General features: G+C 31.9%; 7 protein-coding genes and 5 pseudogenes across 7 annotated transcripts; 6 read left to right on the forward strand and 6 right to left on the reverse strand.

Moving 5' to 3' along the window:
- Nucleotides 1-1,391: 1,391 nt before the first annotated feature.
- On the forward strand, nucleotides 1,392-11,853 carry LOC114731217 (LEAF RUST 10 DISEASE-RESISTANCE LOCUS RECEPTOR-LIKE PROTEIN KINASE-like 2.1). The gene is made up of 4 exons (XM_028918356.1): nucleotides 1,392-2,260; nucleotides 3,423-3,455; nucleotides 9,961-9,990; nucleotides 10,610-11,853. The coding sequence occupies exons 1-4, from the start codon at nucleotides 1,399-1,401 to the stop codon at nucleotides 11,851-11,853; spliced, it is 2,169 nt and encodes a 722-aa protein (XP_028774189.1). The 5' UTR covers nucleotides 1,392-1,398.
- Nucleotides 11,854-15,886: 4,033 nt separating this feature from the next.
- LOC114731218 (rust resistance kinase Lr10-like) lies at nucleotides 15,887-17,733 on the reverse strand. The gene is made up of 2 exons (XM_028918357.1): nucleotides 17,082-17,733; nucleotides 15,887-16,974 (listed from the first exon to the last, which is right to left on the reverse strand). Exons 1-2 carry the CDS (start codon nucleotides 17,731-17,733, stop codon nucleotides 16,013-16,015), a joined length of 1,614 nt encoding a protein of 537 aa, XP_028774190.1. The 3' UTR covers nucleotides 15,887-16,012.
- A 472-nt stretch (nucleotides 17,734-18,205) lies between these two features.
- Nucleotides 18,206-22,846, forward strand: LOC114731219 (rust resistance kinase Lr10-like). The gene is made up of 3 exons (XM_028918358.1): nucleotides 18,206-18,995; nucleotides 20,100-20,134; nucleotides 21,740-22,846. Exons 1-3 carry the CDS (start codon nucleotides 18,206-18,208, stop codon nucleotides 22,844-22,846), a joined length of 1,932 nt encoding a protein of 643 aa, XP_028774191.1.
- A 1,497-nt stretch (nucleotides 22,847-24,343) lies between these two features.
- Nucleotides 24,344-29,966, forward strand: LOC114731220 (rust resistance kinase Lr10-like; annotated as a pseudogene).
- Nucleotides 29,967-35,643: 5,677 nt separating this feature from the next.
- On the reverse strand, nucleotides 35,644-36,884 carry LOC114731257 (rust resistance kinase Lr10-like; annotated as a pseudogene).
- A 481-nt stretch (nucleotides 36,885-37,365) lies between these two features.
- On the forward strand, nucleotides 37,366-53,831 carry LOC114731221 (uncharacterized). Its single transcript, XM_028918359.1, has 3 exons — nucleotides 37,366-37,399; nucleotides 37,955-38,388; nucleotides 53,793-53,831. Exons 1-3 carry the CDS (start codon nucleotides 37,366-37,368, stop codon nucleotides 53,829-53,831), a joined length of 507 nt encoding a protein of 168 aa, XP_028774192.1.
- A 1,528-nt stretch (nucleotides 53,832-55,359) lies between these two features.
- LOC114731250 (rust resistance kinase Lr10-like) lies at nucleotides 55,360-57,287 on the reverse strand. The gene is made up of 2 exons (XM_028918391.1): nucleotides 56,744-57,287; nucleotides 55,360-56,659 (listed from the first exon to the last, which is right to left on the reverse strand). Exons 1-2 carry the CDS (start codon nucleotides 57,210-57,212, stop codon nucleotides 55,563-55,565), a joined length of 1,566 nt encoding a protein of 521 aa, XP_028774224.1. The 5' UTR covers nucleotides 57,213-57,287; the 3' UTR covers nucleotides 55,360-55,562.
- Nucleotides 57,288-57,776: 489 nt separating this feature from the next.
- LOC114731222 (LEAF RUST 10 DISEASE-RESISTANCE LOCUS RECEPTOR-LIKE PROTEIN KINASE-like 2.1) lies at nucleotides 57,777-63,954 on the forward strand (annotated as a pseudogene).
- Nucleotides 63,955-69,499: 5,545 nt separating this feature from the next.
- LOC114731224 (rust resistance kinase Lr10-like) lies at nucleotides 69,500-70,844 on the reverse strand. The gene is made up of 2 exons (XM_028918360.1): nucleotides 70,722-70,844; nucleotides 69,500-70,596 (listed from the first exon to the last, which is right to left on the reverse strand). The coding sequence occupies exons 1-2, from the start codon at nucleotides 70,819-70,821 to the stop codon at nucleotides 69,500-69,502; spliced, it is 1,197 nt and encodes a 398-aa protein (XP_028774193.1). The 5' UTR covers nucleotides 70,822-70,844.
- Nucleotides 70,845-75,001: 4,157 nt separating this feature from the next.
- On the forward strand, nucleotides 75,002-76,269 carry LOC114731225 (rust resistance kinase Lr10-like; annotated as a pseudogene).
- A 20,429-nt stretch (nucleotides 76,270-96,698) lies between these two features.
- LOC114731226 (uncharacterized) lies at nucleotides 96,699-99,118 on the reverse strand. Its single transcript, XM_028918361.1, has 3 exons — nucleotides 99,095-99,118; nucleotides 97,518-97,884; nucleotides 96,699-97,436 (listed from the first exon to the last, which is right to left on the reverse strand). The coding sequence occupies exons 2-3, from the start codon at nucleotides 97,833-97,835 to the stop codon at nucleotides 96,783-96,785; spliced, it is 972 nt and encodes a 323-aa protein (XP_028774194.1). The 5' UTR covers nucleotides 97,836-97,884; nucleotides 99,095-99,118; the 3' UTR covers nucleotides 96,699-96,782.
- Nucleotides 99,119-116,161: 17,043 nt separating this feature from the next.
- LOC114731227 (rust resistance kinase Lr10-like) lies at nucleotides 116,162-119,179 on the reverse strand (annotated as a pseudogene).
- Between the last annotated feature and the right edge of the window lie 2,541 nt (nucleotides 119,180-121,720).

The following is a 121,720-nucleotide window of genomic DNA, read 5'->3' on the forward strand; positions in this document are numbered from 1 at the left end:
TTATATGTGATTTTTTTATACAATATGCATATATCCATTGGGTCCATTTTTTCAATTTATTTATATATACATATGCATATATTTTACCTATATGTTTAAGATAAAAAAATTTAATAGATGTAAAAATATATTAAGAAACCCCTAAAATTTTACAATACCGCCGAATTTTATTTAATTGTATATCAGATATAAATAAATATTTTAATATATAACTAATGTATTTTGTAACATTAACTTAGTTAACATAAATGTTATAAATAAATATTTTTAATAATAACTAATATATTGCGGGGAAGCATTGTGGCCTCTTGGTGGAGCAAGATTAGGACGGAAGTTTTTTGGGCGGTTTTCAAACAGCGGAGGGATTTGGTGGTTCTTGATGGAAGAGAAGAGAGGGGCATTGTTGGAAGTGAAAATGGGAGGAAGAGAGAGACATTAAATTGACGGAGAGAGAAACTGTTAAATAGTATAAACTTTTGTCGGACCCACAGCGTTTTATTTCTCTGACCAGAGATGCCGTGTGAGCCTGAATTTATTTGAGTTGGTTTTATTTAATTGGGGAGATCACAAATGACGTGGCGCTCAGGAATCTCTCGCGGTCTATGGTCTACTTGCGATTGGAAATACCACCTGCAGCTTTTGATACTCTTCTACTTGTTAATATAGAAGTTAATTATTAAATTGATTTTAGTTTTATATATAAGATTTATTTTTTATATTTATTAATTTTTTTAAATTATCTCTATAAATACTCTTTCAACCACAATCAAGTAAAAGAAGAAAAAAAGATATTAAAAAAATAATTATAATGTATTAAGAAAAACATGTCATATTTCTCATAATTAACTAACTTACCTAACTTTCTTAATCTATGCAAATTAGTTAAATATGTATTATATTAAGAACCGGAAGAGTATAAGGATTAGAAGGTTAGATTTAGTTCTAAATATAAAATCTCAATTATTTTATCTCTCAAATTAAAAAATTTTTCTTAATAATATTCCTATTGATCATAAAGGCGTTCCAACCAAAGGGTAATGATAGTGCATATGATTAAATAGAGTAACTTGGAAAATGCAACACATATTGTTTTTATAGTTAACTAATTTAACTAATTTCTTTAATTTTTTTACATTAATTATCAACTATTATATTAAGAACTACAAGTACTATTCTTCTGACCTTAAATATAGATCTATTTTGTAGTGTATTTATATTATAAAATAAGTCTTAAATATTAAATTTCTTACTTTATCTTGAATAGTCAAACGTGGGCGCTAAAAGAAGCTCATAATTAATTATTAATGGGCCCAACATAGTTTAAAAGAGAAGGGATCGAATTGAATTGAGATGAGAAGCCACTGAATTATGAGGGTGCATTGGCTATCATTGTGGAGGATGGGGAGAGGGAAAATAGGCTTGACCGGGTTATGGGGTTTAATGTTGTTCACTTGTGTGTATCTAACACCCCAAACAATGGGTTCAAAGAATGAGAGCAAAACCTGTAATCCGTCTCATTGCGGCATCATCACAAACATCTCATATCCATTTCGTCTCCGAGGCGACCCGCCCAACTGTGGCCTCGGGCCTTACGAGTTAGCCTGTGAAAACAATGTCGCTCTGCTTCGTCTCAATCCTGCAGGGACAGCAACATACCAAGTACTGCGAATCAACTATGACAACTACACAATCCGAGTCAAAGACCCTGGCATTCGGGAGGACGATTGCTCCTCCCTCCCTCGCTATACCTTATCCCTATCTAATTTCACCTACACTTCTAATTCTTCCTTGGAATATGATAAGGATAATCCCTATGATGCCTTTCTGGGCGGTTCCCCTGCATTCCACCACGTCATTTACCTGAACTGTAGTGATCCGGTGAGGGACGCTGCGGGCTACGTGGATACGGCTCCCTGCGTGGATTGGGGAGCCAAAGGAGAAGGAGGAGGCCATGTTTATGTCGTGGCTGGCAGAGACTTAGAGGCCCAGAGGCTGAAACCTGAGTGTCGTGTGAAATCAGTGGCCGCCATTGCTTTAGATTGGAGTTCATTCCTGGACCAGAGAAGCTACTTCTACGCTGATATTCACAGAGTACTTTCCTATGGTTTCGAGATTTCGTGGTGGCGACTAGGTTGTTCTGATCTTTCTTGTAGAGTCGACTCCGAGGGGTGCTGGCTCCGCAATAACCAGGTCTATTGCGAAGTTTACGCGGAGCTGGCCAATTGCCAACCGCATGTATTACCTTTTCATCTCTTTTGTGGTAAATCATTTTGCCGTTCTCGTATATTTATCTGCTTGCTTTGTGAGAATCACAGTCAATGAAAAATGATACTCCTTGCGGTCTCATATTAAAGGGACCACCTAATCCGAAAAATTGTAACTTATGTTTTGGATGGAAGAATTTTATTTTTTTCCCCTTTGGCATGGATTTGGTCTCAAATATATGAAACAAGATAATCAATTAATTTTTTTTATATATTGATTGTAGCATTCTGTTGATACCTTCAATTAACATAGCAGTAGTGTCCGAGGAGTTTATAGTTAGGGTGAATTTGTCTTCCAGATATTTGCAATATTACTGTTATGAAAATGTTGAAAAAAATAAGGATAATGTAATAGAAGTAAGAGAGATGTACTTGGACAGAATTCTCGGTCACACAGTTTCTTGATAGAAGTAAAAGAGAGACATGTAAAGATAAGTAATGGGGAAGAATTCTCATTCACATACTCTACATCTCTCTTGCTTCTATTACACTGTCCTTATTTCCTTCGACATTTTGATAACAACTAGAAATTTTCTCCCGTGCACAGATGGAAATATTTGATCAGATTTTAAATTCTAATAAATTAGATTATTTAAGATAGTTCAAGATTTATTTCCTATAAAAGTATGATTTTTTTTAAGATAGTTCAAGATTTATTTCCTATAAAAACTATGATTTTTTTTTGGTTGTTCATTCAAATAGGATTTGAATTATTTATTTATTTTTCAATTTAAACCCCCAACTGACATACTATTTAATTATGATGCTTCCCATTTAATTCAATAGATTCAAATTCCAATTAAGATATTATTTAAATTTAAAATTATTAATTAATTTTTTTATTTGAGCTTCTAATTGAAATCCCATTTAATAATAATAATCCTCATTTAATTCAACATATCAAAATCCCAATTAGAATATTATTCAAACCTTATTAATTGAATATATTCAAATATCACAATATCATACCCGACTTGTTTTTAAGCAAATCAGATATTACGAGTTTTTAAGAATATAATATAATGGATGGATGGATGGATGATTGATTGATTGATTGATTGCTCTATTTTTTTTGTTATCTTTTTAACGTATTAATTACTCTGTATTAAGATTTTAGAATTTTGAGTTAATGCTATGTTTTATTGTTGAATCCTGCAGGAATGGCCCAATATCTCAGCAAGCGCGTAAAAGGTAATATTTTTTCTTCAATTTTTAATTCTCACAATTGAATAACAATTCGTAGCTTTGAAATACAACTCATGGGTGACATTTATTAAAAAAAAAAATCTTATACTGAAAAAGTAGACCATCGTTTGAGAACAAGTTAAAAATAATTATTTTCAATTAGTCTCTGTTCTAATATAATGAAAAAAAGTGCTTAAATAAATAGATTTGGATTGATGCGATGAAAAATTAAAATTATCAAATTTGAAATCAGAGTTACATTTATTTTTAATCTTCTTTTCAACTAAAGAGGAAAAGGGATATTGTGGTTCTTTTTATTGACATTCAGAAATTCCTTGTTAGGCGTATTGGCCAAATTAAAGATTTATTAAATGTGTAGGCCTAAATTTAAATTTTTATATTTCAGTTAAATTAATTGAGATTCTTCCATTTTTTATGGGAGAATAATAAATTTTAAACTTGTTTTTAATTGGAAGGAGTTGAGACCCAATCACAAGACTAGAATTCATTAAAAAAAGTAAAATACTTGAACCTCCCTTTTATTTTGCCTTAATTATATAAAATTTTTCTCTATTTTAAAAACATATAGTTAAATCTATACCATCAACTCGGTTAAAAATGTTTCGACAAGATGCTTTTTTTAATTAAAAATTATATTAGAAGAATTTTTATTTAGTTTTTTTTCATATTAAGTTCTTAATTTTGACTAAAATTTTTTGAAAGAATATTTTAAAGTTTATTTCTTTTCCTTAATTTTATTTTACTTGCAAATATTTGTTTAATTTTTTTTGGGATAAAACTTAAATAACTTAATTAATGTAGACCTTAAAAATTTGATTAATTCTTTAAATAAATTTATAATTAAGTAAATATGTTTATAAATGTTTGTAACAAAAATTTTGTTTGAAAATTTTAAATATTAAATTTAAATTATTTATATAATCTCTCAAACCTACATAATTTAGATTATATAATGAAAAAAAGTTCCTTTAAAATATTTTTGAGCCATGTAATAAAAATCTAAATAAATAGATTTGAATTGATGCCATGAAAAATTAAAATTATAAAATTTTATAATATAATAAAATTAATAAATTAATAAATTTTATAACATATTGGGAGGTTTGAAATATATGTATTAAAATAATTTTTGGCTGTATGAAAAAAATAGTGTTTTTTTAACAATATAAATGTTTGACATAAAAATAAATATAAATGTTTAAATAATTATTATGTGAAGGAGGGGTATTTAATCAAAATGAAAGTTTATGGATCAAATTCTTTTTGAATGATTTATGGATCAAATTTAACAGTCAACTAATAGTTGGATAGATGAAAATAAAATCTCAAATTAATGAGGAATGCTAGTATAATATATATTTTAATTTCAAGGAAGGTCGATATCTGTTTTCAAAATAAAGGAAATATTTCTATAATTTAAATAAAACAGAGGGCTAGGTTAGTGTATTTTTACCCTTAAAAAATGCTCATTCATTTTCAATGAGCTGTAATATATATGACAAATATTTATGTATTTATATAATTATTTTTGGAAAAAAATGAGGTTAAAAACTAAAATATTGGTTGTGATTAGGTTATATATAAATTTAAGTACTTTTATATATAGATAAATAGTACAATTTTTTATAGATAAATATTTTTTGTTTTATGAACAAAAATAAAAACATAAAACAAAACAAAAACAAAGGAAAAATTTAATTAAATCTAGGTGAAATTATCAAATTTGAAATCATGCTTACGCTTATTTTTAATTTTCTTTTAAACTAAAGAGAGATATTGTAGTCTTTTCAACAATATTTAGAAATCCTTTGTTAGGCCTAATTAAAGATTGAGAAAATGAGACAAAAATGATATTTAAACTTGAAAATATCAAAATAGTCACTTAAATTTGTAAAATCTCAATTCAGTCATGAGTAACTAATTTGATATTTGTAAATTTGTTGAAATAATTATATTGCTCTTTATTTTATTTATTGTTTTTTAAAAAACCAAATGCCCCCATGGCCGGCCAGTCACTATAGCTTCGATACCGGTGGTGGTTGCCGGAGCTCAAGTGGCCGTAGTTACCAGCGCTTACCTGAGCTCTGGCACTACCTGAGTTCCGTCAACCAACAACAATTTTTTTGAAAATTTTTACAACTTCATTAAAATAGTTAACAAATTTTGTAATGTTATTAACAAGTTCAGTATAGCAGTTAACAACAGGTTTTTCAGGAAATTCAAAAAGTACTATTCCGGTCCTAAATATAAGATCTATTTTGTATTGATACAAAATATATCTTATATTTAGGACCGAAGTAGTCACATTTTTATAACTTTAGTAATGCCATTAACAAGTTTCGTAACTCTATTAACAATTATAGTATAGCGTTTAATAACAAGTTTTTTAAAAATTCAAAAAAATGGTATTTTTACAACTTTAATAACTACTTTTTTTGAAAATTTTTATAACTTTAGTAAATCGGTTAACAAGTTTTGTAACGCTACTAACAAGTTCAGTATAGCAGTTAACAACAGATTTTTTAGAAAATTCAAAAATTAATACCATTAACAAGTTCCATGACTCTATTAACAAGTTTGGTATAGCATTTAACAACATGTTTTTTGAAAAATTCAAAAAGTGACTTTTTTTTAACTCTAGTAATATAGTTAATAAGTCATGTAACGATATTAACAACTCTCATAACCATATATAATGACTGCCTAACAAGTGAAAAAATTTTGTTGTACAACTTTTATAAGAAGCTAATATAAAAAACATCAACATTTTATGAGAGTTGTTAATATTATTATATGACTTGTTAACCGTATTACTAAAGTTGTAAAAATGTTACTTTTTGAATTTTTTAAAAAAACCCGTTGTTAAATATTATGCCGAACTTATTAATAGACTTACGGAATTTGTTAACGGTATTACTGAAGTTATAAAAATACTACCTTTTAAATTTCTTAAAAAACTTGTTATTAACCACTATATTGAACTTATTAATAGCAATACAAAACTATTTAATTGTTTTACTGAAATTGTAAAAATTTTCAAAAAAAGTAGTTACTAAAATTGTAAAAATGTCATTTTTTAAAATTTTTCAGAAAACCTGTTATTAAATGTTATACTATAATTGTTAATAGAGTTACGGAACTTATTAACAGTATTACTGAAATTGTAAAAATGGTATTTTTATAATTTTTTTGAAAAGCTGTTGTTAATTGCTACACTAAACTTGTTAATAGCGTTACAAAACTTGTTAACCGTTTTACTGAATTTGTAAAAATTTTCAAAAAAATGGTTATCGGCTACCGGAGCTCTAGCGACGGCGGCCACCTGAGCTCTAAGAGCAACTATTGGCACCAGAGCTCCGGCGACCGGCCGGCCAGTGGCGGTATTTGGTTTTTTAAAAAACAATAAATAAAATAAAGGGTAATATGGTTATTTCAGCAAATTTACAAATGTCAAATTAATTACTTAGGACTAAATTGGGATTTTGTAAATTCAAGTGACTATTTGGTATTTTCAAGTTTAAGTGTTATTTTTGTGTTATTTTTCCTTAAAGATTTATTGGCCTAATTAAAGATTTATTAAAAGTATATGTTTGAATTTGAATTTTTATATGTCAGCTGGATTTAATTGATTTTTTTTAGCCTTTTTTAAGGGACTTAATTTTAAGCCGTTTAGGACAAAAAGTTTTAATTTTCTTTTGTAAAATAAGATAACAAATTTTAGATAGTTTTTGCCAGAAAATATTTACATATTCGTACAATTCGTCCACACGTATTGAATTTTCATTTCTTTTTTCGCTTCGACTTTTTCAATTGTGCTGTTGATCTGATAAAGTTACGCCAACAGATTTTTAGTATGATGAATAATGGGGTGATTAAGAGTTGTGTAATATTACCTTCAATTTTAATTATAAGATCTCATTTGTAATTTGTAAACAAAGTTTTATAAATAGGACAGGAAATAGTTCTATGACTTAAGCATTTATATTAATTTTTAAGAAATTATTTTATTCGGGAATGAACTGACAGAAAAAAAGAGCCATTTTTGGCCGTGTTATGAGGAATAAAATTAGATAATCTAGATTTAATTTTAGTTCATTATTACAAAATATTTAACCTGAACCGCCGTAACGGTATTGACTTTTGCAAAATTCTCCTTTCCAGCTTTTCTTCTTGGGATTGTTGCAGGTAATGTCTCGAACTCACAGTATACATACGATACTTGTTCACGTTCTATTGGCTTACTGTTATTTAGAATTTATTTTGTCTATTCATGACCCTTTCTGTCAATTTAGGATCTATTTAAAATCACGTTAAAAAATATTTATAAATATATTTTTTTAAATTGAAACAAAATTTTATATTCATATTTATCTTGAATTTTAAAAATTATGATTAAAATTATTTATAAATCATTCTAAATGGGTTTTTAGTTGTTTTTAAATTTTCATGTCACACTAACTTTGTCTCATCAGTCCCTATGATTTTATAACTAGCGACACCTTTGGTAGCTTACTAAGTTTTTGTTAGCTTGCAAGTGTATGTTTAAAGATGTTTGAAATAAATAGGAAAAAAGAAATCATTTTACTGTAGTTATACTTTTCATGAATTTTTAATTTTACATCTATATTTTTTTCCTTTTAAACACTTTAATTTTATTCTATTAGCACTGTTAGCTTCTGTAACTTTATTCTATTAGTACTGTTAGCTTGTATGTGAAAACTAATTATGCTAATCGAGTAAAATTATAGTATTTATTCAGAAAAGAAAAACGCATATATATCAAATTAAAAATTGAGCAAAATTATAAATACCTATAAAATGGTTTTTCCAAATAAATAAGTAAAAAAAGTTCATTAGATACAAAATTGATTATTTTAGGAGGTTTCAAACACTAAATAAAGCGTGGAGTTTCGAAGCACTGGAAGTTTTCTAGTGGGTTTTGCTTTATGCCTCGCCTTTTTATTACTTATTGTAATGCTCATTTTTCTAAATTTTTTATAATTATTTTTTATATAAAGTAAAAGATATTATGGTAGCATAATATAGTAGTTACCAAATGATGCAACTTTAATATTTTTTACGATTTTTTAAAAAACCCAAAAATTATGTAGTTTTAATTTATTTTTTAAAAAATTGTTAAAGAAAAATTAAAGATGTTGGGGCATTAGAGGGGTAGGCTTTTTAACCTATATATTATAAACAGTAAATAAAAATACTCAAATAGACAAATACTATGTTTTAAAAAATATTTATCAAGATGTTCCATTTAAAGCCATTCATGTCTGGAACAGCTTCAAATTTATACAAAACTCTTTCTAGGAAAGAACGACTTCTATCTCATTGCTGATGTGGTATTATTCTTTTTAAATTGTAAATAAAATCGTTCCCATCGAGACGGCCTTTTCACTGCTTTAATTTGTATTCTCTTTTGTGTGCCTGCCATTGGTGGAAGGGTAAATAACAATTGGGCCTGCACAATTTCAATTTTTTTTATTACTCAGAATATCCTCCTACCCAAATAGTAAGAGACTAATTTTAAGGAATACTGTCAGGCACCATAGTAGGAATCCTTTCCAACATTATTTTTTTTCATATATATCGCCTCAAAAATCGAACCCAAAACATAATGTTTAAAGTGTCCAAGTCCTTTTTATTTAGACTAACACTTGTTGGTGCACAATTTCTAAGCACAAGCAGCTAAGCAGCTTGTTCTCTCTCCCTAATGAAAGTTAGTTTAGTTAATAAAGAATCAGCTCATAATTTAACTCATCTAAATTTTTTGTATTAAAAAAAATAACTTGTTCTTCCTCTCTCACGGTACGTCTCTAGTTCATTTTCCAATCAACCTTTATTTTAAATTAGTTAAATAATACTCATCTGGTTAAAAATATAAGCATCAAATTTTTTAAAGGGACTTAGGCTTTTTAATAATTTTCAAATGTATGCAATCATGGTGAGAGTATGATTAAAATAAAAAATATTTTAGAAAAATTAATACCTGTTTTTTAAAAAATAATTAATTTAACTATTTTTAATAGTTATAAATTAATTATTTAATTCTTATATTTAAAATTTGGTGGAGTTGTTTTAATATTGGCCCGTGTAAATACCAATTCCAGTTGGAGTGAGTGGCATGAATTCTAGTTGCCTAAGCAAATGATTTGGATCGGGTTTGAATTTCATACACACACATATTGTCCTTATAGTAGCCCGGGAAGATAATCTCAGTAGGCAGAGCTTACCTCTTATGCTAGAAGAAAATATTATGCAGGCTTTGTGTAATTGCACAAAATTTAAAAATAAGTTGCATTACTTATGTTGACTTAATTTTTCTGGGAGATTTTTTTTAGCGGAGAAAAATAATTATGTAGGCTTGGATGATTGCACAAAATTTAAAAATAGTTGTTTTTTTTTTTTTGGGGGGGGGGGTCCGAACATGTCCCTGCCGTGGTGTTTGTTACAGCTGACGTCTGTGAACATTTTCTTGCAGGTTTGTCATCTTCGAAGCGTATTAATCAGTGTAAGATCGTAAACTATCATATATGCACATGCACAGTTATAGGGCATTTGAAATGTTACTTTTGATTTATAAAATATAATTTTTATAGTTAAATTGAGAAGTATGTATTCGTTAAGAGATACCTATTTTGAGATATTTTTAATGTTTTATTCCTCAATTCATTGGTTATATTGTGAAAATAAGTGCATTATAACCATACATGCGTGTTATTAAACTTTTTCCTGAAAAATAAACTTTATAAATATGCATAGTTACTTGACCGGAAAAAAATAACGCGTGTTAAGTGCATTTTAAGTTCATAGGTTGAGTAGGTTAATATGTACGTGTGTAAGTGTGTTTTATTAAAAATTAAATTACGCCAGCTACCATATTTTAATCATAAACAGAAATTATGCGTAGTTATTGCCAAAATTTTTTTTTTCCATAAACTATATTGTCAGCATGCTTCTAATATAAGTTGTATTATTTATAACTTTCATATGAAAAATGTGGCTCTATATGATTGGAAATATATATTGACTTTGATTTGAGAAACAATTTTCTTTTGAGCGACTTTGCTCATCATATTTTTGGACAAACAATTTTATGACCTTTAATTTGTGGAAATATAAACGTGCAGTTGCAAAGGAATATTTAAGGCAAAAGAGTCTTGACTCCAAGCCTGGTGATAAAGTTGATGGACATTTCATTTCATTCACCTTAGGAAAAATCACAGCATATGTTACGCCAGCAATTATTCTAAGATTTCTGGTTGGTATAGTATTTCTGTTCATCTTGCTGATTTACACATATCGGAGAAGACACTTGTCAGGCTATGGAAGCATTGAAGATTTCATACAACTTCATAACCTTCATCCAATAAGGTACTCCTACAAGCAACTGAAGACTATGACAAAAGGTTTCAAGACTAAGTTAGGTGAAGGAGGCTTTGGCACTGTCTACAAAGGGAAGCTAAGGAGTGGACCTGATGTCGCAATTAAAATGTTGGGTAATAAATCCAAAGCTTCTTGTCAAGACTTCATCAATGAGGTGGCAACTGTCGGAAGGATACGCCATTTCAATGTGGTACGTCTTGTTGGCTTTTGTGTGGAAGGAACTAAACGTGCTCTTATCTATGAATTCATGTCCAATGGATCTTTGGATAAACATATATTTTTCCAAGAAGGAAGTGTCTCCTTAAGTTATCGCAAAATCTATGAGATATCTTTAGGAGTGACTCGTGGCATTGCTTATCTTCATCATGGCTGTGACATGCAAATATTGCATTTTGATATCAAGCCTCATAATATTCTTCTTGATGACAATTTGACCCCAAAAATTTCAGATTTTGGACTGGCAAAATTATATGTTATTGATGATAGCATTCCCACTTTGACTGCAGCAAGAGGGACAATAGGATACATAGCTCCTGAATTATTCTATAAGAATATTGGAAGAGTATCTCATAAATCTGATGTTTACAGTTTTGGAATGCTTTTAATGGAAATGGCAAGCCAGAGAAGAAACTTGAATCCACATGCAGAGCATTCAAGCCAATTATATTTTCCATCATGGATTTATGACCAATTTGATGAAGAGAAAGATATAGAAATAATGGATGATATGACAGAAGAGGAAAAGGCTTTGGCAAAGAAAATGTTCATAGTAGCATTATGGTGCATTCAGTTTAATCCTGCCGATCGCCCTTCAATGAACAAAGTCATAGAGATGTTGGAAGTAGATGATGTTTCAAGTCTTGAAATGCCTCCAAAACCTTCTTTGTATCCTGCAAATGATAGACCCAACTGTGACGAAACATCATCTTTATCCTTCACGTGTTCTCATTCCAATCTATGTGAGGATGCAAGCGACATGCAGGAATAATACTCTGCATTTATAACATATTAATTTGTACTTTATGACAATACTTAGTTGTTGTCCTGATTTGGGTTTTGCTCTTATAATTTAAATCTTATTTTTACTTTTAATAATGATGTAATGATGTGTACAATGATTGTTAATTTCTTTTGTGAACTCATTTTATTAATAACATATTGAAAGTGACTTATGAATAGGATCAGAGAGTAATAAATATGGTATACATTGTGTTGAATGTGCCACTACAGAACAGAAATCCACTTCCTTTTTCCAACACAAAGACTTCGGTTTATTCCAAAAAAGGATTCAAGGCAACATTCTTCTTTAAAAGAATTAGATTGTAGATGTTTATGCTTTGCACAGATAATTCGAAATGAGTTCTATTGTTCACTAAGTTATAAATAGTTTAGTGTCCTATAAAGTTTGTATTATATGTATAGGTATATAAATAGCACATATACAAACTTGGGTAACTACTACATATCATTCAATAAAAAAGTGTATTTAATTTATTATGTTATTATAAGAAATTATGATATGAACCCACACGAAGATTTTGTCATATTACACAATATCAGTCAGGTGGAGGAGAGATAAAAAAGAAAAGAGATCCAGATTGAATAGGCTAAAGCAATTTAAACCTTCCTCACATTATCTCACATATGCTCAGAGATAGATCTCCAGTCTCCAGATATGACTTCTCTTCATTCATAAGATTCTAATTCTCATCCTTACTTAAAAAGATAACCGAGTTCTTTACTATTACGTTGACAACGTGAAAAAGACCTTTTAAGTGTATCTCTTTTACTTGTTTTTAATAAAATTACTTTTTTGGCCCCAAAAAAAGCTTTTTAATAATTAAAAAAATAGTTAACGGCCACTTCAGTCCATTATCGATATAGGAGGCCCAATGATACACCTTCTAGGCCCAAGAGGATGAAATTTGAGCTTGAGACCCTGCTTGCATATGGTCATATGGAGAAACAACCCCAAAATTTCAAATTATTAAAAATATCAAAAGTTCCAAACTAACTTTTTTTTTTTTTCATGTGCCAGATACCAGATTGGCTTGCTAACTCAGCATGAGTAGCATTAGCAAGTGAATCAATCTCCTTTATGTTTAACTGATTATTGATTTAATAAATTCCCAAATATTTTGAATTCCTCTCTTTTCTTCAGGTCTCTTTCATATTCTCCGCTCCCTTTTCCTTTTCATATCATTATCATTTAGGCCAAACCACCATCTATCAAATATTAGAACGTTATTCACAGAAGTTAGGTCTAATAAAAGAGGTTAGCATTCCATAACATAATAAATCAAAATTTGAATTCTCATTGAAAGATGTACCCATATTTAATATCTAATAGTGTCTTAGACAGAATTTATAATAAGAGGATATTTGTGTATAGTTAAAAGAAATCTATTAAATCGTTTTCTCCCTTCACAATTATTTTTAAGTGGCCCTGTTCCATCTATAATGCGATTATAAATATATATATATATATATATATATATATATCATAGGGAATCTGGTGAGAGGGAAATTACAATATTTGTCATGGCAGTTTCTTTCAGGCACAAATTTAAAACTCTGCAAGTGATTCTTATGATCACCTTTTTTTTGGGGAAAAAAATTATTCAAAAGGAAACTACAGTGAATAAAGGATTATCTCTGCGAAGCTCATCCAAGATAAGCTCAACATTTTATATATATATATATATATATATTATCTTTAGATTCCAAACTCTTTTTACACACACATATATAAATATGAGAAGCACGGATGTGAAAAGGATTGCTATCTATTTAAATTGAGATTGCTATCAACATGGGATTATTTTATATGATGTTTGGTAGCACCGTTTATACATGGCATGCACTAATTAAAAACAATATATGAAAGAATCAATATAATAACCAATACTAATATAGGTCAAAGTTATACCTAAACACTATCACTTTCAAATATAAAAAATTGGCTAGTGTTCTATAATGTAAGCACTAACTTATAACTCCAATAAAATAAACTATATAACGTATATGGATTCAAATAAAAAATGCATAGTAATGCACTAATTTTGACAACCTTTGACAAAATGGATCTGTTTTCTAATAATGAACACGGGGGGAAAAAATATGCCTTAGAATTTTTATGTTCATTATTCTTTGACCTAATAGCACGTATGTGATAGCATATTACACTTATTTTAATAAGAAACAAATTCTTTTGGGAAAATCCCAATTAAATCCATCTGAATTAATGTAATTCTAATTAAGGCTTATACTTTTAACAAATTCCTAATTAAGGCAAGTGGCCTAATTAGGGATTTTCAAATGTTGCTAAAAGACTAAAATGCCTCTTTGTAATCAAAAAGGAAAATTGAATGTAGGTGTAAGTCTAATTTTAGTTTTAATTATTCTAGTATATTTACTAATGAGGACGTGGTCTTTTTTAGACTTTATATTAAAATTGTGTTTTGTACTTATGAACGTTATATCAACTCTAGAATTTATAGCCTTTTAGTTATTTTTTATATAATAAAAATTTGATATTGAATAAATTTTGGAGACCGAAAAATTGAAGATGAATTGATGAGTCTCAATGTAATTTGTGAAACAATAAAATTAATTTTGATAGATATTCAAGAATTTTGTGAATCTTTTATTTGATTTTTTCTCGCACAAAAAAAAATCTTTGATCCTGTTAATCTTTAACATTTGAAATCGTAAAATTTTTATTAGTTCCCATATTTTTGTAATTCTATAGATATCTAGAAATTATGCATTTTTTTATCTTGACTTTTCAATTATTTTTTATTGGCCATAATCGTGATTTTTCTTTTTCTTTTTTTGTATGATAATGTTTTTGGCCAAATTTTCATATGATAATATTTAAAGAAAAAAACATGCTAGTTAAATTCAATTAAAAGAATTAAAACTAAAATTGGGCTTTTTAATTATGAAGGGTATTTTGGTCTTTTAGCAACATTTAAAAATCTCCAATTAGGCCTCTTGGCCTAATTAAGAATTTGTTAAAAATATAGACTTAAATTAGGATTTTGCTATTTCAAATGGATTTAATTAGAATTTTCCCAATTCTTTTTATGACTTTTAAAACATAGGTCCATTATTGAATCTCTACATGGGTAAATGCAAAACTCAGTATAATCCTCAATATGTCGACTATTAATTTTTTATGCTTAAAAATAATTAAATATTAACATTCCTAATGAATTGTCCAGAAATAATGTAAAATTAAATTACCGCAATTATATTAAAACTGTCTGGCCAAAATAAATTAAATTACGATTGAGACTATTGTGAGATCTCTTGATCTTGATCACCACATATGATACCATCCTTACATGCAACTTGGAAATGACCATTGTTGCTTGCTGTCATTTCTCATTTATAGAGAGGCTAGTCCTGCACACTGGATAAGTTTAAGGAAGTTGCTGGTAAAAAAAAAAAAAAAAGGTTTAAGTACGTGTTTGGTATTAAATTTTTTTTTTTGGTGTTTTATGATAAATTTTTCATATATTTATCTCGCACAACATATCAAATTATTTTTTTCATTCTTTTTATATATTGAAAATATAACAAAAAAATTAGAATCCATTTCTTTATTTATAAACTGTCTTATAAAAAAGGGGAGTTTGTATTTCACTATCTGATATACAGATTATCCACATTATACTATACAAAAAGGAGCAATTTTATTATTAACGCTTACAAATATATTCCACAAACATTATAGAATGAGACCAATTCTTATTAACAAATCTTTACTGGCAAGTTCTCATTTAATTTTTTTTTTCATTAAGAATTTCTAACCCAAGGCCGTACTCCCAAATCTACAAAGATAATGCGAAATATAAAAGGCTACAACGCTAAAATGAAAAAAAAAAAAATTGCATTTGCACTTGCATGCATGATAAACAAAGTTTATTTGCATCACCAACACAACACTATCATAAACTCTGACAAAATATTTTCCAATAGAAATACAAATTACATGAGGATGCTTCTCATTCTAATTCATGAATAATTTCCAATCCCAAATTCAAATGTCTTGCTGGAATGTTGATCCTTGTATTAATAGAATTTCTGGAGTCAAATTGAATTGGGGGCACTTTTAATTCATCACCTTCTCCTTCTAACATCTATATCAATGTTTTCATGGATGGACGACTGATCGGATGCCATTGGATGCACCGAAGTCCCACAATTGCTAGTTTCCTAGCAATTTTATTGTCATCTTCATCTTCAATGTGAATATTTGTGTCTCCCCCTTCAATCAAATTATGGATCCACTTTGGATATAAAATTTGGAAAGCTTCTTCACTTGTGTGAGTATTTTTCCTTCCTCCAACTATTTCTAACAATAACATCCCATAACCATAGACATCTGATTTATATGAAACATTTCCAAAGTTTTTAGAGAAAACCTCAGGTGCAATATAGCCTAAAGTTCCTCTAGCTGCTGTTATCGACACAGCAGTTTGATTTTTGGAACACAATTTTGCTAGACCAGAATCAGAAATTTTGGGAGTAAAGTTATGATCTAATAACACATTACCAGGATTGATGTCGAAATGAAGAATTTGATAATCACAATCATGGTGGAGATATTCAATCCCTTTGGCTACGCCCAGAGCTATTTGTTGCAACTTCAACCATCCAAGAAAATTTTCCTTGTTGTCTGGGGAAGATATGAACTTTTGGAGGGAACCATTTGGAAAAAAGTCATAAATAAGAGCACTGTGAAAACCATCAGCACAAAAGCCAAGCAAACGAACAACATTGATGTGATGAATTTTACCCATAGTCCCTACTTCATTAATGAAGTCCTTCCCATTGTCATCAGAGTTATTCAGTAACTTCACAGCTACTATAATCTGATTGGATAGCTTACCTTTGAACACTGATCCATGAGCTCCTTCGCCTATTTTATCCTTGAAATTGTTTGTAATTCTTTTGAGATCAGCATAGGAAAATCTTGTAGGCTTGAGAGCTTCGTAATCCTTCAAAAACTTTTCAAGCGTTGCATGATCATCTCCTTTCGTTTTGAAGTAGCGATCTATTAGTAGAAGGAACACAATGCACAAAACTGACGCAATTGAACCTGTGTAGTTACCGAGCACATTAATCTAACATTTAATTTCAATCCAAGGAACATTCAAAAACCAAATGGTGAAAAAATGAAGGTGAAGCAAAGTGAACTATCTTTACCTGAAGCTGGTAAAACAAATTTGAATAATATTGTCTTGTTGTTATCGACATCACATTTGGGGTGGGGCCATCTAAAGTTAAAATTGTTGAACAGAAAATCATCTTGGTCTAATGGCGAATCTAAGTGCAACATCTTGGTGCAAGAGGTCACGTCCCTCTCAAGGATACCTTCGGTGGAGCCAACAACATAAATGGGACAAACACGCAAATTTGCTTGGAACGAGTAATCGTCGTTTTTCAAGTATTCCGACCCAATCGAGGAACAATCGAAAAATGTAACACCGAAACTTTTGTTGGATGATGCCGACCTAACTGTTTCAAATTGGAAAGGATAAATGGATGAACGATGAAGTCGTAGAAAGAGTTTAGGAAGACAACCTTCAACATCACATAATTTTAAGATGCGGGACTCATAGTGTTTTTCTAAGACGGCGAGTCTAACTCCTTGAAGAGCCAGTACTCCGGGGAACTCAACCATCTCCACATTGTTAGTTGTAGTAGAACAGGGATTACTATCAAGTGTGGCCTGTACTAGACGGAACGGAACACTTTCATCGTCAGGGACACACTGGTTCTGAGCATTCCCCAGATTCATAAGCAGCACCAACACCTGCATTATCACCAACCACAAAGCTCTCTGACAGCAAACCATTGCGACCGAAGCTTTTCTTTTAATCGAACTTAAAATTCAAATTCCCACATATAAGTATAACTAACATGGCATCACATGAAGAAGAAATAGAGCAGGGGAAGGGGGATGCTGCCCAGAAACATCATTACTGAGCAGGACAAAAATTTCAGGTCAATTTTGAATTAAAAAACAACCATGTGGCTCTGGAATTTCTTTGTGTTTTCAAAAAGGAAAGAAAAGGCAACGGTGAGCTTGAGGGGTCTTAGCTAAAGCGTATAATTTTTTAGTGGGCTAAAGCATTGCCATTTCTTCCTTTGGGAGCTGTGATTGAAAATAAAAAATTTTCCACTTTATCACGCGTAGTCAAACATAGTGGGCAAGAAACTCATAATTGATTAATGGGCTGCAATGCAGTTTAAAAAAGAATGGATTTCATTGACTTGAGATGAGAAGCCATTGAATTAGGAGGGTGAATTGGCTATCACTGTGAAGGATGGGTAGAGGGATAATAGGCTTAATCAGGTTCTGGGGCTTGATGTACTTCACTCTTGTGTATGTGACATCGCAAACAACGAGTTTTAAAGATGAGAGCAAAACCTGTAATCCGTCTCATTGCGGCATTATCACAAACATCTCATATCCATTTCGTCTGCGAGACGACAACTGTGGCGATCCGGCATACGAGTTAGCCTGTGAAAACAACATCACACTGCTTGATTTGCATTCAGGAACATACCAGGTTCTGGGAATCAACTACAAAAATTACACAATCCGAGTTAAAGATCCTGGCATTCGGGAGGGTGATTGCTCCTCCCTCCCTCGCTATTTCTTATCCCGATCTAATTTCAGCGACACTTATAATGGTTCCTTCGAATATGATAGGAATAATCCCTATGCTGTCTTTCTAGAAGCATCCGCAGGTTCAGAAGCTACAATCGACAACGTCATTTACCTGGATTGTAGTGATCCGGTGAGGGACGATGCGGACTACGTGGATACGGCTCCCTGCGTGGATTGGGGATCCAAAGGAGATGGAGGAGGCCATGTTTATGCTGTAGTTGGAGACTTAGAGGCTGGGAGGTTGAAACCTGAGTGTCGTGTGAAATCAGTGGCCACCATTGTTTCAGATTGGAGTTCATTCCTGGACTGGAGAAGCTACTCATACGCTGATATTCACACAGTACTTTCCCATGGTTTTGAGATTTCATCGTGGCCGCTAGCTTGTCTGGATATTCACTGCGGAACTTACGAGACTTGCGTCCTCGACGATCGCACGCAAAAGGGCTATTGCTCACAAATTAGGACTTCTGTTTCGGTTTGGAAGGAGTATCTATTTCTCTCTTTTGTGGTAAGTCATTTTCGCCGTTGCCTTATTACCTGTTTGGTTTGTGAGAACTCAATAAATAAATAAATAAAAACAAAGAAAGAATATGATCCCAAAAAATTCCATCATAAATCAGTATTCAGTAGCATTGATTCCATATTATAATTTTTCCTAAGAAAATTATTCAATTTATCTCTTATTTCGTAAGATTAATTTTTAAATATATCATCTAAAGAAATTAATATTATGCTTTACTGTTGAATGCGGCAGGAAAGGCGGCATATTTGAGCACTCATGTAAAAGGTAACATTTTTTCATTCAATTTTTAATTCTTACTATTCTTTCTCTTCTTAATATAAAACCTATTGAACTAATTTAATTAGATTAAAAAAGTTAGTAACGTAGTTAATTATAAGAAATATAACATGTTTCTCCTAAAACATTATAATTATGTTCCTTAATATCATCCTTTCCTCACCTACTTGATTATGATTGAGAGAGTATCAATAAGAATAATTTAAGAGAAACTGATAAATATGAGAAATATGTCTTACATTTAGGATTAAGATCAACTTAATAATTAAGTCATATATCAAGAATCGGAGGAGTATTAAATAACAAGAACATTAAGAAGTGATCAGACACTCTTCTGGTTTTTAATGTAAGAGTTATTAAATTAATTTGGATAGATTAAAACCAACTTCCTAGCTACCATCTTCGGTTTTTAATATAAAAACTAGTTGAAAATTAAATTTGGTTCTAAATGTAAGACTTAATTCACTTTATCTCCCAAATTTATAATTCATTATCCAAAGTATTTCTATTGATTACACATATCAAGAGAGTTTTTATCCAAGGATAATCATGATTAAAAGAATACTTTAAGAAAATCAACCCACACTTGTTATAAATAACTAACTTTGTTAATCTATTCAAATTAATTAAATAACTCTTATATTAAGCACTAGATATTTCTTATATTTAAAATAAAAGAGCATCACCAACAAAGGCCGGCACAATTGATAGATTGCTGAGTCCCTTAAATATGATGTCCTTGAATTAGTCTCTACCTATTGGTGGTGGGATGCCACCTGGTTTGTACAAAAAAAAAAAAAAGAGTATCAATTTTGTACCTTTGAAATCTAAGTTATATAACTCTTAAGGGACATTTAAAAATAATCATTACTTTCCTTCGGAGAGTTGTCGTTCGTATATTTGACTTTTGTAAAATTTCCCGTGCAGACTTTCTCGTTGGCATTCTTACGGGTAATGTCTTGAACTCATTATTTTGTTTTTATTAAGTTAATTTTTTTATTTCCTATATGTTATTGTCATAGACACTTATGCAATGACCTATTGTTATTTTCTGTACCAGATTTTGTTTATGCTATTAATTTGTTGGAGGATTTTTCAATGATTAATTATTTATATAAAATTGCACAATAATTTTTTTTTTCTTTTCTACTTTCGGAAGGAGATTTTCGCCCATGTCCCGCTCTAAGTGTTACCCTTGACCTCTGTGAACTTTTTCTTGCAGGTTTGCTATCTTCTAAGGATATTCATAAGCGTAAGATCCTGAACTATATCATATATTCATACGTACAATTATATGGAATTCGGAATATTATTGTTTATTTATAAACAATATAATAGTTATAAGTAAATTGATAATATATATTCATTACGATATATTTTTTCTCAATTTTATTTTTGCACTTCAACATGATTAATTTTACCGCATGACTTTTAATTTCTCCAGGATTGAAAAATGACTATGACTGAATGTATTGTTAAAGAGCAAAAGTTGTCACAATTTAAAAGTTAATAAAGTAAAAATAACAAGATTTGAGTCTATACATAAATAAACTATGGAGAGAATAAAGTATAGCCAAGCCTTATTTTCTAATATGTGCGTGTGTATATTTATTTAATATGTTATATTCCTTAATTTAGTGATTATATTGTGAAAATAATGTGCATTGTAACTATATGTTCATGAGTTTGAGTAAGCTAATATGTATGTGTATATATGCGTCTTATATCATATACACTTACGAAAAATTAAATTATGTTATCTATCATATTTATTGGTAAAAAAAAATGCTTTCGTTTATTTTGAGTCCATGTTTAACACAAAATTAAATATTAGTTGTACTTCTTTGATCCTTTTTATAAGTCATTTTCAACATGTTTTATACAAATAAAGAAAAACCTTAAACTTTTTTAACTTTTAAAACCTGCTCAAAATTTAACAATTTTCTAACTTTATCCTTATTTAATGTACATTATATAATATAAGAACAAAATTGACACAATAATAAATGAATAGTAACATTGTATATTCATATGAAAAACAAAAATTTCACTCTTTGCACTATAAATATGACTAGAAGAGTACTAGTTATAACCTACATATGAAAACTGTGGCTTCCTGTGAAGTTGAATATATACAGACACACGCACACTTTGATTTGAGAAAACTCTCTTTTGAGTGACTTTATTTGTTAATCATATTATTGGGACAAACCAATTTTATGACGTTTGTGGAAAATATGTACACGCGCAGTTGCAGAGTCAGTGCAGAAGGAGATTGAGTTCGAGGCTGGTGATAAATATGATGGCGATTTCATTTCACTACAAGTTGCCTTCGCCTTGGGAAAAATCACAGGATATGTTTTCACTGTCATTATTCTAAGATTTCAGGTTGGTATATTATTTCTGTTCATCTTGTTGATTTACACATGGCGGAGAAGACACTTATCAGGCTATGGAAGCATTGAGGATTTCATACGACTTCATAGCCTTCATCCATTAAGGTACTCCTACAAGGATTTAAAGACTATGACAAACGGTTTCAAGACTAAGTTAGGTGAAGGAGGCTTTGGGACTGTGTACAAAGGCAAGTTAAGAAGTGGACCTGATGTCGCAATTAAAATGTTGGGTGATAAATCCAAAGCTACTTGCCAAGACTTTATCAATGAGGTGGCAACTTTAGGAAGGATACACCGTTTCAATGTGGTGCGTCTTGTTGGCTTTTGCGTGGAAGGAACTAAACATGCTCTTATTTATGAATCCATGTCCAATGGATCTTTGGATAAACATATTTTTGTTAAAGAAGGACAATCCTCCTTGAATTATCATAAGATATATGAGATATCTTTAGGAGTGGCCCGTGGCATTGCTTATCTTCATCATGGTAGTGACATGCAAATCTTGCATTTTGATATCAAGCCTCATAATATTCTTCTTGATGACAACTTGACCCCCAAAATTTCAGACTTTGGACTAGCAAAGCTATATTCTAGTGATAATAGCATTGCCACTTTGACTGCAGCAAGAGGGACAATAGGGTACCTAGCTCCTGAACTATTCTATAAGAATATTGGAAAAGTATCCTATAAATCTGATGTTTACAGTTTTGGAATGCTTTTAATGGAAATGACGAGCCGAAGAAGAAACTTGAATCCGCATGCAGAGCATTCAAGCCAATTATATTTTCCCCTATGGATCTATGACCAATTTGATGAAGAAAAAGATATAGAAATGGAGGATTTGATAGAAGAGGACAAAGCTTTAGCAAAGAAAATGTTCATAGTGGCATTATGGTGCATTCAGTTTAATCCTGTTGATCGTCCTTCAATGAACAAAGTAATAGAGATGTTAGAAGTAGATGATGTTCAAAGTCTTGAGATGCCTCCAAAACCTTCTATATATCCTGATGGTAATGTTAGAGCCAACTGTGACCAAACATCATCTTTACCCACAAGTTCTGATGGCAATCTAGGAGAGGATGCAAGTGACGAGACATAATACTATGCATTTAACTTGTAAATTTGTATTTCATGATAATGCTTAGTTGCTGTCCTGATTTGGGTTTTGCTCTTGTATATTTTCATATCTTACTTTTACTTATGATGTAATGATATGTATAAGGACTAATGACTCTTAATCTCTTTGAACTCATTCTCTATCCTAACATTATTCTAGATGATTTTGTTAATGGATATATATATAGTAATCACATAACAAAAATGGTGTTTGTGTGTGTATGTGTGGTGGCTTGAATATGTCACTGCCTCAGAACAGTAATCCGCTGCCTTTTCCAATAGAAGGTCTTCAGTTAAAGATAAGTTCAAGAATGCAGGCCCCTATAAAACAGATGAACATATTCCCAATCTCATATTTGGTTTTCGAATTCTTTTTGAAACTAAATTTCCTCTTCATTAATTTACCCTTTAGAGGAATTAAATTAAAAAAATACTAAATACACAACATACCAAAAAAAAAAAAAGGAATAGTAACTCGGCACAGGAGCAGAGTATTATTACATATATAGTTTATATGAGAACCAAATTTAGATGTACTAAAAGATAAAATAAAATAAGTGACGAATTGTAAAATGATATTAATAAAAGTATAATAAACAGGCAACATTTTTTGTTTGTATTAATCTAGACGTTCCTGCCAAGCTGTTATGAGGTCAGCTCACCCCTTTGCCTCTTATCTGGCATGGTGTAAAAGGTAAGTGATTCTCTTACCATACTATATAGATTTGTTTGATTTGTTCTTTCAAAAAAATGGATTATAGGCAATATTGATCTTTAAAAATTAGATAGTGGAATGTTTGTGGGTTGCACATAATTTTAGATCATGCATCATATTATTTTTCCTTATCATAACTCAGGCACTCATTATCCCTTATAGTAGAGGGTTCAAACTCATAATCTCACATTTTAAATTCTTAAGGGAGATGCTTTATGTCATTTGGGAGAGCATAATTGAAGCTTGAGGCATGTCGTTATTAATATCACCGATAAGAACTCACTGAACAATTTTGGTTTTATATTCATTGGAACCTAGAATCGTTGAAGTGGTAGATATAATAGTTTAGGAAACATTGGGTGCAAGTTTAGCAGAATGAACAAGTCTATCATAATATAGCAAACCAAGATTTAAATCTTTACTGGGAGAGGTGTCCACATTTAGTACCTAACAGTACTTCAAACAAAATAGCCTCTAATAAAAGAATACATGTACTTAGGGAGGGAAAAAAAAAAAGCTCTAGAAGACAATTTCCAACATCGCATAATTCTCCCCACCGAATTCATAAACATGTACAGCACCACTACCTACATTGTCACCAACCACAAAAATATCTGATAGCAACACATTATTGTAACCAAAGCTTTTCTTTGATAGCAAAAATTCAGGTCATTTTTGAATAAAAAAACAACCCTGTGGCTCTGGAATTTCTTTATTTTTAAGAAATTAAAAAGCGGAATAGTGAGGCTGAGGGGTTACGATTAGCTAAATTAAAGCATGTAATTTTTTAATGGTCTGAAGCACACCTATGTCCACCTTTGGGAGCTGTGATTGGAAATATAAAATTTCCCACTTTGTCTTGTGTATTCAAAGTCAGGGGGCTAAAAAGAAGCTTGTAATTTATTAATGGTCTGCAACTCTTGGATTGATTTGAGATGGAAGCCATTGAGTCAGGAGGGTGCATTGGCTATCATTGTGAAGGATGGGTAGAGGAAAAATAGGCTTAATCAGGTTGCGGGGCTTAGTGTTCTTCACTCTTATTTATGTAACGCCCCAAACAATGAGTTCTAAGGATGAGAGTACAACCTGTAATCCATCTCACTGCGGCATTATCACAAACATCTCACATCCATTTCCTCTCCGAGACGACCCACCCGGCTGTGGCATCCCGGCACACGAGTTAGCCTGTGAAAACAACGTCACACTGCTTGATTTGCGTTCAGGAACATACCAGGTCCTGGGAATCAACTACAACAATTACACAATCTGAGTCAAAGATCCTGGAATTCGGGAGGGCGATTGCTCCTACCTCCCACGCTATTTCTTATCCCGATCTAATTCCACCGACACTTACAATCTTTCCTACGCTTATAATAACAATAATCCCTATCTTGGCTCTCTTGGAACAGCACCCGACTCAGAACTGGCATTCGACCACGTTATTTACCTGAACTGTGGTGATCCGGTGACGGACGACGCGAGCTATCTGGATACGTTCCCCTGCGTGAACTGGGGAATGAAAGGAGAAGGAGGAGGCCATGTTTATGCTGTGGCTGGAGACTTGGAGGCTGAGAGGTTGAAACCTGAGTGTCATGTGAAATCAGTGGCCACCATTGCTTCGGATTGGAGATCATTCATGAAGGGGAAAAGCTACTCGTAGGCTGATATTCACACAGTACTTTCTCTTGGGTTTGAGGTTTCATGGTGGCCACAAGCTTGCAAAGATCTTCCTTGTGCACCTGGAGAGTTTTGCTTCTTCGACAAACACGCAAAAGGCCTATTGCGAAGAAATTAAAATAGCGTCTTCGTGTTACAGTAGGGATGGTGTACCTTTTTATCTCTTCTGTGGTAAGTCATTTTGCCGTTCTTATATTTTGTCCATTTACAATGACTTATAAATAACTCTTTAATTATAATTTACAGAATATTAACTAAATATGTAAGATAAATTTTATTTCGGCTTACATAAAACATATTTATAAATATTTTCAAACGTTTTCCACCTGTTTGGTTTGTGAGAACTCACCATCAATGAAAAATAACACTTCCTCTTCCTCTAGGGAAAAAGTAGTCTTTGGTTAATTTTTCAGAGGTAAATCTGCGGGAATTAGATAAGGGCGTTGTTATAAAATTGCTTTTATGTGGGATAAAATCACTGTTTTAAACCACTTTTATTAATCCACGTACTAGTCCCTTGGGGGACATCCGATTAGTCCACATACTATTTTAGTTATTTGTCTTTATATAGGGTTAAGATATAAACTTGTCTTGTGAATTTGTACTCAGGAGTGCTAGGTATCCAAAAAAAACATTTTGCGCAAATTTGTACCCAAAGTTTAAAATCACAACAGTGTTGCCTCCTATTAAAAACATTAACAGTTAACGTCACTATTTTAACTATCAATATTAGTTTTTTAACGGTATGAGGAAATTTGCTATAATTTTAAATTTTTGAAGCAAATTTACACTTAAAAAAAAATTTTAGGTGTCCAATACTGTCAAGTGAAAACTTTCGAAATAAATTTGCATCTTAACCTTTCTTACAAGTTATATATGAGACTAGGGAGTACAATTTATTTTCATATTTCGGGATCCCTTTCTTTGTTTTTTACCTTTTCCCCATTGTGTTATATTTTGTGATTATAATTACTATTTACTATTTTTTTACTTTCATTTAGTTTTTAAAAATTATTTGAACATTCTTTTTTGAGTTAATATTACGTTCCATTATTGAATGCCTCAGGGAAGAACGCATATCTGAGCTATTGTGTACAAGGTAATATGTTTTATCCAATTTTTAATTCTTACAATTGAATAACAACAACAACAAGAAGTAATCAATTTCATAACTTTGAAATACAACTCATGGGTGACATTCGGGCGGAAAAAAAACTTATACTGAAAAAGTTCATTATCATTTTAGAACAAAAATATTAATTATTTTCAATTATTCTCTGCTATTCTAATTAATAGAAGTGACTTAATTTTAAACGGTTTAAGAAAAAATTTCCTATGGTTTTTGCCAGAAAACATTTAGATGTTCGTACAATTCATCCACACGTATTGATTTCTTATGTGATTGATCTGATAAAGTTATGCGAATAGATTGTTAATATGATGAATAAGGTGGTGATTAGGAGTTGTATAGTGGACAGAATAATATGGCTTAAGCATCTAAAATATTGTTTAAGAAATTATTTTAGTAGGAAATGAAATGACAGATAAAAAAGATGAGGAATAATAAAATTAGATAATCTATATTTAATTTTAGTTTATTATTATAATTAAATTTATTTAAATAAATAATTAATGTAAAATAAAAGTAATATTTGACCAATTGACTTGACGTTCTCTCCTTGTAATTTTAAAAATATAAATTTACCATTTAAAATTAAAAATAAAAATATTTAAGGAAAAATCGCAATTAAAGATCCTAAAATTTGAAAAACACTAATAGGAACTCTTAACAACTTCACTATGGCTTTTAACAATAATAATAGATTATAAAGTTGTCAAAACCTATAGTAAAGTTATCACGGGTTCCTATCTGTATTTTTTAAATTTCAGGATCTTTTTTTGTGATTTTCCTAATATTTAATCTGAACCGCCCTAACAATAGCCAAGAGCCTAAGAGCGTATTTGACTTTGTTAAAATTTCTTTGCAGCATTTTTCCTTGGAATTCTTGCAGGTAATGTCTCGAACTCATCATTCTCTTCAACCCGAAATTAGGAAGTATTACCTCTAGTCCTAATTATAAGATCTCATTTGTAAATTATGAATGAGGTCTTATAATTAGGATCAGAGGTAGTTGTTAATAAATTTGTTTCTATCTTATATATATATGATGTCAATCTCGTTTATTTTTCTAATTTATTAATTTTTTTCCAAGTGTATACAACCAACAATGGCAGCTTTCCATATAAATAATTAAAATGAGAGATATTTTTTAAAAAATTAATACACATTTTTTTATAAATAGATAAGTTAAACATATAAAGAAAATTTAAACAAAAGTTGTGTTATTATGTTGGCTTAATTGTTTTGCGGAGATTTTTATTAGACTCAATGGGGCTTACTTTACTTAAAAAAAGGGAACATACTGAGCCATTTGAAATGACAATTTCTAATGTGAAAAAAATGATAAACTGCTCATTTGTTATTAAAATTTTTTTTATGATTATATTTTTTTTAGAACTTAATTTTTCTGAAAGAATATAAATAATCATGTAGGCTAGTGCAACTGCATAACATTTGGAAGAAATTTTTTTTTAAAAAATATCTTGATTTAAAATTTAAAATTTATTATTATTTTAATATGTCCCTCGCGCAGTGTAATAGCTAACGTCTGTGAACTTTCTCTTGCAGGTTTGCCATTTTCTAAGGATATTCATCGTCACAAGATTCTAAACTATCGTATGTTCATATGAAAAATTATAGGGAATTTCAAATATTTTTTTTGATTTATTTGATTTTTATAGCAAAATTGACAAGTGTGTATATATATATTCATTGCGATATACTACTTCTGGACCTAATTATAAAAAGAAAAACACGTGATATCACCTGTTTATTGTAAATTATGCATAGTTATTGCAAAAAAAAAAAAGGGTTTTCCTTAAATTATGTTGTGAGGATGCTTCCCATAAAATCTAGGAAAAATTGGGGATAAATCTCTCATTATAAATTTAATTGGCAACTAGTCTCTAGTATGATTGATTGTACAAGGAAAAATTAGTTGCATAGAGGAAAGATGGTTTGCACAAATATACATATATACTACCTCTAATTCTTAATATAAAAGTTAGATAACTAATTTAAATACGTTAAAAAAAATTAGTTAAGTATGTTGAGTTTCCTAAATTATCTTATTTAATCATGTATCTTGGAACTACTCCTTAGTAAAACTTTTTACAATCAATAGAGATATTTTGGAGAAAATATCATAGATTTGAGAGACAAAATCAATTATGGTTTTATATTTGAAACCAAATTCAACTCCCAACTAGTTCTTATATTAAGGACAGGATATTAACTATGATTTGAGAAAACAATTGTCCTTAGAATGACTTTGTTAATCATATTTTTGGGACAAACCAATTAATTTGTGGAAATAAACACTTGCAGTTGCAGAGGAAGGGTATTCGTCGATTCACATTGTGTTTGATTATAGTGGTGTTGGTGATTACAATTCCACACAAGTCGCATTCGCCTTGGGAAAAATCACAGCATATGTTTCGACAGCCTTTATTCTAAGATTTCGGGTTGGTATCTTATTTCTGTTAATATTGATTATTTACACTAATCGGAGAAGACACTTATCAGGCTATGGAAGCATTGAGGATTTTATACGACTTTACGACCTTCATCCAATAAGGTACTCCTACAAGGAATTAAAGACTATGACAAAAGGTTTCAAGACTAAGATTGGTGAAGGAGGCTTCGGCACTGTCTACAAAGGCAAGTTGAGGAGTGGATCTGAAGTTGCCGTTAAAATGTTGGGTAAATCCGAAGCTACTGGCCCAGAATTTATCAATGAAGTGGCAACTATGGGAAGGATACACCATTTCAATGTGGTACGTCTTGTTGGTTTTTATGTGGAAGGAACTAAACGTGCTCTTATTTATGAATTTATATCCAATGGATCTTTGGACAAACACATTTTTTTTTCAAAGAAGGAAGTTTCTCCTTAAGTTATCTCAAAATATACGAGCTATCTTTAGGTGTGGCTCGTGAGATAGCCTACCTTCATCATGACTGTGACATGAAATATTGCATTTTGACATCAAACACCATAATATTCTTTTTGATGACAACTTGAATCCAGAAATTTCAGATTTTGGACTGGCAAGGTTATATTTTACCAATGATAGTATTACCACTTTGACTGCAGCAAGAGGAGCGATAGGATATATGGCTCCTGAATTATTCTACAAGAATATTGGGAAAGTGTCATATAAAGCTAATGTTTACAGTCTTGGAATGCTCTTAATGGAAATGACGACCCAAAGAAGAAACTTGAATTCACATGCAGAGCATTCAAGCCAAGTATATTTTCCATCATGGATTTAGGACCAATTTGACAAAGAGAAAGATATAGAAATAGATGATTTGCCAAAAGAGAAAAAGGTTTTGGCAAAGAAAATGTTCATAGTGACATTATGGTGCATTCAATTTAATCCTGCTGATCGCTCTTTAATGAACAAAGTAATAGAAATGCTAGAAGTAGGTGACGTTGGAAGTCTTGAAATGCCTTCAAAATCTTCTATATATCCCGATGATGATGACAGACCCGCCCGTGACCAAACAACATCTTTATTCTCCACGACTTCTCATGGCATTATTCCAGAGGAGGATATATGCAAAATAATTTATACACTTGGCTTTTGACTTTTGGAACCAAAATATCTAATAATTCGTCTTCCTTCAACACAACTTCAAGCTTGTTCCTTTGTAACTTGTTTTCAGTTGCAAACAAATGAGGATATAAGGCTTCTTCGTACTCTTATTCTTCCACTGGACTCCCTCAATCTTAGCCACCAGGCGTTGGTTCTTGCCATGAATATTCTGAAACACCTCTCTGTTCAACTCTTTCAGATTTCCTTGTAAATATTCTAAATTCTCTCTCACATAATTTCCTCCCTTTGTCCTTCAACAAATTATCATACTGATCATCGGCAAAACCAAGAAGTTTCAACTCTAAAAGGTACCTTAAAAAGGAACCATATTGCATGACCACCAAGTTTTAACTTTGTTTTATTTCGTAGAATTGTCGCAACTTATTAAAGTATTTAACTATCAATTCAAATATTCAAATGATTTGGTGGCATAGCTAGGTATTTAAATGTATTAAAACATCAGTAAAAAAAAATTCATTTGAATAAGTCATACAATTTTTGGCTGGAGAACAAGTTATATATTAAACGTCACTTTTAACTTTGTTTTATTTAATTGATTGATAAAACTAGCATCTTAATAAATTGATCTACTATTTATGTTTTTTTTTCAACTGAATATCTCATTACATTAATTAGAATATACAAATCCATAAAGAATTTCAATAAAATGGATATGTGTCGGTATTCCGAAACAAAACCAATTAGTCTAGAATGACGCGTCAAAACATGTGTATATATACACACACACATACATACATACATGTGTTTGTATGTATATATTGAAATATGAGGAGCACAAATGTGAAAAGGTCTTTTTCTAATAAAAAGATTATCATTAGCGCCAATGCCATAATATATTATTAATCTTAATCGTTCATATTTAAATTGAGATTCCTATCAGCATGGGCTTCTTTTACATGATGTTTAGTAGCATCTTTTCATGGCATGCGCTAAATTTAAAAAAAAAAAAATGGAGTCAATATAGTTATCATATAATATGGGTCAAATTTGGTAACTAAAACTATATATTTGCTTGGCTCCCTAATATAAAAATTAGATAACTAATTTGTGGATATTAAGAAAAATACTCCTCCGATCCTTAATATAAGACCCATTTAACTAATTTGATTAAATTAAGGAAGTTAGGTAAGTTTGTTAACTATAAGAAAAGTGGCACATTTTTCCTAAAACACCATAATCATCTTTCTTAATGCCCTCTCTCCCTCTTCTACTTGATTATAGTTGATGGAGTATCTATAGGGGTAATTTAGAGAAAAATGATAAATATGATAAATGGGTCTTATATTTAGGACCAAAACCAACCCAAGAATTGAGTCCTATATTAAGGACCGGAGGAGTAGTTAAATTAGCTATTTGTAATAAATGGATGTTATCTTTCTTAAAATATCTTTATTAATAATGTGTATTGGAACCACCACTAGATAAAAACTCTTAATATGTATTACTTGGGAGCAAAATGGATAAACATTAGAGACAAAGTGGATTGAAATTTTATATTTATGATCAAATTGAATTTTCGCTTAGCTCTCAAGGATAGGAGATGCTAATATAATATGCTACTTCCGGTTCTTAATATAAAAGGTAGATAAATAAATTGTAAATATTGAAAAAATTAAGTAAATTAATTATTTGTAATAAGTGGGTACTGTCTTTTCTAAAATATTATCATTAATCATGTATATTATAATAAAAACCCTTTAACATGTGCAATCACCATAGAAACTATTTTTTTTAAAAAAATGAATAAATATAAAAGACAAAGTAGATTGGAGTCTTATAAGGCCAAATTGAATTTTTAATTAACTCTTATATCTAGCATCGGTGGTAATATATGAATAATAAAAGAAAAAACAAACAATTCATATCTGTTGACTAGCTTTGACCACATGGATCCATTTCCTAATAATGAACAAGATTAAGGGGCAAAATAAATTCGCTTCCAAAGCAAATTAACTTACCAATAACATGGCTTTTTCTTGCGTGGCTTCTCTGCTGAAGTTCTTTTGCATATCTGGTGTTGTGTGAATGTAGAGAGAGGAAGTATGGGAGAAGTGATTAATAATGCTAAAATGCTTTTGATTATACGACCAGATTTACTATAGATCTACAGATCTAGCTTTGTAGAGAAAATGAAGGTCTTCGTGTAATTGTTTTAGATACTCCTCTAGTTTAATATAGGATCTAACTGTTGTATTGATTTTGGTTCTAAATATAAAACCTAATTATCATATTTATCAATTTTTTCTAAATTACCCCTATTGATACTCTTTTAACCGTAATTAAGTAGGAGAGGGATGGAGGATGTTAAGGAAGATGATGATGGTGTTTTTACAAAAAAACATGTCATATTTTTTATAATTATCTAACTTATCTAACTTTCTTAATTTAATCAAATTAGTTAAACGGGTCTTATATTAAGAACTAAAGGAGTACCTTTTTTTTAATCAAGCCTAAAAATAATTAAATGTCACGTGCCTACTGAGTTGTCAGGAAATGTAAAGTTCTTCCCGTTAAAATACTGCAATTAAATTAAAATTGGGCTGCCTAAATGAAGTAATTAAGATGCCATACTCACATGCATGGTAATGACCATTATTACTTATAAATTATTGTCATTATATATGTACTGCGAGGTTAGTGCTCCACATGGTCACTAGATAGGTTAAAAAACTGGTCAAATTATCTTTTCTATATAACCTTTATATATTAAAATTATAAAGAAAAAGTTAAATTCTATTTTTTTTAATAAACATAAATGGGAAGTTTGTACTTTTTTTTTTCATCCACTACAAAAAGGAGTAAATTTATATTACTAACATTCCATATCAAGGGGTGATGTTTATTTATTCTCACACGTTAACGCGTTAATATAATTGATGTGTTAGTTTGAAACACTGTTTTAATTTTCATTCATCTTCTCTCCCCTAGTAGTGCCCAAATGTTGAACTTTGACAGCATACATGGATCACTTTTCTAATGATTAACAAAAAAATTTTGGTTAAGAATTTTGATGTTGATGAATGTAATAATTAACATAATTTTTATATATCAAATTTCATTTTTAACTTTACATTGATCAGATATTTACATTGCTTCATTACACTGCTTATTAGAATATACAAATACACAGACATTTTCAATAAAATTAATGATATTATATATAAATTGAAAAAAAAAACATCCTTTTTGACCAGGATTTAAAAAAAAAATCTAGCCTAGAATGATACGTCAAAGCATATTGAATACATACACACATATATGTGATCAGCACATTCCATTATATTATATTTTTTTAATCTTTAGACTCCAATTATGAAGAGCACAAATGTGAAAAGGCCTCTTTCTTAAAAGATAAGCATTCACGCCAATGCTATTATATATATTTTTATATATTATTGATATTAATGGTCGGGAGACACCTATTTAAGTTGAGATTCCTATAACGTGGGATTATTTTATGATGTTTGGTGGCATCTAACCACTACCACTTTCAAATATAAAAAATTGGCTAGAGTTGCATAATAATGAGCACCAACTGATCGATAACTCCAATGAACTAAACCATATAATATATTTGAATAATAATAAAAAAAAAAGCATAATGGTGCCCTAACGTTGACTACCTTTGACCACATGGGTCTATTTTCTAATAAGGAACAATAGGGAAAATGCTTCGAAAATGCTTTTAGATGTGAATGCAGAGAAAGAAAGTATGAGAAGTGATTAATAATGCTAAAATGCTTTTAAATGTCAGGATAGGTGGATTTGCAGATCTAACTTTATATAGAAAAGTAGGTCTTCATGTAATTGTTCTAGATTACGAGATCACATATGCCTTATGTTAAATATGTTAATCAGTGTTATCAAAAAAAAAAAAATGTTAATCAGTAAAATTAAAAGACAGGGCCCTTCCTTGCCAATGGAAAGGAATACAATTTGAAAACATGTGCCTCTGATTTTTCACACGACATAGATATTTGTTGAAAACATAATAATGAGCACCAACTGATAACTCCAATAAACTAAACTATATAATATATTTGAATAATAAAAAAAAAGCATAATGGTGCCATAATGTTGACCACCCTTGACCACATGGGTCTATTTTCTAATAAGGAACAATAGGGAAAATTCTTCCTCAGCGACGGAAAATTCCATCGCTAGTTACCAACGGAAATTTTTTGTCGCCGTGTAGCTTTACCAATTGAGCTGTAATGAACTTGTTAACTTATTATATAAAATTAAATATATAATATTATTTTACACAAACAATTATATAAATATACATATATTATTAAAAACTAAAAACATACTATATGATAATTTTAATCATAACTATTTTAATAAAAAATAATTTTTAAATATTTGTTTTACTATTTGTTTTATAATGTTTTATTTTTAAAAAAATATTTTCAATATAATTTTAATTTCTAAGGACACTAATTTTGAATTTTAAATCATAAATAATTTTTTTATAGATAATTTTTAAATTATTTTTTAATTAACATTGATAAGATATACAATTTAATTATATATGTATTATATTACATTATATTATATTATCTATATGTGTTTTATATATTTGAAGAAAATCATTTATAATTAGTCAAAAAAATCTTGTTATTGAAAAAATAACTACTATAATAAAATCTAATAAATTATTCTATATAAAAAATTAAATAATTTGAATAGTATGATAAACAATATTCTCCTACTTGTGTACATATCTTATATAATTTATTTTCTTAAAATTCTTTGTACAAACTATTTGTTTTTGTATTGTAGACCAAAATCAATTTATATCATAGGTATTAATTATATCATAATTAAATTTTATTTTTTAATAATTGAAATTCAAAATTCACTTCAATATTAGTTTGTGTTCATATAAATTTATTTTTTAGTTTTGAATTTCTATCATATATTATATATTTCAATATATTGTACATATGATAAAATTATTTCTTTCTTATATCAGTCTGTATAAGAAAGTTATTAATATTCTTATTATATTTTTTAATTATTATTAATAATCAAGAGGAATTTATTTTAACAAAATATAAACAAGTTTTCTAAGAAATTGTCTTTCTATTTTCAGTATATACATAATGATGACATGAATGATGACGATATCTTCATTAACACCAACTCCACAAATATATTAATTTATTTTATAATTAAAAATATTTTAAAATCATTATATTCTTAATTTTTATTATATAAATTTTTGTAAGATTATAATTTAAAATAATAAAATTTAAAATTAATGACGGATTAGCGACGGAATTAGTGATAAAAACTTTTGTGACAAACAATTTAACTACAGAATTAACGACGGAAATTTCTGACAGAAAAAATTCCGTCGCTAAATATTTATTGACAGATTTTTTAACGGATTAGTGACAAAATTTAGCGATGGACAGAAATTCTGTCACTAATCCTTTGAAAAAATTAGCAACGGAATTTCCGTTGTAATTCTGTCAGAAATTAGCAACATAATTTGTTTCCTTCACAAATTCCGTCATAAATGAGTGACAGAATTTGTTTCCGTCTCAAATTCCATCACTAATCAACTGTTTTTTTTGGTAGTGTTACTATGCTAAAGCGAGCATAAACTGACACATGCATTGATAATACAAAGATTCATAAACTTTAGAAAAAAATTCTCAATAAAGGTAAAAAGTTACATATACTTGGCAAGACAACATATTTATTTATTCTAATTCATGAATCACATCTAACTCTAAATTCAAATGTCTTGCAGGAATAATGACACTTGTATTGGTTGAGGTAGTAAAATCAAATGGAGTGGGAGGCACCTTTAATTTGTCTACTTCTCCTTCCAGCATTTGTATCACTGTTTTCATGGAAGGACGGTTTATTGAATGCCACTGGATGCACTAAAGTCCTACAATTGCTAGCTTTTTAGCAATTCTAATGTCAACCTCATCATCTATATGAATGCTTATATCTCCTCCTTCAACCAAATTGTGGATCCATTCTGGGTATAGAACTTGAACAGTTTCTTTATTCGTATCAACATTTTTCCTTCCACCAACCATTTCCAGGAGTAGCATCCCATAACTATAAACATTTGATTTGTATGATACATTTCCGAAATTTCGAGAGAAAACTTCAGGTGCAATATATCCTGGGTTCCTCTTGCTGCTGTCATTGACACTGTACTTTAATTTTTAGAGCACAATTTAGCTAGACCAAAATCAGAAATTTTGGGGGTGAAATTTTCATCTAATAACACATTCTGAGGCTTGATATCAAAATGAAGAATTCTGTAATCACAGCCTTGGTTAAGATATTCAATCCCCTTTCCTATGCCAAGAGCAATTTGTTGCAGCTTGGACCATCCCAGGAAATTTTCTCTGTTATCTGGTGAAGATATGAAATTTTGGAGGGAACCATTTGGAAGAAAGTCATAAACAAGAGCACGGTGAAAACCATCAGCGCAACAGTCCAGCAAACGAACAACATTGATGTGATGAATTTTGCCGATTGTGCCAATTTCATTAATGAAGTCTTGTCCATCGCTGTCCGAATTATTGAGTACTTTGACAGCCACTTGAATTTCAGAAGAAAGCTTACCTCTGAAAACTGTTCCATGGGCACCTTCACCTAATTTGTGCTTGAAACTCTGTGATTCTTTTGATATCAGCGTAAGAGAATCTAGTAGGTTTAAGTGCCTCGTAGTCCTTCAAAAACATTTCAAGTCTGACTTGATCATCTCCTTTGTTCTTGAAGTAGCAGCATATGTAGAAGCACACAACGAACAACAAAACCAGGACAATGGAACCTGGAGTTATAGGAGCACAACAAATGAACATTTAATATCAACCCGAGCAACATCACAAAGCCTAATGAATTAAAAAAGAAAAAAAGAGAGGAAAATCATAGTCTACAGTCACACCTGTTCCTGCTCAACCAATTATGAGTATATTGCTGGATTTTGGTTGGTTCAGTTTGAGTGTTAAGGAGTTCCCCTGAAGATCCACTACGGATATTGGCGAACGTAACCGTATCATGGGGCAGGAAACTAGGTCCCCAGACAGAACATTTTCTTGGGGGCCAAAAGCATGAATCGGGCAGGAATCGGATCCAGAGGAAGAACAATTGAAGAAAGTAACATATTGGGGGGGGGGGGGGGACATGGGGATAATGGTACTCTAAAGGATAAATATTGGATTCATTGTAGAGACGGCGTTGTAGAAATAGTCTGGGAAGACAAAATTCTGGATCCTCTACTTCTAAGATGTGGGATTTCTTATCTATTTTTTTGACAAGGAGACTGACTCCTTCAAGAGCAGGAATAGAAGGAAACTCAACCATTAATGCGGAGTCATTATAATAAAGACCAAATGGATGAAGAGTTTGATGATGAGATACCTGCTGGTTCTCACCTTTCCCTTGTTTCAGAAGTATCACCAGCAACAAAAATCTGCCCCACCAAAACATTGTAATGTGAAACTTGGATTGAGATTCCTATCTATCTATATGAGTAAGTAGTGTTGAGATGATGAAGGGAACGCCGATAAAAGGAGTGAGCAGCGAAGGATTTTCAACATCTCCCGCCGACTTAAATGCGAAATGCCTTACCACACATGGGAACCGACATGTTTTTATATGATCTTCTAATTGATAAAATTAATGAAACAGAATTTGTGTTTTACATTTAAATTATAGTAGCATATCTTTTCTGAAATAAAATAACTTCAAAAATGGTAAAGTTATACTAAATACATCATTTAAAAATAGGTGAGCCCAAAAAAAACAAGAAGAAGAAGAAAAAGGAAGTTGAGTGATATAAACAAGAAGCATGGGATCGAATTGAGAATAAAAGGCTAAGCATTCGCAAGCAACTAACTCAGCGATGGGAATAGAGAAAGGGTTATTGTGTTGGTGCCTAGTGTTGTGGCTTTCTCCGCTTCTAAGGAACGGAGTTCTGAGTTCTGAACTTGACTACGAATTCTGTACTTCTCGTTGCGGCAATTTCACAATTCCGACTACGGTATGACCCCCTCGACTGCGGCCACCCCGACTACGAGCTGACCTGTGAAAACGACGTCCCTCTGATTCATGTGTCTAATGGAACATACAGAGTTCTGGGAATAAACTACAAAAACTTCACAATCCGACTCGTAGATGCTGACATTCAGAAAGGAAACTGCTCTTCCCTTCCTTTCTATTCCTTATCCCTATTTGATTTCGATAATGGAAATAGCAGAAATCCCTACAGAGCTTATGTTGTACACGGCAACAAAACAGAATCTGTATTATGCGATCAGGTGGGGTACATGAAATGCAGCGATGCAGTGAGGGAGGACGGAGCGTATGTGGATGCGGCCCATTGCGTGAAAGAAGGAGGCCATCTTTATGCTGTGGTTGGAAACTTGCTAGCTCACCAGTTTAAACGTCACTGTCGTCTGAAATCGGTGACCCTCATTGCCGCAGATCGGGAGTCAGTGGTGCCTGGTGGAGTCAAATCCTACGCTGATATTCACACACTGCTTTCCTCTGGATTTGAACTTTCATGGTGGCCACAAGGTTGTGACCTTGTATGTCAACAAAACGCCGCCTGCTATTTCATCTATGAAACTCAAGATCTGCGATGCCCGCCTAGTGATGAGGAATGTTCTTCCCCTCTCGGATTATCTTCCAGTTGCCGTAAGTATCTGATTATTGCATCCTGTAATCTTTAATTTACTTGGCCATAGTACCATACTATCTCATGTTTTTAAACATAAGAACTAGTTGATTAATTTAAATAGATTAAAAAAATAAATTAAGTTAGTTATTTATAATAAATAAGTATTATTTTTTCTAAAATATCCTTACTAATTAAGTGTATTGGTTAGAACTATTATTATTAGAATAACTATCTTAGAAATAAATAAATAAATAAATAAATAAATATAAGAGACAAGTGAATTGGAATCTCATATTAAAAATAAAAATCAAAATCAAATAAGATTTTATATCAAAGACCGAACCTAATACATGGGTCTACATTTGGTGCTCATCACCTAATGAGCAATCTGGGCCCTCGAGATCTAATTTGGACGGTCTAGATTTAATATTTTTAAATAATTATTTTAAAACAAAAAATTATATTTTTAAAAAATAATAGTTAAGAGCTTATTTTTATTTTTTATCCTATACTTATTAAAATAATTATTTAAAAAATAAAAATAAAAATAAAATTAAATATGGACTGTCCAGATTAGATGAGCATTGGGTGCTTATCAATGCAAATCCCTAATGCATGATATGCTTCTTCATTCGCAAAAATGATTCATTTGGCAGATGACTGTTAGCTCTCGAAACATCCTCCAACTAATAGTAAGATGCCAACAAAAAAAATTTAATTCATTCAAAAATTTGCAAACATAAAAATTTAGCTCTAAATTTATAAATTATACTCCGGCCCTTTTTTTGATAAGATCCAAATTCTGAATTAGTTTAATCCTTTTATAAAATTTTCTTCAAGATTGTTTGAATATTAAATGTGATTTTGTTAATTTTGCCTCTAATTAATTTTTTATTATCTCTCTTCATCCTTTTCTCATACTACATTTTTTTTTTATCATTTATCTCATTAAAAGTATTTTTCTCCTCTTTTATTTGTCATTTATTAAATAAGAAAAAGTTCAATCGTTACATATTTATTGCTTTTAACTAATTTAAACTGTTTTTTTGAATGGTATAATTTGGTTAAAATGATCTTATATTAGTTCTTATAATTTGATCAAATTTTAATTTTGATCTTATAATTTCAAATTATTGGTTTTATCCATGTAGAGTTATAAAGATTTGATATGAGATTAACATACAGTCACTTTGGTACTTTTTACAAGTTTTAGTTTTGATCTTTATATTTAAATTCAGACAAGTTCAAGTTCCAAGGAGATTATAGGAACCAAAACCAATAATTTAAAATTATAGAGATTAAAGATAAAAATTGATAAAAACCAATAATAATTTAATTTTGTTTTTTAAATTTTTTTGTAAAATAAAAAATATCCAACTATATATATATTAGATAATTAGAAAAAAAATATTTTCTTGCAACATAATTTACTTCTTTTCTTTTTTTGCCAACGTGCAACATAATTTTTTTGTTTTTGGGGTGAAGAACGTGCAACATAATTTACTTAACCGATGCTTTACCCTCAACTGAAATAAGATTAAACAACTTGCTAGCAAGAATTAATTGTTCAAAATAAACCTAAGTTAATTAACTTTTAATGAATTTATATTTACATGGTTTTTCTCCTATCTTTAATGTAGGATCTAATTAGACAATTAGTGTTAATCTTAAATGTAAGACTTATTTTATATTTGTATTATTTTTTTCAAATTAACCCTATTAATGTTCTCTTAACAATAATTAGATAGGAGATGGAAGAACGGAATTAAGAAAGATGTTTAAAGTATTTTAGAAAAAACATATCATATTAATTAAATCAACTAAAATTTTTAATCTACTTAAATTAGTTAATTAGGTCTTACATTAAAGATTAAATTAGTACTTTTTTGACCTGACTGTAATCACCGAATTTTGAGTTAAAATCGAGTTTTATTGTTGGGTGATGCAGGGCTGTCAAAGGTGCGCATACTAGCTGAAGGTAACATTACACGGCGTTTTTGGTGAAAAGGATTAAGAAATTTTATTCCGTTTTATTATTAATTGATTCTTTTTTTATTCTATTTTATTATTAATTGATTCTTGTGTTAAACAGACACCCGTCATCTACTTAAGTTATCAAGTCTCTTAATACATGCACGTTAATTATCAAAATTAAAAGATGCGCTATATTCCCATTTTCTCCGTTTACAAATTATTTTTACAAATTTTAATTTTAAAAATATAGAGGATAAAGGATTTTTTTATTTCAAGTTTGTAATGCATTTTATCTTAACTATTTTCCCTTTTTGATAAAATGTAGATATGTGGTATTAATCTGTGAGTGCGAGGATATATATACAAAATAAATTTGTAGCATTTGATTGAAAAATTATTTTTTAAAATATTTTTATGACAAAAATGGGATGAGTACGTCTCTTGAAAAGTCATTTTATATTTTATATTTAGTATACAGAAAAATCACCGGATATACTATTTCTTATTTTATTCAGTGACATAAGTGGTATTAGCATTCAATAAATCAATTTTATTTTAGTTTCTCCCCATCTTGTTTTATTTTGCATTGGAAAAAATTTATCATATTTTTTGGCCAAAAAAGTCTTGTACTTTCAAAGATTTATAGAATGCATATGAAAACGCATATTGTGGTCATTTAATTAATTTGGTATTTTAAGTAGAAATCCTTGGATCTCCCAAATTTATAAAACTAGTGTAGTTAAGTTTCGTGCCTCATATGAAATCCTGTTTATTGTTCTAACTAATTTTAATTAATTATTTATTATTCACGAATTAGTTATTTTAAAGCTTATAATGTAAACCAGCGAAAATATTAATTAAAATTTTATGTCAACTTTAATACTTCTAACTATTTTTATTATATGTGTGAATAATTAAGAATCACTTATATTTGAGAGTCAAGGAAGGGGAAAAAATGGTTCATCAATTTTTACGGTAGTTGTGTTGTTTTATTATGCTCACCCTTTTTGCAAGAAATGCATGTCCCACGATGATTGGCTGTTTGTTTGATCTTTTTCTTACAGACAATATCTACGGTATTTACCAAGGTACGGCTCTATTATCTCCTCCACCTTATTATTTAGACAAGTCTTAACTCATCATTCGTTTTTTTATCCCTGTAGTTTCCTAACAACTTCACAGATTAATGTTCTGGGAGTATTTATTATGTTTTGAATTCATTGTGGGACTAAAGATTAATTTAAATTTACTCCTCTAGTCCTAAATATAAGAACTACACTATAAAATGAGTTTTATATTTAAAACCGGATGATTATTTTCCTTCTACGTACCTCCAGTTTTATTGATCCAACTGACCAGTTCTATATGGCCTGTATGGGAATACTCATGCGCAGGTCTATTAAAAGTAGTGGGGAAGGTGTATCCAGAGATATACAGTCTTGATAGCCACTTTAGCAGATCAAATATTGCAAGGCCATTAGGAACAGCCACTGGAAGATTTGTTTTGCCATTCAACACAGCCAGATTTTTATTTGGGATCATATTCCTAAGTGCGTTGTTGATTTATACGTTCCGCAGAAGACACTTGTCAATGCATGAAAACATTGAAGATTTCATAAGACTTCACAACCTCCTTCCATTAAGGTACTCCTACAAGGATTTGAAGACAATTACTGAAGGATTCAAATACAAGTTAGGTCAAGGAGGCTTTGGAACCGTATACAAAGGCAAGCTTAAGAGTGGGACTAACGTTGCTGTCAAAATGTTGGGTAATACCAAAGCCAATGGCCAGGAATTTGTCAATGAAGTGGCAACTATTGGGAGGATACACCATTTTAATGTGGTACACGTTGTTGGATTTTGTGTTGAAGGAACAAAGCCTGCTCTTATATATGAATTCATGTCCAATGGCTATTTGGATAAATATATTTTTTCCAAAGAAGCAAGCGGCTTCTTAAGTTATCACAAAATATATGACATATCTTTGGGAGTGGCACGTGGAATTGCCTACCTTCATGGGTGTGACATGCAAATATTACATTTTGATATCAAGCCTCACAACATCCTACTTGATGACAACTTCACTCCAAAAATTTCAGATTTTGGACTAGCAAGATTGTATTCTATGGATAATAGTATTGTCACTTTGACTGCAGCAAGAGGAACAATAGGATATATGGCTCCTGAATTATTCTACAAGAATATTAGGGGAGTGTCTTACAAGGCTGATATTTATAGTTTTGGGATGCTTTTGATGGAAATGGCTGGTCGAAGAAGAAATTTGAATCCACATGTTGAACATTCAAGCCAACTTTACTTTCCTTTGTGGATTTACGACCAATTTGATGAAGAAAAGGATATAGAAATGAAAGATTTGACAGAAGAGGAAAAGAATTTAGGAAAGAAGATGTTTATAGTGGCATTATGGTGTATACAATTAAAGCCTGCAGATTGCCCTCCAATGAATAAGGTAATAGAAATGTTAGAAGTAGATGGACTCCAAAGTCTTGAAATGCCACCAAGACCTTCTCTATATCCCAGTGAGACCGTTGTATTGGATGATACACTTGACTCTGACCTAATAACATCCACTATCTCTTTACGTTCTCATAGAACCAACAGTTCGCAATTGAAAAGGAAAGTCGACGCTAGTAATGTCTTCAACTAAGCAATCTGTAGTTGATAACAACACTGCTTGGTTAGTGCCCTGAACTGTGTTTTGCTAATTGTTTAGCATTTTAGTTTCGTGTCTGATAATGATGTGATGATTCATGTCGTATTATGTTAAATTCAGTGAAACTTTAGCTGAAGTTTTACATTAGAAAAGGGAGTCAATTGGACCATTAAGTTTTATTTGGTGTTTTATTCCATTTATGTTATGCTACAGAAATCAATTGGACAATTAAGAGTCGAAAAGAAGGAAATTAAAAGAAACTGTCCATTAGGAAATCATACACAGTATAACGTTAAAGCTCAGAATGAACGATATAAATCCTGATCACCATTTCAAATATATAGAACCAATCAATTTATAATAACAGTAACTTGGAAATGAATATGTGCTAAACACTAAGAGATTTAGATTAATGATTATTTTTTCAACTATATATCACGTGATGAGGTTATATATATGAGCTTGAAAGAGATACTTGTGAATATAATGATATGATTATACTCTTCCAGTCTTAAATATAAGACTTTTTTATATTATATTTAGAATCAAAAGAGTATTAAAGCAAAACCCAAAATAAGGCAATGATAATGTTATATAAAATACAAATTGATGAGCAAAGCTAATAATTCATGTGTTTCAAAATTTTAAATAATCATTGTGTTGAATTGCCCGAGAAATATTGTCACCGACTCGCCCTGCTTATGTAGTTGCTTTTCAGCACAAGGTCACGTCCCTTGAATTGGTGTCTACACTCATATTCTCTTTTTAATTCAGTCCCTTAACATAGGCACAGTAAGTTGTCAACCCATGTTATTAACAGTAAATTTTGTCATGTTCTTGGCGGCGACGGAACAATCCATCACAAAATCAATTTGCAACATGCTTTCCTTAGTTCTCGTGGAAAATTCCTCCCCAACGCCGGCTGTTTTCCCCCCCCCCTCCACGTAGGTATTTTTACATTTTTATATTGGATGTAATTTTATTTGAAGTATTATCAGGTACTAAATATGAGTACCTCCTCCAATAAAAATTCAAACATTAGTTCAACTCGTTGCGAGGAACTAATGATTTGTGTTAGACCCAACCTCTTTTTTTTTTTTTTTAAATTTATTTATTTATTGTTTTTTTACTCGTGGTGACAGTATATTTGAGAGAGAAAGAAAAGGTCTTTAAAACAGTCAATACTAGAGTTTCTTGTCAAAAAAAAAAATCTAAGAAGAGTTTGGGGCATAACACCAGCCCAAAACACATGTACCGTGAGGTGTTAGTTTCTCAGGCCCACACTCATGGATAGATCCACAAATGACAAATCGATGGAGGGAAGCTGCAAAAACTACTTTTTTCTGAATGTTTAATTTTGTCATTAGAGTTTAGGTTAATTAAAATACATAAAACTTGCTGCATTTTGAGTTAGCTGCATCATCTTCGTAATCTGAGGGTCCATTTGGTATGAGAAAAATGGAGGGAAGGGAGGAAAACCCCACTTCTGTAATTTTTAAAATAGAGTTTTTTAAAATTTTTCTTCCCCTCTCCTCCCCTCTATTTCTTTCATACCAAACAGTACCTAAAAATTTAAAGCCCTTAATATTTTATATTTTGATGATCAATTCTTTTACCGTTAAAATAAATTAGCAGCTCTACAATGTCAAAATTTTTCTTTTTCTTTTTTATAATTTTATGCCATTTCATTTAAAAATAGAATGTGGCACACACTTTTAAATATTTTATACTTTTTTATTTAAAAAGAGGATGTGGTCAAATAAATATTTAATATAGTTTTAAAGTATTTAAAAAAATGCTTACAATTACCTGATAAATTCAAAGTGTTGTTTTCAAATGAAATAGTATATAATAAAAAAATAAAAATTTGGACACAGTAAAAACTATTAACTTTAAAGCAATTTTAATGGGAGTTAATGGCCAAAATCAAACATTAAAATAAGGGTCCTTTTAAGGGCCTGTTTAGCATAGTTTATAAATACCTTTTTAATCGTAATTTATAAAATATAAGGTAAACATGTGAAAAAAATTTTATCTTGGCTTACGTGAAATATACTTGTAAATATTTTTGAATACTATCCCAAACAAACCCTAAATGTTCAGCAGATGATATATAGCTAACCCAATTCAGGAAGGCAGATGAAGTTTAAGAGATGATTTGTTATATTTTAAAATTGATATGTGCTAATTCACAATTAGGTGTTATTTGCAAGTTTTTCGTATTAGCATATCCCTTTCTGTGAAATTGGTGGCCATTGTCGTATGCATTACTGGCAACTGGGAGTCATTGTTACTAGATGGAATATTATCCTACGCTGATATTCACAAAGCGTGAGTATCATTAAATCTTTTAGACTCAGTTTAGAGATTTACAGGTCTTACCATGTCAAGGTTTTAACAAACAGCACTCCAAGCCTCACAGAGATATCATTAGGACCTCAACCTGTAAAACTCTGGATTGAAGACTCTTCAATCAAAAGAGATCATCTCGCGAGGTCATGGTTGGATTCTTTTTGATACACAGGATCTTAAAAGAGGTAAGTGTAGAGCATTCTTAAATCTTTAGATCAGATAGAACACATTTTCAGAAAGAGAAAGAGTTTAGAGAGATGTTATGGAAAACATACTTTCATTCAACACTCAATATTACAATGCTTGATGCCCCTTTAAAAAACTAGAGGTGTCCTTATATAGACTCTTGGATTGACTAGACGACAAACCTGAATTATTACAGACTCAATGATGCAACCCTACTTTATAAAAGTAAAGATTCCTGACAAAAGCAAAATTAAAGCTGATAAAGCAAAAGGCAACACACATCACACTCATACATAAAGTAGGAAATAAAGTAGATTCCAAACAGATAAGGCTAATCCTTGAAGAGCCTATATTCCTCATTAGTGAGATCAATGTAATCCTCAACATAATCGATGCATTCTGAGCAGTCACTTTTGCATTCTTCATCAGTTTTGTATTCTTCCTCTAGAACTTGTTCAGGCAGTAATTTTGGGTGAGGAATTTGGAGACCTTCCAGTTGAGTGAGCTGGAAGGGCTGTGACTCTTGTTGATAAGGATCTTGGGATTCTCCTACGAGGATTGGAGGAGTGATGGCTTGTAGGATAAAATTTCTTTAGAATTATTGCAATGTGGGAGTTGTTGATGAACTTGTAGCAGACTGCTGTGGAGAATTGGGAGGAAAAACTCCAAGAGGGAGACTCGTAGAGTCTTCACTAGTGTTTGGTTCATTTAGTGCAATTAAAGTTTATCCCAATTTCTTCATTATTTTAGTCTTATATTTAGGCTAAAAAACAAAGGTGTTCCAAAAATTCAGGTAGTTATCTTTGTAGACACTTCCATTAGTGTCTCTTTCATAGTGCCTGAAAAATGTTGTTTTGGTGGTGGTGTGGTCCAAATATTATGCTCATTGAGAAGATTGTAGAGTTTTTCTTTCCATTAGGGTAGATGAGCAAACATTTGGAAAAAGGCAACAAGATGGGAATTTTGGTTCCTAGAATCACAAAGATAATGGTAAATGGGTGAGGCTGGGAAGGCTATGGTATAGGTATGGATGGCTGAAAGAGCCCAAAGGTACCATAATAGCTCTTCTGGAATTGAACATTTGATAATAGGGATGGTGAGGTAAGGAGTGTCCAGGTCAAAGTGTTAAGGATAAGGCTAGATTCTAGTGTGAACAAACAACAGGTGGAGCTAATAGAACAAAGTTTATGTGGTGAGGTTGATAACATCAGTGGGTGTTTCAGGTCGTGACACTAGAGGAAAGATGGTGGATTTGACTCCATAAGGCATCCTTGGATGGGATTCAAATATGGTTGATATGTGTAGAGTGGTGAAGGATTCACGGGACTAAGAATGCTGAGGGATTTTCTGGGTGTGAGAAATTGAACTATAGGGGGTCTGGAGAGATAATCAGCAAGTGTGTTGTGGCGTCCCTTGATGTGCTTAACTATGAATTTATAGCAGAGGACCAGTCTTTCCACCTAAGCAGCTGTGCATCTAGAAGTGTCTTCTTTTTTGTTTCAAGCATGGAGGGAAATGAAGTATTATCCATTTTAAAAATAAAGTTGAAAGGACTAAGATGAAAATTGAATTTTTCAATTTCCTCTTTTTATAGCTAGAATTTTCTTGGAGGTGGCGTGATAGTGCTTTTCTAATTCTTTGAATTGTTCGTTTACATATCCACAGTAATGTCTTTTGCCATTAACTTCTTCAAGAAGGACTGCACTCCAATAATAATCAGTAGCATCAGTTTGTAGTGGCAGAGGATGTTGCATTATCTCCTTAAGCTTTTTGACTGCGGTAGTTTGATCTTTTCCCTAAGGGATAGGATTCTTTTTCAAAAGCTTAGACAAGTGGCTTGTGTGTCTGGTTACATCAGGAATAAAGTCATAAACATAATTAATTATGCCCAAGAATTGTTGAATTTGCTTTGCCAACAAGTTGTCGTCTGGAAAATTGAGTAATTCTATGCAATATGCAGATGAGGTTGATAAAACATCATTATGAAATATTGCTCCAAGAAATTCAATTTGGGCTTGGGCTATAAGACCTTTTTTTGGAAGAAAGCATAATGCCATATTAGTGCACAATATCAGCAAATTGGGCCAATAGTTTTTTGTGAGGATCCTTATCTTCAGAAAACAAAAGAATATTATCTACATAGACCAAAGCACTGTCAAGGATGGGCTCAAATATTTTTTTTCATGGTTTTTTGAAATAAAGATGGAGCAACTTAGAGATCAGATTGACGATCCATACCATGTACGATCAATAAGAATATTTTGAAAAAAATATTATAATTTAGGAGACAAAGTAGTTGAAGGTTTTATATTGAGGACTAAATACAATATTCAACTAACTCTTATATTATAAATCAGGGGCAATACTTATTAACAACTTTAAGGAAATTAAAAAAAATAGTTAAAAGTAGCTTATTTAATAAAGTAGAAGTTTATAGTTTGTTAATGATGATAAATGGAAAAAATTGTTATTTCAAGCAAAAAATGTTATATTAAAAAACATATTACAAGTCTTTATAATCAGGAGGGAGGGAAGCATTAATTATAACGTTCTAATCAAATTTTTTTTTTATGAAGCACCACTTTATTTGTCATATGTATGTAAGGTGGGAATTAGATAAGGGGATATCATTGGAAAATAATTTTTATTATGGGACAAAAGTAAGAACTTCACATGTCTTTAACCAATTTTTTCACAATCTTCCTTACATATGAAACTAGAGGGAGTAGGATTTATTTTCATATTTATAGATTCTTTTGTTTGTTTGTTTTTTTTAAACTTTTCCACCTCGTGTTATGCTTTATAATTATAATCAGAGTAGGATTTATTATCATATTTCTAGATTATTTTCTTTTGTTTTTTTTTAACTTCCCCCCTCGTGTTATACTTTATAACTATAATTAATCTTTACTATTTTTTTATTTTCACTTATTTTTCAAAAATTATTTGAACATGCTTTTTTCTTATGTAAGCACTTCTTGGGTTCTAATGTTTTCTTAAGAATAATACACACATTTATATGGAAAAAATGCTGAAAAATTCTTATTGCAAAATTTATTATCCAAAAGCATCTAAAAACTCAAGACGTTGACTGATTGTATACAAGACAATATTCATTTTATCTGAATTGTAATGATCATGGTATTAAAACTCGGACCGGACTGGCCAGTTCAATCCAAAAATCAGTGAACTGGCTTAGTAACCAGTCAAGTTAAGGATAGAAACTGAGGTTGAATTGACCTAACATGACTTGGATCAACTTGAGGTAATAATCTGACCAGGTTGATGGGTTAACTAGGTTTGCTTTCTTTTTTTTCAATAAAAAAACTATTTTGATGATTTTTTTAAGTTGTTCATAATTAAGACTTAGTGATTGAATGACTATAGCAAGAAATATTTTGTTATCATATATCTATTTTGATATTTTGATGGGATGAATATTTAATGATTTTAGTAGTATGATATTATGATTTTAATTTGTCAAAGAAATTGCGAAAAAGTTGAAAAGAAATTCTAAATATGTGATTATTTTATTAGTGATTCAAAGTACTAAATTGACATTTAGTTCTGAATAAAAATTTAAATTATTTTTTATTGTTTTTATTTCTCACTGGTTTGACTCCTTGCATTAACTCCGGTCTGACTCACTAACTCTTTTTTTTTTTTTTTTTTGCTTTCGCATCCGGTGTCCTGGGGTAGGCCACCTTTAAGGCACATCAACGGCACCAGACTAATCCGGATCGAGGCATGACAGGAACCATCAAGGTTGGTGTGCCCCTGGCCCCTAAGATGCTGTATTCGCACGTCTCAAACACAAGACCTGTGGTTAAGCTAGAATAGTCTTAGCCAGATAATATAATCGTCAGGGTTCGGACTCATTGACTCTTAACATATTATTTTAACCGATTTAGTAACTGTTCTGATTTTTAGTACTTTGATAACAATAGCGAAGAGCATCACTTTCTTTCGCATTTGCCTTCTGCAAAATTCCCTTTGCAGCATTTCTCTCTGGCATTCTTGCAGGTAATGTCTCGAACTCATATTATATAATCCACTTTACTCTTTTACTTATTTTTTTATTTTAATTTATACAAGTAAGTTATGAAATTAAAATAATAGCTAGGACTTATTTTGGTCTATATAATGTTAATGTTTTAACATACTTTTAGGTCCATCGTGCCCGTTTAGATTAGACCTGAACGAATGATTTTGCGTTTTACAAAATAAATATGTGAGGAATTTTATGTTGTAAAATGCAAAAACACTTATTTTAAACCAATGGAAACAGCACCTGTCGTTGTAAGCTTTAACATCTAATATCTAGGTGCCTTATTAGTCCAAGTGATTTTATAATGAGTCACACCTTGGATATCCCTAAAGTAGAGTGAATTTTCCAAGAGTAAGATGTATTGTCGTAGGTTTGGAGATGAAAACCCAACCCGATTTGGTAGGCCAGACTAGTAAACTAGTAAATTAACCAATTTTCTAACAAGTCTGATTAAGAGTTTTGAATTGATTGACCGTGTTGGATTTTCTTTATTTTTTTTTCCTTTCATGATTAAGCTTAAAACAGCATTGTTTTGAGTCTTTTTTTTTTTTAAACAAAAAGAATAGTCCATCACATTTGTGTTTTGCTAACTCTTTTGGTGGACTATGCAAGATTTATATATGAATACTCCATTTATTTGTGAATTAATGCCTTTTATTTAAATATTACATTTTTCAAAGTTATATATAAATATTTTTATATATTTTAACTAAATAAGTTAAGGTGTAACCTTGAAAGTTTTTACTTAGAAATGCTGGGCACTTAAAAGTTATTTTTAGATACAAAATTACCATGAAAGTTACAAATCACAGTTTTGTCCCTGACCTTAAAAATATTAACAATGAATGTCACCATTTTAACGGTTAACAATAGTTTTCTAACAATAATGGACAAAATTACTACGATTTTAAACTTTAGAAGTAAATTTGCATTAAAAAAAAAAAACTTTCATGTGCCCAGCCCTTCTTAGTAAAAACTTTCAGTGTAAATTTACCCCTTAACCCTTGATTAAATTATATTGTTTTAAATGACCGATTTAACCTTAAATTGACTTTGATTTATATTACTCACCTTGAACCATTGTCTCAACTGGTTAATTGGTAAGTTTGATTTTCAATACTACTTACCTGACGCTTCTTGTAATGCCCATTCTTTCTAATTTTTGATAATTAATTTCTAGATAAAATAAAATAAAATTTGGTAATGTGTAGCATAATCACGAAATCATGCAATTTTTATTTTTTTGTAATGATTTTTTTAGAGAAAATAGTTCAAATTGCGCAGTTTTAATTTATCTTTAAAAAAATTGTTAACAAAATATAAAACTACTATAATATTTCATGACTATAAGAAAGCATGACGTGATAATCTCCCTCCATGGTTGGGGGTGGCCGTGCGGTATTTCCGTACATGTCCTTCCCCTAGTCTCACCGTTGACATTGTGAATTGTTTCCTGCAGGTTTGCCATCTTCTAAGGTTCTTCATGAGCGTAACTTCCTCAACTATCATATATTCTTGTTTATTTTTTTATTAAAACATATAAGATTTATATAATTTTTATAGGTAAATTGATAATTATGTATTATACTTCCTCCAAACCTGCTTACAAAAAACACATGATATCATTTATTTATAAACAAATTAAGGAGAATACATGATAGCCAAGCCTTATTTTCTAATATGCGCGTGTGTTTTTTTAGTGTGTTTTTTTACCTCAATTCAGTGTTATATTGTGAAAATAAATGCATTATAACCATACCTGTTCTTAAAGTTTTTCTTTAAAAAAAAAAAAAACACTTGTGAATTCTTGTATAGTTCTTTGACCAAAGAAAAAAGTTTACCTGGTCTTGATATTAAATGCATTATAACTATATATTCATAAGTTGAGTAGGCTGAATATATGTGCCCGTGTGTTATATTACATATAATTATGAAAAATTAAATTATGTTAGTTATCGTATTTTAATCATAAATAATAAATTCTGCATAGTTATTGCCAAAAAAAAAAGACTTTCCTTAAATTATTTTGTGAGTCCATGTTTCACACAATGTCTAATATGTAAATTGTACTGCTTCCAATCTTAATTATAAGATCTCATTTTTAAACTACAAACGAGGTCTTATAATTAGGACCAGAGACAATACTATATGTTTGTAACTCGCGTATGAATATTGTGTCTTTCTTTGAGTTTGATATATATGTGTATGTATCTATCGATTTTGATTTGACAAAATAATTCTCTTTGAAAATTGGTAAAAAAAAAACCTGGTTAGAAAATTAAATGTGCAAGGCACCTAAGGACTCGGGTCCTTGAGGGGGTGCACCTCTACAGCTGAAGAAGAATTGTGCTCCGTGAAAATAGGCCGCTTTTGGATCTTTAAACAAATGTCAGGTGCGTCTGCACGATTAAGTTTCCAACCAGAAAGTTTTGACTAATTTTTACATTTTCTTTTGAGTGACTTTTTTTTTTTGTTAATCACATTTTGGGGACAAACCAATTTTACGAACTTTAATTTTTGGAAATATAAACGTGCAGTTTCAGAGGATGTTTATTTGACGATCATGGACTCCGAGTCTGGCGAAAAAGATGGTGGCGACTTCATTTCAATACCAGCTGCCTTTGCCTTAGGAGAAGTCACAGCATATGTTTTGCCACCCATTATTCTAAGATTTCAATATATACACGTGCAGTTGCAGCGGATGTGTATTCGACGATTTACTTTGATTCTGGGGTAAACATGATGGCGATTTGATTTCAACACCAGTTGCATTTGCCTTAGGAAAAATCACAGGAAGATATGTTTTGCGATGCACTATTCTAAGATTTATAGTTGGTATATTATTTCTGTTCATCTTGTTAATTTACACATATCGGAGAAGACACTTATCAGGCTATGAAAGCATTGAAGATTTCATACGACTTTATAACCTTCATCCAATAAGGTACTCCTACAAGGAATTAAAGTCAGTGACCAAGGGTTTCAACAATAAGATTGGTGAAGGAGGCTTCGGCACTGTGTACAAAGGCAAGCTAAGGAGTGGATCTGAAGTTGCAATCAAAATGCTGGGCAAATCCAAGGCTACTGGCCAGGAATTTATCAATGAAGTGGCAACTATCGGAAGGATACACCATTTCAATGTGGTACGTCTTTTTAGTTTTTGTGTGGAAGGAACTAAACGTGCTCTTATTTATGAATCAATGTCTAATGGATCTTTGGATAAAATTCTAAAGAAGGAAGTGTCTTTTTAAGTTATTGCAAAATATATGAGATATCTTTAGAAGTGGCTTGTGGCATAGCCTACCTTCATCATGGCTATGACATGCAAATATTACATTTTGATATCAAGCCTCATAATATTCTTCTTGATGACAACCTGAATCAAAAAATTTTGGATTTTGGACTAGTAAGGTTGTATTTTACCAATGATAGTATTGCCACTTTAACTCTAGCAAGAGGAATAATAGGATACATGGCTCCTGAATTATTCTACAAGAATATTAGGGGGAAAGTGTCATATAAAGCTGATGTTTACAGTTTTGAAATGCTCTTAATGGAAATGGCCAGCCGCAGAAGAAACATGAATCCACATGTAGAGCATTCAAGCCAAGTATATTTTCTATCATGGATTCATGACCAATTTGACGAAGAGAAAGATATAGAAATGGATGATTTGACAGAAGAGGAAAAGGTTTTGGCAAAGAAAATGTTCATAGTAGCGTTATGATGCATTCAGTTTAATCTGCTGCTCACCCTTCAATGAACAAAGTAATAAAGATGCTGGAAGTAGATGATATTGAAAGTCTTGAAATGCCTCCAAAGCCTTCAATATATCCTGAAGATGACGGACCGAACTTTGACCAAACAACATCTTCATTCTCCATAAGTTCTCATTACGATCTAGGTGAGCAAGCAAGAAGCGACCAGAAATAATACTCCGTAAAGAACTTATTAATTTGTATTTTTGACAATATATTTAGTTGGTGACCAGAAGTGATATGTACAATGACTATTTCACTGTGAACTCTTTCTCGTAACATTATTCCCAATCCATATTCGGTTTCCACATTCTTTTCTGAAACCAAATTAATTTCCTCTTTCTTTATTCTCAAAGGAGTCATTTTGGCGATCAGGCGTTGGTTCTTGCCATGAACATTCTGAAACACACTCTCTGTTCAACTGTTCTAGGTTTCCTTGTAAGTATTCTAAATTCTGTCTCACATTACCTCCCTTTCTCCTTCAAGAAATGATCATTCTGATCATCGACAAAGCCAAGCAGCTTCAAATCTAAAAGACCAGCAACCTCTTTTCTGAAAAGGTCAGAGCAAGCCAACACCCTCAGAAAAGGTCATTGCGTAAACAAAGGCCCTTTTCAAGTGAATTTGTAAGTATAGGAATGAATCTCCAATAATCTTCAATCCTCGTTAACGGTCAATTAACGATCATGCTGAATTGCTGAGGCGAAATCCCACCTTTTATATCATTAAAATAACCAATGACAATAAAAGGCAGATTCATCTGAGCAGCAGTATTTCCCACTTGATGCCAAAAAGAAACCCCTTTTAAAGCTTTCGTGTAGATTAACTAAGAGGCTCGAAAGTGATACACCAAGGTATTCCTTTAGCAAAGGATACAAGGCAATGTCCAGACTGTCCGTCTTGAGACAACAAAAGAATATGGGCAGCATCATTTACTTTTTTATATTTTTTAAAAAATAATGTGACTTCATTTTTTGTTATATTGATTGATGTTGATATTCAAATTGATTTAATGTTTTATATTTATATTCAATGACTTCAAGATTTATATTTATGTATTGATGATTGCTATGTTAGGAACCCCTATAAATTACTCTCCTCCGAAGAAAACATCATCTTTCTGCACTTCAATTCTTTTCCTGGAGAAATTAATGTTTATGTATATAACATCGTTTGAATTCTTTTCCTGGTGAAATTAATGTTTATGTATATAACATCGTTCTTATTATATTTCTACTTTTATCCTAAGGATTATGCATATGAAAAATACACTTTGTCTCTTCTCATTCTATGGCGTCGTCGTTCAAGTTAGTCACACATATGAAGAAAGACATTTTAAGGAATGAAAAAGGCAGCTGCAAAAAACTCAAACAAGTTTTACATTAAAACACAGTAATTTTCAAGTTTCTTAAAAGGTGTCGCTCAAAAATATTTAGGGAACCTGTTTCATTCTGGAGCACGAATGTCATGATATATTAGATTTAAATTTTTTGATATAAACAAATCCACATGAGGATAATTAGATGGTAAAAGTAGAATGAGGTGTGGGTAGAGTTTCTAAATCTTGCTATAAACAAGAACCTATTTTGTATTCTGTTATTCACCACAATAATTTGGCGACGCTATGTGAAAGATCATTATCTTAAATAGAAAACATAAATAGATTGGTGCATAGAAAATGAAAGGATTCATTTATAGACTGAACATGAAGACTAGCATTACAGATCTCAAAAATTGCTGGCCAAGAAAGAGAACCTTACAAATGTTGTCAATGGAGGCATGAGTTTGGCGAAATTAATACAAATCCTATCAAAATACGACGCACGGGTTCAAGAACAGAGAAGGTACAACTAATTACTAGTTGCTAGTAAGATCTCAGCAATAGCATGCGTTTGGCAAACCAGCAAGTGATGTGTTCATTCTAATTCATGAATCGCTTCCAACTCAGATTTCAGATGTCTTGCAGGAATAATGGTTCTTGTAATGATTGAAGTAGCAGTGTCAAATGGAGTAGGAGGCACCTTTAATTTATCTACTTCTCCTTCTAACATCTGTATCACCATTTTCATGGATGGCCGGTTTATTGGATGCCACTGAATACACCAAAGCCCTACAATTGCTAGTTTCTTTGCAATTCTAATATCATCATCTTCCTCCAAATAGATATTTATATCTCCTCCTTCAATCAAATTATGAATCCATTCTGGGTACAGAACTTGAAAAGTGTCTTGATTTGTGTCAACATTTTTTCTTCCTCCAACCATCTCTAGCAGTAACATTCCATAACTATAAACGTCTGATTTATATGATACATTCCCAAAGTTTCGAGAGTAAACTTCAGGTGCAATATAACCTAAAGTTCCTCTAGCTGCCGTCATTGACACTGTACTTTGATTTTTAGAACATAATTTGGCTAAACCAAAATCAGAAATTTTAGGAATGAAATTATGATCTAATAACACATTATGAGGATTGATGTCAAAGTGAAGAATTCGATAATCACAACCTTGGTGAAGGTACTCAATCCCTCTTGCTATGCCAAGGGCTAGTTGTTGTAACTTTAGCCATCCAATGAAATTTTCTTTGTCGTCAGGGGAAGATATGAACTTCTGAAGTGAACCGTTAGGGAAAAACTCATATACAAGAGCACGGTGAAAACCATAAGCACAAAAGCCTAGCAAACGAACAATATTGATGTGATGGATTTTGCCCATAGTCCCAATTTCATTAATGAAGTCTTGTCCATCGTTTTCTGCATTATTAAGTACTTTTACAGCCACTTGAATTTCAGAAGATAGCTTACCTTTAAAGACAGTTCCATGAGCTCCTTCACCTACTTTACCCTTGAAATGGTTTGTAATTCTTTTGAGATCAGCATAAGAGAATCTAGTAGGCTTCATTGCCTTGTAATCTTCCAAAAACTTTTCCAATCTTACTTGATCTTCCCCCCTCTTCTTGAAGTGGCGATATATGTAAAGGCTTACAATGAACAACACCACCAGTACAAATGACCCTAGAGTTGAACATCCAAATTCAATCAGAGGAACGTCCCACAAACAAATTAGAAAAAGAAAATATAGAGGGAAAGCAAAGTCACCTGGTAAAACAATTATAAGAATCATGCTAGTTTTGTGCTTTTCAATGTCAGATTTTGTCTGAGGCAACCTGAGTGGCAAGTAGTTCGCCCGAAGCTGATCTGCTCGTATTGGCGAAGCTAGCTGAAACATCATAGTGCAAGAAGCTAGGTCCCACTCCAGGACACTATCTTCGGAGGAAGCAGCAAAAATGGGGCAGACAATCATATCTTGTTCCATATTTATGTTTCTGAGGCGTCTCGAACCAATTGAAGAACAATTGAAGAAAGTAACATTTTCGGTCACATTAAAATTATCATACTCCAAAGGACCAATATTGGATGAATTGTAGAGACGACGTTCTAGAAAGAGTCTGGGAAGACAACGTTTTGGATCACGTAAGGACATGTGTAGGAAGTGGGATTCGTTGTATATGTTATTGACGGCGAAGGTTTCTCGTTTGAGAGCAGGAATAGACGGGAACTCAACCATCGTCCCCTTGAGATGAAATGGAACAATTTCATCATCAGGCAAATGCTGGTTCTGACCATTCCCCAGTTTCAGAAGCAACACCGACAACAAAAATCTGTGATAGTAAATCATGGTAAAAAAAGATGTTTGTTTTCTCTTGAAAAAACTCGGATTCAGATTCCTAGGTATTAGGCAGTGGCATGTCTAATTAAATGAAAGCAGGGGAAGCGGAAGGAACTTGGAAGGTGTTTGCTTTCCTAAATTGTATGCTCTGGTGCTATTTACGTATCCTACCAGCTGACCAAGAAAGATGCAAGCAAAAATAATCAGTCGGACAAAAATAAAGTCTGGCAAATAAGGATGTTAAGAAAAGCCATCAGTCAAACAGAAATTTCATGTCAACTTTGGGGGAGGTATACAAATTAACCGCGTTAAGCCGGAAGAAAAGTAAAAAGTAGCTGCATGTCATTTTCAAATATCATCGATGTAAAGAAAACTCATTAATTAGCCGCCTGCAGCAGCAAGAAAAGTCAAAGGAGATTTAGTCTTCAATATATATATTAAAAAATTAAAAAAAAAAGGGATAGAGCTATGAAAAGTAGACGATTAAATGAAGATGATCAGAATCCAGAGGTGGAGCAGCTGCACATCATTCTCAACGATGGGAAAGAAAGGCTTGAAGTGTTGGTATTTGGCCTCGTTCAGTCTGCTTCTAACGCTCGGTGTTACGAGTTCTCAAGAGCAGAACAAACCCTGTCCTCCGTCTCGGTGCGGCATTATCACAAACATCTCATATCCATTTCGCCTTCGAGATGACCCAGCCAACTGCGGCGACCCCAAATTCGAGCTAGCCTGCGAAAACAACGTCACTCTTGTTCATTTGTATAACGGAACATACAGAGTACTGGCAATAAACTACAACAACTATACAATCCGACTCGTAGATCCTGGCATTCAGGCGGGTAATTGTTCCTCCCTCCCTCGCTATTCCTTATCCCAATCCAATTTCACCGAAACTTACCTCTTAAACATGGAATACGATAGCACTAATCCCTACGGCGCAAATCTGAAGCGAATAGGATTAGAAGTTTCATTCAAACACGTTGTGTACCTGAACTGCAGCGATCCAGTGAGGGATGACACATCATACCTCGATACATCTCCATGCGTGAATTGGGAATCCAAAGGAGGAGGTCATGTGTATGCATTAGCGGGAGATTTACTGGTTAAGGAGTTAAAACCTCAATGTCGAGTGAAATCGGTGGCCACCATTTCATTAGATTGGGATTCACAGGTAGGCGGTGGAATCAAGTCATACGCCGAAATTCACAGAGTGCTTTCCAATGGATTCGAGGTTTTGTGGTGGAAACGAGCTTGTGTTGATCATAGTTGTCCCATTTCCAGTTTCTGCTCTTTGAACCGCGAAACTCTCAGGCTCCAATGCGCTCGGGATTTCTCGTCCTGTTACAGTCCCATGGGAATAACTGTGCATAGCGGAATTTTATGCAGTAAGCCACTTTCCTTTCTGCTTTAAATTTAGATTTAACAATTTTTGGAATAAAATACCTTGTTGAGTTAATTTTAATTATAAATATAAAAATTATTTTTTTAATATTTATAAATTATTTTTATGAATACTTTTTCAATTATATTCAAATAGAAAAAGGAGATAGGATATTAAAGATGATTTTAGTATTTTAAAAAAAATATGTTATATTTCTTATAATTAACTAACTTACCTAACTTCTTTAATCTAATCAAATTAGTTAAATAAATCTTATACCAGAAAAGTACTAATTTTTTAATTAATAGCAAAACTAATTTGTTAAATACTCCATCTAATCATACATATATATAGAAATTAGTTAATAAGTTTAATTTCATCTTGAATATAAAACATCAATTTATTATGCTTCTAAATTTATAAATTTTTTCTTCTTTATCCACAAATATTGTATAAAGGGAGTTTTTATTAAAAATAATTCCAAACAAATGATATAATATTTTATGGAAATCCACAAACATTTTTAATAAATAATAAGTTTAATTATTTTTTTAGTATTTATAAATTAATTACTTATCTCTTTACGTACCTTAATTATATGCATATAATTCTCCCGCTGAGCTTTGAATTAAAATCATGTTTTATTTTTGTGTGATGCAGATCAGTTAACAAAGCTGCGCATATTGGCAGAAGGCAAGGGTTATCATGTTTTTTTTTTTTCCTTTCTTGATTACTTTTTATATTTTTGTTGATATTCTTACTTAGTCTTAATGGTTATTAAATAGTTGAAACAAATATTAATTCAATTATAATTGGTTTGACCACTGACCATAGTTCAACCATTTGACCATGAATTAGTGATTTGACCGTTGCTGTTTAACCTTTCTTTTCTGTAGTCCTTTTTTAAATCTATGCCTCGCCTGCCGTTGTTGACTTTGGCGATGTTTTCTTTCAGATTACCTCTACGGATTTCAAAAAGGTAAGTTTCGCTCGTTTCTTCATAATCTTACTATTTAATTATTATTTGTTTTCTTGGTTAGTGTTTAATTTTAATTTATTTTTTTAACTTATAATTTGTGCCATATTTTTCTTTAACTTTTTCTAGTACATCATGATGATGAGTCTTTTTATGAATGGAATGAAAGAGAATAGTGACATATATTGACATTTTAATAGATTGAATAGAAAAATAAAGTGATAAAAGTGAAATATATTTAGTTGTGAAGGATATTATTGAAATGTATTTTATTTTGACTTTTGAGTTGTACGTAACTTCCTCTTCTCCAAAACAAAATTCACATTCCCATTTTGCCCTTACTTCTCCATATCATGACAATATTGTCCTCCAATGCTATGAATTTCAAGAATCATATTTATTAGGACAACATGAATCGAAGAGCATTAATATAGTTGAACCACTTTGGTGGATTATAAATTGTAAGCTAAAAGGTCTCATTATCAATAATTTTATCAAGTGTTCTGTTTTTTTTTTTTTTCTATCCTTGCTTTTTTGACGAAGTCCATACAGTCTGATATACTATTCCCGCACTTCTAATAACCTTTTTTGTCAATATACAAACCACCTCAAATAATTTTTTATTATTCTCTCTTTGGGTACATAAGAAATTAATGCATCGATCCGATCGCAAGAGTGATATTATTTTCCGTTGACTGGAGTAATTAATTATCCAGCTTTCTAAAGCTATAGGTAATTATAACAAGTTAAAATATACTATATCCGTTCATAATTCTAAGATCCCATTCATAGATTAGGACCGGAGGTAGTATGTGATCTTTCTACTTTTGGTAGATTTTTCTTCTTTTTCTTCTTTTGCTATATCCTTAAAATTTTGTGACGCATGCCTCCACATCCTCTCCCGGGCATGCATTTTGTCAGAATTCAAAGTTTAATAGAATTGTTTGGTGATGCATGCCCCAAAGTAGTATTTAGTGTTCAATTACTATCTTGTCACATTTTAAAGTTTAACAGATTTTTTTAATTATATTTCAACGATCATTTCGTAATTATATTAGGTCTTAGTTTAAAGAAATAATCTTTCCGATTCAAAATATAAGTTATTTTTAATCACTTTACTGGAATGAAGGATGAATGGTTAATCATTAAATCTGTCTCAAATTAAAAAAATAACTTTAATTCCTCTTTATTAAAATTCTTCTCACCTCTATCATCCTTTTTTATACTCAATATGTGCCAATAAATAAATAGAGGTGAAATTACAAAATGAAAATTAATAACTATGTAGATAACTTATATTATGAATTAGAACTTTATCCTTAAAATTATTCTATATTTTGAATCAGAAGGATCAATTAAGCTTGATTTAAACTTAGTTTCATATAGTTTCATTACTTTTATCCAACTAATCAAACTCTTGTTCCTAATCAATTCCATTGCTTCTACATGTCCAGGACTAAGTCAAGTGGTGGGGAAAGATATAGACCCTCACCATGAAGACTATGATTTTAGTCTAACAAACGTTGCAATCATATTAGGGATAATCACTGGAAGAGGTTTTGTGCCATACATCACTGTCAGATTTTTCTTGGGCACCATATTCCTATCAACACTGTTGATTTATATATTTCGCAGAAGACACTTATCAATGTATGAAAACATCGAAGATTTCATAAGACTTCAAAATCTCATCCCAATAAGGTATTCCTACAAGGATCTGAAGAAAATGAGCGAAGGTTTTAAGAATAAGTTGGGTCAAGGAGGCTTTGGCACTGTGTATAAAGGGAAGCTAAGGAGTGGACCTATGGTTGCTATCAAAATGTTGGCCTTTGGGTGACTCCAAAACTAATGATCAAGAATTTATCAATGAAGTTGCAACTATTGGTAGGATACATCATTTTAATGTGGTACATCTTGTTGGGTTTTGTATAGAAGGAACGAAGCGTGCTCTTGTCTATGAGTTTATGTCAAAGGGATCTTTGGATAAAGTTATTTTTTTCAAAGGGAATTTCTCCTTGAGCTATCATAAAGTATATGAGATATCTTTGGAGATAGCTCGTGGGATTGCCTACCTTCATCATGGTTGTGACATGCAGATATTACATTTTGATATCAAGCCTCATAACATTCTTCTTGATGATGACTTTAACCCAAAGATTTCAAATTTTGGACTAGCGAGATTGTATGCGATTGATGATAGTATTGTCACCTTGACTGCAGCAAGAGGAACAATAGGATATATGGCTCCTGAGTTATTCTACAAGAATATTGGAGGAGTGTCTTATAAGGCTGATGTTTATAGTTTTGGAATGTTTTTTATGGAAATGGCAAGTCGAAGAAGAAATATGAATCAAGATGCAGAAGATTCAAGTGAAGCTTACTTTCCTTTATGGATTTATGACCAATTCAATGAAGAGAGGGACATAGAAATGGAAGATTTAACAGAGGTGGAAAAGAATTTGGCAAAGAAAATGATTATAGTAGCACTTTGGTGTATACAACTAAAACCTATTGATCGCCCTTCAATGAATAAGGTAATAGAGATGTTAGAAACCGAGGATGTTGAAAGTCTTGAAATGCCTCCAAAACCTTCTCTATATCCTAATGAGAGGGTTTTAATGAATGATAGTTTCAGCTCTAGCCAAACATCATCCGCTGTCTCTGCGGATTCTCCTAGCAGCGTAGGTGAGGTTTGAAGTGATGATGGGAAATAATAATTCGCAATTGAAAATGATCAAAAGCTGGTATTGTTTTAAAGTTCAGCTCATGATCTTTTATTTGATAACTATTGTTTTATTACCCTGATCTCGATTGTGCTTTAATAATAATAGAGCATCTCATTTTCATCATTAGTTGTGTCCCAATGGTGTGTGCGAAGATTATTAATCTCTTTCAAGTTCATATTCTACTTTGTAATTTATCATTCTCATATATATATATATATATATATATATATATATAATATAGTAGTCTAAGCCACAATATGCAGGTCAGACAATGGCAATGAATATAATGAGCCCAAAGATGATGGTTTTTTTTTTTAAAGTTCAACTGATGAATTTGTAACAACACTGTTAATTAATTAATTCGGGTTTAGTATGTATTGGTTTCATGTTTAATAATAATATCAATGACAGATCTTTTTTATCAACATCACAATCTCCTCTGTAGTGCATCATTCAGAAAATCATCCTTAGTAAAACTCTTTATATAAGCACATTCTCATTTTCATTTTCTTTTTTTTTTTTAACTCTTGATGTATAGTTATATTATAACATAATACAAAAGAAAAATTATTTTACAAGTATCTGTACTTTTTTTAATTTTTTAAATTGATATCTGTATGTTTTTTTCCCCTCAATTAAGTCTTTAATTTTAACCGTTCTTTTTTTTTTTTTTGATTCGTTAAACCCATGAATTCAGCAGTGTTTTGCAACTCACATGATGTAGTACATAGTTTTTTGTTTTTTATTTTTGTATAAAAGAGGGCTTAACCCAGAGTAACACTAAGGCAAAGTTGGATTAGTGTGTTTGGGTAGAAACCAAACTATAATTTTAAAAGTAATTTTATAGTATACAAAATAAACATATAAGAAAAATTTTACTTCGAATTACGTGAAAATATTTCTTAAGATTACCTTTTATGTTAACCAAACACCCGTTAGATCCCAAGCCGTCCCTGCACACAAAGCCCGTCAAAGCCCCTCAGATATCATGCATACCATAGTAGGAATTAGGGGTGAGCAAGAAGCCCATAACCCGTTAGCCCGCCCATAACCCAATAATTTTTTGTCCATTTAAGCCCGCCCAATTAGCCCATATAGAAGACACTAAACGGGTTGGATTAAATGGGCGGGGCAGCCCATTAAATGGGACGGGCTATGGGCAAGGCATCGGGCTGCCCATACCCGCCCATGTAAGTGTTTTTTTAAAAAAAATATTTTTATTCTTTATTTTGTAGACGGTAGAGTGTAGACCTAGTTTGAGCCTTGAGACTTTGAGTTTCTGCCTTTCAATTTTCATAGATTCTGTCATCTCTCTTTGTTCTTTCGAGCTTCGACCGAACTGAAAGAGTGAAGTGTGAACAACTTCCTCTGCCACTACCACCTCTGCTCTCCGTCTGGCATCTCTGCGTCTATGATAGTGCGATTCAAGTTCAACTTCGACTTCGTCTTTGCTCAGTTACTCTCCATCTGCTACTGTCGTCTTTGCTCTCCATCTGCTGTCACTGCATCTTGCCATCTTTAAGACTTCAACTTCATCTTGCCGTCCTCGAGATCTGACCAACAATAGAAGCAAAGGTGTTGTCGTGCTGAGTCGCTGGTGTCTAGTAGCTCACTGTTCGGTAAATCTTTCTTTTTGGCTTCTCCCTGTTGAACGATTGTTGGTCGCTGTCTGCCTGTCTCTCTGTTCCTCCATTTTTGAGTTCTGTTAGCTCACTGATAGGTTCCTCTATTGTTGGTCACTGTCTGCCTGTCTCTCTGTTCCTCCATTTTTGAGTTCTGGTAAGCGGTAGCTCACTGTTCGGCAAATGGAGTTTTTCTTATTTCGAACATGAGTCATTGAGTTGTGAAATTTGTAAATGTTACATATAGAAGTTGCATGACTTAAAAGCTTCATATGAAAACTAATATGCCATTTGGTATACAAAATTTATTTACATCTTTCCAAGGTTGCATAAATGCTGAAAAACTGAAGAAAAAAAAATTAGAAAAACTAAACAGGTTACCCCGTAACCCGGTCACCGTAAACGGGCTGCCCCGTAGCCCATTTAATACGGGCTTAAACGGGCTGCCACCGGGTTATGGGCTAGCCCATGCCCGTTTATTGTTAAATGGGCGGGCTATGGGCTAACCTTCGGGCTAGGCTAGCCCGCCCGTTGCTCAGCCCTAGTAGGAATACTCAACACATTATGACACCCGCACAATATCACGCATACGATAGTAATACTGTTTTTCCAAATTGATTTATGTATGGGGAAGATATTTTCTTCTTAGGTGAAAATTGAGATATATAATATTTATTTTACTCATATTGTTATTTATTACTAAATATTTTAATTCAAAATATCTTGTATATAATCTCATGATAGTATAACAAAGACAAAATGATTAAATTTTACAAGAAAAATCATAAATAAAACAATGGGCTATTTTTACCAAGTTTAAAAGGAAAATTGGGGGAATTCTTTATTGAAAATTTTATTGGTGAGAAAATCTGATAAGTATATATATGTACTCTACAACTTTTGTGTACACAAGGTACTTGTATTTTGATTTAGATTATTCTCATCAATAAACTTTTCGATGGAGGACTTTTCCCCAATTTTACCTTTGCAAAAACTCTTTTATATTAATGACAAAGTGAGACCACCATAATTACAAAACCAGTTGAAAATTATTTGATTATATGCCTCTCAAAGTTAAAAGTCATAACTTCGTATATTATTAATGACAACTTAAAAAAGTGTCTCTAGTTTATTAATTATTACTACTAGCTATACTAGTAGCTCACAGAATAAAAATAATTAATATAACAATAATTCCAATTAAAAAAAGCAAAATAAATCTAAAAAGACTAAAATACACAAAACTCTTCCCGAAATTTGAATCATTTGTAGATCACATCTCTAATCTTTAAAGGTTTAAATTAAGGGCGCTGATTCATGTGTGGGTCATCAACTCTTCTGCCGTTAAAATTACCTTAAAAGTTGACGGTTTTTTTCATGCCATAATTTTCATATTTTTTATTGTATATCATATCATATTAATATATTTAAAAATTAATCAAGGCGTAGTGAGAAATTCGTAACATTAAACAATGACAAAACTAAAGCCAGTAAATTCAATTTCCACACTTACACAACACGTACCTTAGAAAGAGATCACAATATATTTAAAAAAAAAAAATTTTAAAGCCATGTGAAACGGTCATAATTAACATGTACGCCTGTGGAAACAAACATACGAACCATATTACCCATATAATACTCATCCCAACAAAAAAATAGACTCCAATAATTTTAAGTCAAGTTAGAAATGGATTATAATATCACTTAAAATTAAGATGCATGGAAAAACCTACAATTACTTTAACCATCTGATATGAGGGGAATGGAAGGGAGGGGAGCGAAGGAACAAATTTAACAAACTTGATTTATAAAATTAAAAAAGTGGCGTCATAAAGTTTTAATAAAGAGAATATTTAAGATAAAAGTTTAATCACACTTTCGCAATTTTTTAAATCAAGCTCATTAAAATTTTTCCTCAGCTTCTCTCTATTTCTCTTGTGTCAAACGGATCCTAAGTAATGACAAACAAAGATAAATATTGTTTTCCACATTTACATAGCTGCATTTTGGGGGAAAACTTATGGCCTACAGATGGAGCTACTTAACTACTACCCTCAATTTTTAATATAAAAGCTAAATAGCTAATTTAAATATATTAAGAAAATTAGTTAAGAGCTACATGTTGGTCTATTAAATTATCTTTTTTAATCATATGTATTCAACCAATAAAGATATTTTGAGAAAAAATAGAAGACAAAGTAGATTGATGTATTATATTTATGATCAAATTCAATTTCCAACTAGCTCTTATGTTAAGGACTGAGTTAGTAATTTGGAAATTGAATACATTAAAAAAGTTAGATAAATTAGTTAATTATAATAAATATGACATAATTTCTCTAAAACACTTTTTGTAAAATATTAGATTATTCATTAATTTATAGGTTAGATAAATTGGTTTTGAAAAATTGATAAATAAAAAAGATAAAATTGATTGGGATATTATACTTAAGATCAAAACTAATTCCTTAACTGCTTTTTATATTTTGGAAGGAGGGAGTATAAAATAAGTTACAAAGGGACCATAATATTCGTAAAACTTGGGGTCACAATAATTTGAGACCGGACAACGACAACGAAAATAATATGCCCAAGTTTTCCAAGTCGTGGCTAGAATGCTCATCCCTCAAGAAAGAGACATCTAGACCTACAAAATAAGTTGGGAATTAAATTAGGAAGACAAAATATTTAAAATTTTTATCAATACCTTGAGAAGACTAAAACGTTAAACAAATGTCTCTAATTTTCCACGTGACAGTGATATTTGGTTGAAAACTTTTCTCCCTTAAATACGCTCATCAGAGCCGCTTGTAAGGGCCTGTTTGGTTTGAGGGGAGGGAAGGGGAGGGAGGAAGGGAGAGGTAGGGGAGGGGGGGGAGATTTCATCCTCCCCTTGTTTGGTTTGATTAAAAAGGAGGGGAGGGGAGGGCATTTAATGATCCCTTGTTTGGTTCAAGGAGGGGAGGGGAGAGATAGTAATAATCAATTTACCATTTTACCCTTACATATTAGTTTATGTTTTTTATTGATATATTATATAAATTAATTTACATCTTAATTTAAATTATATAATTTAATAAAAATTCAGTCTTATCATGTTAATATGTGTATTAAAAAATGGGTATAGTAATTTTTTATTCTAATTAATATAATAATATATTTAAAATAATCAAATTAACAAATTTTATATGCTATAAGAAAAATGAAATTTTATTTTCTTTAGGCTATCTTTTTTTCCAGCTTTAAAATATATTTAATAAATAATATATTTATAAAAAACAATTAATTTTATAATATTATAATTTTTTATTTAAATATTTTTATTTTTAAATAATTTTTATAATATATTTTTAATTATAATAATGTATATATTTTTTATTTTTTTACTTAGGATAATATATTTTTTATTTGAAATAAATATTATAATAATATTTTATGGGTAGAAGTGGAATATTAAAAAAGCCATAAGGGCATAATAGTCCAAATTTTGGCTCCCCTCCAAAAACCCCCAATTTGGAGGGGAGCCAAAATGGGGGGAGGGAGGGGAGGGGAGGGGAGGGGACATTTTAGCTCCCCTCCCCTCCAAAATTTCTAACCAAATGAGGGGAGGGGCTCCCCTCCCCTCCCCTCCCCTCCCCTCCAACCAAACACACCCTAAGTCGAGATAAAAATGGGAGAAATGATCTCCTTCATATAAAACTTAATTAATTAATTTGAGAAAATTTAAAAACCTAAAAAAATTACTTAATTATAGCACATGTTACATAATTTTTCTAAAATACTTATGTAATTTATATATCAGTTTATAAGTAAAGCAAATTAGTTTAGAGAATAAAGATAAATATGTTGTTTTAAAATAATTTATTTAATTTTTTTTTAATTTTTTCAAATTAGTTAACTGAGTCTTATATTAAAAATAGCAGGTAGTAACTTTCAACAATAAATATAAATGGAATTGGAATCTGGTGATTTCCGTCCTGTGTAAAGTGTAAAAAAAATCATGATATTGGATGAGCGCAGTTAAATAACTAAAAATATTTTTTTTAAATTGCGAAGGGAAAATGACAAATAAAAAAGGCTGAATATATGATATCCCAATTTGGGAAGCTAAGGATTTCTAATGACAGAGAGGAAAGACCTTCTCAAATTGAAATCTTAAAATTTAGTAAAATGACAAAAGTCCCTTTTATCTTTTTTTTTTTAAAAAAAAAAGGTTCAGCCCCTCACTAATAGCAGCCACTACGGCCCGCCGGCACTGATGTGGTGGCTGTTGGTGATTTTTTTTTTGTCACAAATTTTTTTTAGCCATGTGATAATATTTCAAGAAAGTGGTGGGAGTAGGATTTGATCTCACTACCTAGGATTTGATCTCACTACCTCTTGGTTATTTGGGCCAACAAAAAAAAAACCCATTGAACCATCAAAGATTTATTAACCTTATGATGCAAACCAAAAATATAACTTGACTCTTTTATTGTGACTCCAGCTAATAACAATAATTTATCTGGAAATGACAGGTCTTAATTAAAAAATAACAAGCCTAAATTTGATATTAACAAAACAACTTTTCCTGATACATAACAAAAAATAGCATGTACATTAATTAAAAATTATAATAATTTATTTAGAAATTACATGTCTTGATTAGAAAATGACAAGTCTAAACTTAAGATTAACAATGTGTTTTTTTCCTGATATATAACAGGAAATAACCGGTGCATTAATTAAAAATGATAATAATTTATTTGGAAATGACAAGTCTAAACTTGATATTAATAATATGTTTTTTCTTGATATATAACAGGAAATAACAGGTGTTTCACTTTTAAAATTTCATAAGTCAAACTACATCATAAATTATTTTACGATGCTAAATATATTTTAAAATAATTTTCTAGCTACTAGATGAACCTTAACCCTTTTATTAATATCCATGACATTAATATAACAAAATGTTCTATGTAATAAACATACTACCTCTAATCCTTACTATAAGAATTAGTTTGACATTTAATTTGGTCTTAAATATAAGATACCAATACACTTTGTCTCTTATATTTATCAATTTTTCTTAAGGTAATCATTGTAATAGTTGCACATGTTAAATATTTTATCAAATGATAGTTTTAACTAATAAATATGATTAACATGGGTATTTTAGGGAATACAATACTTTTTTATTATATTACTTCTAATTCTACTTATAAAACCTCATTTGTAGAATAATGTCTTATAAATAGGATTTAAGGTAGTAAATAACTTATTTATCTAATTTTCTTAATTTACTTAAATGAGTCAATTCATTCTTATATTAAAGACAGAAAGTGATCCTAAATAGAAAGCATCAATTTGGACATGGAACGGAAATAGATAATAATTGATTTAATCTATGGATAAACATGAAAATAATATTACAAGCCTCACAAAATACTCTCAATAAAAGTAAAAATTACATGTATTCATACACACTCAAGTATTTATTCGAATTCATGAACCACTTCTAACTCTAAATTCAAATGTCTCGTAGGAATGATGGTACTCATATTAGTTGAAGTGGCAAAGTCAAATGGAGTAGGAGGCACCTTTAATTTATCAACCTCTCCGTCTAGCATTTGAATAATGGTCTTCATGGAAGGACGATTTGCTGGATGCCATTGAATGCACCAAAGTCCCACAATTGCTAGTTTTCTCGCAATCTTAATGTCATCTTCATCTTCCATATGGATACTTATATCACCTCCTTCCATCAAACTATGGATCCAATCTGGGCATAACACTTGTAAGGTTTCTGGATTAGTGTCAACATTTTTCCTTCCACCAACCATTTCTAGTAGCAGTATTCCATAACTGTAAATATCTGCTTTATATGACACCTTTCCAAAGTTTCGAGAGAATATTTCAGGGGCAATATAACCCAAAGTTCCTTTAGCTGCTGTTATTGATATTGTACTTTGATTTTTAGAACACAATTTAGCTAGGCCAAAATCAGAAATTTTTGGAGTAAAATTGTGATCTAACAGCACATTACGAGGATTGATGTCAAAGTGAAGAATTCGGTAATCACAACCTTGATGAAGATATTCAATCCCTTGAGCTATGGAAAGGGCTAACTGTTGCAATTTCAACCATCCAAGGAAATTTTCCTTGTTGTCTGGCGAAGTTATGAACTTCTGAAGGGAACCATTTGGAAAGAAGTCATAAACAAGAGCACGATGAAAACCATCAGCACAAAAGCCTAGCAAACGAACAACGTTGATGTGATGAATTTTACCCATAGTCCCCACTTCATTGATGAACTCTTGCCCATCGCTATCTGAATTATTGATTACTTTCACTGCCACTTGGATTTCGGTAGATAACTTACCTTTAAACACTTCTCCATGAGCTCCTTCACCTAGTTTATACTTGAAATGATTTGTGATTCTTTTCAGGTCAGCATAAGAAAATCTAGTAGGTTTATGTACCTTGTAATTCTCCAAAAACTTTTCCAATCTCACTTGATCATCTCCTTTTTCTTTGAAATAGAGATATATGTAAAAGCACGCAATGAACACCAACGCCAATAGAATTGAACCTGGAGTTACAGAAGCATGTAAATTAAACATCCAATTTCAATCAAAGGAACAAACCAAAAGCCAAGTTGAGAGGGGGAAAAAAGAGCAAAAGAGGAAAAGCAAAGTCGATGATTGTCACAAGCACCTGGGAAAACAATTCCAAGAATCTTCCTGGTTTTGCCCTTTTCAATATCAGAATTTGGTTGTGGAAATTTGATTTGCAAGACATTTCTTTGAAGGCACATTGCGGAAATTGAAGAAACTACCTGAAACATCTTGGTGCAGAAGGCAAGGTCCCACTCTAGGATACTATCTTCGGAGGAAATAGCATAAATTGGGCAGACAACCATATCTTGTGCAGATGAATTGGAAAAGTGTTCGTGTCTAAGGTATCTCGACCCAAGTGAAGAACAATTGAAGAAAGTAACATTTTCTTTGGTTATATCATAAAACTCTAAAGGATAAATGGATGAATTGTAGAGACGATGTTGTAGAAAGAGTTTGGGAAGACAACCGTCTGGATCCTCTGTGTGTAAGATGTGGGATTTATAGTCTCTGTCATAGACGCGAAGACTTACTCCTTCAAGAGCAGGGATGGACGGGAACTCAACCATCCTGCCATGGTCAAAGAGATGGAATGGAACAGTTTTATAATTAGGCACACGCTGGTTCAGACTATTCCCTTGTTTCACAAGGAACATTGATAGCTGGAATATCACCAACAACAAAAATCTGCGATAGCAAAACATGGTAAGGAAATATTTTCTTTTCCGAGTTGTGCATGAAAGTTGGATTGGGATACCAATGTATGTTAGGTGACACGACATATATTTCATTTAGAATGAAAGCAAGGAGAAGAAGGAATTGACTTGGAAGTGCACTTTGGGTTAAAATTGTTGTCGTGGTCTGTGATGCTACTGAAGTAAAAAACTTTGGATTGATCAGATTTGACCAAAATTGTTTGCATTGGTTTATAGTGTTAGTTAAGGAAAAGCTTTGTATTGACTAGAGTTGATCAAAATTGTTTACCATGAACCTTGGCACTATTTAAGAAAGGCTTTGGATTGATCAGAATTGACCAAAATTGTTTGCCATGGCTTATGGTTTACGATGCTACTTGAGTAAAAACTTTGAATGGATTACAGTTCTTTGAAATTGTTAGCCGTGGTCTATGGTGCTGCTTAAGTAAAATTTTTGTATTGATCATAGATGACCAAAATTGTTTGTCGTGGTTTATGGTGCTATTTAAATAAACGTGTTAAATTGATCAGAGTTTACTGAAATTATTTGCCATGGCATGTGGACTACAGTACTACTCAAGTTTTGAATTGAGTATAACTGATCAAAATTGTTCATCGTGATCTATGATGCTATTTAAGTAAAAGCTTTGAATTGATCAAAATTGACTAAAATTGGCCCGTGGTTTACGATACGACTTAAGTAAAAACTTTGAATTGACCAAAATTGTTAGCCGTGGTCTATGGTGCTACTTAAGTAATTAAAAGCTTTGGATTGATTAAATTTGTTTCTTTTCTTCACTTAATTATCAATCTCTTTAGAACTTTCAGATAAGAAATTTTTTAATTTGTATTTCCTAACGTACAGGAAAATGGGGGGAAACTACTCTAGCAGTTAGTCAATATTCATAGTGACCAAGAGAGATGTAAAGACAAGTCATTAATCAGAAAGTGAAGTCAACTTTGGAAAAAGAAAAACAAGTTAGCCGCGTGGATAAGAAGAAAAGAAAAATGACGAGGAGCTGTGTTTATTAAATAGAAAAAAAGGAATTTATTGAATAACAAAGCTTAGAATCAACAACTGCACATCATTGTGAACGATGGAGAGAGAGAAAGGCTTAAGGCGGTGGGACCTAGTGTTGCTTACACTGCTTCTAACGCATGGAGCAAGTCCTGTGCTCCATCTCGGTGCGGCATTATCACAAACATCAGACACCCATTTCGACTAAGAGATTACCCGCCCGGCTGTGGCCATCCACTCTACGAGCTAGCCTGTGAAAAAACGTCACTCTGCTTCATCTGAATTCAGCAACATACAGAGTGCTAGGAATCGACCACAGCAACCTCACAATCCGACTCGCAGACCCTGGAATTCAGGAGTGAAATTGCTCTTCCCTGTCTCTCTATCTCTTATCCCTATCCAATTTCACTGACACTCATCGCCATCGACCCTCCGACGCTGTTCTGACGTACAAACAATTTACATTCAAGCACGTAGTGTACCTGAAGTTCAGGGGTCCAGTGAGGGACGACGCAGCGTACCTGGACACAGCTCCCTGCGTGAATTGGGAAAGAGGAAGCCATGTTTATGCCGTGGCCGGAGATTTACCGGCTTACCAGTTAAAATCTCAGTGTCGTGTGAAATCGGTAGCCCCTATAGCCTCAGATTGGGAGTCAATGGGAGATTGAAGACACAAGTCCTACGTTGATATTCACACAGTGCTTTCCTCTGGATTTGAGCTTTCATGCCGGCGAAGAGCTTGTGTTGATTTTAAATGCCCAAGTGATCGTAAATGCTCTTTGGCCCCAAAAACAATGAGTCTCAGATGCGTTACGTTTCCCAGTAGGTCTATTAGTCCCATGGGAATAACCCGCGGCAAGGTCGGAAAAAAATGTGCGTTATTTTTCCGTTTCTGGTTTAAATTAAATATATTATTTTATTTTTGTTAATAAGTACTGCCTCCGTGTTTTTAATATAAGAGTAAGTTAACTAATATGAGTAGATTACAAATATTTGTTAAATTAATTATTTATAATAAATAAGTGTTATCTTTTTTAGAATATCTTTACTAATCATTTGTATTAATTAAAACTATTATTTGATAAAATTTTTAACATGTATAACTATTAAAGAGATTGTTTTAAAATAAATAAATAAATATAAAAGACAAAATAAATTAAGATCTTTAATTTAGAACTAAATTAAATATTAAACCTATTTTTATATTGAGAAACACCCACCCTTTACTCACTAGTAGCACATCTTACTTAATTCAGATTTGTTTTCACAGTTTTCTTGGCTTAAATGAAGCAAAACTTTTTTCCCTCAACAATCAATCAATGATTAATGAAAAAAAATTAGTTTTTTTTCAATTGAGATTTCCATATTCAAGACGATGACATTATATTTACGGTTTTTAATTTTTAATATTTCTGAGTATTGCAGGTCATTTATCAAAGCGGCGCATATTGGCAGAAGGTAATTAATGAGCTTTTTCACATATATAAGAAAATTGATTAATTTAATTATTTGCTATTATCATATAAAAGGTTATATAGCACTTTCCGTAACATATCCGGCCTATAAATTTTAAAGGAAAACAACATACCATTAGATACTTATTTTGTATCCAATCACTGCCGTTGTTGACACTCCTAAAATTTCCTTGCAGATTTTCTTTATGGATTGGAAAAAGGTAAGGTTCTATCTCGTCCCCGGTACGTTTCTTGTTATTTTATTGGGTTTAGCCGCGAGCCCACGATTTTAATTTAATTTCTTAATTAATTAATTGATCAATTTTAATATATCTTCTCAATAAATATTTTATTTTAATTTCTTACTTATAATTTGTGCCATATCTATCTTCATTTAGATATGCCAAATTAAATTGATTCTGCACATACGATTTTTTTTTTTTTTTGGCCTGAGCACATGCGAATATTAAGTGATTGAATTGGGAAAAAGGGATCTTATATTTTACAAGTAAATTCCTACACTTTTTCATCATCCTTTTAAAACAAGTCCACGACAATATCAAAATAACACTTTTGATTGACTCCTTATTTCTGCCATAAAAAAAAGTCTATAAACTTTATATCTTGTCATGGTCAAAAATAAAAATAAACTTTATATAAATAAATGATGTTACTCATGATTTTAAATACTTTATAAACGTCAAATAAAGTTTCACTCCAGATATCAAACCTACGTCTCATCACATATGCACACGTCTTAGTGTCTTACTTCTAAGGGTAGGCAAAATCAAAGATAGAAAAAATGTTTTAACCCAATATAATATAATTTATTTAGATATTATTACTTATATTTTTATACCTTGTTCTTTTTCATTTGTATAAAATCCTACTGTAAAAGAAATACTAATAATTAATTATAAGGTTAATACCATTTTCAACCCCTAAAATTTTAGTTTATTTTAATTTTAGTCCCTAAAATTTGAAACTAATAATTTTGGTTCTTGACATATTGTCTCAAAGACCAAAAACTATTTTAAGGACTAAAATTGTTAGACGAATAAAAATGAAATTAAATTTCAAAAATAAAACCACTGACTTTAAATTTTAGAAACTAACACAAAAAAGAAATCAATTTCAGGGACTAAAAATAGTATTAATACTTAATTTTATGTGTATTCAAGTAGTCACATTCTTGTCACTACTAACCAATTATATGGTGTTTATTTGTGGGGAAAAAACGGGTACAGGACTTGACGAAACAGCAAGGAAGGGTATATACCCTCCCCACAATGACACCGATTCTATTCCAACAAATCCAGCAATCAAATTGGGAATACTTACTGCAATAGGTCTTGTGCCATGCATCATAGTCAGATTTTCAATTGGGGTCCTACTACTATCCATATTGTTGATTTATACATGCCGGAGAAGGCACATGTCAATGTTTGAGAACATTGAAGATTTTATAAGGCTCCAAAACCTTATTCCAATAAGGTACTCCTACAAGGAATTAAGAGCAATGACAGAAGGTTTTAAGATTACGTTAGGTGAAGGGGGCTTTGGAACTGTATACAAAGGGAAGCTAAGAAGTGGATCTTACGTTGCTATTAAAATGTTGGGCAAATCCAAAGCCAATGGCCAAGAATTTATCAGTGAAGTTGCAACCATTGGGAGGATACACCATTTAAACGTGGTTCATCTTGTTGGGTTTTGTGTAGAAGGAACTAAGTGTGCTCTTGTCTATGAATTCATGTCAAATGGATCTTTGGATAAATATATTTTTTCAAAGAAAGAAAGGGTCTCCTTGAGTTTTAATAAGATATATGAGATTTCTCTGGGAGTAGCTCGTGGGATAGCTTACCTTCGCCATGGATGCGATATACAAATATTACATTTTGATATTAAGCCCCATAACATTCTTCTTGATGATAATTTTATTCCAAATATTTTAGATTTTGGATTGGCAAGATTGTATTCTGTTGGTGATAGTATTGTAACTTTAACTGCAACAAGAGGAACAATAGGGTGTATGGCTCCTGAATTATTTTACAAGAACATTGGAGGAGTTTCTTACAAGGTTGATGTTTATAGCTTTAGAATGCTTTTGATGGAATTGCAAGCCGAAGAAGGAATTTGAATCCACACCTAGAACATTCAAGCCAACTTTACTTTTCTTTATGGATTTGTGATAAACTTTATGATGATAAAAATATTGCAACAGAAGATTTGACAGAAGAAGAAAAGGATTTAGCAAAGAAAATGTTCATTGTAGCACTTTGGTGTATACAACTAAAACCTACTGATCGTTCTTCAATGAACAAAGTGATAGAAATGTTAGAAGCAAATGATGCCAAAAGTCTCGAAATGCCTCCGAAACCTTCTCTATATCCGAATGAGACTGTTCTTGTGGATCATATGTCCAACTCAAACCAAACAACATCCACTATTTATGGATGTTCTCATAGCAATCTAGCTAGGTGAGGGCACAAGCAATAGAAACTAAAATGCAATTGAAGAAGGAGCTAGGCCAAAGCTTGTAGCCTTTTAAAGTTTGAACTTATCATATTTGTGTTTGATGGCAATATACAGTTATTGTTCGGATTTGGGTTTTGCCTTAATAATTCAGCATGCTTTTACCATTGTAATGACGTCTGATATGTCCAAAAACTATTAGGTCTCATTTAGTATGAAGTATTGAAAATAAAAGGTAAGGATTGCGATTAAGAAAATTTATTAAAAAGGTATTTAGCATCAGAAACTACTTGTTATAAGGGATTAGCTAAATCCATATATGTGGGATTAAGGAATATCATAGGGAAAAGTGATATTTCCCAATCCCACCTCTATGGGTTTGCCTAATTTCATGTAACAAGCAATTACTTATGCCAAATATTATTTTAATAATTTTTCTTAATTGCAATTATAATCTCAATCCCTCATTTTCAATGTTTCATACCAAACAAAATCTTTGTGTAATCTCTTTTAAACTTATAATCTACTACCTCTAGTTCTTAATATAATAACTAATTTGGTATTCAATTTATTCCTAAATATAAGATTCAAATCCATTTCATCTTTTATTATTCATTTTTTTCTAAAGTAATTTTTGTAATAGTTGCAAAAGTTAAAGATTCATCAAGTAATAATTCTAACTAATATACATAATTAGCGACATATTCTAAGAAAGATAGCACCTATTTATTACAAATAACTAACTTAACCTACTTTCTCAATTTACTTAAGGATGAAGGGGGAAATTTACTTATTGTAATATTAAAAAGAGCACTAAGCACCATAATAAAATGTTGGGTGCGAAAATACATATGAACTTTTCAAAACAAAGCAAAAATACTGAGACGATCGTTCTTCCAAAAACTCATTTGGATTAAATTAAATAATTTATTTGAAAAATTAACCATAATAGAAAAAAGAAACCTTAAAATTATAAAACCACCATCATGGTTAAAAGGAATAAACTTGTATCATGAGTAATATCAATCATTAACTTGGGCTTTAGACAATCAAAATTCGGAAATACCATTAAATCATTAGCTCAAACAAAACTCATACTATCAAAGATATAAATTGATAAATCATTTTAAAATATGTTATGGAGTTCATTAGTCAAAAGTCAATACTTTCAAAAGAGCGTAACACACAAAGTCTTAAAGGCATTTGTCCTTCTAACACCCCCATATCAGGTAATAGTAATTAAAAATATTAGTTAGATGACCTCTACATAACAATATATAATAAATCAACACATAAAACAAAATAAGGGAGGCTATACAAGCTATAACAGCACATTAACCTCCGGGGCCTTCCTTGATGGACCAATCACCTAAACTATCACCTGAAGATAGTAGAAACCATGAAATGAGACAAAAGTCTTAGTAACCAAACTTTTTAACTTATCATATATACTAACATGTGCTCGTAAGGTGTCAAGTGGGATAGTTATTAATTCTCAAGAAATATAGATATATCAATAAAAATATAAAACATGTATATTCAAATAATCTTAATCATCCAAACCCTTATATTAGGAGCTAACACACAAGCCACATAAGTTTATCCTTCACTATGGGAGATCAATCAAACATATAGACATGTCTCTCACTCTAGGGATAAATAAAAAGCCACAAAGGCCTATCCCCCACTATAGGGATGAAGGAAGCCAACCAATACGCACCAATAGTGACCTTACCACATGGTAGAATAGGTCTCAACTCAAAATCCAAATAACATCCAATCATTCATAATATTACGAGAAATATTTCATTCTTTTTTCAATATAATCCATAAAATATAAATCATATATCTTTCCAAACGGCTCAATTATCATTTCAAAAGTCTCACAAGACAAATTTTCATAGCCCAAAATATAACATATCTCCTTGAGTTTCAAATAGCACATCATTATTTTGAAATATCAAAATACTAAAAAAACAACATATTAACACATATAACAAGTAGAAAGTAATTACCTCTCACCAAAGCAATAAAAAAGATTATCACAAGGTCAATCTTTTGCTCAACCAATAATTAATTTACACAATTAATATAACCAAATATTAATATAAGCTAATTAATTAATTAATTAAGCTTATATATATTAGTTAAATTTTTAATTTAATTTAATTTAATTTAATTTTTATTCTAAATTCCTACAACTCTTATAACCCAAAGTTAAGTATTTTAGAACCAACTTATAATTTTCTAACAAGCCAAATTATTTATTCATATCCTTCAAATTATTTACTTTAATAAAAAAAATTTTCAAAATTTCAAAATATTAAATTGTTATGTTTTAAATTCTTAAAAATCCTATTTAAAGTTTAAACCTTAAAATTAAACTATCCAAAATTCAATAGTACCTAAAATATTTATAAATAAATAATCTAATCAAAATCTTAATGGTATAACCGTCAGATTTTGTTTCCACAAATAATAAACTCTTTTAGCTAAAATAATTATTTTAAAATCTCCAGTCACCCCATCAATAAAAATAAACCGATTAAAATCTCAATAATATATCAAACAACCAAAATAAATTATTTAACTTAATTTTAATCGGTAAAAATATGAGATATATCATAAATAACAGATTTTTCAAATAAAAATTAATTTAAATACTAAAAATCAACAAATGAGCAAATCTAAACTGATTAAAATTAACTACTCATTTACTTCTAAATTTCTGTAATTATCGATTATCAAAATTCAATAATTATTCTGTACCTAAATCTCAAAATTTTCTTTAGTCACCATAGTAATACTATCATTATAAAGTTTAAAATATATAAAAAATATTCATGAAGAAATTTTGATGAAAAGAAATAATTTTATGTATCTAAATTATTTCTAAAGCTTACCCTTTCCGTCACAATAATTGCTGATTTGCTTCTAACTCCCTCCTGAACTCTTTCTCTCTTTCTCGCTCTCTCTCCCTTCTTTGTTTTTTTCTTTTCCTCTTGCTCTCTTTTTATCTCTAATCTTTGCCCGTTCCTCTTCCATTTTTTCCCTCCACTCATTAATTCCTCCCCTTAACCATCACTCCACCCACCAATTTCTTCTTCATATTAAATGTTGCCTTCTTTTCCACCAAATTCGGTGGAAAAGGTGGTTCTTTATATATATATATATATATATATAATAGTATTATTATTTTATTATAATAATAAAATATTATTATTTTATGTTATATATTTTTTCTTTTTTTGAATTTTTTTACTAATATTTTTTTATAAATCTTAAAATAAAATTTAGGATACTACAAATGCCAGATCTGTTAATAGTACTAAACGTCCATTACTTTTTTTCCCCCACCTCTCACTTTATCCATGTGTCACCCTCTCACTCTCATCCTTCCTTAGTCTTCAAGAAAAGCTTTAATTTGTACTTCACTCTCTCTAGTTTTACCACATCATATGGGCTATATATAGAGCCGGTTGTCCCATGATATAAAATCAATATAAATAGCCTCCAACGTTGCTTGGTTCAAATCCTCCTCCTCAACATATATCAGGAAAATGTAACATTCCATTTTTTTTTTTATCTTATTATAGGATTTAGATTATATGGGTGAGATTAATTCATAATATTTAATATTAAAGCTTATTGAATAAATTGTAAATCATAATTTCTATTATATACATATAAATCATATATATATATAAAAAATTTATTATTATTTTTATTAAAAAATATATATATTAATATATATATATATATTAAAAGGCAAGTGGGTGGCACGTGGGCCACCCACTGCCAGCAGGAGGAAGGCGGGGGGGTGTAAGCCCCCGTTTGACCGTGGCTTTCAAAAAAAAAAAAAAATGAATTGAAAACTGGAATATATGGTGGATCACGTGACCCACTGTTATTTCCCCCCTTCGTCCGCTTTTCCCCTTCCCTTTCCGCTTTGTTCTTTCCTCTGGTCCGCATTCCACGCAGCGCCGCGACAATGAGCGGGGGCGAGAGGTAGTGTGAGTGTGTGAAAGGAAGGGCTCTACTTGGGTACATATAAGATATTTAGGTGAGCTATTTTCATCCTACAATTTTTATTTAGCTTTTTTCTTTTTATTTCTGTAAGTTTATGGCTGAAATAAAGTTTATTAGGGCTTGTTAGTTTTTTTTTTATTTTTAAGGTTTCTAACTCATTTTGATGATATTAATGGAGCTTATGGGGTTAGAATAGAAACCTTATGACTTAGATTTTTAGTTGATGGTTGATTTGAGGCAATGTGAGTTAGGGATTGGTTGGGAAATTGTGATTTGTATTAATGATGACATTAATTTCGAAATTTATCTCTTAGTTGAGTTCACTTGAGGTTATATTGAGGATCCAATGCTTAAACTTTGAGGATTGTTGTTGAAATAGTAATGTTGATGATTCTTGGAGAGACTTTAATTAGTGGAAGTTGGGTGTTTGGAGGAAATTGAGGAAAATATTCTAAGTGATTGATTCTAATGAGTGGGAAATGATTAATGGAAGAAGGGAATAGGATTTTAATAATGATTGAAGGCATAGTTGATATATGGTTATTTTTCTAAGAGTTAAAGTAAGCACTTTTTGGAGATTTTTAGATGATCTAAAGGAAATATTCTTATTAATGATGTGAATGAGAGAAATAGAGTTGGGAAGTATTAGGAATTGTCACTTGGAGGAATAGATGAATTATTATTTTTCTAAAGATAATTTTTTTTAAGCAAGCCAATTATGGGGATTTAGTTAATAAACTATTTTAACGCTATATTAATTAGTCTTTTTATTAATATATGTTTATAAACTTATTGTTGTAGAGTGAGCTTGGTTTGGGCTCTTGGGTCTTGAATCCTCCTACTTTTAGTTCTTGTGTCAAGAACTTGAGGTAACCACTTTCTAATTTACCTTGTATGCTTGTTGATGTGATTATAAGCATGTGTTGATATTATAAATGTTCTCAATATGTGTTATGGTGGTTTCTATATGAAAAGTAATTTATATATCTATATCAAGATTTAAGTTTTGATAAATTTATTAGTTAAGTGGGCATGAATTATTTCATCTTATGAATATCTTGTTGATGTTGAACAAATTTGATTATTGAATATGAGAATACTTTATGGATATGAAATTGTGTAGAATTGGATGGTTGGATTGGGCTGTGTTGGTTGTGCTGAAATGTAGTTGTGGGAGGTCTGATTATTTATACCACGTGGTATAGCCGCCACTTGGCGCCCAGTGGTTGGCATTAACATTCTTAGGGCCCTCGGTATCACCCTTCCTTTGGCCGGGTCAAGGGTCAGCCCAAGGGACATGACACCTTTCCATATTCCAAGGAAAGGGAACCCATGGTCCGATATGAGCTCTGTAACTTTTGGCCGAGTTACACCTCATTATTGGAGAGCTTGGTGCAGTCTTGTAAAAGAGATGAATCCTGTTATGTGTGAATAGCCCATGGGTTCTGTCAGAGGTTACAAGGAGGTTATAAGGATGGTTGATGAAGTTCTATGCATGCAAGTTACTTTCTGAATTATTATATATTGTTTTCTATAAAGATGTTTAACTTATGTATTATTTGAAGTTGTACTTTGCCCGCTTAGCTATCTTGTAATCACTCCCTGGATACCTGTTGAATTGGAATTGTGGTTACTGGGTCAATTTGACTCACCCCGTGGTTATTTAACATTTTTCAGGCGAGGGTTCAGGTGTTGGTCCCAAGGGGAAGGTGTCCGAGGCTTGAGTTTTCCTTCCCACTCAGTATAGCCTCTATTTTGTTATACATGATTTGACTGATGTATATTGCCAAACTTTAGGGCCTTTTTGTTTTAGTTAACATTATCATAACCTTTCCGCTGCATTCTAGACTTGTACTATTGGGCGGAGCCCTTTTTGGACACATGTGATTGTTATTTTGATTGCACTTGATAATGGGCAGCAATGGTAGTTGTCTTGGTGGACTTCAAATGCCCTAACCCATTTACAATTGGTCTTAATTGTATTTGATATTTCAGAGTATTGCTGATGGATTTGATATATACATGAAAAATCAAATGTTGATCCTTTCTTATTTGATTAACTATCTTTACTATTCTGGAACAGTAACTATTACTCTGTTAAAGATTTGGATTGTGGTTGACTATGGTAGATTTCTATTTGATTAGGTTTGTCCTTCCTACCATGGTTAACCTTTTAAAGCAATTATCATTTTGAAAATGTTTATTTACCATGAATTACGGGGGTTGTTTCAGAAAACACATTCTTCCTAGTTTTCTTTGTGTTTTCCCTCTTCTCACAACAAAAACCACAAGATGTACTTCACCATGTCTCTCCCAAAACCACCTTCTGAAATCTCCTTTTTTCACACACCTTTGCCACCCACTCTCTTCCCAAGTTACCCGATGACCACCGACCTTCACGGACGTAGTCTTTTTCTTCAAAAATATCGATGCTGTTATATATGTACGTACGATCCATGTGAGATTTAATGAACATTATTATAAAATCAATGCAGGAAAATGCTAGCAAGATTGTTCAATGCCCTGATAGAAGGAAGTGAAAGTAACGGCATGAGAGGGGGAAAGGTTGGATCGCTGTAAGCGATAATGCTGGCAAGGGGCTGGCCTTCAAGAAGAGGCGGCAGAACCTTGTTGGAAGAAATTTGCGATGTATTTTAAGGTGAAACTCAAGGAAGTGAAGGTTTCAAAAGCATTGATGGACCCAACGAGAGTGATGGAGATGGTGGATGAAAACGCAATCTGTGCAGCGGCAATTCTAGGTTCTGCTTACAATGGCAAATTTGAAGACGTAAAGCTCTTCAACACCCTCTTCTCTCTCTCCTCCTCTCGTGCTTCTTTTCTCTTTGAAAGGAAAGTAATAGAGACTTAGGGTGAGAGATGGATGTCGGGGAGAGTCAGAACACCCTCTTCTCTCTCTCCTCCTCTCGTGCTTCTTTTCTCTTTGAAAGGAAAGCAATAGAGACTTAGGGTGAGAGATGGATGTCGGGGAGAGTCAGGGGTTCGCATTCCGTGCTCATCAGCCTGATGAGCACGGAGTGCTCAGCGCTCAAAACGCTGTGCGTTTTGAGTGCTGAGCATTTTTATTTTTTTTTACTTTATTTTTTGTTACAAAAAAGTTTATACCATCTCAAATTATTAATATAAAAATTATCTTGATATTTAATTTAGTCTTAAATATAATATTCTAATCTACTTTATCTCTTATATATATTTATTTTTTTCAATATAGTCCTTATAATAATTGTACGTGTTAAAGATTTAATCAATTGTTGATTTTAGTTAATACACATAATTAGTGAGAGGTATTTTAGAGAAAACACTTATTTATTACAATTGAATAATTTAGCTAATTTTTGTAGTATACTTAAATTAGTTAAACTAACTCTTATATTAAGAATCAGAAGAAGTATGTATTAAAATTATTTTTGGTTAACATTTATCCAGTACTCAAAAATATTTTTTTAGATGTTTTCAATATCTTAAAGTATTTTATGATTTATTTAGTACCTTAAAATATTTTTTCACATGCATTTAATGTTTTAAAAAATTTTCTATTTCTTGATATTGTATCATAAAATATTTTAGAATACTAAAAAATATTTCAGGATACTAGATAAATCATAAAAGACTTTAGAATACTAGATCCTAAAATATGTTTTTAGGTAAGCCCAGTCACAAAGTATTTTAAAATAATGACATATATGAAAAAAAATTTTAGGTACCAAATAGATCACAAAATACTTTAAAATATTAGATTCTTAAATATTTTTTCAAATGCATTGTAAGTAAAGAGCGATGTAGAAGAGCTGTTGGAAAATTTATTATATTGAAGGAACTGCCTTTTTGGATTGTGGAAAGTGAGGGTTTTAAAATGATGAATGACATAGAACCTCGGTTTCAAGTTCCCTCTAGAATGACTGCTACTAGAGATTGCTATAAGTTGTATCTTGAAGAAGTTAGGAAGTTGAGAAGTTATTGTAAACAGGAAAAAGTTCATGTTTCCCTCACTACAAATACATAGACTTCCAATCAGAATGCCAACTATATGTCCTTAACTGCTCATTGGATTGATGAAGATTGGCAATTGTAGAAATGACTCTTGAATTTTTCAGTAGTTGAAAATCACAAGGATGATACAATTGCAGAAGAAATAGAGAAATGCCTATTGTCATGGAGCATTGACAAGGTGTTTACTATCACCATTGATAATGCTTCTTCAAATGATAGTGTATTATCAACTTTAAAGGCGGTTTTCAAATATTAGAATGGTCTAGTTTGTGATGGAGAGTTCATGCACATGTGATGTTATGTACATATATTAAATTTGATTGTTTCTAATGGTGTGAATTACATGTATTACTCTCTTGATGCCATTCGAAATGCTATTAAATATGTAAAATCTTCTCTATCAAGGTATCAAAAATTCATGGAGCTTGTAGAAAAAAAATGAAAATTGATTCAAAGAGTCTCTTGAGCATGGATTGTTCAACTAGCACTACAAAAAACATGGTTTTAGTGACGGAACTTTGAATTTAGCGACGGATTAGCGAATTAGCGACAAAATTTTTCTGTCGCTAACTCGATTTTTTAAAAAATAAAATAAAATGCCACGTGGCACCTCTACCAATTGCCACGTCATCACTGGGATCACCTCCACGTGTCGCTGCCACCTCACATCTACTGCCACGTGTGCCTATCACCTCACCTTTGCCTGCCACGTGTGCACCACGTGTCACCACCACATAATTCCCTTCTCAAAGTGACTTCTTCATGGCTTGAACCCAGGACCTTTTTCGTGCGCACGTGTGGCTTTACCAGTTGAGCTACAATGAACCTGTTGACTTATTATGTAAAATTAAATATATATATTATATTATTTTACACAAACAATTATATATACATATATATTAAAAACTAAAAATATACTATATGATAATTTTAATCATAACTATTTTAATGAAAAAATAATTTTTAAATATTTGTTTTACTATTTTTATAATTTTTTATGTTTTAAAAAATCTTTTTAATATAATTTTAATTTCTAACGACACTAATTTTGAATTTTACATCATAAGTAATTTTTCATAAATATTTTTTAAATTTATTTTTTAATTAACATTGATAAGACATACAATTTAATTATACATATATTATATTACATTATATTATATTATGTATATGTGGTTTATATATTTGAAGAAAATCATTTACAATTAGTCAAAAAATCTTGTTATTCAAAAAATTCAAAAAATAACTACTATAATAAAATCTAATAAATTATTCTATATAAAAAAAATTAAATGATTTAAATAGATTATGATAAACAGTATTTTCCTACTTGTATTTATATCATATGTAATTTATTTTCTTAAAATTTGTGACGGAAACAAATTCCATTGCTAATTTCTGACGAAATTGTGACGGAATTTCCGTCGCTAATTTTTTTGATGGATTAGTGACGGAATTGTCTGACAGAAAAAGATTCCGTCGCTAAATACGAATTAGCAACGGACAGAAATTCCGTCTCTAATTCGTCAAAAAAATTAGCGACGGAATTTCCGTCACAAATGTTTCCGTCGCTAATCTGCTGTTTTTTTGTAGTGTAGGTGGCATTCAACTTATATAATGTTGGAGAATACCATTAAATTTGGTAGCATGTTTGATAGGATGGAGTAAACTGATATGGAGTATAAAAAATCTTTTTAGAAAAGAGCTTAGTTGGTCCTCCTAATGCAACAGATTTTCAAGTGGCTAGGGAGTTTGTTGCATTTTTCAAGGTATTCTACAATGTCACTTTGAAATTTTCAGGATCACTTTCTGTGACATCAAATGTAGCCTTCCAACAAATAGTTAGTGTGGCTTCCATTTTGAATAGAAGGGCAAATAATCAAAATTCTTTATTGTCTTCTATGGCTAAGAAAATACAGATAAAGTATGACAAGTATTGGGGGAAGTTTGACAACTTTAATCCTTGTTAGTGATAGTAGTAGTTCTTGACCCGAGGTATAAGATGAAATTTTTAAGATTTGCTTTTTAGGATATGTATTATGATCTTGCACATCATGAAGACATGATAAAAAAAGTCTTAAATGTCTTGTATCACCTATATGACCATTATTCAAGTGTGTTTGGCACATCATAGACTAAAACTCAAATAGAGTAGCTTCCAACAGTATCACAGACTTGAATAATGCAGAATAGTTGGATATGGATGAAGATGATGCTTTCACTACAATGGAAAGGTTCCCTGCACAAACGGAGATTGAGGTTCAAACATATAAGCATGCCGAAGTGAAGAAGTATCTTAAAGGTGAGTTAACTGGAGCTCGTGATCCTACATTTAAAATTTTGGGTTGGTGGAAAGTCAATGCTAGCAAGTATAGAGTCCTTTCATTGATTGCTCATGATGTGTTGTTGATGCCTATCTCCACTATGTCTTCAGAATTAGCATTTAGCACAGGACATCGTGTTATTAATGATTTTAGAAGCTTAGAAGCTCATTATCCCCTAAGATGGTTGAGGCGCTTATTTGTGCCCAAAATTGGCTATCTCCATCTACATCCAAGCTAAAAAGACTTGACACTGATGACTTTAATGACACTAATGATGTGATACATGATAAATGAATTATGATCATATTATTTATTTTATAACATCAAATTTATTTGATTCTTAAAAATAATTATTTTTTCCTGTTGTTTTCTTTCTTTGCAGATGAAGAAGTGGCATCAAATTTGATTGATCAAGAGCAAGAGCCAAAGGAATAGTGGATGACTAAATATTGATTATTGATGTGCTTCTAAATTTGTGTTGTTGCATTTCTATCTTTGTGTTCATGTTGAGTTGGATTTATATACTTACAGTTTTTCTGCTATTATTGGATTGGATTTCTATATCTGTGGCTTTTTATTGTTGTTTAATCCTATCTATGCACTTTGATTTGGCTGGAATGGATGTTAGACAGCTAGACAAATTGTGTTAAATTATTTTAGCCTTTGTCTTTGATTAGTGCTCGGACTTCTTCTATATCTAAATGATTGTTGTAGCCTTCATGGATAATGGAGAAATTAAGTTAGATTGAGTTATATGTAATTTGCTTTAGGAGGTTGTTATTATGTATTTTAAAGCTAAAAATTTGCAAGCTATCAGTCAGCCTTCCTGATGCAGGACGTCCCATCCTGTTCCCCTCCCAGTCAGGACTGGGATACAATTGGAATGGGACAGGACGAGAAACGCAAAATGCATCCTGATCAGTTAACCGAGACCAGACATGGGATGGGATTGTCTCGGTCTCGTCCTATCCCATGTGCCAGCCTACTTAAAAGCCTACTCATCCGGAAGCATAAATGACTATCTTTTCTATGATAAAAACTTCAAAAATGAATGAGCACACAGTTCAATATAGTTTAATATTTTGTTTTCAAATTATAATAGAAATGTATGAAACGAAACTATGAACCAATTGCTGGTCAAAACAGAAACCAAAAATCAATTAACTTGTTAGTTTTTATCATCTGTTGTGTAACCTTTGAAAACTATCGTTGGGCCACTCATGACCCAAGAATAGCCCAATACTAGCCAATTTTAAAGTTACATATATTAGATTTGTGAGTAAAATATAATTATCATAGGAAAGAGATTGTTTTGATTTTGTAAAACTTTTCTTGAGGAATACTAGCCCGTCATTAATGCAAAACTTAATTGATTAATTTGGAAGTATTAACAAAATTAGTTAAATTAGTTATTTGTAATAAATAGGTATTATCTATTGTAGAACCCTTGCTAATCATGTACTCACTTCGGTTCTAAATATAAGACCCATTTTGTAGTGTAAAGTATTTACACTACAAAACGGGTCTTATATTTAAGACCAGAGAAGTTAACTAAAACTACCATTTAATGGAACCTTTAACATTTGCAATTATTACAAAGACTATTTTAGAAAAAATGGATAATAATAACAAAATAGATTAGGATCTTATATTTAGAACTAAATTAAATATCAAATTGACTCTTATATTAAGAACCGGAGCAAGTATAAAGGAAGATCTTGTTTGTGCTTTAGTAGAAATCCGATGTTGGGTGATTTCTTTCCCACAAAACTTTCTCTTTTTTTCCCCAATTAGTCATATTTTTCTAACTCGCCAATTTTATGACCCTTATGAAAAATAAACATTTGCAGGACTGGACAAATATAATTTATGATTACCACAGTGACTCCAATACTAGCCAATCAACAATGATTGTGAGAAAATTAGGAACAGTGACTAGAAGAGTTGTTTTGCCAACCATCGCAGTCAGATTTTTAGTTTGTACATCATACTCTTGATTGTGTTGTTGGAATATATATGCAAAAGATGGAAATTATCATCGAAGACATCATACGACTTCATAACATCATTCCAATAAGGTACTCCTGCAAGGATTTGTTGACAGTGACAAAAGGTTTTAAGAAAAAGTTGGGTGTAAAGGAGGATTCGGCACTGCATACAAAAGGAAGTTAAGGAGTGGATATGATGCTGCTATCAAAATGTTGGGTATATCCAAAGCCAATGGCCTAGAATTTATCAGCGAAATGGCTACTATTGGGAGGATTCACAATGCTAATATGGTAAATTTTGTTGGGTTGTGTGGAAGGAACTGCTCTTGTCTATGAATTCATACCCAATGGATAACTAGATAAATATATTTTTTCTAAAGAAATACCTTTGAGTTATTGCAAAATATAAACAGCTCATGGAATTGCATGCCTTCATCACAGCTATGACATCTAAATATTGCACTTTGATATCAAGCTCCACGATATTCTACTTAATGGCAATTTCAATCTAAAGATTCCGAATTTTGGACTAGCAAGATTATATTCTTGTAACAACAGTATTGTCACTTTGACTGCAACAAGAGGAACAATAAAATATATGGCTCCATAACTATTCTATAAGAATATTGGAAGAGTGTCATTATAAGGCTACTGTTTATAGTTTTGGAATGCTTTTGATGGAAATGGCTAGTCAAAGGAGGAATTTGAATCCACATGTTGAACATTCAAGCCAACTTTACCTTCCGTTATGAATTTATGATCAATTTAATAAAGAAAAAGACATAGAAATGGAAGATTGGTAGAGGAAGAAAAGAATTTGGCAAAGAAAATGTTCATTATGACACTATGGCGTATACAACCAAAGCCAGCAAATCACCCTTCAATGAATAAAATAATAGAGATGCTAGAAGCAAATGATGTTGAAAGTCTTAAAATGCCCCCAAAACCTTCTTTAAATCCTAATAAAGAAGTTTTGGTGGATGATGGATCCTCCTCTAGCCAGGCTATCACACCTCCTTTATTATCTTATTATATATCTATTGAAACTATTTAAAGTCATCCACCAAGACTTAAGAATGGAAAATTTTCAATTTTAAAATTTTCAATTTTGGATTTCCGTACATTGTTCATAGAATTTTGTGTCAACTTTGAAAATTCATAACTAAAATATAAAAAAAATCAAAACTGAATGGTTCTAATTTCTATTTGAAACTTACTATGCCCTCTATAAGGAAAAAATACTTGTTGGCTTCATATCCATCTGAAACAAAGCCAAAAAATTCAATAAGTTGCACCATTCATTTGGTCAATTTTTTAATTTTTAGTATTTTAATCCAACTTTAAAAAGGCATATCTCTTAACACAAAACTTCAAATTTAGTGGTTTACCACTTGTTTTAAAACTAAAAATGAGATCTATAAAACTGTCAAGTTTCATATCCAAATTTGTCCATTTGTTTATTATTTTATGTGACACAAATTTACCCCTAATTAAGGCATTTTTATCCCCTCATTCATTATTCCTTGAATATCTTTTCCTTTTTTCATGTGCCATCTCATTTGAGCATTCTGCGAACCATATTTTTCAGCATCAAAGCACATTATATAAACATAGATACAAGGTATTACAGTCTAAAATCCATTACAACATTGTTGTATAGTTTACCAAAATACTACATAACATCATGAAAACATTACATAATTCATAATATTCCTTCAACTCAATACCAATTCCTTGCCTTTGTCCAAAGATGAGCCACCTCCTATTTGAGACATAAATTGACGTAAGAGGGAATAAGATTTCATAGAAATCTTAGTAGCAATGAACTATAATTCTCATGTAAATCAAGTAAGACATAACCTGACATGCTTTAGAATTTCAAGACATCCTCAAATCACATAAAATCATGTTTAGCATCATGATAAGAGAGGAATATCACCACTTTCACATGACATATTTCTATACATTTGGCCAAAGCATAACCAAGTGTCATCAAATCAACAATTATCACAACACAAGTTCTTCAACTAAAGTAAACAACATAATCACATTAAACAAGCAAGAAAAACATTCAAATTATAATTCAATACTACCTTTTTAAGCCCAAGTACTTTTGGCCTCCTTGGTGTAATTAGTCTCTCCTTGTTTTCTTCCCACAAAACCTATCAATTCAAGTATAATTACAATCCACATTAGCAATTATACAACTTAAACACAATACTTTAATCTTAACCTACTTAATTCCCTCCTTTTTCTTTGATTTTTAACAAAATTGTTTCTCCTTTGGAATCAATAATCTCTTGGCTCATTCTTACACAATTTTTCATATAGAATTTAAATATCTAATCATATTTTTAAGAATCAAACTCATTTCTTATCAAACAGCCTTGGTCGAATAGGGGTATATGATTTCCAAAAATTTCATTTTTAATTCCAATGATTTTAAACATTTTCCTTTAGCATATCCCTACACAAAAACGTATTTTAAACCTATTGCAATCATCAAATCAAGGCGAAACAATCTCCTACACCATGAATCCCTCTTGGCCGAATTGAATCATACAAAACCCTAAGTTGGTTTTCTTCCAAAAATCAATCCATACACCACTTAAACAAACTTATTCCACATCATAATTAATATTTCTATCCTTCCCTAATCATCAAATGTTTAAACCGAAAAGGGGGCAATAGTTCCCTTTAAATATTCATGCAAAAACCTAACCAAAACTAACTTTAATCTTAGCTATAGCAAGGCTTAGACATACCCTGATGATTCCTTGACAAAACTTGCTATTTCCTTGCCCCAAATCACTCAATAAATTCGGTCTACAAGTCTGGTTTTCAAAGTGGTAGAACCTCCCCTATGTTTTCCAATTTTCCTATCATTTTTAGGTATTTTGAGGGGGTATTTACAGACAAAATTTTCTGCCAATTTTCCCTCATTTTGGATGACCAAATGCCACATAAAGATGGTTACTTGGCTGCCATCCAATACAAGACACATTCAGATTTATCCAAGTGTCCATTTACTAGATTATTCCAAGATTTATCCATAAAAAATGGATTTTATTCTAATTAAATAGTAGGGTCCAGAACTATCATGAAATTGGGACTTATATGGGCTTAATGTGAGGCCCACAAATGGGTTACGATGGCTCAAAAAGGTTACCCACAAACCAAATCAAAATCCCAAACCATTTTAAAACTTTATCGATTGCTATTCACTAGCAACATTTCATAATTTTTTTAGATCTCCAAAAATTCATTTCTCTCCATAAAATATTCTTTTTTCATATAAGAATATGATCTGAAAATTTCTAAAATTTTCTTTATTTTTCTATTGGTAAAACTGTAAGAAAAAAATTCCTAAAAATAAATCTCTGAGCTTCTAAGGCTTAAAACCAATTTTATAAATTCCCATAATTAATTAATTAATTAATTCATATTTTTTCTGAAATCATTGAGACTTCTAACTAATTAAAATAATTATTTTCTTCTAGTTTTCTACTATTATCCCAAAAAACCTCCACATTCAGGAAATTCCATAATAATTTATTTTTCCATAATTTTTACTTTTGGAGTCTCCATCGAGATTCCAAAACCTATAATTCACATGTTTATCATGTTTTAGAATTTTTCTCAAATTTTTTCGTTTTGCCCTTCCTAGACCAATAATTCTGAAAATGTCGGTCCAAGTCCTATCAGGGTTACATATCAAAAATTGTTTTATCTCTCTATCTATTTTCTATATTGGCTCTCATCCCAATTTTTAACTCCCTATGTCCAGGTGAAATTTTTCAGAATGTGACAGAGGCAACAACGACTACCTCTATACATTCTCAAAGCAATCAAGATGAGGGTACAAGTGATGCGAAATGATACTTTGCAATTGAAAATCGAGGTTAATTAATTTAGTAACATTAAGTTTAGCACATAACTTTGTATTTGATAACACTACTCAGTTATGATGTGCCCTAATGTGGATTTTGCTTTTAATGATTTAGTATCTTATTTCATTGGTTAATAATGATGTTATGGTATTGACAAAGCCTAATACTCTCTTTCAAGCTCATAATCTACTATCTCATATCTCGTTCTATGAGTAGTCTAGTGAACATGCAAGTGATGGGAACGTACAGCTTATACTTTTTAACAATAGTGATATATATTTGTATATAGTTTTCATGTTTACTAATGATGTAATATGTACAAAGATCTCTTTCACTCTCATAATCTCCTTTGTAATATGTCATTGGTAAAAAAAGAATCATACTTCTGGATCTTTAATTTAAGCACAAATTCATTTCTGACCTATTTATAATTTTTTATACATTGATTATTATATGTGACACTAGCGGGATGCATAACTTGTATGCCATACATTCTCAAGACTAACATCTTTGTAAATGACTTCCTCAATGGATAGTTTTTCTTTTGTTTTCCTCCCTTTCCTTTTTGTTAACTCTCAATAGACAGTTATATAACATGGTACAAAAGTAGTGTAAGTACTCCGCGAATTAAAAACAAAAACAAAAGCCAAAACCCCAAAAAAAAAACTAAAAATATTGATCCTATAGCATTATTGAATTCCTTACCCCATATAAAGCCTTCCGTTAAAGATAGCTTTATGAATGCAGGTGACACTAGAACAAAACTTCATATTGACGCTAGCATAAAATGAATCAACATATTATCATATTGGGAATTTGTTCTGAAACTATTCATTTATTATAAAAATACTTTCCACGAGAATTAAACCTGAATAAATTCATTGTAAGTATTTGGGGGGGAAAAACATCAATAGAGCCTCGAAGTGTTCAAATGTTTCAAATCCTGTGATCTCAATCAGTTATTTCAATTAGCATATCAAAATTGTTTACAGTTACTTTGAATTGATTATATTTCTATCCAAATCAGCTAATAAAGCAAATGATTAAATTTCTATTCAATGTTTCTAAGAAGGTACCTGTTGTTCGCAGAGTGAAGGCGTGAGAGAGAGTGACGACAAACGAGGAACTCGTAGTTACCTTCGGATACTTGCAGAGCACGAGAGACTTGAAGCGATTCAGATAAGATATAAGCACCACGGAGAAGATAATTGAGTAGAATGCATTCGCATCATTTTGATACCAAAATCTTTCGGTGAAATTGCTGGCAACTGAACAATTTCATTCCAATTTCAGTTTTAGAGCTCCAAATTTTCTTGGGCTCTGTTTCGGCGGTTCCACTGAGACTTCGACTATCACATTCTACATTTGCACTGCTATAACCGAAGCATATTTTTAGTACAGCATATATTTATGCATATATTTCTAAACATAGATAGGTACTAAGTATAAATACCTCTTCTAATAGGAATAGAACCTTAATTCATCACGTTGTGAAAAATTAACATCTTCTGTGAAAACCAACTCTATTGTATATGTGCGTGTCCATGCGCGCTATACGTGTGTGGGTTTTGCACCAAATTTATACAGGTACAACATATGAGTGTTTGAAGGCATTGAAAGCCCAGAGCAAAGTACATATTGTTTATTTTCCAAACAGAAAGTGGTGTTCATAGAAAAAAAGTCCAACTTTCAATGTTTGCTGTTCTAAGCCCAATCTTTTTTTTTTTTTTTTTGACGGATTCACTTTTTGGTGTTATGATCTCATTTCGGATAAGATCATCGACTGATCTTCTTTCGGCCAACGAAAATTACGCGCGCGCGCACATATATATAACGAAAGTATGGTATAAAGTTCTGAACACATACACATTATTAAGCACATTCAATCATATAATGAATTGATCTTTGTCAAAAAAATCATATAATAAATTGATCAATTTAACAGTAAACATTTTTTACTGTTAAAAATCAGATGAAATTAGAGGGATTTGCATATTAATTTTTTTACATAATCTTTTCTATTTTATCTTTATATAATAGATATTTGTTAGGATTCTAGTTTTTTTCCCTCTTTCTTTTGTAGGGTCCGTTTGGATGAGCGATTGGAAAAGCAGCTTATAGGAAAAGTAGCTTATGGAGAAGTGAAGTTGGTAAAAGCTAAATTGGATAAGCTGAATTGTGTTTGGATTGGAGTTCAGAAAAGCTAATTTGCAGAAGTGAGATTGGTAAAAAGGTGTTTGGATTATAGTTGAGTAAAAGTGAGTTTGGTTATAAAATGACTAAAATGGGTATAAGTGTTAATAAATAATGAAATATGATAATAAAAAATGATTTGACATAATACAATGAAATTAAAATAATGTATTATGAAGAAGTCTAATTAATGAGTGAATTAAATTTTAAAATTTCAAAAAAATCATAACAAAATTTTAAATATAATGTGAAACATGAAAAAAAATGAATTGATATAATACAGTGAATTATTGTTAATTTGATATGAAGAAGTGAAATTGATCGAGAGAATTAAATTTGAAAACAAAAGAGAAATGGAAAAAAAATTGCAAATATAAAACGAAACATAATTTGAATGGGTAAACATGTTTTTAACTCCAATTTACAGTATTGCAATAAAGTGAAACTAAATAATATTACATAACTAATCAATAGATAAGCTATGGATAATTTGGTCTCTGATTGCATCACGGACGCGATTCATATGCGATGAAGACTGTGATGTAACATTTGAAGATGATGGTTGACTAGCTTCAGCCTGATCATGTTCGCCCACATTATTACCATTTTCAGCTTGTTCAAAAAACAAGTCGGAGCTCGAATGTCTCCTTATAAGGTTATGAATGGCCATTGTTGCACAAACCAGATACACTTGTGTTTGGAAGTCGTAACTGCGCATATTTCGGAGGACTTGAAATCTATTCTTCCAAACACCGAATGTTCTTTCTATTGTGCACCTTAAACTGGAATGATAATAATTAAAGGCTTCGTTGCTATTTCGGAATCCTACTTGTCGTCGGAAGTCTGGAAGGTGGTAGCGCTCAGATCTGTATGGACCTAGATATCCATTTGGTGTTGGATATCCCGCATCAACCAAGTAATATTTCCCTAATGATTCATGAAACAATTTGAGAGATTGTGAAATGAATAAAAGTATGAAATAATTAAAAGAACATGCATGATTGGAACACATAAACATATACCTGGAGGTGGATGAGGGAAATTAAGAGATGAATTTGTAATAGCACTATCAAATATACGAGCATCATGTGCAGATCCCTCCCATCCTGCCAAGACAAAAGTGAAACACATATCCCAGTCACATACAGCCATGACATTTTGTGATGGATATCCCTTTCTGCCAATAAATTTGTCTCGTTTTGCAGCGGGGACAACACACTGTATATGAGTGCCATCAATTGCTCCGATTGCGTCCTTAAAAAATGGGTAGTAACGTGGATCGTTCTCAATTTTTCTATGAGTTCCACGAAATGTTGGATCTATGGGTCGAATAAGTTCACTCGATAGGCTAAGACAAGCTTGCAGTACATTATGAAAGTGCCTACTTACAGTTTCCCCTGATCGTTGAAATCGTTCCTGGATCATCCTATTGCATTGTCCATGTGCAACCGTGTTTAAAAACATCGCAACCATTTCTTCAATTCCTACGTACTTAGACTTTTGTAAACCATGTTCCACCAATTTAGTACATAAGAGGTGGAAAACATCTTTATCCATTCTAAACATTTCATGACATCGATCATCATGCCCATTCATAATGCCTTGTACCCATAAATTCCCTGTATGCTCACTAGTTCTGCACGGTTGTTTAAACATGTACATTTCACAATAATGACCAACCAATGCACCTACTGCTTCATATTGTGTTAATTCCTCATTAATTATGGTTGAATGGTCATCTTCATTTGGCTGTGAATCGTTATTCCAATTCCATAAAGTATCTTCATTCCATGGTGAATCATCGTTCCAATTAGCCATTTCTGGAATTAACCCTGTAATTATGGTGAAAACAAAATGTAAGCATTATAAGGATTACACTAAACAAAGTGTAAATAATTTTCATACTGCAAACAGAAAAACCAAACGCATAGATGACAAGTAGAAATTAGCGTAAATATATTACATAATGATTAATAAAGTTCCTACAACATGCCACATCAGTTTAGGTTAAAACAGCAGGTAGTTCAGGTTAACAAGTGCAATAACAATAGTTAAACAGCTAAGTCCTAAACTAAATCCTATTCTGCAGGTCACTTCCATGTGTCTGGGTCTTGTGCTGCCGGTATCAACCACCTCAACAACTTGCTTCTATCATGCATAAGCCCCAAATAGGCTCGCCTAGCCCACCTCAACCGCGTAAGCATCTTGGCACATGCATAATATAGTTGATTGTCATCATTAAGCTCCTCAACGGTAGTCAGGTGTGCCAAAACCTTATCAACTATTTGGGGATCTTCAACCAATGCTGCTGCTCGCTTGTCAGAAGCAGCTGCTATGACACTCAGGCTATCAGAAATTAATGTAGTTGCAGCAACTTTCTTCTTCTTCTTTGCATCTGATGTCTCACCCCTCTTTCTCTTTCCATAGCTTCCTGAGCCACTTGGTCCAGTACTTGCGGGGGTGTTTATGTTGCAAGCAGCGAAGTCATTTGTGAAGGCACTGGCTGTTGGGTCCACACCAAAGTTTTCATCCTCACTATCCCCTGACCCTTCTTGTTGGTCTAGCCCGACTCTATAAACATCCTCCTCTTCTGTGTCAGGCTGTGGAGCAAACGCTGGCTGAGGCTGTGAGGCTGATGGTGCGTACGCATACTCTCCCGAAGCCACAACATCTCTGAATATTTTCATCAGATCTGATGCAAACATCAGCCCCTGATGTCTAAATTTCTTGAAATTAGGGTCCACCTACATGAACATAATTAGGCATAATTAAGCGCTGTTCGTTCTGATATTCAAAATTAAAACTCAACTAACACAAATAATTACCAGTATTTTTCGTTGCCACCACTTATCAGAGGCCAACACCCTATTTGTGGCTGCATCATAACCAATGCCAGTCTCCCCAGACATCAGTTTTTCCCACAACTTCCAATCTTTTCTCAATACATCAAATCTGTTCTTCAGTTGCTTCCTGTCATACATTTTCCCGCTCCTTTCCCGAAAATTCTTTTCAATTTTCAACCAACCAGGTCTTGTAAACGATGTTCCTTGTCTTTCTTTGTGCACTATTTGCTCGGCACAAACATCGATTAGAATTTTTGTCGTGTAATGATCCCATGTCGCTTTTCCCTTGTCATTATCCATTTCTCTACGCCCTTTGATCGATATAAGAGCAACTAAATCAACCAAAGCCCTAAATATGTAATAATGAAAGCCGTATTAACACATACATTGTAACCAAACAAACATATATCACCAAGTAACACATTTTAATTGCATAAGCTGTTTAGTTTTCTTATTCGATATTTTTTAAAATTATAAATATATAATCACAATGTCAATGTCCACTATTTTCTAGTGGTAATTGATTGTGAACATTTTGAAATTAAATTTTCAATATATCATATAAATTGAACCTAAACTGCATTACATTGTTTAATTTTTATCCTAATTTAACTATGTAAAAGTCAAATAAAAACCAAATTAAGAATGATGAACAAGATTATTTACAAAAATATGTTATATTTATTATAATTAACTAATTTACATAACTTTTTAAATATAATTAAATTAGTTAAATAAATATCATATTAGAGAGAAGTAAGAGAATATAACAGAGAAAGAACAACATTAAATTTATTTTGATTGAGACTTCCCGAAATTAATTCCAAATGATTTTTAAGTAATTACCCACATAGTCCTTAATTTCTTTGTATAGTACAAATTAATGTCTTATTACTTTGCTCTATCAACGCCGTTAATTAACTCTATCAAATGAACCATCCGGACACACATATATACACCATGTTACCATCTCATTCTCTTCTACCCTACCCTCATAGAGATCGAATCCTATAACCATAAAAACCAAGAGACCGAAGCTAGGGACATGCAAAACAAAAACCATTGTAATTCTGAAAATTACAATTTCAGAGTTACATATCTCGCCATTAACAACATAGACATATACTCAACAATTTAAATCCCCAACACTGCACACCCAAGCCTTCGGTCATATACACACATTTATGCTCTTCATTTTCTCATTAAGCTAGAGTCGTTTCCTCGAACCATTAATCCCTGTTTCGTCCGTAAAAAACAGAGGCAGAAAATCCACATGCAACCAGAAAATCCTCATTAAACAATTAACCAACATCCAACAAAAAATTATTGTAACCGAAAACCATAAAATTCAAAACATGAAGCCCTTGTTTCAATGAACTAACAAGTCGGTCCATCACAAATAGAAATCAGTAACAACACAAGGACCACCGGAATCAAGGACGACAGCAACCACAAATTCAAGGACCACCGGAATTTCAAGGACCACTGGAATTTCAAGGACCACAGCAACCACAGGGATCAAACCGGAAAACCAACATAACAAAATTAAACCGGCCAACCTGATCCAACCAACCGAAGCCTGCCAGAGGTAGATTGGACGGTGTATTGTGATGAACAAGCCAACCAACCGAAGCCTGCCGATTCGATTTGTGATGAACGAGCAGCATCCACCGACGGACCTGGTCGAGGCGACCACAGACCGAGCTCACGGTCAAACACCAGACGACTTCCGACCACTGGACACGCACACCTCCCACCCAACAGCCGACCTCACCACAATGACGGGACGGAGCTCACGGTCACCAGCGCCGGAGCTTCTCGGAGACGACCACGGACGGACCTTCTTGTCGAGATGAGCAAGTTGGGAGTGGTGCTGAAGAAGCTGGACTCTGCTCACGGGGGAATAGGGAGAACGCACATGAATGGAGAGAAGTGTAAAAGGAATATATTCCTTTGTCAGAACGGTCCATAAGCTACGGTCCAATAATCCAGAAGCTCCCATCTCCAGCTTCTCCCAATCGCACGTTCAACGGGCTTAAAAATTTAGAAGCCCAATTGTGTATATGCTCAGCCAAACGGTCCCATTTTCTCACTGAGCTTATAAGTCATTATAAGCTACGTTTGGGCCAGCAAACGCTGACCCAAACAGGCACGTAGTATGCTAATAAAAACGTTGCTTGTTATGGCCTTTAGAACACTAATAAATGAGATGGATCATCTTCCTTTTATATAGGGGTAAAATAGAAAAGATAAACACTAAAAAATATTAAGGTTGAAACTTGGTACAATATGGTGAAATAGAATAGTAATAAATATTTAAAATTAAATTATATATAGATACACATATTAATATTAATTGATACGAAAATTGGGATAAAATTGAAATTAATTGTTAGAATTTCTTTTTTTTTTTTTGAGCTGAATAATTGTTAGAATTTCTTTTGATAAGAAAGATACTGAATCTTTTCTTTATTTGAAAAGTACCGAATATATATTCTGACACTCTGAATTTTTGGATTTGATCCATCGAAAAATAATGATTTGACTCTAACTCACCTTGTTCCGTTGTGTGTGCAGACCATAAATGGGGTGTTTCGGTTAAGGAGAAAGAGGAAGGAAGATGCAACGTGGCAAGGTTTGGTGGAGAGTTGAGAAAGAAAGAAAATTAAAATAAAAAAAAGACAAGAGGGCAGCGGATAACAGCGGAGGGAAAAAAAGAAGACAAGCCTACCCCATGGAATCCAGCAACAAAAGAGATGAAAGTCCTCCTTGCATCTCAGAACCAATAAAGCAATAAAAATACTAGAAGCATATGAGGCTTAAAGTCTTGAAATGCCTCCAAAACCTTACTAATCTATATATTGATTAGAACTAATATTATTACAAGAATTATCTTTAAAATAAATAAATAAATATAAGAGATAAAGTAAATTAAGATCTTATATTTAGGATTAAAATAAAAAATCAAATGATAACTTATATTAAAGACCGGAAGTAGTAAATTCAGAGAAAATTTAGCTGAGGTTTTACATTAGAAAAGGGAGTCATTTGGACAATTAACCTTTATTTGGCATCTTCAAGTCATTTTATTCCAGTTATGTCATGCTACAGAAATTAATTGGAAAAATTTTGATAAAAAAATGCAAGATAAAAAAGCAAACAAAATTAATCTAAAGTTTTTAACCTATTTTTCAATTTTTTAAATTAAGTTCATTAAATTTTTCTCTCTCTCTTGTTCCCTCTATTTCCCTTATTCCAAATAGATATACAATAGTGTTAAAGCTCAAAATGAACGAACGATATAAATCTTGACCATTTCAAATATATAGAATCAATCAATTTATAATAATTGTAACTTGGAAATGAATACGTGCTGAACACTAAAAGATTTAGATTAGTGATTATATTTTCAACGGTACATCACATGATGAGGTTATATATATGAGCTTGAAAGAGATACTTGTGAACATGAAGATATCATTATACTCCTCCAATCCTAATTATAAGACCTTTTTTATAATGTAAATTATACTATAAAAAGAGTATTATATTTAGGACTGGAGGAGTATTAAACATGAAAAATAGCATGATAAATTATTAAGGCAAAACCCAAAATAAGGCAATAATAATGTTATATAAAATACAAATTGATAAGGGAAGCTAATAATTCATGTGTTTCAAAATTTTAAATAACCATTGTTTTGAGTTGGCCGAGAAATACTGTCACCGAATCGCTCTGTTTATGTAGTTGCTTTTGAACGCAGGGTCGTGTCCCTTGATTTTTTTTTGACCAGCGGGTCATGTCCCTTGAATTGGTGTCTATGCTCATTCTCTTTTTAATTCAGTCCCTTACCATAGGCACAGTAACTTAGTTAGGTTATGTCCACACGACCAATGTTATTAACCGTAAATTTTGTCATGTTCATGGCGTTGATGGAACAATCTATCACAAAATCAATTTGCAACATGCTTTCATTGGTTCTCAGTGGAGAATTCCTCCCCCACACCTGTTTTTTCCCCCCTAATGTATCGGTATTTTTATATTGAAGATAATTCTATTTGAAATCTATTAGCACTAAATATGAGTATCTTCTCCAATGTAGATTCGAACATTGGTTCAATATATATTGTGAGAGACTAATCTTTTTTTGTTAGACCTAATTTCTTTTGGTTTTCTTCTTCTTCTTTTTTTGGCTCTTGGTGATAGTATATTTGAGAGAAAAAGAAAAGGTCTTTAAAATATTTAATTCAAGTAGGGCTTCTTGTCCCCAAAAAAAAAAAATTACAGAAGTAGAGTTTGGGGCATAACACCAGCCCAAAACACATGCACTGCGAGGTGTTAGTTTCTCAGGCCCACGCTCATGGATAGGTCCACAAATGACAAATCCATGGAGGAAGCTGCAAAAATCACTTTTTTCCGAATGTTTAATTTTGAGAAAATTACAATCAGATCCTATTTAAGAGAATTAAATACAAAAAAGTATCTTGAAATCATCAAATTATTTTGAAGTCTCAAGGGACCTCATTGCAAGATATTTTATTTGTTTAATTGCCAAATTGTCCCCCCCTTTTTTTTAATTTTGCACTGACAATTGAAAAAGCAGTCATTAACAATTTAAAGTGTAAGAATTAACAACTATTGTGGCAGTTATTGACAACTTATATATTATATTTTTGTGATGTGCTGAGACATTATCGGATATTAAATACAGGCACCTCTCCCAGTGAAAATTCAAACATTAGTTCAATATGTTGTAACTATTAGACCCAATTCCTATTTGTTTTAATACAGCTAATAGCAAGGAAAAAAAACAGATCGGACCGGCCAGTTCGACTGGAAAACCGGTGAACTAGTCTGCAGTTCGGTCTAGTTCAGGAGTTGAACCGGAAGCATTTTGAACGGGGAAAAAACCGGTTGAACCGGTCATAACCGGTATAGAACCGGGTAATTCCGATTCACTAGGTTACCTGATTAAAAAAAAAAATCCTTCTTCCTTTCCTAAGTTCCTGGGTCTCAGACCATTCCTCCTCAGAACCGTTCTTTGTAGCTGCGTCTCTCTCACCCCCTGAAACAATTGAACCAAAGGGAGAGCTAGATGATACCCATGAGTTCGGCGCCTCCTCCCTGTCTCCAGCGAAGAAGATGCACCAGAACCCCCCTTCACCAATTCGGCAGCCTCTGCTCCAAGACAATGATGAACCGTGATCCCCTGTTTGGTGCCTCCTCCCTTCTCCTTTTTGGCTTTTTCGGCGCCTCTCAAATTATAATTAATAGTCATTCTAGGTCTTCCTCCGGTCGGCACATTCAGGTCTCCAAAACGCTGTCGTCCTCGCAGTGCAATGGAAGGGAAAACAAGGATAAAATAAATGGAGAAGAAAAACTAAAAGAAAATAAAATAAAATTTAAAACTGACTTAAGATAACAATAATTGTAAAATTATCTATAACTACTTTATTTATTTAAAACCAAGCTATTTACAAGAAAATCCCCCCAAATAATGCTCACAATTAAATTTTCAATTAGCTCTTAGAAGTCTTCAAAAATGCATCAATAACTCTTCAAAAAATCACTCAAAACATTCTTTAAACATATTCAAAATAATGAGTTATCAACATCTCAGCCCATGCAAATGATCTTAGTGATGATTTTGATTTTTCATAGTGAAAATATACATTTCATTAATGTTTGCTTGGTACTATTAAATATTTAAACTACTTTTGTAGCTTCTCATCTTTTTTTAGTGGTTATTATTTATAAATTTTGTTTCACTTTAATATTATGAATTAAATTATATTATTTTAATATGACCGGTCTGACCCTAGTTCAACCTCAGTTCGACCAGTAACCCTTGACCCACTGTCTCGACCGATTTAATGCCCGATCCGGTTTTTTGTTCCTTGGTTAATAGACGCAAAGTTTCTAGTCCCAACAAAAAAAAAATAAAGAAAAAAAGTAGAGTTTGGGGCATAATACCAGCCCAAAACACATGAACCGTGAGGTTTTAGTTTATGAGGCTCAAAATCCATATCCACACACCAATAAGATTGGATATAACAGAAAGAGTTAGCCTCTTATAATGTGGCAATTAAAATATTAAGCAATATGTTTTCATCAATTTGAACAATTACGTTTAATTTTTAATCTTTTGCTAAAGGGGAAAAAAAAAGAACTCAAACGAATTTTCAGCCTCAATTGAAAAACATCTAGACGTGCAAAATACTCCTAAGCTAGATAGAGCTGGAAGTCAAGAAGTTAATGGACTTTGGAAGAAACATTCACATTTGACAGCGACATGGAAAACAATTGTCTCCAATTCACACGCTTTCTGGAATGTAGGGGGAAATTCTTGGCCAAGTCTATACCATCGTCCCACACAATTTGGCGTGAATAACAATTCAAATATGAAATGACATACTTTCGTTTCCAACAATTTCGTGTGTATTTTTTTTTAAAGACATAATAAAACTGATATTATATACTGCTTTGATCCTATTTATAAGGTAGAGATAGAAGGTTTTTCTTGATCCTATTTATAAACTACCCCATTATATTTTTAGTATGAATGTATTATTTTATCCTTCATTTTTTATAATGAGATAATTATTTCTTTGAAATGTGTATATATTAAATAAGGGTAAAATTAGAAAATAATAAAAACCATATTGGATGTACCTATACTTCTTTTTAATTTTTAATTTAGTACCTACGTGTTTCTTTCTCTTAATTAAATATTTAATTCTGCTTTATCAACAAATTTAAATGATGACTTTGCAATTAAATGTTGACATTCTGTAACCAAAAATTTTTATATATGAAAAATACTAAGCTATTAAACATTTAATCATTTATAAAAATAATTACATTAAAAGATTAAAAATTGCAACGCGTTTTGCTAGCATTTAAATTTGAAGTGATCATTTAAATTCGTTGGGTGAGAATTTGCTGTTAAATGAAACTAATTTTGTTAACATACAGGAACTAAAACTAAATTTTTAGAGAGATTAACTGAATTTTTGCCTAAATTTAGAAGACTAAACGTATAAATTAACATTTTTTTATGATTTATTTTGTAAGCCCGATCTTAAAATTAAACGAGCCAAAAAATCCAAACAATATTTTCCCGACCCATGTTTCTCAGAATCTACTGGGAAGTCCTTTGCCCAAATCAATATTCAACACCACTGAAGATAACTCGGCGTGAATGACAATTCAAACGTCAAACAAAACGTTTTCATCAATTCGAACAACTACATTTAATTTGTAATCTTTTGCCAAAGAATAAGAAAGAACTCAAATGAATTTTCAGCCACAATTGAGAAACATCTAGAGACGTGCAAAATACTCCTTAGCTAGACAGAGATGGAAATTAAGAAGTTATTGGACTTTAGAAAAAGCATTCACATTTGACAGCGATATGGAAAATAATTGTCTCCAATTCACATGTTTTCTGGAATGTGCATTCACCTTTGAAAAAATATAATTAGCATTTGCACCGGTGGAAACAAACACGCGAAGTCTTCCATATTACCCACACAATACTCATCCCCACAAAAAATAGACTTCAATAATTTTAAGTCAAGTTAGAAATGGATTATAATATCTCTTGAAATTAAAATGCATGGAAAAACCTACAACTACTTTTAAGTAATAACGAACGTGTTAGATATGATTAGTTTTGATGATGTCAAATAATAGAGCAAAAAGTTTACATAAATTATTTATCTCATATTTTGATTAACTATCATACTTACTATCATGTATAGTTTCCTCAAAAAAAAGAAAGGAGTTATTATGTTGCACTTTGAGTTATGGAGAATGATCAAGAGGAAGAAGAAGAAGAGAGTTTGAGAAAGAAGAACTTGCAAGATCAAATGAAAATATCAAGATTCAAGTTCATAGATTTGATGTTAAATGTTGCTATACTCAATCAGAAGTTTGAATGGCTCAGTCGGAAGCTAAAATATACAAACGGGAAGTTATACCATCATATATTGAGTCACCCTTCATATAAACATGGAAAATAAGCATCAGAGGTGATTTTTATGGGCAATTATCGATCACTTGATCGATCATCCATTTATCGATCAAGTTATCGATAAAATACATCCTCTGTTATGCTCTGTTCTTCGTTCAGCTCTGACATAGGTTCGGTATTTCTTTAATATCTCTCAAATCACAAATCCGTTTGAGGTGAAACTTGATTCCTATGAAACTAGACTCAGAACACGGTTCATGGACACCAAATTCACCTTCAAAGAGTTTCATATGAGGGAGATATGTTGCTCGAAACATTGCAGTAAGGATTAACGCCTTGATTCGACCTTCAGTCACTGTGATGAATATAACTTTGCAACCACAACGAATTTTGGGTTGATTCTTGTTGCATTAGAAAGTAGATTCAAAGAGCTTTCTGGGGATATGTCATTTGCAAAATTTGGAGTTGAATTGGAAGAGTTATGATCACTCAAAGTTGACCTTCGTTCTGCTTGAATCAGAATTCGAATTTATGGAGGCAAAGACCAGAAGTTCTACATTGATTGATTAAGCTCTCGAGCAACATACTACTCAAACATGTTATTGAGTAAAAGCACTAGAAGAAATGAAGAAATGAGAAGCCATTATCAGATGTTACTCGAGCCTGATCAAACAACTACATACTCAATCATTTTATCGAGTTCCTGGTACTATCTCTTCAGTTCTTCTCTTTTATCTTCATATGCATTATTGAGATTTTATAACCTATTGGATAAATGGTTTTCGGATAATGTTATGGATAGATGTATTTATCGATCACTTGATCGATAAACAAAGTTAACGTTATGGATAAATAGGCATTTATCGATCACTTGATCGATAAACAAAGTTAACGTTATGGATAAATAGGCATTTATCGATAGCATGATCGATAAATAGATTATCGATGAGAAGACAGATAAATGGTAATGCGTTCTACTCATTCTATGTTTTGCTTTAGTCTCCATTTATCGATTACCTCATCGATCAGTCATTTATCGCTAATATGATCGATCATTGCTCTTACATGTCTACCCTGTTTTTCACGTAACGTGATCGATAAATCAGTTCTTTGAATTTACAGGATTAAATCTCCTTGTTTTACTTTATCGATAATTTTATCGATCACTCATTAATCGATCACCTATTCGATCAACCTACATAGCATGTGTTTTCTCCGAATATACTTTTGCTTATTGTTTATCGATAAGGTTATCTATTATTTGTTTATCGATAATGTGTTCAGAAAATCATTACTTAAAATTCTATTCTATAACACTTTGTTTATCGATAACCTTATCCATCATCCATTTATCAATAATTTGTTCGATCATCAATGACTGAAGTTTAATTTCTGTAACACTTGGATTATCGATAATCTGTTCGATCAATAAGTGTTCGATCACTTGTTCGATCATGGAACGTTTTCCGTTTAAACATCAGTCGACTATGATGATTCTTAAAATCAATGATCTATTTTCTTTCAAGCTTTTCTTAGCCTTCTTTTAACATATAACTCTTTATCGAAAAGACACGAAGGCAAACGTAACTTGAAAAGGTTTATTCTTGCATAAATCATTTTTGGGTCACTGTATTCATGCTTCATCATTTATCGATCATTTGTTCGATCATCATATGATCCATAATCTATTCGATAATTGCGTCTATCTGCTATATCTTTTCTTCATGTAATTAATCGATAATATAATCAATCAAAGCTTTATCGATCAAGACATCGATCAAGTAAGTTCATCTTACTTTCTGAATATCTGAATATCTGATGACTGATTCCATGTTTTCCAACTTATTGATTCTAAGATTATCGATACTTATCACTTGATCTGAGAAAGATTATTTCAGATAAAAGAGCCACAACGAATTTATGATGTGAAGAATCGACGTTCGTCAGAAGCTTCCAACGGCTAGTTTCAACGGTCATATTCTCCGAGCCAAACGGGAAGAAAGTGCTCAATGGTCAAGTACCCAATATCATCTATAAATAGAAGAGCATTCAAAACAAGAAAAAGAGGAGAAGAGTCTGAGCTTACAACATCAAGTGCTAAAATGCCAAAGCAACGTATTCTCATTTAGAGCTCCGAAAGAAAACTCCCTGTCTCTGTACTTCATAGGTTAAAACTTATGTATTCGTAAGATAGAGAGGAGAGTTTCCCAAACGTGCTTAAAGAGACGTCTATCACTTCTTTGAGAGAAGAAATACTCAATCTTCATTATCATTATTAGATTGTATCCTTACGGTGAGTAAGGGGGAGTATTTACCTCGGTGTGAGGTTGCTGCTGAATAGACTGGTTAAGAATTGTAAGTGGCGTCACAAGTGCCCGGATCAAACTTGTGATTGTAGTGGTTCTCAAGTACCCATGTTAAACTTGAGGGAGATAGTCGATTGAAAATCTCAGGGGGAGCCTGGGGACTGGACGTAGGTCAGTGAGGACCGAATCAGGATAAATCACTGTTTGCATCTTCTCTTCCCTTACCTCTTTATATTTCCAGCTAAACCATTTTACTACTGTGATTATGCTTATCTCGATTCATTGTTTTTTATACTCAGAATTTCTTATGAATTTCATTACATTGCGAAAAGATTTTTAATTTTAATCAACACCCAATTCACCCCCCCTCTTGGGTGTTCAGCCATTCCAACAGAACGGAGATAAATGTCTCTAGTTTTCCACATTTATATAGCAACACTTGGCGGAAAGCTTGTGGCCTACAGGATGGCGCCGTAGTTAATTTGGAAATTGACTACATTAAGAAAACTAGATAAATTAGTTAAATATAATAAATATAAGATGATTTCTCTAAAATATTTTTAATGAAATATTAGATTATATATATTAATTTATAAGTTAGATAAATTAATTTAAAAATAATAAATATAAAAAATAAAGTAAATCGAAGTCTTATATTTAGAGTTAAAATTGACTTCTTAGCTAATTTTCATATTTCGGAAGGAAGGAGCATAAAATAGGTTAAAAAGGGGCCATAAGATCCCATAAAACTTGGGGCACAAGAATTTATGACTCCGGACAAAGACAATTCATAAATATATGAGTTAAAAGATATGTTCTAATCTTAGTAAGTCCCAAATCTAACTCACCAAAACTTTGTGTGAATTATGCTCTTGTGTGCTTTATGCATAAGTTTCTACTTGATTATTTGAGTAAGACCTTAAGCATTAATTACACTGAATTTAAAGAAATGAGTAGTGACACTATTTATAATTTTTAAATAATGCGACGTAATACGAATTGTGTTGTATCTATGTATATTATTACTCAATTCAAAAGATGAAGCCTCTGGGTAAATGATTCTAAGATTCAAATCATCCGAAGCTCCTAACATATAGCGAAAAGTTAAAGAAGAGGAAAAGAGAAAGAAATCTTACCACGGAGAATAATTTTATCAATTACTCTAATTTGAGACTGATCTGAAAAATATTGCCATGCCAAACAGAAAACATAAGTGGCTACATGGATAATTAAAGAATTCATTTATGCAATGAACTTGAAATCTTACATTACAAATCTTTCAGATTATCCTCAACAAAAGTAAAAATTATATATATAAAGCACACATATAAATATATGCTTTATATAATTATATATATTATATTTTTTTTATACACTTGATAAGGCTTAATCTTAAAAGACTAACATATTAAGAAGAAAATCCACTTAAATTTATAAATCTCACAGGCTTCCTAACGTAAGGCTCATAATGATGTACTATGTATGCTTGGAAAAAATATTATATATATATTTTTTATATTAAAGGGGACCATGATATTGCGTAAAACTTGGGGGCACAAGAATTTATGATACCAGACAACAGATAGAATATAAATAATAGGGAGAATTACTGTAAAGTCCCAAGCAAGAGATTTTATCACTCTAAGGTCCCTAGAAATGCTAAAATGAATCTGAGGTCCCAAGGGACTTAATTGTGAAAAATTCCAATTGTGCAATTACAAAATTACCCTCATTCATTTGAAAGAAAACGCTGAAGCAAAATATGAGGGTTCTTTCATTCGCACAGCTCCGTCGCATCTCGCCTCTCTTCCTATAGCGTCTCGCCTCTTTGACTGTGATATTCTGCTCTGCTCCTCGCCTCTCTGACTCCGTCTCTACCTCACACCTATTGCTTCTCATTGTCACTACCAACTTTCTTGTTTTTCGCTTCTCATTCTGTGAAGTATAAAATGATGCTCTGTTTTTGCTGGTTCATGCTCTGTTTCTGCTGAAAATAAATGAATATGACAGTGTTTTTTTTTGTTATAATCCTGTAATGCGATGGTTCAATGTGTTGTTAATGGATACATCGAAGGTTGTCAATCTAACTATATGACTTGTCATTGACAAGTGATTGTGACAGGTTGATATGAAGAATGGCAAGTTCAAGTAGGAAGCATTTGTTCTGCTATATCCATCCAGGGAGACAATTATTAATGATGTAGAAGATGAAATGCAATATGTTAGAGATAGTAGCATATATAGCGTTTTGTTTTTCATTTGACAACATAATGACATCTAAATGTAAAGTTAAGTTAATGTGTATTGATATTATTTAATGGTTACAAAGTTTTTTTAATGCCATTTATGTGTATTGATTAGCATGAAATTCTTCATTAATATCCTTATCATGTCTAGAAATGATAAGGGTATTAATACTAAAAAAACGAATGCTAACTATGATGACATGATAGGTACATATCACAGTCTTCTCTGTCAGATCTATTGACAACCTCAACAGTGAGTGTTGACAACCTGAGGAGAAGTCATTGACAACTTCAACAGTGTCGCTAACAACTGACTCTGTGGGATAACACAGCCTCTAATCAAATAGAATTATTATCATATATAATGACTTTAACAATAAAATGGGAAGCTCTTTCAAGTCATCAATAGCTTTAAGTGAATCCAATTTGATTATAGCAGAATTTTATTGCAGAAATTCATTAACAACCTCAATAACGAGTGTTCACAACCCAAGAAGAATCTGTTGACAACCTCTGCAGTGTCACTAACAACTGACTATGTGGGATAGCATAGCCTCTGATCAAATAGTATTATTATCATATATAACCACTCTAACAATAAAATGGAAAGTTCTTGAAATTATTAACAACTTTAAGTGAATCCAATTAGATTATAACAGAATTTTGTTGCAGAAATTCATTGACAACCCTAACAACAAGTGTTGACAACCTGAGGAGAAGTCGTTGACAACCTTGGCAGTGCACTAACAACTGACTCTGTGGAATAGGACAGCCTCTAACCAAATAGTATTATTATCATATATAATGACTTTAACAATAAAATGGGAAGTTCTTTCAAGTCATCAATAGCTGTAAGTGAATCCAATTTGATTATAGCATAATTTTATTGCAGAAATTCATTACAACCCAAGAAGAATCTGTTGACAACCTCTGCAGTGTCACTAACAACTGACATTATGTACACATGCAACCGATATGCTTTTTAAGTGGGTTGTGAATTTGGGTTGTAGTTAAATTGTATACATATATATAAAGTGATAAATGATATTTGGAAGTAATCTAATATAATATCATATTTCTATTTTGCTGTACTTGTCAATAGATTGCCATAGACTTGTTATCACATGCTGTTGAGGCTGTCATTGACAGTCTGAATTAAGTTACTGGTATAATATGACAATTTCATGTACTTGTAATGTTTCATGATTTCTTAACATATGATTTTAGTGTTAAAGCTGTGATATGATATTATTTAGTTATAATTTATGTTATTTGAAGGTTGTGCTATCCCACAGAGTTAGTTATTAGCAACACTGCCGAGGTTGTCAATAGATTCCCCATGGGTTGTCAATGAATCTTTATAATAAAAATTTTACTGTAATCAATTGGGATCACTTAAAACTGTTAATGACTTGAAAGAGCTTCTCATTTTATTGCTAAAGTTGCTATATATGATAATAGTGCTATTTTTAGAGGTTGTGCTATCCCCAAAGTCAGTTGTTAGTGACACTGCTGAGATTGTCAATAGATTTCTCTTAAGTTGTTAACACGCGCTGTTGAGATTGTCAATGAATTTCTGTAATAAATTCTACTGTAATCCAATTGGGTTCACTTAAAGTTGTTAATGACTTGAAAGAGCTTTCTATTTTATTGTTAAAGTCGTTATATATGATAATAATACTATTTGGTTAGAGGCTATCCTATCCCACAGAGTCAGTTGTTAGTGACACTGCCAAGATTGTCAACGACTTCTCCTCAGGTTGTCAACACTTGTTGTTAGGGTTGTCAATGAATTTCTGCAACAAAATTCTGTTATAATCTAATGGATTCACTTAAAGTTGTTAATAATTTCAAGAACTTTCCATTTTATTGTTAGAGTGGTTATATATATAATAATAATACTATTTGATCAGAGGCTATGCTATCCCATAGAGTTAGTTGTTAGTGACACTGCAGAGGTTGTCAACAGATTCTTCTTGGGTTGTAATGAATTTCTGCAATAAAATTATGCTATAATCAAATTGGATTCACTTAAAGCTATTGATGACTTGAAAGAACTTCCTATTTTATTGTTAAAGTCATTATATATGATATAATACTATTTGGTTAGAGGCTGTCCTATCCCACAGAGTCAGTTGTTAGTGGCACTGCCAAGGTTGTCAACGACTTCTCCTCAGGTTGTCAACACTTGTTGTTAGGGTTGTCAATGAATTTCTGCAACAAAATTCTGTTTAATCTAATTGGATTCACTTAAAGTTGTTAATAATTTCAAGAACTTTCCATTTTATTGTTAGAGTGGTTATATATGATAATAATACTATTTGATCAGAGGCTATGCTATCCCACATAGTCAGTTGTTAGTGACACTGCAGAGGTTGTCAACAGATTCTTCTTGGGTTGTGAACACTCGTTATTGAGGTTGTTAATGAATTTTCTGCAATAAAATTCTGCTATAATCAAATTGGATTCACTTAAAGCTATTGATGACTTGAAAGAGCTTCCCATTTTATTGTTAAAGTCATTATATATGATAATAATTCTATTTGATTAGAGGCTGTGTTATCCCACAGAGTCAGTTGTTAGCGACACTGTTGAAGTTGTCAATGACTTCTCCTCAGGTTGTCAACACTCACTGTTGAGGTTGTCAATAGATCTGACAGAGAAGACTGTGATATGTACCTATCATGTCATCATAGTTAGCATTCGTTTTTTTAGTATTAATACCCTTATCATTTCTAGACATGATAAGGATATTAATGAAGAATTTCATGCTAATCAATACACATAAATGGCATTAAAAAAACTTTGTAACCATTAAATAATATCAATACACATTAACTTAACTTTACATTTAGATGTCATTATGTTGTCAAATGAAAAAACAAAACGCTATACATGCTACTATCTCTAACATATTGCATTTCATCTTCTACATCATTAATAAATTGTCTCCCTGGATGGATATAGCAAAACAAATGCTTCCTACTTGAACTTGCCATTCTTCATATCAACCTGTCACAATCACTTGTCAATGACAAGTCATATAGTTAGATTGACAACCTTCGATGTATCCATTAACAACACATTGAACCATCGCATTACAGGGATTATAACAAAAAAAAAACACTGTCATATTCATTTATTTTCAGCAGAAACAGAGCATGAACCAGCGAAAAACAGAGCATCATTTTATACTTCACAGAATGAGAAGCGAAAACAAGAAAGTTGGTAGTGACAATGAGAAGCAATAGGTGTGAGGTAGAGACGGAGTCAGAGAGGCGAGGAGCAGAGCAGAATATCACAGTCAAAGAGGCGAGACGCGATAGGAAGAGAGGCGAGATGCGACGGAGCTGTGCGAATGAAAGAACCCTCATATTTTGCTTCAGCGTTTTCTTTCAAATGAATGAGGGTAATTTTGTAATTGCACAATTGGAATTTTTCACAATTAAGTCCCTTGGGACCTCAGATTCATTTTAGCATTTCCAGGGACCTTAGAGTGATAAAATCTCTTGCTTGGGACTCTACAGTAATTCTCCCTAAATAATATGCCAAGCTTTCTAAGTTGTGTGTAGAATACTTGACCCTCAAAAAAGAGACGTCTAGACCTACAAGATAGAGTAAGTTAGAAATTAGATGAGATAGACAACGGGATGGTGACAGTTCGTTGAAAAGTGTTCTAGCCCTCTAAAAATACGCTCATAAGAGTTGTAAGTCAAGCTCAAAATTAAAAAAAAAAAACTCACGATGTTTAACAAGAAATATAAATAAAATTGGGATCCATAAAAAATCATGATATCGGATGGGGACGGTGGACACAATTACGTCAAATTTTCCACACTCTGCGTGGAATACGTATCCCAATGGAAATAGGTTTCTAAATTTACGTAGTATTTAGATGCAAAATTAATCATAATTTTAAAAATAATTTTATATAGTTCAAGATAATATATGAGAGGAATGTCTCAACTTACATAAATGAAGGTGTAATTTTAATCTGATTTTTATTTTTCAGATGTAATTTTAACCACGATTTTTTTAAGGGTGCAATTTTATCCTTCAATTTTTTCAGTGCACCTAAAGATGAGAAGTAAAATTGTACCCAAAAAAATAAAGAGTAAAATTGTGCAAAAAAAAATTAGGAGTAAAATTACACTACTAAAAAAATCGTGGTTAAAAGAATTAAAATTACACCTTCATCTCTTTTTTTTTCCCTATTCTTCTTTTATTTTCTTCCTATCATTTTTTGACTTTATCATCCAACTACCTTTATAATTTTAACGTGTTCATTTAATCCAAATGTCAATATCACGTGGAAAATTAGGGAGAGTTGTTTTCCCGTCGTTGTCTGGTGTGAAAGTTTTCTCCAAAGTACAGTAACTTTTAAAGTTTTTTTTATCCCTTTCCAACTTACTACATCCGGTTCTAATTATAAAAACCAGTTGACTAATTTGAAAAGATTAAGAAAGTAAGTTGAGTTAGTTATTTGTCCTAAATATGTTTCTTTCCTAAAATATCCTTGCTAATCAAGTGTATTGACCAGAACTATAATTATTAGAAGGACTATCTTGAAAAAAATGAATAAATATGAGAGACAAAATGGATTGGAGTCTTATATTAGGACTAAAATAAAAATCAAATAGAGTCTTATATTAAGGACCGGGAGTAGTACTTTGCAAGTCTAGAGGTTCTTCCTTTCTTGAAGGGTGTTTGGATGGAAACAAATTATAATTTAAAAAGTGATTTTACGATATACAAAATAAATATATGAAGGAATTTGTTTTGATTTGTAGAAAAAAATCTTTTTAAGAAACACTTTTACGGCTTCCCAAATACCTTTTTAAATGAAAAAAAAAAAACTCAAGTTCTATAAGTTAACTTTAGAAGTAGAGAGAATGAAAATTCATAAGTTTTTTATTTTTCTTTCAAAAAAAGTTTATATACGAAATTATTGGAATTAGAAATATTTCATTTCACATTTGAATCGTTTATCACACCAAATCATCTCTTTTTAATATATCGATTGATTCTAATAAAAGAAACTAATCCATTATAATGTTATAAATTAGGTTTAAATTTTTATTAAAAAATGTGTTTACAATTAGTACAAGATAGTACTTTATATTTACATATTTAACTATTTTTTTAAAATATGACTATCTGATCAGGTAAAATTTGAGCATTATCGGGTAATTTTCTCAAATATGTGTTTTGCATTTATATGGGTTCAAAGTTGATACCTCATGCTTTAGTTAATTGATCGACACATTTCTGGGAAGCTATATTCTTTTGATTCATGTTTGTGCTACTCTTGATCTTTTTTTTTGGGTACAATTTTACTTCTCATCTTTAGGTGCACCCAAAAAAATCAAGACTAAAATTGCACTCCTAAAAAAATCAGGGTAAAATTATGCATGAGAAATAAATTAAGATTAAAATGCACTTTTTATAAAAATTAAAAAAAAGAAAGAAAAGATTTAAATCCTTGTAATAGCTCTTTGTAATTATATCAGAAAATTAAACCGAACTTAATAAAAAAATAATTTCTGAACTGAACAAATTATAATCTTTGAAATTACAATACAGATGTATGAATTGAAAAAACGAATAGCTATGTTAACATAAAAGCGGTCACTTCTGAAAAATCGGCCGTTAACAGTAGATACAGAATTTTTATTTTGAACGTTAAAGAGGCTCTTCTTGATTTTGCAAATTATATCCCAACGATTCAGTGATTAATCTTGATTTAACATGCGCCTCACTTGGCTCAGCTCTCCCAGAATATTAGCCAGATTATATAAGTAGCTCTAGATCATCCAAAAAGTCCAGCTTGTCTCCTCACACTGAACTCACTTTAGGAAAACTTCATCTCAGACCGATGATGAAACTCAGTTCGCCGCTGCAAAAGAACAAATTCCTCTTTTCTCCGAATCTACGCTAGAGACACATTTAGATAATTGGGACAGCTTATAGCGCGAAAGTCATAATATATTAATTTTAATATCTTCATATGAACAAGACTTCTCTACTTTATTATACTACATTAATATGACAAAATGTTATACATAAACTATTATGATATGCTAAACAGAAGGCATCAGTTTGCACATGGAATGGAAATAGATAATAATTGGATTCATCTATGGATAAACATGAAACTAATATTACAAATCTCACAAAATACTCTCAATAAAAGTAAAATTATATATATTCATACACACCCAAGTATTTTCGAATTCATGAATCACTTCTAACTCTAAATTCAAACGTCTTGTAGGAATAATGGCGCTCGTATTAGTTGAAGTAGCAAAGTCAAATGGAGAAGGAGGCACCCTTAATTTATCAACCTCTCCTTCCAACATTTGTATTACGGTTTTCATCGATGGACGATCTATTGGATGCCACTGAATGCACCAAAGCCCCACAATTGCTAGTTTCCTTGCAATATTAACTTCACCTTCATCTTCGATGTAGATACTTATGTCACCTCCTTCAATCAAACTATGGATCCATTCTGGATATAACACTTGAAAGGTTCCTGGATTTGTGTCAACATTTTCCTCCCACCAACCATTTCTAGAAGTAGCATTCCATAACCGTAATATCTGCTTTATATGACACATTTCCAAAGTTTCGAGAGAAGACTTCAGGTGCAATGTAGCCTAAAGTTCCTCTAGCTGCTGTCATTGACACTGTACTTTGATTTTTAGAACACAACTTGCTAGACCAAAATCAGAAATTTTCGGAATAAAATTGTCATCTAACAACACATTACGAGGATTAATGTCAAAGTGGAGAATTCGGTAATCACAGCCTTGATGAAGATATTCAATCCCTTTGGCTATGGCAAGAGCTAATTGTTGCAACTTCAACCGTCCAAGGAAATTTTCTTTGGTGTCTGGCGAAGATAAGAACTTTTGGAGTGAACCATTTGGAAAGAAATCATAAACAAGAGCACGATGAGAACCGTCAGCACAGAAGCCAAGCAAACGAACAATATTTATGTGATGAATTTTGCCCATTGTCCCCACCTCATTGATGAAGTCTTGGCCATCGCTCCCTGAATTATTGAGTACTTTTACAGCTACCTGGATTTCGGTTGATAACTTGCCTTCTAAAAACTTCTCCATGAGCTCCTTCACTCTAATTTATCCTTGAAATGATTTGTGATTCTTTTCAGATCAGCGTAAGAAAATCTAGTAGGTTTGTGCACCTCATAATCCTCCAAAAACTTTTCCAATCTCACTTGATCGTCTCCTTTCTCTTTGAAGTAGCGGTATATATAAAAGCACGCAATGAGCCCCACCAGCAGCACAATTGAACCTGGAGTCAAAGAGGCACATAAATTGAACATCCAATTTCAATAAGAATCACATTTCAAAACCCAATTTGAGACGGGGAAAAAGAGAAAAAGCAGAGTCAATGAGTGTCACAAGCACCTGCTAAAACAATTCCAAGAATCGCGCTGGTTTTGTGCTTTCCAACGTCAGATTTTGGTTGTGGCAATCTGAATGGCAAGACATTTTTCTGAAGGTAAGATGCAGGAACTGGTGAAAAGTATTTCCAACATCTTGGTGCAGAAGCTAGGTCCCGGCTCAGGATACTATCTGCGGAGCTAACAGCATAAATCGGGCAGACGAACATATCTTGCGCAGATGGAGTAGAAAAGTCTACGTTCCTGAGGGATCGTGATCCAAGTGAAGAACAATCGAAGAAAGTAACATCTTCGAAGAGAGTAACATTTTCTTCCATTATATCATAAAACTCACTCTAAAGGATAAATGGATAACTGTAGAGACGACGTTGTAGAAAGAGTCTGGGAAGACAACCTCCTGGATCCCGTGTGTACAAGGTGTGGGATTCATGATCCAGTGGATCCAAGATGAGGGATACATAGTGTCTGTCTAAGACACCGAGACTTAGTCCTTTGAGAGCAGGGATGGATGGGAACTCAACCATCCTGCCATGGTCATAGAGATGGAAGTGACAACTGTATCATTAGGCACATGCTGGTTCTGACTATGCCCTTGTTTCAAAAGGGCGCGCCGGCACCTGGATTATCACCAACAACAAAAATCTACGATAGCAAACATCGTAACCATTTTATTTTATTTTTTGGTGTTGTATATGGAACTAGGATTCGGGTTATAATATATGTTTAAGTATCAGGTAACATGTCGCATATCTCATTCAAAATGAAAGCAAGGGAAGATGGATGCAACTTGGAAGGTGATTGTGGACCCAAATTGTTTGCCGTGAACTATGGTGCTTCTTGCTGAAAGCAGCCGCTTGGGATTGATCCGAGTTTCTCTCTAATTTACTTATCAATCTCTAAAATTTTCAGATTAAAAAAAATAATTTGCATTTCCTAGTCTAGGGGGAAAATACCTGTTAGTCATATCATACCAGTCAAATCATACAGAAAGCTGCCCAAGGAGACAACGTAAAGAGTCATTGGTCAGAAAGTGAAGTCAACTATGGACAACAATACAATACAAGCTAGCCGCGTGGAGCAGGAAGTATAGAAAAAAGGATATCGAGCCGCGTTATTAAACACGGAAGCTTAGAATCAGCAGCTGCCCATCACTGTGAGAGATGGACAAAGAGAAGGGCTAAGGTGCTGGTATCCAGTGTTGTTTACGCAGCTTCTAATGTATGGACTTTCGAGTTTCTCAAGAGCAGAGCAAGTCCTGTGCTCCGTCTCGTTGCGGCATTATCACAAACATCTCATATCCATTTCGACTACGAGATGACCCGCCCAACTGTGGCGATGTGACCTACGAGCTAGCCTGTGAAAACAACATCACTCTCCTCCATTTGTATTCAGCAACATACAGAGTGGTGGGAATCAACTACAACAACTACACAATCCGATTGGTAGATCCTGGCGTTGAGGAGGGCAATTGCTCCTCCCTCCTCGCTATCTCTTATCCCATCTAATTTCACCGATACTTACAACTTATCCTTCTATTATGATTATGATAGCCGTAACCCCTATAACGCCGGTCTCGGGTTCGGATTAACTATGTTCAAGCATGTGGTGTACCTGAAGTGCAGAGATCCAGTGAGGGACGACGCAGCGTACGTGGACACAGCACCCTGCGTGAATTGGGAAGGAGAAGGCCATGCTTATGCTGTAGCTGGAGACTTGACGGCTTACCAGTTGAATTCTGGGTGTCGCGTAAAATGGGTGGCCGCCATTGCCTCACGGGGGGAGTCCTTGGGAAATGGAAGCATAAAGTCCTACGCTGATATTCACACACTGCTTTCCTTCGGATTTGAGCTTTCGTGGTGGCCACGAGCTTGTGTTGATTTTAAATGCCCGATCCAACATAAATGCTCCTTGACGTCTGTAGATCTCGTTCTCGTGCGTGCCTCTCGGGCGTGACTGTTACAGTCCCCTGTTCACATTCACAATTTACGAACCATACTGCCGTAAGTCACTTTTCCTTTCCCTTTTCCAGCTTACGATTTATAAACATTTTTTACGCAAACCGACACAACTTATTTTCACATAGCAGCGGTAATTTTGTATATTGTGTTGACTACATTAATCATGTTATTTTTAATATCCTCATCCTATCCTTCCCTATGTTCTTCATCAACCTCACCCATTTTGTGCATGGATAATCCTCACAACCTCACCTATTTTGTGCATGGTTATATATTAACCCCATATATGAATGTTAAATAAATTATAATTAGTGTTTTCTCCCAAAAATATGAATTAGTATGTTAATCTTTTATATTTTATTTATCAGCTATTGTCTAATATTAGTGCAGGGCCATCCAAGACTAATATGGTCCAAATTTAATTTTACTTTTATATCTTTTAAAAAAAATTGTTTTAATGTATGCAAAATTTAAAATATGAAATAATATTTTAACAGTTAGTTTTTAGAGAAATTTTTTATTAATTAAATTTTATTAGTGAAAAATTTAAATCAATATGTTAAAAAGTTTAAAATTGTATTCATGTGTCAAAATACTCCAACCGTCTTAAGCAAAAATTGTTAACAACAGTGACATAAAACTGGTCATAATTTCAATGGGTTTGGTGTGTGTATATATATATATATATTAAGTTTAGTTATTATGGTGCGTATATGTATTATATTATAATATTTATAATTTATCTACCAGAATAATATATATAATTATTATGTTATATATGTTATAGGTATAATTATAAATTATACTTTGCATAAATGTAATTTATACTTATATTTTATTAACATTATGCAAAGTTGAAAAAAAAAAACTCAAATATAATAAGAGTAAGGTTGTTCATATAAAAATATTTTTCCTCTCCCGTGACATTATAATCTCTTCTCTCCCCTCTCTTTTGATCAATCCAAATGAGGTAATATAAAATCCTTCTTCTCCATTATAAAAAAAAAAAAAAATCCTTCATCTCCCCTCATTTTTCTTTCTCTTCATTAAAATCTGTTCTCTTTTCTTCCCTCCGTTGAGCCAAACAAGCCCTTAGCAATTGTTCTGTTTATGTCTTCTTATGCGTGTTGCCTTATCTTTGTCAAGTTTTCTTCTTTTCAATTTTCACACGCTTCCTCTTCTATTTTTTCAACTCTCCTCTTTTTCTCTCTCTCTCTTCAGTTTTCTCCTCTAAATGAAAGAGACTTTCAAGGAGAGCTTTGCGTTTTCATATCCAAGATTCAAATTGTTCTGAAAGGCAAAAACATCTTCTCCATCTAAAATCAAGCACTACTGGTTGTTTTAATGAGGGAAAGTGGGCAAAAAAAAGATTTGAAGGTGCTCATCTGTTTGCGTTCGTTTCCTTCTTCAGTCATTTCTTCTCATCATCCTTAGCTCTTCTCCTTTTTTTCCCAAATCATATTCAACGATTTAAAGGTTTTGCCTTTTTAAGTCTGAGATTGAGAGACCAGAATTTGATTTTAGATTTAGATATTTTAGACACAAGCACGCGGTTTTGGGCATCTAAGAGAGAAAATAATTAAACCGGATAAATCACTCCAACTGGCAACTTATCTGGTTTAACACCCGATTTTGACTGATTGATTTGACTGGTTTAATATTGGTTTAAATTTTAACTAGTTTAGCTTTTCTATCAGACTGGTTCATTGATTTTTCTATTGAACTAACTGTCCGATCTTTTCTTTTTATTGTTAAAAAGTTAGTTCTTTTTCATCAAACATTTTTTTAAAGGAAAAACAGTAATAAAAAACTCAGGAAAAATAAAAAAAATTATGATTTAGGTTTTTGAATCCAAAAAATTGTGTCAGTCTTATATATGAATTAACAAATATTGTATAGAAGACCAATTGCCCTCTTGTTAGAAATAACAAATGAACTATTGTTGGTAATAACAACTATATATTAAAATTATAAGTTAAATATTTCAAATAAACAGTCTGTACTACTATACTATTAAATAACAAATACAGTATTAGAACTTATAATTTAAGTATTCTAAATAAGAGTCTTGCAGTTAAAAATAACAAAGCTAAAAAAGGAGGTCAATTTGGTCTTTTACATATATTTGTTAATTTATGTTTAAGACCCGATCACAATAATTTTTAAATTCAAGAACTGAAAACGCAATTTTATATTTTTCAGGCCCCTTGGTTGCATTTTCCCTTTATTTAATGCTGTGCATTAGGAACCACGCGGCAATGGAGAGA

This window comes from Neltuma alba, unplaced genomic scaffold (assembly GCF_004799145.2).
Source record: "Neltuma alba isolate B1F8T4 unplaced genomic scaffold, ASM479914v2 tig00012808_pilon, whole genome shotgun sequence".
Lineage (NCBI taxonomy): Eukaryota > Viridiplantae > Streptophyta > Magnoliopsida > Fabales > Fabaceae > Neltuma > Neltuma alba.

Coding starts and splice junctions, on each gene's coding strand:
- LOC114731217 (XM_028918356.1), top strand. CDS start 1,399: ATGGGGAGAGGGAAAATAGGCTTGACCGGGTTATGGGGTTTAATGTTG. Junction 2,261..3,422: donor ACCTTTTCATCTCTTTTGTG/GTAAATCATTTT, acceptor TGAATCCTGCAG/GAATGGCCCAATATCTCAGC. Junction 9,991..10,609: donor TTCGAAGCGTATTAATCAGT/GTAAGATCGTAA, acceptor ATAAACGTGCAG/TTGCAAAGGAATATTTAAGG.
- LOC114731218 (XM_028918357.1), bottom strand. CDS start 17,733: ATGGTTTGCTGTCAGAGAGCTTTGTGGTTGGTGATAATGCAGGTGTTG. Junction 16,975..17,081: donor ATTTGTTTTACCAGCTTCAG/GTAAAGATAGTT, acceptor GTAACTACACAG/GTTCAATTGCGTCAGTTTTG.
- LOC114731219 (XM_028918358.1), top strand. CDS start 18,206: ATGGGTAGAGGGATAATAGGCTTAATCAGGTTCTGGGGCTTGATGTAC. Junction 18,996..20,099: donor CGACGATCGCACGCAAAAGG/GCTATTGCTCAC, acceptor TCCTTGAATTAG/TCTCTACCTATTGGTGGTGG. Junction 20,135..21,739: donor GGTGGGATGCCACCTGGTTT/GTACAAAAAAAA, acceptor CTAAGATTTCAG/GTTGGTATATTATTTCTGTT.
- LOC114731221 (XM_028918359.1), top strand. CDS start 37,366: ATGGATGAAGAGTTTGATGATGAGATACCTGCTG. Junction 37,400..37,954: donor TGATGATGAGATACCTGCTG/GTTCTCACCTTT, acceptor CGGAGTTCTGAG/TTCTGAACTTGACTACGAAT. Junction 38,389..53,792: donor GAGGCCATCTTTATGCTGTG/GTTGGAAACTTG, acceptor ATTACGATCTAG/GTGAGCAAGCAAGAAGCGAC.
- LOC114731250 (XM_028918391.1), bottom strand. CDS start 57,212: ATGGTTGAGTTCCCGTCTATTCCTGCTCTCAAACGAGAAACCTTCGCC. Junction 56,660..56,743: donor TCTTATAATTGTTTTACCAG/GTGACTTTGCTT, acceptor GTTCAACTCTAG/GGTCATTTGTACTGGTGGTG.
- LOC114731224 (XM_028918360.1), bottom strand. CDS start 70,821: ATGTGCCTTCAAAGAAATGTCTTGCAAATCAAATTTCCACAACCAAAT. Junction 70,597..70,721: donor TCTTGGAATTGTTTTCCCAG/GTGCTTGTGACA, acceptor CTGTAACTCCAG/GTTCAATTCTATTGGCGTTG.
- LOC114731226 (XM_028918361.1), bottom strand. CDS start 97,835: ATGGATAATGACAAGGGAAAAGCGACATGGGATCATTACACGACAAAA. Junction 97,437..97,517: donor GGTGGCAACGAAAAATACTG/GTAATTATTTGT, acceptor ATGTTCATGTAG/GTGGACCCTAATTTCAAGAA.